The sequence below is a fragment of the Pristiophorus japonicus genome, chromosome 18, assembly GCF_044704955.1.
Source record: "Pristiophorus japonicus isolate sPriJap1 chromosome 18, sPriJap1.hap1, whole genome shotgun sequence".
NCBI lineage: Eukaryota > Metazoa > Chordata > Chondrichthyes > Pristiophoridae > Pristiophorus > Pristiophorus japonicus.
In genome coordinates this window covers 16,210,308-16,354,486 of record NC_091994.1, presented here as the reverse complement: position 1 = coordinate 16,354,486, position 144,179 = coordinate 16,210,308, and the positions used below count along the sequence as shown (strand labels likewise).

Here is a 144,179-nt window from a genome sequence, read left to right as displayed (position 1 = left end):
CGCCCAAAGCAAGTGCTCTATGCGGAGCTCCTTCACGGCAAGTGAGCCAAAGGTGGGCAGCGGAAACGTTACAAGGACACCCTCAAAGCCTCCCTGATAAAGTGCAACATCCCCACTGACACCTGGGAGTCCCTGGCCAAATACCACCCTGTGGAGAAAGTGCATCCAGGAGGGCGCTGAGCACTTCGAGTCTCAACGCCGAGAGCGTGCAGAAATCAAGCGCAGGCAGCAGAAAGAGTGTGTGGTAAACGAGTCCCACCCACCCCTTCCCTTAACGACTATCTGTCCCACCTGTGACAGAGTCTGCAGCTCTCGTATTGGTCTGTTCAGCCACCAAAGAACTCACTTCAGGAGTGGAAGCAATTCTGAGGGACTGCCTATGATGATGAATAGCAAAGCAAATCTAATGTCAATATCTAAGACAGATATCCACAGCAAAGCTTCTGGTGTAACAGCGTGGCTATCTTGTAAGCTGCCTGTGAATTTCCTCTGAGGGCAGTACTCAAGGATGTGCTCCAGGGTCTGATTAGGAGCTCCACAGTCATATGATGGGGACGCTTTCATCTTCCATCTATGGAGAAGGTGTCAGCATTTTTTTTCATTCATTCCGGGATGTGGGCATCGCTGGCAAGGCCAGCATTTATTGCCCATCACTAATTGCCCTTAAGAAGGTGGTGGTGAGACGCCTTCTTGAACTGCTGCAATCCGTGTGGTGAAGGTACTTCCACAGTGCTGTTAGGGAGGGAGTTCGAGGATTTTGTCCCAGCGATAATGAAGGAACAACAATATATTTCCAAGTCAGGATGGTGTGTAACTTGGAGGTGATGGTGTTCCCATGCGCCTGTTGCCCTTGTCCTTCTAGGTGGTAGAGGTCGCGGGTTTGGGAGGTGCTGCAGAAGAAGCCTTGGCGAGTTGCTGCAGTGCATCTTGTAGATGGCACATATTGCAGTCACGGTGCGCCAGTGGTGGAGGGAGTGAATGTTGAAGGTGGTGGATGGGGTGCCAATCAAGTGGGCTGCTTTGTGCGGGATGATGTCGAGCTTCTTGAGTGTTATTGGAGCTGCATTCATTCAGGCAAGTGGAGAGTATTCCATCACACTCCTGACTTCTGCCTTGTAAATGGTGGGAAAACTTTGGAGAGTCAGGAGGTGAGACACTTGCTGCAGAATACCCAACCTCTGACCTGCTCTTGTTGCCACGGCATTTATATCGCTGGTCCAGTTAAGTTTCTGGTCAATGGTGACTTCCCCGGACATTGATGATAGGGGATTCTGTGATGGTAATGCCGTTGAATATCAAGGGGAGGTGTTTAGACTCCCACTTGTTGGAGATGGTCATTGCCTGGCACCTTTGTGGTGCAAATGTTACATGCCACTTATCAGCCCAAGCCTCAATGTCATCCAGGTCTTGTTGCATGCGGGCATAGACTGCTTCATTTTCTGAGGAGTTGCGAATGGAACTGAACACTGTGCAATCATCAGTGAACATCCCCACTTCTGACCTTATGATGGAGGGAAGGTCATTGATGAAGCAGCTGAAGATGGTTGGGCCTAGGACACTGCTCTGAGGAACTCCTGCAGCAATGTCCTGGGGCTGAGACGATTGAACTCCAACAACCAAAACGATCCTCCTTTGTGTTAGATATGACTCCAGCCAGTGGAGAGTTTTCCCCCTGATTCCCATTGACTTCAATTTCACTAGGGCTTCTTGATGCCACATTCGGCCAAATGCTGCCTTGATGACAAGAGCAGTCATTCTCACCTCACCTCTGGAATTCTTCTCTTTTGTCCATGTTTGGACCAAGGCTGTAATGAAGTCTGGAGCCAAGTGATTCTGGCGGAACCCAAACTGAGCATCGATGAGCAGGTTATTGGTGAGTGAGTGTCGCTTGATAGCATTATCGATGATACCTTCCATCACTTTGCTGATGATTGAACATAGACTGATGGGGAGGTAATTGGCCAGATTGGATTTGTCCTGTTTTTTGTGGACAGAACATACCTGGGCAGTTTTCCACATTGTCGGGTAGCTGCCAGTGTTGTAGCTGTACTGGAACAGTTTAGCTAGAGGTGCGGCTAATTCTGGAGCACAAATCTTCAGCACGACAGCCGGGATGTTGTCAGGGCCCATAGCCTTTGCTGAATCCAGTGCGCTGAGCCATTTCTTGTTATCACGTGGAGTGAATCGAATTGGTTGAAGACTGGCTTCTGTGATGGTGGGGACCTCAAGAGGTGGCCAGTATGGATCATCCACTCAGCACTTCTGGCTGAAGATGGTTGGAAACATCTCAGCCTTGTCTTTTACACGCGTGCTGGACTCTGCCATCATTGAGCATCTACCATGACCGGTTCTGAGGAGGTTGATGGTTGCCCACTGTTTGTGAGGAAGTTTTGATGCTTCAAGTTGTATTGTGCAGTCCTCTATCAGGAATCCATTCCATACGTCGCAGTTCTTGCAAGCATTTCGCCATCACTCATCAAGGCTGAGGGGAGATCACTGAAGGGCTTCAGCGAAGGTTCAAAATGGCCTACATTTGAGCCGGGTTGGTGGTAGATTGTTCAAGTGGCAGAGTTAAATGGTTGGTGGCCTGTCAGCATGCAATGGCTGTATTGCACTATTGCAAATGTTAATGGCTTGACCGGAATGTTATTGCATCACGTGATACTGTATCTACTGCCTCACCTTTCTTACAATGGGGAAAAAATTTAAATTAACAAAGTCCACCGACATCTGAAAGGAAAAAAGCCAGGATACAGTTTTGGATGAAGACCCTCTATTACCCTGTTTTTTTTTCTCTTTCAATGCAAGTGGACCTGTCGTGTATTTCCAACAACTTCTGCCTCTATCTCAGATTGCTATCATTTGCAGTGTTCTATGCATTTATGTTACTGGGAGCTAGCTACATGTTATCAAATAGCTTCACTCGGAAAATGGATGATTAGAAACAATTGAGGGCTTAAGGGCAAGAAAAATGTGGGCTTCTTGAATTGCTGCAGTCCGTGTGGTGGAGGTACTCCCACAGTGCTGTTCAGATGGGAGTTCCAGGATTTTGTCCCAGTGGCGATGAAGGAACAGTGATATATTTCCACATCAGGATGGTATGTGACTTAGAGGGGAACTTTCAGGCAATGGTGCTTCCATGTGCCTGTTTCCCTTGTCCTTCTAGGTGGTAGAGGTCACGGGTTTGGGAGGTGCACTCAGAGAGTGATGAATATTCCATGCCTGATATTCCATTGTCACGTATTGTACATTTGCGTACAGCTGACTGACTAATTTAGCTAATGTCTCCTGCAGAACTCAATAACTGCTTCTCTGCTGAAGCAGAGGCACCCAAGACTCCTTGAGCATTATCAGGTATGACTCATGCAGCCTGTTTACTTCGGCTCCGGGGTAACAGCAAGCCTGTGCATAGCCTCTGAGGTGTCCTTTGTTCCTGAAGATGGTGTGCCTTCACGAATCCAGCTTTCTCATCTGAGTGGTGTAATATGATTTGAATCCTCAAAGCCATTTCCATCTTCCCACAAAACTTGGCTTCACTTGGGACAGCAGCAGCAATATAGAATCCTAGAATGGTTACAGCACAGAAGGAAGCCATTCGGCCCGTTGAGCCCGTGCCGGCTCTCTGCAAGAGCACTTCAGCTAGTCCCACTCCCCCACCCTTTCCCTGTAGCCCTGCAATTTTTTTTCCTTCAGGTCCTTTTCCTTTTGAAAGCCATGATTGAGTCTGCCCCCACCACTCTTTTGGGCAATGCATTCCATATTCTAACCACAGGTTAAAAAAAAGTTCTTCCTTATGTTGCCTTTGGTTGTTTTGCTAATCGCCTTAAATATGTGTCCACTGGTTGTCGATCCTTCCGCAAATGGGAACATTTTCTCTCCATCAACTCTGCCTAGACCCCTCATGATTTTGAACACTTCTATCAAATCTCCTCTCAAACCTCTTTGCTCCAAGGAGAACAACCCCAGCTACTCCAGTCTATCCACTTAACTGAAGTCCCTCATCCCTGGAACCAATTTTTTCTGCACCCTCTCTAAGGCCTTCCCATCCTTTCTAAAGTGTGGTGCCCATAATTGGACACAACACTCCAGTTGAGACTGAACCAGTGTTTTATACAGGTTTATCATGACTTCCTTGCTTTTTTGTGAGGACTGCAGGCAAATGTGTCTTGCAGAAATTCCAAAAGTCGCCAAAAATGGAGTCTTCATAAAATGACTAAATGTAGCTACATAAAAACACTCTGCCAAAATAAGAAATTCTCTGAGTTCAGTACAGAGAAAACAGCTGGAAGGCAGCTTTAAAAGCACGTGGGGAGAGTTTCAGACAGATACACTCTTTACATATGGGCGAGAAGCCCACTGTGGTGGAGCCTTGCCCAAAGTTGAAAAATCTGGCAAGGAACTTTCATATGGAACCAAGGATTAGACAGGTCAAAGTGCTACTTACATTTTTGCAGAAAGGCCACTGGGAAATCAGAGCCATTTAACAGTGGCACAGAAGGTTTGGTGGCCTGATATTCTGAACCCACATCACTTCTAATGAGGCTCTATCCTTTGTGCAAACTGTGATATCTTGAGCCACAGTCAACATACAAACTTGCACAACATGGCTCCCAGGTAGAACAGTGCAGAGCACATGGCTTTATTGTTATTACATCAGTAGTCCACTAGATGGCTGTATAAAACTTCTCCCTCCTTATTGAAGAAGTTAGTCATAACAAATAATCATTATACATGACTTGCATGGTATACACAACTCTTGGTATACATTTCTCAAATGGAACCCATTTTAGGTTTCTAAATTCTACTGTAGAATTCTGTAACATAAACAAAAGATATTAACTTATGTTCCATATTTACAGATTAAGCTTAACCATTGGTTTTCTGTTTCGAAGAGGATACCTTCTTTCTTGAACAGAACTTTCCAATTTTGTTATGGGACTTTGACTCATTCTAGGCTGAGCCTGAGGAGAGTTTTTCTCCAAGGACTGAACTTGATCTACATTTGGACTCTACACTTTCAGACTGTTTGTTTGCCTGACTCAGACTCGGACTTAAATTCTGGCTTTCTCTCGGACTTGTTTCTGGTACATCTGATGTAGGATTTGCTACTGGTACTCTACTTGTAACAAGACTATCTGACATGTCAGAATAAATTGACTCATTCCAACTTTCAACTCCTTCCACATCTGTGGGTAAGATATGATCAATGTGAACAAACCTAACTTTTCCACGATCAAGCATCTTGACCAAATATGTGCAAGGACCACATATCTTCACTATTCTTCCTGGAAACCACTTTAAACATTTATGGTGATGGTTCTTCTGGTTCAACTTCACACTTCTCTTCTTACTCTACCTTTATCATGACTTTCTTTCTGCCTTGATTGTTTCTCTTCTACTGACTGTGCCAAGTTTGGCTTCAACAGTGAGAACCTGGTTCGTGGCTGTCGTTTGAGAAACAACTCTGCTGGTTTTCCACCAGTAGTGGTATGAGGAGTATTCCAATAAGTAATCAGAAAATTTGCCAGTTTGTGGTCCAACGACAACTGCCGTTTCTTTGGATTTGGATCTAAAATTTTCCTCATGAGGGCACGTTTGACAATTTGTATTGTGGGCTCTGCTGAACCATTGGAAGCAAGGTGGTCCGGTAGAACTTTGGTATGTTTCACACCATTTCTACTCATGAATTGTGCAAATTCTTCTGAACAAAATTGCATGCAATTATCAGACACAATTTCTTCTGGGAGGCTATATGAAGAAAATTATCTTCGCAAATTGTCTAGTGTTTTGCTTATTGTCATTATCCGTATCGGAAACACCTGTACCCACTTCGAATGTCTATCTATCACTATGAACAATTGCTGTCCTTCTAGCTCAGCAAAATCTACATGTAATCTTTGCCACACCCTGGGAGGCCATTTCCATGGCTGTAATGGTACTGACAGTGGTTTCTTGCTCACCGATTGACATGTTGTACACTGACTAATGATGTACTCTATCTATTTATCTAAAACTGGCTACCATAAGTAACTGCATGCAAAACTCTTGGTCAAGCATATTTCCAGGTGCTGGTCATGAAGATCTCCTAACAATTTGGACTTGAGCCTATTTGGGATAACCACTCTTGCTCCCCACATCCACTGACAATTCATTCCTACGAACGAAGTATGGATGAATATTTTCCTCTGATACCTGGTTTGGTCATCCATTTGCTATGTAATCATACACCTTTGACATAACTGGGTCACGTTTGGTTGCCCTACTAATCTCTACAGCTTTGACTGGCAGCTCATCAATGTATGAGAAATAGAACACTTCTTCCCTATTGGGTGTAACTTGTGATATGGATGGCAACCTAGACATAGCAACAGCATTACTGTGGTCAGCTGATCATCTGTACTCAATGTCATACATATATGCTGACATAATCAAAGCCCATCTCTGCATTCGGGCTGCAACTAAGGTTGGAACTGGGGACTTTGGATGGAAGATTGCTGTAGGGGATTATGATCAGTAACGATGGTAAACTTATGACCAGACAAGTATTTGTGGAACTTCTTGACCCCAAAAATCACTGCCAAAGCTTCCCTTTCGATCTGCGCATAATTATGCTCACTGGCATGGAGAGTGCATAAAGCAAAAGCAATTGGTCTCTCCTTCTCAATATCTGGTACATGAGAGATCACTGCCCCAACTCTGTTCGGAGAGGCATCACATGCTAGTTTGATCTCCTTAGATACGTCATAGTGAACTAACATTGTACTCTCTACTCACTGGCTTTTACAAACTTTGAATGCTGCGTTACATTCTTCTGACCACTTCCAAGGGACCTCTTTTTTTCAACAGCTCATTCGGTGGATGTAACACTGTAGCCAAGCTTGGGAGGAACTTTCCGAAATAATTCAAAAGACCCAAAAATGATCGAAGTTCAGAGACAATCTTGGGAGAGGGTGCATTTCTGATTGTGCATCCAGTTTTCCCTTGGTTGGATGTAAACCATCTTTGTCTACTCTGTGCCCTAAGTGCTCCACTAAGTTTTGAAACATCTCACACTTGTGAGCAGTCATTCGTACTCAGTGCTTCTCTAGCCATTTGAGCATTTCATTCACCACCATTTAGGACCGAGATGCGGAGGAACTTCTTCACCCAGAGAGTGGTGAACCTGTGGAATTCTCTACCACAGAAAGTTGTTGAGGCCAATTCACTAAATATATTCAAAAAGGAGTTAGATGAGGTCCTTACTACTAGGGGGATCAAGGGGTATGGCGAGAAAGCAGGAATGGGGTACTGAAGTTGAATGTTCAGCCATGAACTCATTGAATGGCGGTGCAGGCTAGAAGGGCCGAATGGCCTACTCCTGCACCTATTTTCTATGTTTCTATGTTTCTATGTTTCTATGTTTTATCATTGATTTGCCTATTTGGTGCTGAACTGAGTATGTCATCTATATAACACACAACCCCTTCAATCTCTTGAAAATTTTGGTTCATCACCCCCCGAAATATGTCGGGGGCAGAAGACACTCCAAATAGTAACCTATTGAACTGATATAGGCCTGGTGCGTAGTTATAGTCAAGCATGACTTGGACTCTTCATCTAACTCAAGTTGTATGTAGGTGTTTGTTAGATCTAACTTTGAAAAGATCTGATCATCTGTCAGCGTTGTGAACAAGTTTTCCACATTTGGCAACATATTGGGTAGATTATTCTCTCAAATCTGGTTTACGGATACCTTATAATCACCACACAACCTTACCTTACCATCTGACTTAGGTACAACAACAATGGGTGTAGCCCGATTACTCAGATCTACCTTAGAAATGATGTTCTCAGTTTCTAGTCTTTCGAGTACTTGCTCAACATTCTCCTTGAGTGCATATGGCACGGGACGTGGCTTGCAGTAAACTGTCTACCGTCCTTCTGTACCCTGACACTCGCCTTGAAGCCATGGATCAGACTGCCTGTTCCATGAAACACCTTTGGATACTGCTTGATGACATCATCTTTCCATGCAGATTTCGTTTCCACATGAAACATTTCATTTCAATCCAGCTTCAATGATCCCAACTAATTTTTACCTGTAAAGGCTGGCTTGTCTCCTGCCACGATGGTGAGAGGCAAGCTCTGATAATGATCATTGTATTTCACTGGTATGGTAAGAGAGTGTTCGAAGATCAGGGCCTCAAATCTGGCACCAAGATTATGGTCTACAGGGCTGTCGTGATACCCTCCCTCTTGTATGGCTCAGAGTCGTGGACCATATACAGTAGACACCTCAAATTGCTGGAGAAATACCACCAACGATGTCTCCACAAGATCCTGCAAATCCACTGGGAGGACTGACGCACCAACGTCAGTGTTCTCAATCAGGCCAACATCCCCAGAATCGAAGCACTGACCACACTCGACCAGCTCCGTTGGGCGGGTCACATTGTTCGCATGCCCGACACGAGAGTCCCAAAGCAAGTGCTCTACTTGGAACTCCTACACAGCAAGTGAGCCCAAGGTGGACAGTGGAAACATATCAAGGACACCCTCAAAGCCTCCTTGATTAAGTGCAACATCTCCACCGACACCTGGGTGTTCCTGGCCAAAGTCCGCCCTAAGTGGAGAAAGAGCATCCGGGAGGTCACTGAGCACCTCGAGTCTCATCGCCGAGAGCATGCAGAAATCAAGCGCAGGCAGCGGAAGGAGTGTACGGCAAACCGGACTCCCCACCCACCCTTTCCTCCAACGACTGTCTGTCTCACCTGTGACAGGGACTGTAATTCTCGTATTGGACTGTTCAGTCACCTGAGAACTCACTTTTAGAGTGGAAGCAAGTCTTCCTCGATTTCGAGGGACTGCCTATGATAATGCAGTGTCAACCTAGATTTTTGCGCTCAAGTCTCTGGAGTGGGACTTCAACCCTCCACCTTCTGACTCGGAGGCGAGAGTGCTATCAACTGACCCATGGCTATCTCAGTCAGCCCTAGATTTGCTCTCAGTGGGGAAGAATCATCAATGTGGTAGTTCACAAGTGGAAGAGAGCAGGACAGCTGGTTGCAGAATAGGTAAAAAAGTGATTTGTAACACAGTACAGCAAAACAAAAAAGATTGTAATTGAAACTGATACTTTTACTATCGGGTTTCAACACACCAATATAGAGTCAGCCAAATCCCAATTCATGGAATACACTCCACTCTTAAATAACCAGAAAACAATTGCAGCACCATCGAAAGCTTATAACATTATCTGTCCTGTGGGGCGATTTGATAGAGGTGTTTGAATTTATGAAGGCATGGGGCAGAGTGATTAGAAACAGAGACCGGGGCTAACTCCCTTGCTCCGTTTGCGGCGATAACAGCCGCGAGGCGGGCGTTCTTACGCCAGGCGCGGAAGTCCCGCCCTGCGACTTGAATTCGACTGACCACCCCCGAGAGCAAGTTCTCTGTGGGGCGCGAGCGGGGCGGAAGGACACCGGGTGGGGCGCGTAGTGCTGCCGCGTAGACCGGGCCCCCCCCTTCATTAAAGGGGAGGGCCAAGCGGGCGGGAATTGGATCACCAGTGAGCGGGGTGCTGTGGCAGCAGCCCGGCACATAACCGGGCTGCAAGATCACGGCGCGGACCCCACGATCCATTAGCAAGAAGCCTGCGGCTGGTAAGTCGGCCATTTTTGAATTTTGAACTCGGCACCTCCCCTTTAATTTTCATCCCACGAGCAACCCACAGCCTGGTATGTGCCCCCTGAAGCTGCCACTGGTATCACCCGTCGCAGCTTCAGGGGACTCTACCGAATTTTCGTTCCGGGACGAAAACGGGTTGCTGCGTAGGGTCATGACGTTGAATCGCCGGCGCAGTAGAGCGGGGCGCTACTGGTTGGAGCGGGGTGCTACCGGTTACCGATGCCGCTAAACTCCCACAGAATTTTGCAGGAGTCGGGAGCGGGGCCGCACCCGGGCATAAAGTCATTTGCCCCCAGGGGGGCGCTAACGGGAGGTGCAAAGCCCCCAAATTTCTCTTCCCAGACTGTTTCCAGCGATTGAGGGATTTAGAACAAGGGAGACATAAATAAATTTAATGTAAAAGATTTAGATTGGCGAGCAGGAGAAACTTTTTTTACACAGAGGGGTTGTGAGGCTGTGGAATGCACTACTGGGTTAGTGATTGAAGCAGAGACCATGTCAACATTTAAGAATAAGTTAGATAGGTGGTGGAAGGAAAGGGGACTAAAGGGATATGGGAACAGGACATGCACATGGGATTAGGATGATTGCTTGCGTGGAGGGGAAACACCAGCACGGACTTTGTGCAGTACTGAGGGAGCGTTGCACTGTCAGAGGTGCCATCTTTCGGATGAGACGTTAAACCGAGCCCTACCTGCCCTCTCAAGTGGACGTAAAATATTCCTTGGCATTCTTTCAAAGAAGAGCAGGGTAATTATCCCTGGTGTAAGGCCAATATTTATCCCTCAATTAACATCACTAAGAAACAGATTATCTGGTCATTATCACATTGCTGTTTGTGGGAGCTTGCTGTGCGCAAATTGGCTGCCACATTTCCTACATTACAACAGTGACTGCACTTCAAAAAGTACTTCATTGGCTGTAAAGGGCTTTGGAATGTCTGGTAGTTGTGAAAGCAGCTACATAAATGCAAGTCTTCCTTTCTTTCAATTGAAGCTCAGAATGAAGTCATGCAAGTTCAGTTTGCTTCCACAGAAGCACAGACTGCGGCCACCATAGCTGGGTTTGTAGGGTGTGACTGCAGACCAGCAGCCTATACTTCAGCAGATTTTTTTTTATTCATTCCTGGGATGTGGGTGTTGCTGGCAAGGCCAGCATTTATTGCTCATCCCTAATTGCCCTTGAGAAGATGGTGGTGAGCCATCAAATTAAATGTCATGAGACGATGGGTCGACTCTCGCTTGTTGGAGATAGTCATTTCATGGCATTTTTGTGGTGCGAATGTTACTTGCCACTTATCAGCCCAAGCCACAATGTTGTCCAGGTCTTGCTGCATGTGGGCATACATGGTTTCATTTACTGAGAAGTTGCAAATGGCACTGAACACTGTGCAGTCATCAGCAAACATCCCCGTTTCTGACCTTATCATGGAGGGAAGGTCATTGATGAATCACCTGAAGATGGTTGGGCCAAGGACACTGCCCTGAGGAGCTCCTGTAGTAATGTCTTGAGGCTGTGATAATTGACCTCCAAAAACCATCTTCCTTTGAGCTAGGTATGACTCCAACCAGTGGAGAGCTTTCCTCTGATTCCCATTGGCTTCAGTTGTACTAAAGCTCCTTGAAGCCACACTCGGTCAAATGCTGCCTTGATGTCAAGGACACCTCACCTCACCTCTGGAATTCTTCTCTTTTGTCCACATTTGGACCAAGGCTGTAATGAGGTTTGGAGTTGAGTGGTCCTGGCGGAACCCAAACTGGGCATCAGTGAGCAGGTGTGCTTTCATGATGGCCAGGTTGTGGAATATACAGCAGACCACCACGAATCAGGGCACATGCTCTGGTGAGTATTGTGGGGCTCCTCCAGAGTGGTCCAGGCAGCTGAACTATTGCTTCAGAACCACAATAGTCTGCTCCATGATGTTTTGGGTGGCAGCATGTCTCTTATTGTATGATTGCTGGCCACGAGTGGTGGCATTGCGTAGGGGAGTCGTCAGCCAGGTGTGGGGTGGATAGCCCTTATCTTGGAGTAGCCATCCTTGGGTTTGACATGGTAGCTGGAATATTCCTGGCACACCGGTCTGGCGCAGTATTGAGATGCGTATCCCGCAAAGCCACGTGTGTGAAGTCGATAGCGCCCTGCACCATGGGGAAGCCTGGTATCCTGGTAAAGTCATGTGCACAAACTCCGAACAATGAAATCTGCTCTCCTAGCATACATGCTATTTACATCAACTGCTTCATTTGGCAGCAATTTCCACATTCTCACCACACTCTGTGTAAAGAAATTCTTTATTTGATCTGAATGTACCCATAAATAAAAACAGTTTCTCCACATCAACCCCCTCATAATTTTAAGAACCTCTATCAGACCTCCACTTGGTCTCTTTTCCAGAGAAAAAGTTCCAGCTTACCTGATCTTTCCTGATAATTGCATTTGCTCAATTATGGTAACATCCCTGTAATTATTTTCATTAATTATCCCATTGCTTCAATATCCTTTTGTAGTTTGGAGCGGGTAAGAGAGAGAGGAAGGGAGAGAGTGAAGACAGGAGTCGGAGGGGGGGGCGGGGAAGGAAGGTGGAGAGGAGGATAGGGAAGGGGTCATGGGATAGGGTGAGGAGAGTGAGAGGAGAAGAGGGACGAGAAGAGAAAGAGAGGAGGGAAGGGAATGGGGGAAATGGAATAGAGGGGACGAGGATAGGCTGGTCGGGAAGAAAGGAGAGGAGGACTGGTAGAGGGGAGATGGTGAGGAGGGGAGGAACGGGTGATGGGGACAAAGAGGAAGAAAGAGGAGGAAACCAGAGAATGAGATCGGGGAAAAGGTGAGGGAGGTGGAGGGGGATTAGAGATGGAGTGAATAGAAGAGGATGAACTTCCGACCACATATCCACTCCATCACCAAGAATGCCTATTTCCACCTTTCTAATATCACCAGACTCTGACCTTGCCTGAGCTCCTCTGCTGCTGAAACCCTTATCCTTGTTACTGCCAGACTTGACTATTATAATGCTCTCCTGGCCGGCCTCCCATCTTCCACCCTAAATAAACTTGTGCTCGTCCAAAGCTCTGCTGCCTGTATCCTAACTCGCACCACGTCCCGTTCACCCATCACCCCTGTGCTCGCTGACCTTCACTGGCTTCCGGTCCAACAGCACTTCAATTTTAAAATCCTCATTCTTGTTTTCAAATCCCTCCATGGCCTCGCACCTCCCTGTCTCTGCAACCTCTTCCAGCCCTACTAGCTTTTGAGATCTCTGCACGCCTCCAATTCTGGCCCCTGACAGAGTGGCCCTAAGCTCTGGAATTCCTTCCCAAAACCTCTCCACTTTTCTACCTCCCATTCCTCCTTTAAGATGCTCCTTAAAACCTATCTCTTTGACCAAGCATTTGTTCATCTGTCCTGATATCTCCTTCTGTGGCTCGGTGTCAATTTTTTTTTATTGTTAAGTGCCTTGGGATGTTTTGCTACGTTAAAGGCGCTATATGAATGCAAGTTATTGTTGTTTTTATATAATTTTTTGACTAAGTTCTTTTTACTTATTTTTGAGTTCATGCATCTTACATTATTATTTTAGGTTCTCTGTGGCTTTTTGCATAACCTTTTTTCAAAAATGTCTAACTTGCTGTATTAATCCTAAAGTGGTTTAATTATTCTTACTTTAGGTGGCCCTATCATGTAATGTTATGTTACGTAAGAAGAAGAAAGAAAGACTTGCATTTATATAGCGCCTTTCATGACCACTGGACGTCGTAAAGCGTTTTACAGCCAATGAAGTAATTATAAAATGCAGTCACTGTTGTAATGTAGGAGATGTGCCAGGCAAATTGCATACACGCAAACTCCCATGACAGCAAAGTGATAATGACCAGATAATCTGTTTTTATTATGTTGATTGAGGTCAGGACATTGGTCAGGACACCAGGGGATAACTCCCCTGCTCTTCTTCGAAATAGTGCCATGGGATTTTTTACTTCCACCTGAGGGAGGTTTAATACCTCATCCAAAAGATGGCACCTCTGACTGTGCAGCACTCCCTCAGTACTGCACTGGAGTGTCAGCCTAGATTTTTGTGCTCAAGTTCCTGGAGTGGGACTTGAACCCACAACCTTCTCACTCAGGCGAGAGTGCAACACACTGAGCCACAGCTGACACATAGGCTTACAGCGCCATCTGCAGTTGTAGTACCTTTGCAATGTTACAATCATGTGTTTAGCGTGGAGGCGGCCCAGCACTTAGCGTGGCTCTGACCTGTGAGGAAACACCAGTGGCAGGCCGGGGCCTTAAAAGGAGCATACCACTGCAAGGTACAGCGCAAGCCGGTTCAGGAGGGCCATGACTTGGAGGAGGGTGACTGGATTGGATGTCACCATAATCTAGGCCACTGATTGGAGCATGGGAAGGTACAGCAGGCGAGGCGGCAAGCAGCAGAAGAGTGGTGTGGTCGGAGCGAAGGAATGGCAAGAGATGGTAAAGCGGCGTGATTGGGGCCCAGGAGAGGAGTGAGTTTGGGGAGGCGAGGGCCCAGGGGCAGCACGGGCCAGCCCACACTGCGATATGTGTGCGCATTAGGTCCATGCAGCAGAGCTGGTCTCCAGTCGTCTTGGTTAATCCTTGCCACTGGACCAAGACCTAGCTCTGTCAAGCCCGTGTGGTGGTTGGTGTGCAGCAGCCACCACACGTTAAAAAAATCCACGCACAGGCATATTCCACCCTTCAATATGCAATTCGGGACCTGGAATATCAGGTCCCTCATTGAAACACCTGTGAACTCATCCCCTTTTTGATGTGGAAGCAAGTCATCTTCGATACGAGGGACCGCCTAAGAAGAGAAGAATTTAATTTTATATAGACATAATGTATATCATCTACAAGTAAATAAATGAATACTTTTGTCACCCTTGCATGTTAAATTTATATAAAACAATGAGTCTGTTCATGCAATATAGTATAGTTACCTAAAGAAACAACCCTTTGCATATCAAAACAAATGCAAAATACTGCAGGTGCTGGAAATCTGAAATACAAACAAATAAATGCTGGAAATACTCAGCAGGTCAGGCAACATTCGTGAAAATAGAAACAGAGTTAACGTTTCAGGTTGATGACCTTTCACACATCATTGCCTGAAATGTTAACCCTTGGTATACAGTTGGTTAAACAGATTTCCTCTAAAGTTACCTCAGATAAAGTTCATGTTTTATTTTGTTTGTATGTATTCATAGGAAAATACCAAATTCACAGTAACTTTCTCAATATTCACTGGAGTTAAACATTACTCGCTGGTTTTTGGTGCTCCCAGACCTTTGCTATTACTGGTGGAGGAGCGGGGCAGAGACTTATAAATATCAAATCCTGGTACATTTTGTGAATGGCCAATCTTCGTGTCAATCATAATAAAATCCTATGTGTTCCAAATGCTAAAATGTGATGGTGTTCATTAGATTGAGATGGGAGGACCATTGATTGCATCCTGGGAATTGTGTTGTTCAGAGTGTTTGACAGTGACAATTCTGGGAGCTAGAAAATAGAGTATGAGAGGAAGCTTGCTGGGAACATAAAAACTGACTGCAAAAGCTTCTATAGATATGTGAAGAGAAAAAGATTAGTGAAGACAAACTTAGGTCCCTTGCAGTCAGAATCAGGTGAATTTATAATGGGGAACAAAGAAATGGCAGACCAATTGAACAAATACTTTGGTTCTGAATTCACGAAGGAAGACACAAATAACCTTCCGGGAAGCGAGGGTCTAGCGAGAAGCAGGAACTGAAGAAAATCCTTATTAGCCAGGAAATTGTGATAGGGAAATTGATGGGATTGAAGGCCAATAAATCCCCAGGGCCTGATAGTCTGCATCCCAGAGTACTTAAGGAAGTGGCCCTAGAAATAGTGGATGCATTGGTGATCATTTTCCAACTGTCTATCAACTCTGGATCAGTTCCTATGGACTGGAGGGTAGCTAATGTAACACCATTTTTTAAAAAAGGAGGGAGAGAGAAATCAGGGAATTATAGACCGGTTAGCCTGACATCAGTAGTGGGGAAAATGTTGGAATCAATTATTAAAGATGAAATAGCAGCGCATTTGGAAAGCAGTGAGAGAATTGGTCCAAGTCAGCAAGGATTTATGAAAGGGAAATCATGCTTGACAAATCTTCAAGAATTTTTTAAGGATGTAACTAGTAGAGTGGACAAGGGAGAACCAGTGGATGTGGTGTATTTGGACTTTCAAAAGGCATTTGACAAGGCCCCACACAAAAGATTGGTGTGCAAAATTAAAACACATGATATTGGAGGTAATGTATTGATATGGATAGAGAACTGGTTGGCAGACAGGAAGCAGAGAGTCGGGATAAACAGGTCCTTTTCAGAATGGCAGGCAGTGACTAGTGGGGTGCCGCAGGGCTCAGTGCTGGGACCCCAGCTATTTACAATATACATCAATGATTTAGATGAAGGAATTGAGTGTAATATCTCCAAGTTTGCAGATGACACTAAGCTGGGTGGCGGTGTGAGCTAAGAGGAGGATGCTAAGAGGCTGCAGGGTGACTTGGACAGGTTAGGTGAGTGGGCAAATGCATGGCAGATGCAGTATAAATGTGAGGTTATCCACATTGGTGGCAAAAACACGAAGGCAGAATATTATCTGAATGGCGACAGATTAGGAGAAGGGGAGATGCAATGAGACCTGGGTGTAATGGTACATCAGTCATTGAAAGTTGGCATGCAGGTACAGCAGGTGGTGAAGAAGGCAAATGGCATGTTGGCCTTCATAGCTAGGGGATTTGAGTATAGGAGCAGGGAGGTCTTACTGCAGTTGTACAGGGCCTTGGTGAGGCCTCACCTGGAATATTGTGTTCAGTTTTGGTCTCCTAATCTGAGGAAGGATGTTCTTGCTGTTGAGGGAGTGCAGCAAAGGTTCACCAGACTGATTCCCGGGATGGCAGGACTGACATGTGAGGAGAGACTGGATCGACTGGGCCTGTATTCACTGGAGATTAGAAGGATGAGGGGGGATCTCATAGAAACATATAAAATTCTGACGGGCCTGGACAGGTTAGATGCAGGAAGAATATTCCCGATGTTGGGGAAGTCCAGAACCAGGGGTCACAGTTTAAGGATAAGGGATAAGCCATTTAGGACCGAGATGAAGAGAAACTTCTTCACTCAGAGAGTTGCTAACTTGTGGAATTCTCTACCGCAGAGAGTTGTTGATGCCAGTTCATTAGATGTTATCAAGAGGGAGTTAGATATGGCCCTTACGGCTAAAGGGATCAAGGGGTATGGAGAGGAAGCAGGAAGGGTGTACTGAGGTGAATGATCAGCCATGATCTTATTGAATGGTGACGCAGGCTCAAAGGGCCACATGGCCTACTCCTGAACCTATTTTCTATGTTTATATGTCCATTATGTTAATTCAGCCAAGGGAGTGGGAAGCACAATGAATCCAAGAGGCCAAATTTCACTGGAAATACTAAGCCGAACAGACCAAATTCTATGAACAACCAGGAATGTCCCAGGCTTGATGCCTGGCATGTGCTCAGTTAGCTAATATGAGTTGGGACAGCTATACAGCTACTGCAGTTGTTCTCAATGGTTCTAGATTAAGGAAAGGGGAAAGGTACAGTCTTCTGTCTCTTTCTAGCAGTGAGTGCTATTTGACTGTGTGTATGGGGTGCGGGGGTGAGGGGAGATGGGGAGGTTAGGATAGGATCGTACATATCTACTTTGCTCCGCATGATAGACCAGCTCCTTTCAGGGAAAATATATAGGTACACATCCATCTTTCAAATGGGACCTTAAACCAAGGTGTCATCTGCATGCTCAGGTGGAAGTAAAAGATCTTATTGCACTAGTTCAAAGAAGAGCTGGGGAGTTTGCCCTGGTCTCCTAGGCATTATTTATCCCTCAACTAACACCACTAAAAACAAATTAGCTGGTCATTCGTTCAATCGCTGTTCATGGGAGCTTCCTGTGCATAAATTGACTGCCGTGTTTCCTACATTACAACAGTGACTGCTCTTCAAAAACTTCATTTGCTATAAAGGGCTTTGGGAAGTCCTGGGTCATGAAAGGTGCTGTATAAATCCAAGTTCTTTCTTCTTTTGCATGTGAAAATCAGCCACTTGGAAGGCAGTCGGTGAAAAGACTTGTATTTATATAGCGCCTTTCAGGACCAACGAACATCTCAGAGCGCTTTACAGCCAATGAAGTACTTTGGGAGTGTAGTCACTGTTGTAATATGGGAAACGCGGCAGCCAATTTGCGCACAGCAAGCTCCCACAAACAGCAATGCGATAATGACCAGAAAATCTGTTTTTGTTATGTTGATTGGGGGATAAATATTGGCCAGGACACCAGGGATAACTCCCCTGCTCTTCTTCGAAATAGTGCCGTGGGATCTTTTACATCCACGTGAGAGAGCAGACAGGGCTTCGGTTTAACACCTGATCCGAAAGACAGCACCTCCAACAGTGCAGCACTGGAGTGTCAGCCTAGATTTTTGTGCTCTAGTCCCTCAAGTGGACCTTAAATCCAAAACCTTCTGATTCAGAGGCAAGAGTGCTACCCACTTTTTAAAAAACATTATTAATATTTATTGGACATCGTGATCATTCCATTGTATCATACAAATCCATTCCTTCCCTCTGCACAGCCGTTCCGCCAACCCATATTAACATTAAAACCTGAAGTTTAATTTGTCTCCTGTAATATATATATATCTATTGTACTTTACAAATTGATCCTCAGCACTGCACTGGAAGTGTCAGCTTAGATTTTTGTGGTCAAGTCCCTGGCGTGGGCATTGAACCATAACCTTCTGACTCAGAGACGAGCGTGCTCCCCACTGAGTCACAACTGAAACCAGTGGCATTACCAGCCTTCAAGAATAGATGATATAGTGGTTTTGAAATAGTCTGTGCAGATAGCATTCTAATGCATTACATTCTTGTTCACAACACAATCAAACGATTGGTGAAGGAGCACTGGGAGTTGCCCGAGCTCAAGTTCCCATTGGTTTTTTTACGCTGTCAATCATGCACAGAACACATCCAGTAGATATAAAATTTTCACGAGTCGAGGTTGCCAGAAGAAATATTCCCAAATGTTGGCCAGAAGCGTGTGTTTGTTTTTAAGTGCAAAAATGTGAGAAGTACATTTTTGGGCTGTTGTAATTTTGAACAGATAATTTATGTCCGGCAGAGTTTGGAGGTAAGTCATGTTTTCATTTTTATTTTGCCACATTGTTGCGAGATACTTTTAATGAGCCAAAATATGTATTCGGGGTGGAAATGTTTGAGGGGAGGGGGGGGGGAGGAGATTTAAAGCAACATTGTTACATATTCCTTTTTTTTAAAGAAACGACCATGCATAAGAATAGATTTAATCCCGAATCTTGGAGTCATTTGGGTTGAACGCTGTGCACGTCCTCCGAACCGGCTCCAGTTTAAGCCGTCCGACCAACTTCAGTTTCACCAGAAGTTAGTTATCTTCATAATAGCACGCTTTATGTGAAGTAGCTTCCAGCACTTGTAGGGATTGGAACTTGTAAACTGCAGAAAGGTGAACAGCTACTTTCAATGGCTCAATGTGCAAGTCAGATTCATATAATAAAGGTATCGTAGAAAGAAATACATATTTGCAGTTACATAACAACTATAGAACGCAGTGACACGTCCCAAGGCGCTTCACAGGAATATCATGAGATAAAAAATATAGCACCATTCACGACGTCCCAAAGCGCTTTTGACAATGAAGAACTTTTGAAGTGTTGTCACTGTAAGGTAGGAAACGCAGCAGGCAATTTTCCACACAGCAAGCTCCCACTAACAGAAATGTGATAATGAGCAGTTAAACTGTTTTTTAAAAAAGTGATGTTGATTGAGGGATAAATATTGGCCAGGACAACAGGGAGAACTCTGCTCTTCTTTGAAATAGTGCCATGGGATCTTTTACGTCCACCTGAGGACTGAGGTTCAACGTCTCATCCGAAACATACCACCTCCGACAATGCTGAACTCCCTCAGCACTGCACTGGAGTGCCAGCCTAGATTTTTTTTTGTGCGCAGATCTCTGGAGTGGGACTTGAACCCACAACGTTGTGACTTAGAAACAAGAGTGTGACCCACTGAACCACGGCTGAAACATGCTCAATCCTTGGTGATCAGTGTATCTCCATCGGTAACTTTCCAAATTGTGTTCTCAACGTTATCTCTCACAAGTTGCTGATACTATCTAAGATGTAACATAAGTAAGATGTGCATGTTAAAATGAGTTTTTTTTAATACAGTGGAGTGGTTAATGATGACTTTCAAACTAGTTTTCATGATTGAGAAGTTTAAAGTCTCCCCACTCCCACCCCCCACGAATCAGTTTGAAATAACAGGAAATGATAACTTGCACTCTTTACAAAAAAGTGTTATATTTATATAGCGCCTTTCACAACTACCAGATGTCCCGAAGCGCTTTACAGCCAATTAAGTACTTTTGGAATATCGTCATTGTTGTCATGTGGGAACCGCAGCAGCCAATTTGCGCACAGCAAGCTCCCACAAACAGCAATGTGATAATGACCAGATAATCTGTTTTTGTTATGTCGATTGAGGGATAAATATTGGCCATCCTACAAATCCCCTGGGAGGACAGACACACCAATGTTAGCATTCGCCAACATCCCCAGCATTGAAGCACTGACCACACTCGATCAGCAGGCCACATAGTCCGCATGCCAGACGCGAGACTCCCAAAACAAGCGCTCTACTCGGAACTCCTTCATGGCAAACGAGCCAAAGGAGGGCAGCGGAAACGTTACAAGGACACCCTCAAAGCGCAACATCCCCACTGACACCTGGGAGTCCCTGGCCAAAGACCATCCTAAGGTGGAGGAAGTGCATCCGAGAGGGCGCTGAGCACCTCGAGTCTCGTCATCAAGCACATGCAGAAATCAAGCGCAGGCAGCAGAAAGAGTGCGGCAAACCAGTCCCACCCACCCCTTCCCTCAACGACTAGTTGTCCCAGCTGTGACAGAGACTGTGGTTCTCGTATTGGACTGTACACCCAACTAAGAACTCATGCTAAGAGTGGAAGCAAGTCTTCCTCAATTCCGAGGGACTGCCTATGATGATGGCAAAATATTGGCCAGGACACGAGGGATAACTCCCCTGCTCTTTTTTGAAATAGTGCCATGGGATCTTTTACATCCACTTGAGAGCAAACAGGGCCTCAGTTTAACGTCGCATCTGAAAGACGGCACCTCTGACAGTGCAACACTCCTTCAGCACTGCACTGGAGTGTCAGGCCAAGATTTATGTGCTCAAGTTCCTGGAGTGGGAATTGAACCCACAACTTTCTGAGTCAGATGCGAGTGTGCTGCCCACTGAGCCACAGCTGACATAAGAATTACTGTTACTCTCGCTGTCCTCACTACCTACTTGTATGTTGCCTGACATTTTTGAATCATACTTGTACGTGCAGGAACAAATTGCGACACTAATAGGCACACTGTGGTTTGTAGAATTGTATTTTATGTTAGATGGCGATGACAGAGCAAATAAATAAAACTAAATTAAGATTGTTCTGTAGAAATAAATGTAATGCCTTGTTCCCTTTTTCTCAGGGGTGGCATTGATGCTGAGTAGAAAAAAAATCAGAACATAATTTAAAATCATTGAGAATATAGAGACTATTGCATACACCGAACCGGTTATGAGCTTAGTTTAATAATTCACATCAACGCATGGATTAGGTTGTGGTCTCAAACTAGTACTTTTCTGTCAAGTGTGGAAGATAATCTGATGGCAAACCACTGGTTCTGGGCGGGGGGGGGTGCTGAACAATTCACAATTGGCATAAGTGTGAGTTATGCCTTTCACCGATGAGAGAGATAAGTTCTGCATTCACTAGCTTGAAGTTAAGTTTCTCTTCGTATAAGTGTGACATTAAATTTGGGCAAATTGTTTTTTTATTGTAGACTATTTCCAGTGTGAAGAGTACCTCAATATCTTTCTCACAAGGATTAGAGGGGAGCTGAATAATATATTATATTGTATTCGAGGGGAGCCGAGAGGTTTTTCACCCGGAGGGTGGTGTGGTCTGAACTCACTGCCTGAAAGGTTGGTAGAGGCATGGGGCATGTCCACTTAGTAAAATTCATAGTGAATCTGGAAACTGAATAGAATGCTGTCTTACTGTACAGAGAATAAGGTTTATGAGATCATATCATTTGCTATGAGCCGAATTGTGCAAACTCAGCTTTAATGATGTTTCCACAGACTGGACATGTTTAACACTTGTTTTGTGTATGAATGTAAAACGAAAAAGATAGGAAGGCTGTTTTTCTAAAAGCACATTATCGATGGGGAGCCATGCCACAGATCAGAACATCAAAAATGCACTGCGTTCAGTGTGTCATTGCCTACTGTAATTGCCTGATCTGTGCCCGACTGGTGGTCAGGATAGCCCACTGGTAAAGTGCATTGGCAAAATTGGCCCTCGTAAGTGATGATCAGCAAAATCCTTTTTTACTGGGCAAAAAACTCGGCAAACAACTCGGTTCTTTCCATCCACACTGTAGTCTCTTTGGCATTGACAATTGTTTTATATTCCCCTTTTCGGAGTGAATAATTTCACGACCAATGAGTTGGAGGCAAGCGAGACTTATGGTTTTAATTTACAGGTGGACATGCCCCATGCAAATCAGTGTCAAATTTTCCAAAGAAAAATATCAGCCAGTGTTTGCGAAACTATAAACAGTGAAGTTACCTACCACAACAGCAACATGTATTTATATAACACCTTTAACGTAGTGAAATGTTACGAGACAAAAAAAATTTGACACTGAGCCACATAAGGAGAAATTAGGGCAGGTGACGTACTACAGAGTGAAATAATGACAGTTTCATGCATACTTGCTAGAAACTGTCGTGTTACTTGCCAACACTGATGGGAGGAGGAATCAGTCAGGGTTCCCACTCCTGATCACTGTGAAGTGACCACTGATGTAAAGTGCATGTGTGTGTATAGACATCAGCCCACACTGTGATATGTGCACGCACTAGGTCCGTGCAGCAAAGCTGGTCTCAAGTCGTCTTGTTTAATCTTTGCCACCAGACCAAGTCCTAGCTCTGTCAAGCCCATGTGGTGGCTGGTGTGCAACAGCCACCCCCCGTTAAAAAAAATCCACGCACAGGCATCTTTCACCCTTCAAGATGTAGTTCGGGACTTGGAATATCAGGTCATCCATTGAAACACCTGTGAACTCATCCCTTTTTGGTGGAAGCAAGTCATCCTCGATACAAGGGACCGCTTAAGAAGAAGACACAGCAGGGAGTCCGGGGCCCAGCGTCGGCGGCAGTCGGGAGCAGCGTCGAGGAGGTGCGTGGAGCGGTCTATAAAAGGCGGGACTTGTGCAGCTACAGGGAGAAGGCAAAAAAGAAGTAGAAAGAAATCAAAAGGTGACGTCACAGCCAAGATGGTAAGTGATTGGCTGGTGATTGGTGAGTAGTTTTTCTTTTTTCTCTTCTATATCAGTGAGTAACTTTTAACATTGTTGTTGCCAATTTAAGTGTATCTAAGGGTTAAGTCATGGCAGGAGAGCTCGGTCGGGTGTTATGCTCCTCCTGTACCATGTGGGAACTCGGGGACGACACCAGTGTCCCTGACGACTACATCTGCGGGAAGTGTATCCACCTCAAGCTCCTGACGGTCCGCGTTGCGGAGTTGGAGCTGAGGGTAGATTCACTCTGGAGCATCCACGATGCTGAGAATGACGTGAGTATCACATGTAGCGAGTTGGTCGTACCGCAGGGAAAGGGTCCACAGCCAGATAGGGAATGGAAGACCAACAGGAAGAGCAGTGCAAGGAAGGTAGTGCAGGAGTCCCCTGTGGTCATCCCCCTGCAAAACAGATACACTGCTTTGGGTACTGTTGAGGGGGATGACTCATCAGGGGAGGGCAGCAGCAGCCAAGTTCATGGCACCATGGCTGGCTCTGCTGCACAGGAGGGCAGGAAAAAGAGTGGGAGAGCAATAGTGATTGGGGATTCAATGGTGAGGGGAATAGATAGGCGTTTCTGCGGCCGCAACCGAGACTCCAGGATGGTATGTTGCCTCCCTGGTGCAAGGGTCAAGGATGTCTCGGAGCGGGTGCAGGACATTCTAAAAATGGAGGGAGAACAGCCAGTTGTCGTGGTGCACATTGGTACCAACGACATAGGTAAAAAAAGGGATGAGGTCCTACGAAACGAATTTAAGGAGCTAGGAGCTAAATTAAAAAGTAGGACCTCAAAAGTAGTAATCTCGGGATTGCTACCAGTGCCACGTGATAGTCAGAGTAGGAATCGCAGGATAGCGCAGATGAATACGTGGCTTGAGCAGTGGTGCAACAGGGAGGGATTCAAATTCCTGGGGCATTGGAACCGGTTCTGGGGGAGGTGGGACCAGTACAAACCGGACGGTCTGCACCTGGGCAGGACCGGAACCAATGTCCTAGGGGGAGTGTTTGCTAGTGCTGTTGGGGAGGATTTAAACTGATATGGCAGGGGGATGGGAACCAATGCAGGGAGACAGAGGGAAACAAAAAGGAGGCAAAAGCAAAAGACAGAAAGGAGATGAGGAAAAGTGGAGGGCAGAGAAACCCAAGGCAAAAAAACAAAAAGGGCCACTGTACAGCAAAATTCTAAAAGGACAAAGGGTGTTAAAAGAACAAGCCTGAAGGCTTTGTGTCTTAATGCAAGGAGTATCCGCAATAAAGTGGATGAATTAACTGTGCAAATAGATGTTAACAAATATGATGTGATTGGGATTACGGAGACGTGGCTCCAGGATGATCAGGGCTGGGAACTCAACATCCAAGGGTATTCAACATTCAGGAAAGATAGAATAAAAGGAAAAGGAGGTGGGGTAGCATTGCTGGTTAAGGAGCAAATTAAGGCAATAGTTCGGAAGGACATTAGCTTGGATGATGTGGAATCTATATGGGTAGAGCTGCAGAATACCAAAGGACAAAAAACTTTAGTGGGAGTTGTGTACAGACCTCCAAACAGTAGTAGTGATGTTGGGGAGGGCATCAAACATGAAATTAGGGGTGCGTGCAATAAAGGTGCAGCAGTTATAATGGGTGACTTTAATATGCACATAGATTGGGTTAACCAAACTGGAAGCAATATGGTAGAGGAGGATTTCCTGGAGTGCATAAGGGATGGTTTTTTAGACCAATATGTCGAGGAACCAACTAGGGGGGAGGCCATCTTAGACTGGGTGTTGTGTAATGAGAGAGGATTAATTAGCAATCTCGTTGTGCGAGGCCCCTTGGGGAAGAGTGACCATAATATGGTGGAATTCTGCATTGGGATGGAGAATGAAATAGTTAATTCAGAGACCATGGTCCAGAACTTAAAGAAGGGTAACTTTGAAGGTATGAGGAGTGAATTGGCTAGGATAGATTGGCGAATGATACTGAAGGGGTTGACTGTGGATGGGCAATGGCAGACATTTAGAGACCGCATGGATGAACTACAACAATTGTACATTCCTGTCTGTCGTAAAAATAAAAAAGGGAAGGTGGCTCAACCGTGGCTATCAAGGGAAATCAGGGATAGCATTAAAGCCAAGGAAATGGCATACAAATTGGCCAGAAATAGCAGCGAACCCGGGGACTGGGAGAAATTTAGAACTCAGCAGAGGAGGACAAAGGGTTTGATTAGGGCAGGGAAAATGGAGTACGAGAAGAAACTTGCAGGGAACATTAAGACGGATTGCAAAAGTTTCTATAGATATGTAAAGAGAAAAAGGTTAGTAAAGACAAACGTAGGTCCCCTGCAGTCAGAATCAGGGGAAGTCATAACGGGGAACAAAGAAATGGCGGACCAATTGAACAGGTACTTTGGTTCGGTATTCACTGAGGAGGACACAAACAACCTTCCGGATATAAAAGGGGTCGGAGGGTCTAGTAAGGAGGAGGAACTGAGGGAAATCCTTATTAGTCGGGAAATTGTGTTGGGGAAATTGATGGGATTGAAGGCCGATAAATCCCCAGGGCCTGATGGACTGCATCCCAGAGTACTTAAGGAGGTGGCCTTGGAAATAGTGGATGCATTGACAGTCATTTTCCAACATTCCATTGACTCTGGATCAGTTCCTATGGAGTGGAGGGTAGCCAATGTAACCCCACTTTTTAAAAAAGGAGGGAGAGAGAAAACAGGGAATTACAGACCGGTCAGCCTGACATCGGTAGTGGGTAAAATGATGGAATCAATTATTAAGGATGTCATAGCAGTGCATTTGGAAAGAGGTAATATGATAGGTCCAAGTCAGCATGGATTTGTGAAAGGGAAATCATGCTTGACAAATCTTCTGGAATTTTTTGAGGATGTTTCCAGTAGAGTGGACAAGGGAGAACCAGTTGATGTGGTATATTTGGACTTTCAGAAGGCTTTCGACAAGGTCCCACACAAGAGATTAATGTGCAAAGTTAAAGCACATGGGATTGGGGGTAGTGTGCTGACATGGATTGAGAACTGGTTGTCAGACAGGAAGCAAAGAGTAGGAGTAAATGGGGACTTTTCAGAATGGCAGGCAGTGACTAGTGGGGTACCGCAAGGTTCTGTGCTGGGGCCCCAGCTGTTTACACTGTACATTAATGATTTAGACGAGGGGATTAAATGTAGTATCTCCAAATTTGCGGATGACACTAAGTTGGGTGGCAGTGTGAGCTGCAAGGAGGATTCTATGAGGCTGCAGAGTGACTTGGATAGGTTAGGTGAGTGGGCAAATGCATGGCAGATGAAGTATAATGTGGATAAATGTGAGGTTATCCACTTTGGTGGTAAAAACAGAGAGACAGACTATTATCTGAATGGTGACAGATTAGGAAAAGGGGAGGTGCAAAGAGACCTGGGTGTCATGGTACATCAGTCATTGAAGGTTGGCATGCAGGTACAGCAGGCGGTTAAGAAAGCAAATGGCATGTTGGCCTTCATAGCGAGGGGATTTGAGTACAAGGGCAGGGAGGTGTTGCTACAATTGTACAGGGCCTTGGTGAGGCCACACCTGGAGTATTGTGTACAGTTTTGGTCTCCTAACCTGAGGAAGGACATTCTTGCTATTGAGGGAGTGCAGCGAAGGTTCACCAGACTGATTCCCGGGATGGCGGGACTGACCTATCAAGAAAGACTGGATCAACTGGGCTTGTATTCACTGGAATTCAGAAGAATGAGAGGGGACCTCATAGAAACGTTTAAAATTCTGACGGGGTTAGACAGGTTAGATGCAGGAAGAATGTTCCCAATGTTGGGGAAGTCCAGAACCAGGGGACACAGTCTAAGGATAAGGGGGAAGCCATTTAGGAGCGAGATGAGGAGGAATTTCTTCACCCAGAGAGTGGTGAACCTGTGGAATTCTCTACCACAGAAAGTTGTTGAGGCCAATTCACTAAATATATTCAAAAAGGAGTTAGATGAAGTCCTTACTACTAGGGGAATCAAGGGGTATGGTGAGAAAGCAGGAATGGGGTACTGAAGTTTCATGTTCAGCCATGAACTCATTGAATGGCGGTGCAGGCTAGAGGGGCCGAATGGCCTACTCCTGCACCTATTTTCTATGTTTCTATGTTTCTAACTCATTTATTAAAAAGAAAGACTTCCATTTATATAGCGCCTTTCATGATCCCAGAACGTCCCAAAGCACTTTACAGCTAATGAAGTACTTTAAGTGTAGTCACTGTTGTAATGTAGGAAATGCAGCAGTCAATTTGCGCACAGCAAGCTCCCACAAACAGCAATGTGATAATGACCGGAAAATCTGTTTTTTTTGTGATGTTGGTTGAGGGATAAATATTGAGATAACCCCCTGTTCTTTGAAATAGTGCCATGAAATTTTTTATGTCCCCTGAAAGAGCAGACAGGGCCTTGGTTTAGCATCTCAGCCAAAAGATGGTACCTCCGACAGTACAACACTGGAGTGTCAGCCTAGAATTTTGTGCTCAAGTATCTGGAGTGGGACTTGAAATCACAACCTTCTGACTCGGAGGCAAGTGTGCTACCAACTGAACCACTGGCTGACACAAATAACTGGCTGACACAAACCATGTGACCAAAACCACAGCAAGCAGAGTCTCCCGAATACAACAGGATTATTTCTCCAGCAAAACACTGAGTGGAGGATAGTTTCATAATCATCATCATCGGCGGGTCCTTCGTATCGAGGATGACCCGTTTCTACGCCAAAAAGGGATGAGTTCACAGGTGTTTCAATGATGGACCTAATATGCCAGGACCCGAACTACATCCTGAAGGGTGGAAGATGCCTGTGTTGGCATTTTTAATGTGTGTTGGCCGTTGCACACCAGCCACCACAGGGGTTGACAGAGCTAGGTCTAGGTCCAGTGGCAAAGATTAACCAAGACGACTGGAGACCAGCTCTGCTGCATGGACCTAGTGCGCACACATATCGCAGTGTGGGCTGGCCCATGCTGCCCCTGGCCCTTGCCTCTTCTGGACCCCGAACTCACGCCTCTCCTGAGCTCCGATCATGTCGCTCCATGATCGCTCGCCGCTCCTGCTGTACCTGCCCACGCTCCAATCAGCGACCTGTGGTGTCCTTCAATACACTGGAACTCACTGCCTGAAAGGGTGGTAGGGCCAAAAACCCTCATTGCATTTAAAAAGTGTTGTGTTCCCAACACAGATGAGACTGCACACAGGGAGGTTAAAGTAACAGTGACCTCAGTCGTTATTAAGACACTCCAGAGTGAGGAACAGGCCTTAGTGGCCGGCTTATATTCAGTACTCCCAAGGGATGATGGGATCCCTTGGGACTTCAGGGGATGCGCTCCCTGGTGGTGGAACATGGGAGTGCGTGCTTTACAGATACACAACATCACTCCCCCCGTAAAGTCAAAGTGAAAACTATTTACAAGGTGAGGTGGTTGGGAGCCTTTCTTTCCCTGGTGGACCGCCTCGGTACAAATGTATGTTCTGGTGTGTTGGCCGTGCCCTCGCTGGGCTGGCGTGTTGTTAGCCCTGCAGCGCTGCTGGGTGAGCCTGGCCTTGCTGGACTGTTGGGCATGATGGGTTTGATTTCCTGGTCCGGTGTGGTGTCGTTGATCCTTTGGGTGTGTGTTGTGGGCGCGAAAAAGGTGGTGTCTGCTGTGGGTTGTTCAGGTCAGTCTGTGAACCGCAGCCTTGTTTGGTCCAGGTGCTTTCTGCAAATTTGTCCATTGTCTAGTTTGACTACAAACACCCTACTCCCTTCTTTAGCTATCACCATGCCCGTGATCCACTTGGGACCATGTCCATAGTTTAGCACATACATAGGGTTATTCAGATCAATTTCCCGTGACACAGTGGCGCAATCATCGTTTACATTTTGTTGCTGCCGCCTGCTCTCTACCTGATCATGCAGGTTGGGGTGAACCAGCGAGAGTCTGGTTTTAAGTGTCCTTTTAATGAGTAGCTCAGCTGGGGGCACCCCTGTGAGCGAGTGGGGTCTCGTGCGGTAGCTGAGCAGTACTCGGGACAGGCGGGTTTGGAGTGAGCCTTCTGTGACTCGTTTGAGGCTCTGTTTGATTGTTTGTACTGCCTGCTCTGCCTGCCCATTGGAGGCTGGTTTAAACGGGGCCAAGGTGACATGTTTGATCCCAATGCGGGTCATGAATTCTTTAAATTCAGCACTGGTGAAACATGGCCCGTTGTCACTGACCAGTATGTCAGGCAGGCCGTGGGTGGCAAACATGGCCCTCAGGCTTTCAATGGTGGCGGTGGCGGTGCTTCCCGACATTATTTCACATTCAATCCAATTTGAAAAAGCATCCACCACCACCAGGAACATTTTACCGAGAAACGGGCCTGCATAGTCGACATGGATCCTCGACCATGGTCTGGAGGGCCAGGACCACAAATTTAATGGTGCCTCTCTGGGCACGTTGCTCAACTGAGCACACACGCGACATTGCCGTACACAGGACTCTAAGTCAGAGTCGATACTGGGCCACCACATGTGGGATCTGGCTATCACTTTCATCATTACTATACCCGGGTGTGTGCTGTGGAGATCCGAGATGAACGTCTCCCTGCCCTTTTTGGGTAGCACTATGCGGTTACCCCACAACAGGCAGTCTGCCTGAATGGACATTCGTCCTTTCGCCGCTAGAACGGCTTGATTAGCTCTTGCATTTCAACGGGGATGCTGGCCCAGCTCCCATGCAGTACACGGTTTTTTACGAGGGACAGCAGAGGATCTTGGCTGGTCTAAGTCCTAATCTGGCGGGCCGTGACAGGTGATTTATCATTTTCAAACGCTTCCATTACCATCAGCAAGTCTGCGGGCTGCGCCACCATCAACAAGCTTGCAGGATGCGCCATTTCCACCCCCGTGGTGAGCAATGGTAGCCGACTGAGAGCATCCGCACAGTTCTCGGAGCCTGGCCTGTGGCGGATAGTATAGTTATATGCTGATAGCATGAGTGCCCATCTTTGTATGCGGGCTGAGGCATTAGTATTTATCCCCTTGTTTTCAGCGAACAGGGATATGAGGGGCTTATGATCGGTTTCCAGCTCAAATTTGAGGCTAAACAGGTACTGATGTATTATCTTTACCCCGAACACTCACGCTAATGCCTGTTTCTCAATCATGCTGTAGGCCCTCTCGGCCTTAGACAAGCACCTGGAGGCATAGGCGACAGGTTGCAACTTCCCCGCAACGTTAGCTTGTTGTAATACACACCCGACTCCTACATACATACGACGACACATCACATGCTAGCACGAGTCTTTTACACGGGTTATACAATACAAGCAACTTGTTGGAGCATAAAATGTTTCTGGCTTTCTCAAAAGCAATTACTTGTTTTTTTTCCCATACCCAGTTCTCACCTTTATGCAATAACACATGTAGGGGCTCTAAGAGGTTGCTGAAACCTGGTAGGAAGTTACCAAAATAGTTGAGGAGTCCCAGGAACGACCGCAGCTCCGTGACATTCTGTGGCCTGGGCGCGTTCCTGATAGCCTCTGTCTTGGCATCTGTGGGCCGAATGCTGTCTGCCGCGATCTTTCTCCCCAAAAACAATTCTGTTGCCATGAAGACGCATTTCGACCTCTTCAGCTGCAGCCCTACGCGATCCAGTCGCTGGAGGACCTCCTCCAGGTTTTGTAGGTGCTCGATGATGTCCCGACCCGTGACCAATATGTTGTCCTGAAAAACCACCGTGCGTGGTACCGACTTGAGTAGGCTCTCCATGTTTCTCTGGAAGATCACTGCAGCCGACCGAATTCCAAACGGGCATCTGTTGTAGATGAACAGTCCCTTGTACGTGTTGATGCAGGTAGGCCCTTCGAAGACTCCTCCAGCTCTTGCTTCATGTAGGGCGATGTCAGGTCGAGCTTGGTGAACGTCTTGCCTCCTGCCAGCGTCGCAAATAGGTCGTCTGCCTTAGGTAGCCGGTATTGGTCCTGGAGCGAGAAACGATTAATAGTTACTTTATAATCGCTGCAAATCCTGACCGTGCTATCACTTTTGAGTACTAGAACAATCGGGCTGGCCCACTCGCTGAATTCCACTGGGGAGATGATGCCCTCGCGTTGCAGCCTGCCCAGCTCGATTTCCACTCTCTTCCTCATCATGTGAGGTACCGCTCGTGCCTTGTGGTGAATGGGTCGTGCCTCTGGGACCAAGTGGATCCGCACCTTCGCCCCGGAAAAGTTTCCAATGCCTGACTCAAAAAGGGAAGGAAATTTGTTAAGAACTGGGTACATGAGGCCTCATCGACATGTGATAGCGCTCGGATGTCACCCCAGGTCCAGTGGATTTTGCCCAGCCAGCTCCTTCCAAGCAGTGTGGGGCCATCGCCCGGGGCAATCCAGAGTGGCAGTTCATGCACCGTGTCCTCGTAGATGGCCTTGACCATGGTGCTGCCCAGGACAGTGATAAGCTCTTTGGTGTACCTTCTCAGTTTCGTGTGAATGGGGCTCAGGGCTGGTCTGAGTGCCTTGTTGCACACAGTCTCATAAACATCTTTTTACTCATGATGGATTGGCTAGCAGCAGTGTCCAGTTCCATGTCTACGGGTAAGCCATTCAGTTTTACATTTAGCATTATCGGTGGTCATTTTGTCGAAAATGTCTGCACCCCGTGCACTTCAGCATCTGCCTCCTCTGTCTGAGGCTCGAAATTGCTTTGGTCCACCATGGACGGATCTTCCTCTGCCACGTGGTGGTTAGCAGGTTTTGCAGAGCTTGCAGCTTGTCCGCAAGCTCGTTGGAGGTGCCCCATTGTTGCACAGCTCTTGCAAACATACCCTTTGAAGTGGCATGAATGGGCTGAATGGAAGCCTCCACAACGCCAACAAGGTGTGAATTGCCTTGCATTCATCCTTTGTTGTGGACTCTGAGTCATCTGGGTCACCTGAGGCCTGCTGGCAGTTGCAGGCTCATGGTTTCTGCCCTGTACATTTCTGCTCGCAAACACAATTCCAGTTAATTTATGAACATTGTTAGCACTTGTGTGCGGAGAGATTTGTTTGGTGCTATCACTGGTGGACATAAACGCCTGTGCTATCGCAGTGGCCTTACTGAGGGTCGGTGTCTCTACAGTCAAAAGTTTTCGTAGGATGGTCTCGTGACCAATGCCCAGTACAAAAAAGTCTCTGAGCATTTGCTCCAGGTAGCCATCAAACTCACATTGTCCTGCAAGTCACCTTAGCTCAGCGACGTAGCTCGCCACTTCCTGACCTTCAGATCGCTGGTACGTACAGAACCGATACCTCGCCATCAGCACGCTCTCCCTTGGGTTAAGATGCTCCCGAACCAGTGTACACAGCTCCTCATACGACTTATCTGTGGGTTTCACCGGGGCCAGAAGATTCTTCATGAGGCTGTAGGTCGGTGCTCCGCAGACCGTGAGGAGGACCGCTCTCCTTTTTGCAGTGCTTCCTTCTCCGTCCAGCTCGTTGGCTACAAAGTACTGGTCTAACCGTTTGACATAGACTTCCCAGTCCTCACCCTCAGAGAACGTCTCCAGGATGCCCACAGTTTGCTGCACCTTTGCGTTGGATTCGTATTCTCGTCACCAGTTATTGTGTTCCTAACACAGATGGGGCTGCACACAGGGTTAAAGTAACAGAGACCTCAGTCTTTAATAAGACACTCCAGAATGAGTAACAGGCCTTAGGGGCCGAATTATGTGCAGTGCTCCCAAGGGATGCTGGGATCCCTTGGGACTTCAGGGGATGCGCTCCCTGGTGGTGGAACATGGGAGTGCATGCTTTATAGATATACAACAAAAACTACTTGGATATGCAATGGAAGTGCTGTAACGTACAAGGCTACAGACCAAGAGCTGGAAAGTGGGATTATGATGAATCGGTCTTTTTCAGCCAGCGCAGACATGATGGGCCAAATGGCCTAATTCTGTGCCGTACATTTTTATGATTATTTTCTCTATCAATTTCAGTTACTTACAGACGGGGAAATGACCCAATCATCTCCATTCTGTGGTGTTACTATAAGCAGCTTTCACGTTTTACTTGTCTCCTCTATCTTGGTTTCCATGCCCTAAAGCTATTCCATTGTTTCAGATACAAAGAACTCTGAACCAAATAAGCAGGTGAGTCTTAATGTGAATAAATGTACATTTATACATAATGGATCAGGACACGTACGTCAGATAATGCAACTCTGAACCTGTTGACAAAGGATTTTGGTGCGACTATTGCGTCAAGTTTACATTTAATATGAAGCTGAGATCAAAATGAGCAATTAAGGATTAGGATGTGCCTGAAGGTATTTCATTAAAATAAGTTCTTCTAATCTTGTGTAGATCAGTAGTTGAAGTATTGGGTGAATTTTCCCCCAGTGTAGAGCCTTGCATGCTGGGAGTGCTTATTGAGAATTTGGCTTTTTTTTGCCCTCCGCGACTTTTCATTCATAATGGATAGAAAATTGTGGTAGTGTACACACACATTCCTGATGGGCAAGCACTTTAAGCCTTTCTTTATGTTCCTCGTTTACTTTTGTGCTTTTATTAAGGTCAGAAAGTTTTGTCCACACTTCCTGCCAAATCTGCTGGGTATGCAAAATTGCATTTCTTTTCCTGCTATTTCTTATTTTGCATGACATCAATAATTATTTTTTTTTCCCCACAAAGACACTGCTCCATCATACTGTCGACAAGACTTGCCGGCTCTGCCTCCTTTACTGCAACATTGCCACAGAATATCACACAGGCCACTGTTGGATTTACAAACTGAGGGCCTAAATTGCCCATCGCTGGAAATGGGGCGCACACACCGTTTCTACTGTTTTTACCACCACCGTGGTTAAGGTTGCCTCTTGAGCTAAGTTCCACTCTTTGGCTTTTTTTGTCAGGCGGACCGGAAGTCGCTCATAATGGGGACGGATATGCGGCGGTGAGCACACTAGAGGGGTGGGGCGGAAGTTGGGGGGATGCGGAGTGGCAGCCGCTGTCAATCATCAGTGCTGCACTGATGATATCATCACAGCGCCGTGTCACCCCGGCTCTCCCCTTCCCTTAAAGGAGAGAGCCTGCACGATTTTTATGCTTCGGTCCACTGGGCCACCAGGAAGGGTTTCAGCCGGGCCAGCGGCCTGGCACCCAAGAAGGGGTGGCAGGTTGCCTGCTGGTGGCCTGGCTGAACCCGGGGGCATAATTGTCACATGGTAGTCGGCTGACGAAAAAAAAAACATGGCGGCAGCAGCAATGCGCCCTTCCCTTTTAATGGGAGCCACACCGCCATTGTAGAAGGCTACAGCCTCACTGCGCCGTTGGGGGGAAAAAAGCAGGTTTTGGCACTGCCCGGTGGGAGGAAGATTTTCTTGGCGGAATTTCGCCGCAGTGGGGGAACATCGGCGGTGTGCACTGTGATGACGCACTTGGGATGGATCGGCAGCAGCGGGGTGGGGGGAGAGGGGAGGGGGGAGAGCAGGTCACCGCTGGGATACTGCAGGAGCATTTTGATAATGGCGGCCATTACACGAAAAGTCAGCGGCCATTGCACCCTGTAGTGTGGCCGCCGATTGCCGGTGTTAACAGGCCTTAAGGAAAGGGGCAATTTCGGCCCCTGAGTGTTTTGTACCAGTCAATTGGTTTTAAAGAGTGGCTCAGCATCCTGATTGCAGGTTGCAGTGGAGTATTTAAAATAAACACTTGAAGAGTCAAAACATGGAAACATAGAAAATAGGTGCAGGAGTAGGCCATTCGGCCCTTCGAGCCTGCAACACCTTTCAATAAGATCATGGCTGATCATTCACCTCAGTACCCCTTTCCTGCTTTCTCTCCATACCCCTTGATCCCCTTAGCCGTAAGGGCCATATCTAACTCCCTCTTGAATATATCCAATGAACTGGCATCAACAACTCTCTGCGACAGGGAATTCCACAGGTTAACAATTCTCTGAGTGAAGAAGTTTCTCCTCAATTCAGTCCTAAATGGCGTACCCCTTATCCTAAGACTATGTTCCCTGGTTCTGGACTTCCCCAACATTGGGAACATTCTTCCCGCATCTAACTTGTCCAGTCCCGTCAGAATATGTTTCTATGAGATCCCCTCTCATCCTTCTAAACTCCAGTGTATAAAAGCCCAGTTGATCCAGTCTCTCCTCATATGTCAGTCCAGCCATCCTGGGAATCAGTCTGGTGAACCTTCGCTGCACTCCCTCAATAGCAAGAATGTCCTTCCTCAGATTAAGAGACCAAAACTGAACACAATATTCCAGGTGAGGCCTCACCAAGGCCCTGTACAACTGCAGTAAGACCTCCCTGCTGCTTTACTCAAATCCCCTAGCTATGAAGGCCAACATATCATTTGCCTTCTTCACCGCCTGCTGTACCTGCATGCCAACTTTCAATGACTGATGAACCATGGCACCCAGGTCTCGTTGCACTTCCCCTTTTCCTAATCTGCTGCCATTCAGATAATATTCTGCCCCCAAAGTGGATAACCTCACATTTATCCACATTATACTCCATCCGCCATGCATTTTCCCACTCACCTAACCTGTCCAAGTCACCCTGCAGCCTCTTAGCGTCCTCCTCACAGCTCACACCGCCACCCAGTTTAGTGTCATCTGCAAACTTGGAGATATTACACTCAATTCCTTTATCTAGATCATAAATGTATATTGTAAAGAGCTGGGGTCCCAGCACTGAGCCCTGCAGCACTCCACTAATCACTGTCTGCCATTCTGAAAAGGACCCGTTTATCCCGACTCTCTGCTTCCTGTCTGCCAACCAGTTCTCTATCCACGTCAGTACATTACCCCCAATACCATGTGCTTTGATTTTGCACACTAATCTCTTGTGTGGGACCTTGTCAAAAGCCTTTTGAAAGTCCAAACACACCACATCCACTGGTTCTCCCTTGTCCACTCTACTAGTTACATCCTCAAAAAATTCCAGAAGATTTGTCAAGCAGGATTTCCCTTTCATAAATCTATGCTGACTTGGACCAATCCTGTCAGTGCTTTCCGACTGCGCTGCTATTTCATTCTTAATAATTGATTCCAACATTTTCCCCACTACTGATGTCAGGCTAACTGGTCTATAATTACCCGTTTTCTCTCTCCCTCCCTTTTTAAAAAGTGGTGTTACATTAGCTACCCTCCAGTCCATAGGAACTGATCCAGAGTCGCTAGATAGTTGGAAAATGAACACCAATGCATCCACTATTTCTAGGGCCACTTCCTTAAGTACTCTGGGATGCAGACTATCAGGCCTCGAGGATTTATCGGCCTTCAATCCCATCAATTTCCCTAACACAATTTCCCGCCAAATAAGGATATCCTTCAGTTCCTCCTTCTCACTAGACCCTTGGTTCCCTAGTACTTCCGGAAGGTTATTTGTGTTTTCCTTCGTGAAGACAGAACCAAAGTATTTGTTCAGTTGGTCTGCCATTTCTTTGTTCCCCATTATAAATTCACCTGAATCTGACTGCAAGGGACCTATGTTTGTCTTCACTAATCTTTTTCTCTTCACATATCTATAAAAACTTTTGCAGTCAGTTTTTATGTTCCCGGCAAGCTTCCTCTCGTACTCTATTTTCCCCCTCTTAATTAAACTCTTTGTCCTCCTCTGCTGAATTCTAAATTTCTCCCAGTCCTCAGGTTTGCTGCTTTTTCTGGCCAATTTATATGCCTCTTCCTTGGATTTAACACTATCCTTAATTTCCCTTGTTAGCCACGGTTGAGCCACCTTCCCAGTTTTATTTTTACCCCAGACAGGGATGTACATTTGTTGAAGTTCATCCATGTGATCTTTAAATGTTTGCCATTGCCTAGCCACCGTCAACCCTTTAAGTATCATTTGCCAGTCAATTCTAGCCAATTCACGCCTCATACCATCGAAGTTACCTTTCCTCAAGTTCAGGACCCTAGTTTCTGAATTAACTGTGTCAGTCTCCATCTTAATAAAGAATTCTACCATGTTATGGTCACTCTTCCCCAAGGGGCCTTGCACAACAAGATGGCTAATTAAGTCAAGCAGTCTTTATTCGCACCAGTGGGGAGACCGCCTGCTCTCTGTCTGTAGCCAGGCTTCTCTGCCGATACAAAGTTTCAAGCAATCTTTTGTACACTTAATCATGCATGTCCAGCCTCGTGCATGATCCCTTTACGCCGTTTAATTGGCCCAAAGCCAGCTGATTGACTAATTCCCTTTCGCGTCACATAATCATTCACTTTTGTTTCATGCCAGAAGGAGTTTCTCCAGTGTGTTACCTCTGACCCCTTGCCCTATTTAACTGCCTCTCTGGGCCTCTTGTGGTTCAACAGTTTGGCTATTTGTAATTGTCTCCAAGTTACACAGCTAGCAACAGTCAATCATTCTGACATGTTATTCTGAGCGTTATCTCTTCTGCCCGTTAAGCAACTTAAAAAGCTGACCACTGCAAAAGCCCATTTAGCTCTTTTGAGTCCCGAGACCCATTCTTAACCCTTTAATTACAGCAGAGCTCGAAAGCCCCACTTCACAGGTGCGTTCTGATTGGTTTAATCAGCTTTAACTTATTGTTTATATATCCAAAATGAGAAAAGGCCATTGGCCTCTCCTTGCTTGCCCCATCCTTTGGCTGATTTCATCCTCGATAACCAACCATCACTTCGCCCCACCCAGCGGAGAGGCAAAAGAACAGGTACATAGCCAATTCTGGAGTCCTCTGCCAGAAATTCTTCTCCAACCCCACATGGGTGATCAGTGTGCCCCAGGGGGGCCGACTCCCATTGATCATTTTCCAGAATAATTTACTCTTGCTTTCCATATGATGATACGGTTTCCCAGAAATCCATGTTGAAGGGCTGTAAAGGATCAATCTTTACCACTTCCTCCGGTATCCTGTTCCACAGATCAATTATCCTACTGGAAATATTAAGCTTCTGGACATCCAATTTCACCCCTGCTTCCTCAACAACAACAATAACAACACCAACTTGTATTTATAATGGGGCTCCTAATTTTTTCTGACTCCATCACTTCACACACATTATCTACTTTTACCATATCCATGCTTTAAAAAATTTCAGCTACCTGGATTTAAATACCCTTTTTAAACTATACATGCATTCTCGCAAAACAAAATATTTTCCAAGTGCAAAGAGGAATTTCATGATGATCAAAGCAGGTTTATCAAAGTCTAGGACAAAATCGAGATTTTAGTGAGCTTCAAACACTATATTGGAAAAATTTCTATACTCTGTGTGGGATTAGGTATCTATCATAGAGTGGTTTACAAGATGTTTATAGGATATTGCAAAGCAGGCCGACATGTGCAACCATTTTAAGATATACTGAAAAGAAAGGAAGGAAGATACTGAATTGTAGCAATAGGTTTGAACAGGCAACGGAAACCAGAATGGGGTGACTGCAATGTAAAAGAAAGACTTATAAGAATATAAGAAACAGGAGCAGGAGTAGGCCATACGGCCCCTCGAGCCTGCTCCGTCATTTAATACGATCATTGCTAATCTCATCATGGACTCAGGTCCACTTCCCTGCATTTATATAGTGCCTTTTATGACCACCGGATGTCTCAAAGCACTTTACAGCCAATGAAATACTTTTGGAGTGTAGTCACTGTTGTAATGTGGGAAACGTGGTAGCCAATTTGCGCACAGCAAGCTCCCACAGACAGCAGTGTGATAATGACCAGATAATCTGTTTTAGTGATGTTGATTGAGGGATAAATATTGACCAGGACACTTGGGATAACTCCCCTGCTCTTCTTTGAAATAGTGCCACGGGGTCTTTTACGTCCACGTGAGCGAGCTTAATTTGAAGAGGAAAAATCTAAACTGAAGATTTTCTGCCCTGCCATCCTGTGTATGGTTCAGGCCTGTGAAACCCGCTGCCCACGCTCGTGGCTGCGTGTGCTCATTCACCGCAAGGCATCTACAAGCTGTGCTTGTGCACCAAAAAAAACTCGACCCGTAGCCTCTCAACTGCCGAGGGCTCAGAGAATTTACCCTCGTGAGCTTAAACAGAGCATCATATCAGGACTTTCCTGCCCTATGCCATGATCATCCCATACAGGGCGTTTCCCTATATTTGGATGCAAGGATGGGAACACTGGCTGATGAGCAATTCTTCAAATGTACCTCTTTGGGGGGTAATCTTGTAGGCTGGACTCTTGGCGTTGCACATTTCAACCTCAAGTCTGAATGGCCGAAAACGAGGTGTGCATCAGTCAACAACTAAAACCTTGCATGTTTCTATTTCCTAATTGGAAATTGTGAAAGATGTTTTCAACGTGTATGTCGAGTTACAAATCTTGCATGCCACATCAGAAGGGAGTCGTTGACGATTTGCCCATGCGGTTGTGCAAGTTTCTCTGCAAATCTTTGGTATTATTGAAAATTAGCTGATGGTGCCATGGATATTGGGTGGGACCTTCTGCCCTCTTTCCACCAATTTGTGCGCAGAGTTGGGCAGGCAGCAAATGATGATTAGTATTGTTGGACACTGAGGGAATCGAGGGATATGTGGATGGGGCAAGAAAGTGGTGTTGAAGTAGAAGATCAGCCATGATCTTATTGAATAGCGGAGCAGCCTCGATGGGCCGAATGACCCACTCCTGCTCCTATTTCTTATGAGTTTTGCCATGTCCCTGTCCATTGGAACTGACTGGGTGACATACAATAATCCTCCAATTTATGGGCAGGCATACTGAAATGGTATAGAAATAAAGGAAATACACCATCTGATGTATTTATGTCACTTGACCCAAAGCAGTGCTGGACATAGTGGGTGCATGTTCTCCCCAGTAACCGGGGCTGTTGTGGGGCATTTGACAACAACTTGCATTCATTCAGCACCTTTAATGTGGAAAAACGTCTCGTCGTGCTTCACAGAAGCATAATCAGACAAAAGTGGACACCAAGCAAAAGGAGGGAATATTAGATGGGACAAGAGGAGATGGAGATTGGAAAGGAAGAGACGTTTATGGCGGTAATCCCAGAGTGTGGGGCCTAGTCGGCTCAAAGCGCAGCCACCAATTTAGGGGCAAAGGGAGGAATGTATAAAGTCAGAGGAACACCGAGTTCTTGGAGGGGTTTGGAGGTGGAGGAGATGACCGAGATGGGGAAGGGTGAAGCTGTAAAGGGATTTAAACATCAGGGTGAGAATTTTAAATTGGAGAGTTTGGGGAACCAGGGGCCAACATAAGTAAGCGGGGCTTTGTGCGGGATATTATACGGCAGCAAAGTTTTGGGTGAGCTGGAGATTATGGAAGAGTGGCCAGTAAAGCATTGCAATAGTTGAGCCTGGAGGTGACAAAGGCATGAATGAAAGTGGGCTGAGCTGGGATGGAGGTGGGTGATGGTTATGGAGGTGCTAATAAGTGATCTTTGTGATGAAGAGGGCATTCGGATGTATTCTGTAATAATATAGACAGGCTGCAGTCCCATGTTTATGTACCAAGAATGATTTTGAGGTGCAGAGTCAAACACTTGCACACTTATTAAGGATTAAATGAACAAACTGTATACTCACAGCTAGCACCCGAGATTACAAGAATTGCTTTGCTGTGGAAGAATGCATGTTAGTCAGTTGAGCTCAACCATGTATCCTCTCTCTCTCTCTCTCCTAACTTCATATTACAATATCTCCATTTTTATATCTTTCTAACTACATCATTTCACTTGATCTTGATGCACTTTACATCAGTTCTTTGGTCTTAAGATGTTCCAGGCTCTTTAAACATCTTGTCACACCAGGCTTCCTTTCTGATGCCTGTGGTCTCGTGGCTATGGGATGTTTTGCTGATAGTAAAGTATAGATTGGATTATAGTTTGGCTTCGCTGCAGATAGCTTGGTCTCTAGGCATTCAGAAACGGTGATGGACTGAGGCCTAAATGTAAACGTGTAGCCTGACTTAGAAAGCCGGCTGTTTCTGACCTTTGTGCAGAGACTGCAAAGTTCGGCAGGCTTTTAACTTTTCAATCTTGATATAATACAGATTCTTTTCCAAAATTGATCCTTTTACTACCTCTCGCTTTTGATCTCTAACAAGGACATACGGTCAGTTGCTCAGCTCGGGTTCGTATAGGACAACTAAATTGCAAAGTCTGGTTTAGCTTGAGATGGGATCGAGCCAGTGGCTAGGGTGTGGAGTTACTGGCGGGGACCAAAGGTGTGGCTTCAGACTTCCCAGTGTTTAACTGGAAGAAATTACAGCTCGTCCAAGAATGGAATTTGGACAGGCAGTCAGATGGCACAGAGAGAGACGGGTCGAGGGAGTGGTGGAGAGGTAGAGCTGAGTGTCATCAGCATACATGTGGAAGCTGACTTCGTATCTTTGCACAATGTTACCAAGGGGTGAGAGCATGCAGAAATCAAGCGCAGGCAGCGGAAAGAGCGTGCAGCAAACCAGTCCCACCCACCTCTTCCCTCAATGACTATCTGTCCCGTCTGTGACAGAAACTGTGGTTCTCGGATTGGACTGTTCAGCCACCTAAGAACTCATGTTAAGAGTGGAAGCAAGTCTTCCTCAATTCCGAGGGACTGCCTATGATGATGATGATGATGACCAAGGGGTAGCATTTAAATGAGTTAGTGGAGGGGGCCAAAGATAGATTCTTGAGGGACTCTAGAGGTAATGGTGCAGAGGCGGGATGGGATGCCATTGCTGCACTGACTATGGTTGGGTAGAACTAAACGAGGGCAACCCCATGCTGCTGGACAAATGGAGCATAGGCATTGGAGGAGAATGGGGTGGCTGATCATTTCAACGACTGGGGAAGGGTTGAAGAGAATGAGGAGGGACCATGGCCACAGTCACAGAGGATGCCATTTGTGACTTTGATTAGGGCCATTTTGATGATATGGCAGGGATAGATTCCCAAGGATTCCCACATGAAGTGGTATTTGGGAGGAAGCAACTTGTTCGAGAGGAAAGGGAATTTGGAGATATGGATGGTACTTTGCATGGACAGAAGGCTCGAGGATGGGTTTGATGGTAGGAGGTGATGAAGTTGGTTGTGAAAGAGAGGGGGACAGTCCTTGAATAGAGGGAACCATTCACAATGTCAGCTAGCATGAGGACCACGAAGGGAAGTTGAGTGGGCATCAATGGGAATGAGGTCAAGGGATGCAGGAGGTGGGCGATGCAGACAAATTGAGTTTGGAGTGGGCTTGAGGGGAGAAAGGAACTAAATCGAGGCAGACTCCGCCTCAGGACCAGTGCAGAGGGGAGCATGGAGGGGGGAGATTTAGCTTGGTGGGCAAGGAGAAACCAGGTGGGGAAAGCAGCAGAGGTAGCTGCAAGAATGGTCTCAATCTTAGTGACCAAGAAGTCCATGAGCTACTTACAGTTGTTGGTGAGGGTAGAGGGGCAGAGGAGAGAAGTTTAAGGAGACGGTGGAGATAACAAAACGAGGCTTCGCTTTGCTTTCTAAGAGAGTACTCGAGTAGTAGGTGTTTATGGCAGAAGAGAGCGAGGCCCGATACTTGATGTGGGCTAACCAGATCTAGTAATGGATGGCTAAACCAATCCTCCCAGAGCTCTGCCACCTACATCAGATCCTGTATTCAGTCTCCTCACCCCACCTCCTGCCCGTATAAGAACATAAGAAATAGGAGCAGGAGTCGGCCATTTGGCCCCTCGAGCCTGCTCTGCCATTCAATAAGATCATGGCTGATCTGATCATGGACTCAGCTCCACTTCCCTGTCCGCTCCCCATAACCCTTTACTCCCTTATCGCTCAAAAGTCTGTCTATCTTCACCTTAAATATATTCAATGACCCAGCCTCCACAGCTCTCTGGGGCAGAGAATTCCAAAGATTCACGACCCTTTGAGAGAAGAAATTCCTCCTCATCTCAGTTTTAAATGGGTAGCCCCTTATTCTGAGACTATGCCCTCTAGTTCTAGTTTCCCCTATGAGTGGAAGTATCCTCTCTGCATCCACCTTGTCGAGCCCCCTCATTGGGCCCAAGTTTCCACATGATTCGCGCCTGATTTTTAGGAGCAACTGGTGGAGAACGGACTATTTTAGAAATCGCAATTCTCCACATTTTTTTTCTGCAGTTCTAGTCAGGTAGAACAGTTCTAGTTTAGAACAGAATTTTTTCTTCAAAAGGGGGTGTGTCCGGCCACTGACGCCTGATTTGAAAGTTTCCACAGTGAAAATGAACTCCAAACTAAAGTAGAATGGAGCCAGTGAAGATTCAGGCGCAGGTTACAAGTTAGGCGTCCAGAACGAGGTGGGGGGGAGGGGGGGGGAAGGGAACTCATTAAATTCGACAATAAATCCTTATTTATACTTCTACAAATATTATACAAATAAATCCAACCTGAATAAACATTTATAAGCCAAGAAAAGATTAAATAATCCATCTTCCTACCTGTGTGAAAGTGTTTCAGCCAGGGAGAATTCTGCAGCCGTTCGTGCCGCTGAGCGGGAGGGGGAGAGAGAGAGGGAGGGAGAGAGAGAGAGAGAGGGAGGGAGAGAGAGAGAGAGGGGGGGGAGGGAGAGAGAGAGAGAGGGGGGAGGGAGGGAGAGAGAGAGAGGGGGGGGAGAGAGAGAGAGAGCGGGGGGGAGAGAGAGAGAGAGAGAGGGAAGGGAGAGAGAGAGAGAGGGAAGGGAGAGAGAGAGAGAGAGCTGGGGGGGGGAGAGAGAGAGGGAGGGAGAGGGGGAGGGAGGAGGAGAGGGGGAGGGAGGGAGAGAGAGGGGAGAGAGAGAGCGAGGGGGAGGAGAGAGAGCGAGGGGGAGGAGAGAGAGCGGGGGGGGGAAGAGAGAGCGGGGGGGGGAAGAGAGAGCGGGGGGGGGAAGAGAGAGCGGGGGGGGGAAGAGAGAGCGGGGGGGGTGGTCGGGTCGGGGAACAGGAGCGCGGGTCGGGTCGGGTCAGTCGGGGGGGTTGACCTATCCTCATAAGTCAACCCCCTCATCTCCGGAATCAACCTGGTGAACCTTCTCTGAACAGCCTCCAATGCAAGTATATCCTTCCTTAAATATGGAGACCAAAACTGCACACAGTACTCTCGGTGTGACCTCACCAATATCCTGTACAGTTATAGCAGGACTTCTCAGCTTTTATACTCCATCCCTATCTATTATCACTTCAGCTCACCAACCTTCTTTGATTCCCCTTTACGCAGTGTGTTGATTTTTACAGTCCTCTTGTTCACAGATTCATTGAACTGCCTACCATCATCATAGGCAGTCCCTCGAGTCGAGGATGGTTGCTTCCATGCCAAAAAGTTCACAGGTGTTTCAATGAAGGATCTAATATTCCAGATCCCGAAATAAATCTTGAAGGGTGGAAGATGCCTGTGCGTGGATTTTTTTAACGTGTGGTGGCCGTTGCACACCAGCCAGCACACGGGCTTGACAGAGCTAGGTCTTGGTCCAGTGGCAAGGGTTGTCCAAGACAACTGGAGACCTGCTCTGCTGCACGGACCTAATGCGCACACGTATCGCAGTGAGAGCTGGCCCGTGCTGTCCCTGGGCCCTCGCCTCTTCTGGGCCCCGAACTCACGCCTCTTCTGGGCCCCGATCACGTCGCTCAACAATTTCTCGCCGCTCCTTCGCCCCAACCTCGCCGCTCCTGCAGTATCTGCCCACGCTCCAATCAGCGACCTGGATTTTGGTGACGTCCAATCCAATCACCCTCTTCGCTGCTGTTGTTCTTCTGCTCCCGCACGTGCTGCTTCCTGGAGTGGTACGCCGCCACGCTGCTCCTTCCGCTCGGAATGCTCCGATGGTGCTCACAGGCTGGGGGCCGCACAGACTGCTGGGCCAGGCCGCTGCATTGACTGAATGCAGTTGAAATCCTACATTGCACAACGTTTCATAACTCATCGTAAATAACCTGTGGCTCCGATCACAATCGCGCGACTTTTCTTTGCTTATTGCATGTCCACAACTCTGATCATCAATTACACATTTTACATCCAACTCACAGTTGCCTTTACATTGATTGAGAGTGTAGAACTGTCCCTTTAAGTGTGGTGGGTTGCAGGCCTCCTTTAAGAGAGCCTTGCTGTCTTTACCCCAATCCTCTTCTTCGCTTGGTGTCGTGTGTTGCTCCATCAGCGCTGCACCTCGTGGTCTGGCCGCCGCCATCTTTTTCTTCAGCGTCTCACCTCGTGGTTTGGGCACTATCTTCCTTCCATCCACGCTGTCGGCTGCTGTGATCCTCTTCTCCCCGGGTTCTGCCACCGAGGCTGGGAAGTCGCCGTTGGATCCGATTTTCTTCCTCCGGAGTCCTGCCACTGGAGCCTGGGAGGTGCGTTCGGGTCGTCTCAGCTGGATCATCTCCACGCAGTCGTGCTGAGCGGTCTGTGCCTCGGGTGCTGTGCTGGTCTGCTCTCTGGTGCCGGATCCAACCTCAGGTGAGGGCTTGCTTTGCCTCTGAGCATGGAGGATGTCGATAGATGGAGGGATGAAATTTTCCCAGCTCCAATGGATCTTCTCCATCCACCTTCTTCTGCATAGCGTTGGTCCATCACCTGCAACAATCCAGAGGTAACTTGTGTACCGCGCCATCATGGAGTACCTTTACATCCGCACTACCAACGACTGGGATGATTTCATTGGTGTAGGTGCGCATCTTTGCCTGAACCGGGACCAACTTGGGTCGTTCATGGGTGATTGTCCCATAGCCTCTCAAAGGCTTCTTGATTCATTACTGACTGGCTCGCCCCTGTGTCCACTTCCATGAAGACTAGAACTCCATTTATCTCGACTTCCATCCTCAACGGGGAGCATTCTGTGGTGCAGGTAAACATGCCATATACCTCATCGTGGGGCTGAGCTGCCTCTCTGACTGTCGCTTCATAATCCACGCTGAATTCATGGCTATCTGCAGACGCTTCATCAACACAGTGAATCATATTTCTTTTACACATTCGCTGGAGGTGGCCCTTTGTGCTGCAGCCTTTACACACAGTCTTTAAAACGGCACTGGCGAGCCCTGTGATTCCCTCCGCAATGCCGGCATGGTGCTACTCGATTAGCCCCCTCGCCGGACTCTGAACTAAGGGACTCGGGGGGCCTGTTCCCTCACCCTTGTGAAGATTCACGTTCTACAGTCCAGCCTCGAAAAGGCGCCATTCTGTGCACAGTACTTGCCGGGTTTGAGTCCTGAGGATGAGTCATCCACCCAGAGCCGCAGGTCAAGGTCATGAATGCTTGACTCACGGAGATGGCATTCTGCAGTGTGACTGTGGTATCCGCAGATAGTAGCTTATGAAGAAGGCCCTCATGGCCGATTCCGATGACAAAGATATCCCGCAGCGCTTCGGTGAGGTGGTCACCGAAATCACACGGTGCTGCCAGCCTCCTGAGGTCTGCAGCATATTTCGCGATTTCCTGGCCTTCGGGCCGTCGGTGTGTATAAAACTGGTGTCTGGCTGTAAGGATGCTCTCTTTGGGCTTGAGTTGTTCTTGGATCAGCGTTACAAACTCCTCGTACGTCTTGGTCGTTGTCTTCGCTGGTGCCAGCAAGTCCCTGACGAGGCCATAGACAGTGGGCCCACAACTGGTTAGCAGGATAGCTCAGCACTTATCAGCCAGTGTGGCCGGATTGTCGCCTGCCAGGTTGTTTGTTGTGAAGAAATGGTCGAGCCTCTCCACAAAGGCTTCCCAATCATCACCATCAGCGAACTGCTGCAACGTACCAAAGTTAGCCATTTTCACGTGAAAGTCTGTAATCTCATCGCCAATTGTTATGTCTTTAGATGCTCTGATAAGGACTCCACGAGGCAAAGTATTGTACTTGAACTGTAGTGATCTTAGTCCTTTATTAATAACTCCAGAGTGAGGATCACACATGGTGGCCTGCCTTTTATACTAGGCATGGCACACCTGTACAGGTAACCTATAAGTCACCCACTGCAGTGCCCTCTGATGGCACATCTTGTAATAGTACAAGCAGTAACCATGTCGGATACATGACAGGTTCCAAAGGCTGTAAAATGCAATCATTCTCAATCATTCCTTTCGTCACTTCCCAAACTGTTTTCCTAACTATTACTAAGTGAGTCTCTCTTTGCCCTGCTTTGAAGCATGTTGAGATGTATCATTCTTGTGGGCATTGTACGAGTTTGTGTTGGTCGTGGTTTAAAGTGCACATTTGCAGTCAGACTGGGGACATCTTAGATAGAAAGGCCAAAGCAAGTAAGCAAGCCAAGAGAAAGTGTTTCCATAATGATGATTGATGAGATTATGGAACAGGTTGATGTGATAAGGGCTCTTACAAAATGTTCCTACGCAATATTTGTGCCTTTGATGTCCATAATCCTTGCAGCTGCAGGTAGATTCTTGAATGCAGCACTCCCCTGTCTCTCCTAGATGCAGCTACCTGGTAAGTGGGTGGAAGGAGGGGAGATGGAATTGACCATCACCACAGAGGGTTAGTGCAGGGCTGAGTGCAGTGTTTTGGATAATTCTGGAGTTTATACCGGTTGGAGGTCTTTCGATGTACATTAAACCATTATGTGACAGTGGTCTTACGTTCAATATACAAATTTAAAAAATGAGTGAAAACATATTCATGGTAATGTGTTTAATAAAACAATAATCTTCATATTTTCCTTCTGTAAATCTTTATTATTTCTGTTCCCAGCTTGCTGTAGTTGCTTCATGAGGCATCAAATTTTTATAAATTGATGGCCTGGGGTGCAATAAGTAATAATTTAACAGTATGCGAAACCAGAGGCACTCTTATTTAAAAAAAAAGATCTGTTAATCGCTGCATTAAATGAAACATTACATAAACTCTGCTACAAGCGCTAGTTTAAACATTTCTGAATGATGCGGTTCGATACCACTTAACTCCAAAATGCTGAAAGCATTGTAATAAAGACCGCTGTATTTACTGAGCTTGGCTTGATTCATGTAGTAACACAAGCCTTGCATTTATATAGCACCTTTGACAATCTTGGGACATTAGTCACTGTTGCAATGTAGGAAACGCGGCAGCCAATTCATGCACAGCAAGCTCCCACAAACGGCAATGTGATGATGACCATTTTTTAGTGGTGAGGATCGAAGAATAAATATTGGCCAAGACCCCGGGGAGAACTCTCCTGCTCTTCTTCAAGTCGTGCCATGGGATCTTTTACATCTACTTGAGTGGGCAGACGGGGACCTTAGTTTAACATCTCATCCAATAGATGGCACCTCGGACAATGCCGCACTCCCTCAGTACTGCACTGAAGTGTCAGCCTAGATTCTATGCTCATGTCCTGAGTGAGAATTGAGCCCACGACCTTCTGACTCAAAATCGAGAGTGCTACCTACAAGCCAAGACTAACGCCATGAATTAACTTGCTCCACAGTAGTATATGGTAGATACTTTAAAGGTGCAATTCATGGTGAGTCACTTTACCATTTCTCTTTTTTTTACAACGTTTACAACAGTGTCGACTTAAAAGTACATCATTGGCTGTAAAATGCTTTGGGACGTCCGTGGTCATGAAAGATGCTATATAAATGCAAGTCTTTTTTAACATTTTTTGAAATGATGCATTGTGAATGTTAACATGCAACCACTTAACTTTTCATAATAAAATCTATTTCCATTGAAATTATTTAAAATAATCTGTCTAATGCCCAGTTAAAATAACAAAGAGTTTGTGTATGGTTCTGTTTCTTATTCGCATCCTTATTTTCAAATCCATCCAAGGCCTCGCCCCTCCCTATCTCTGTAATCTCCTCCAGCCCCACAGCTCCCCGAGATGTCTGCACTCCTCTAATTCTGCCCTCTTGAGCATCCCTGATTATAATCGCTCAACCATTGGTGGCCGTGCCTTCTGTTGCCTCGGCCCCAAGCTCTGGAACTCCTTGCCTAAACCTCTCCGTCTCTCCACCTCTCTTTCCTCCTTTAAGATGCTCCTTAAAACCTACCTCTTTGACCAAGCTTTTGGTCACCTGCGCTAACTTCTCCTTATGTGGCTCGGTGTCAAATTTATTATCTCATAATACTCCTTGGAGCGTTTCACCATGTTAAAGATGCTATATAGATACAAGTTGTTTTTTTCTTATTGCTTAAGTGAAATTTTTAGGTGCTTATTAAAATATATTATTTTTTCATGATTATTCACTTCAAGGCTGAATCAGTAATTTCAACAGAAATAACACTGTGCTCCATCTGTGTTGTGGAAAATTGCAGCTCAAGTGTAACAAGCTGACCTCACTCCTAATCTGACCTGTGCGTTAATTAGATAAACTTTGTGGTTTCCTTTTGGTCAAATATCTGTTTGCAGGCTTCCTTTTCTGTCTACTTGTGATTCCTCACAGATGTTACCAGTAATTGCGTCCCATGCTTCACATTGAGCAATACTTGTCCATCCCATGGTGATCTTCTGCTGTTCCTGGATGAGGATCTCTTGAGCTTTGATGTTAAAATATGCTTTCCGCTGCCAGCTCCACTTCATTTTTCCGCAGAACGTTGGATTTAAAGCCCATGGGTCGATGGTGGGGGGGGTCAGTGGGTGTGATCGGTGCTGGATTGGGGGGGAGGGGGGTGCGGCAGCGGGTGTAATCGGTGCTGGGTCGGGGGGGGGGGCAGCGGGTGTGATCGGTGCTGGGTCGGGGGGGGGGCAGCGGGTGTGATCGGTGCTGGGTCGGGGGGGGCAGCGGGTGTGATCGGTGCTGGGTCGGGGGGGGCAGCGGGTGTGATCGGTGCTAGGTCGGGGGGAAAGGGAGGTCAGTGGGTGCGATCGGTGTTGGGTTGGGGGGAGGGGGGTTCAGCGGGTGTGATCGGTGCTGGGTCGGGGGGGAGGGGAGGTCAGTGGGTGCGATCGGTGTTGGGTTGGGGGGAGGGGGGTTCAGCGGGTGTGATCGGTGCTGGGTCGGGGGGGGGCAGCGGGTGTGATCGGTGCTGGGTCGGGGGTGGGGCAGCGGGTGTGATCGGTGCTGGGTCGGGGGTGGGGCAGCGGGTGTGATCGGTGCTGGGTCGGGGGTGGGGCAGCGGGTGTGATCGGTGCTGGGTCGGGGGGAGGGGGGTTCAGCGGGTGTGATCGGTGCTGGGTCGGGGGTGGGGCAGCGGGTGTGATCGGTGCTGGGTCGGGGGGGGCAGCGGGTGTGATCGGTGCTAGGTCGGGGGGAAAGGGAGGTCAGTGGGTGCGATCGGTGTTGGGTTGGGGGGAGGGGGGTTCAGCGGGTGTGATCGGTGCTGGGTCGGGGGGGAGGGGAGGTCAGTGGGTGCGATCGGTGTTGGGTTGGGGGGAGCGGGGTTCAGCGGGTGTGATCGGTGCTGGGTCGGGGAGGAGGGGAGGTCAGTGGGTGCAATCGGTGTTGGGTTGGGGGGAGGGGGGTTCAGCGGGTGTGATCGGTGCTGGGTCGGTGGGGGTAGGGGGGGGGAGTGTCAGTGGGTGTGATCGGTGCTGGGTCGGGGGTGGGGGCATCAGCGGGTGTGATCGGTGCTGGGTCGGTGGGGGGGTCAGCAGGTGTGTTCGGTGCTGGGTCGGGGGTGGGGGTCAGCGGGTGTGATCGGTGCTGGGTCGGGGGGGGTCAGCAGGTGTGTTCGGTGCTGGGTCGGGGGGGGGAGTGTCAGCGGGTGTGATCGGTGCTGGGTCGGGGGGGGGGGGTCAGCGGGTGTGATCGGTGCTGGGTCCGGGGGGGGAGTGTCAGCGGGTGTGATCGGTGCTGGGTCGGGGGGGGGGGGTCAGCGGGTGTGATCGGTGCTGGGTCGGTGGGGGGGTCAGCAGGTGTGTTCGGTGCTGGGTCGGGGGTGGGGGTCAGCGGGTGTGATCGGTGCTGGGTCGGGGGTGGGGGTCAGCGGGTGTGATCGGTGCTGGGTCGGGGGGGGTCAGCAGGTGTGTTCGGTGCTGGGTCGGGGGGGGGAGTGTCAGCGGGTGTGATCGGTGCTGGGTCGGGGGGGGGGGGTCAGCGGGTGTGATCGGTGCTGGGTCCGGGGGGGGAGTGTCAGCAGGTGTGATCGGTGCTGGGTCGGGGGGGGGGGGTCAGCGGGTGTGATCAGTGCTGGGTCGGGGGGGGGAGTGTCAGCGGGTGTGATCGGTGCTGGGTCGGGGGTGGGGGTCAGCGGGTGTGATCGGTGCTGGGTCGGGGGTGGGGGTCAGCAGGTGTGATCGGTGCTGGGTCGGGGGTGGGGGCCAGCGGGTGTGATCGGTGCTGGGTCGGGTGGGAAGGTGTTTTTTTCCCATAGCAGGTCGGGACCCCGCTGTGAACCCACTGCCATGCGCCTTAACAAATGTCGGGTCTGTCAGCGCTGAACAGATCCGACAGGCAACGGCGGGGGAGGCAATTAAAATCATTAGTGGATGTTTATAGCCACTTAACAATCATTTTTATTTCCCAACTTTTCAGTTTTGACAGGATGAGTTGACTGAATCAGCTGATGAGTTGACAGCTTCAAATGACAAGTCAAAGCTCCTAGCTGATTGATAAATGTTCCCTTGGTCACCAGCCTCTCCAAACCTCATTTCCATGACAGATTCAGAAGATTGCAAGTCTTCACACAAGTTTCCATCCAGTCTGATCTCATTACCTCTCACCATTGACCGATCGCTTCAGTCATCTCTACTTCACATGCCATCTAATTCTACATGGGGGCCTGGAGCCAGCAACAGGGCTATGACCCACCACTGGCGTCGCCCACCACTGACCCGCCAAGGTTCGTAAAATCCAGCCCGATGGGTCGAAAAGTGTAAAATAGCATGTTCCAGTATGGGAAATACAGTCCACAAAAATCAAAGTTAATCCATTATTTATGTGTATTTAGCCCATGGGAAATTCTAGCCATTCATAATTTAGATAAAACATGGAAGATTTCCTCTCTGTTGTTTATAATGAAATCATGATTGCATTATGAACAGAGGAAATCTTCTAGTTTGTATTTTACAGAAAGAGTGATATATTTTAATAAGGGGTAGGAAAATACTATTGATTTATCCTTAACCTTGTAATGTATTTGCATCATGGGTTCTTTGCTTAAGAATTCATAGCAACACATTGGTATTAAGAACTAGTTGGTTTATTAACAAATGTTTAACAATCATACGACACATCTTGGGTCAAACATATGGAGGGAAATGATTCCAAAGTGAATTGGGATCAAGGGCTGGCATACCCATCAACATGAGTGTCCAGGTCCTTTTATATTAAAATCATGTTATATAAGAGCAAGATTTTGCACTGTTTACTGCCTGTTTTATAGCAGATTCTAAGCACACACTGGAGGAAAAAGGAGCAGAGAGTTCCTGCCAGTCCAAAACCTCATTTCAATTCTCTCCTTTGCTCAACATGGACGTCCTGCAGCGTCTTCCGCGGTCTAAGCCAACGCTATAAATAAGATTTAATAAAGCCTCTGAAGTGATTTTCCATTTTTACTGCCTGTGGACCACCTCAAAAAAGTAAAGGGGAGCGGCTGTGTAAAAGTGGTGTTGCTAGGTAGCGCCATCCAGTTGGAAATACTCTTAACAGACACCTGGTAGGATAATGTATTTTGCTGAAGAATTGCTGTTTTGTTTTTTTGAGGGGCTTTTTTCTATTTGCAGCTAGCTAATTGATTCTGCTCTGCCGCTGGTGCCATGGAGATTGCTTGGCTCTTCAGCCATGAAGCACAAGACACACAGGTGTCCCCATGAGGGAGTCCCCCTGCAATGCATTCTGAAGAGGAGGATGAGTAAAGAAAAGGCCTGCTTCAGAAAGAGGGAGCCCAGGCCCAAAGGTTCCCAGCTGGTAGACTTTATAACAGCGCAGGAAAGTGGAGTTGAGATAGAAGATCAGCCATGATCTCATTGTATGGCGGAGCAGGCTAGAGGGGCTGAATAGCCTACTCCTGCTCCTAATTCTTGTGTTATTATGAAGGTAAATTGGGCCTGTACTCTTTGGAGTTTAGATGAATGAGAGGTGATCTTAATGAAACATCTAAGATAATGAGGGGGCTCGACAAGGTGGATGCAGCGAGGATATTTCCACTGGGGCCCAGGAGAGATGAGGGCCCAGGGGCAGCATGGGCCAGCCCACACTGCGATCTATGGATAGTAGGAGCATGCATGTGCACTAGGTCCGTGCAGCAGAGCTTGGTCTCCAGTCGTCTTGGTTAACCCCTGCCACTGGATCAAGACCTAGGATCAAGATGTGCTACAGCCACCCCACATTAAAAAAAATCCACACACAGGCATCTTCCACCCTTCAGCATGGAGTTTGGGACCTAGAATGTCAGGTCCCTCATTGAAACACCTGTGAACTCATCCTGTTTTGGTATGGAAGCAGGTCATCCTCGATACGAGGGACTGCCTAATACTATTTCCACTCATTGGGGAAACTAAAACTAGGGGACGGAATAGTCTCAGAATAAGGGGCCGCCCATTTAAAACTGAGATGAGGAGGAATGACTTCTCTAAGGGTTGTAAATCTATGTAATTCTCTGCCCCAGAGAGCTGTGGAGACTGGGTCATTGAATATGTTTAAGGCAAAGATAGACAGATTTTTGAGCGATAAGGGAGTAAAGGGTTATGGGGAGTGGGCGGGGAAGTGGAGCTGGTCAGATTAGCCATGATCTTATTGATTGGCGGAGCAGACTCGAGGGGCCGAATGGCTTACTTCTGCTCCTAATTCTTGTGTTCTTATAATGGTAGCTCCCAGGGGACACCTCGACCTAAATAAAACTTGTGACTGCAAATTCAGTCTTGCCATCATGGTCCTCCTTGGACAACTACACCGACTTATTCATTTGTTGAAATTTGGGTCTGCTTCACAACGACCAGGGCTGCCATTGGGAAAGCTTCCTGCCACTCTTTTCCAGAGGCATTTCCCTCATCTTGCCTTGAATATTTACATCTCCTGTCCGTGCTGAAAAACATTCGGAAGGAAACAAATTTACGTGGCCTCCGACTGCGTTATGCCGCCATGCCTCCCCTTGGTGCCTACAACTGTACACCCTTGCACTAAAACCGTTTGCGTCTCCTCGGTGCCCCTTCAGTGGCAGGATGTTCCTAGGTGGTTGGCTCTAAAACTCATATGAGCATCTGCAACATGGTTCTCCCTCACTAATGTAAGAACATAAGAAATAGGAGCAGGAGTAGGCCATATGGACCCTCGCGCCTGCTCCGCCATTCAATAAGATCATGGCTGATCTGATCATGGACGCAGCTCCACTTCCCTGCCCACTCCCCTTAACACCTTTACTCCCTTATCGCTCAAAAATGTGTCTATCTCCGCCTTAAATATATTCAATGACCCAGCCTCCACAGCTCTCTGTGCCAGAGAATTCTACAGATTTACAATCCTCTGAGAGAAGAAATTTCTCCTGATCTCAGTTTTAAATGGGCGGCCCCTTATTCTGAGTCTATGTCCTCTAGTTTTAGTTTCCCCTAGTGGAAATATCCTCTCTGCATCCACCTTGTCGAGCCCCCCCTTTATCTTATATGTTTTGATAAGATCACCTCTCATTCTTCTGAACTCCACTGAATAGAGGCCCAACCTACTCAACCTATTCTCATAAGTCAACCCACTTATCTCCGGAATCAACCTAATGAATCTTCTCTGAATAGCCTCCAATGCAAGTATATCCTTCCTTAAATACGAAGACCAAAACTGCACGCAATGCTCCAGATGTGGCCTCACCAATACCCTGTACAGTTGTAGCAGGACTTCTCTGTTTTTATAGTCTATCCTCCTTTCAATAAAGGCCAACATTCCATTTGCCTTCCAGATTACTTGCTGTACTTGCACACTAACTTTTTTTGTTTCATGCACAAGGACCACCAGGTCTCTCTGTACTGCAACATGTTGCAATTTTTCTTCACTTAAATTATAATTTGCTTTTCTGTTATTTCTGCCAAAATGGATGACCTCACATTTTCCCACATTATACTCCATCTGGCCTGGCCTGTCCATATCCCTTTGCAGATTTTTTGTGTCCTCCTCACAACTTGCTTTCCCACCCAACTGTTGTGCACTTTTAGCTAAATATATCAAGTACTTCTCTTCAGTTATCTGAAGACTCTTGGGGTGAATTTCCACGCGGTGAGTTGTGCCACTGTTACGCCAGGGTTTCCTAGATTAGCTCAGCTGCATACTGACTGGAGTAAATCCTGTGTAAAATGGGTGTAAGCTGCTGGAGTACATAGAAATTGGAGTGTAGTCTTTACAATGACATTTCAGCCTGCACACTAATGCAGCGGGCAATCAGATTAGGAAGGGGCAGTACTTGGCTCACTCACGTGACTGATAACTTCACTGCATGTCTGTCAAATCTTTTTGCTACTTTGCAAGAATGTCTTCAGCATGACCCTTTGGAGCAAGCAGCCAAACAGGGTTGCAACACATAGCACCTATGTAGGTACTCTCACAATGTAGAGAATTCCAGGATTTTGACCCAGTGTCGATGAAGGAATGGCAATACATGTCCAAGTTGGGATGCTGTGTGACTTGGAGGAGAACTTGGAGGTGATGGGTGCTCCCATGCTGGTCTTATCCTTCTAGGTGGTGGAGGTTTTGGGTTTCAGAGGTTCTGCGGCAGAAGACTTGGTGACTTGCTGGAGTGCATCCTGTGGAGAGTAGACACTGCAGCTACAGTACCCTGGTGGGGAAGGAGTGGATATTTAAGATGGGTACCAATCAAGCAGACTGCTTTGCCCTGGATGGTATCGAGCTTCTTCAATATTGTTGTACCTGCACCTATCCAGGCAGGTGGAGAGTATTCCATCACACTCCTTACGCGCCAAGCAGATGGTGGAAGAGCTTTCTGGAGTCGGGAGGTGAGCCACTCGCTGCAGAATATTCAGCCTCTGACCTGGTCTAGCTGCCACAGCATTTGTGTGGCTGGTGCAATTGAGCCTGCAGTTAATGGATGTTGAGCATGGGGATTCAGTGATGGTAATGACATTGCATGTTGAGGGGAGTTGGTTAGACTCTTGTTGATGTTTATTGCCTGACACGTGTGCTGCAATGCTTCATTTCACTCTCAACAAGCTCCCTGCTGGAGTGGAACTAAACTATAGAACCAATGGGAACCTATTCAACTTTCACCGCCTCCAGGCTAGATCTAAGGATGTCCCATCCTCTGTCATTGAACTATAGTATGCGGACAACGTTTGCGTCTGCGCGCACTCAGAGGCCAAATTCCAAGCCATCGTCAACATCTTCACCTAGGTGTACGAAAGCATGGGCCTTACATTAAACATCCATAAGACAAAGGTCCTCTGCCAACCTGACACCACCACACACCACTGCCACCTGTTCATCAATATCCACCCCGGCGCGGCCTTGGACAACGTGGACCATTTTCCATACCTCGGGAGCCCACTATCAGCAAGCGCAGCCTTCAGTCGCCTGAGGAAGAGAGTGTTTGAAGGCCAGGACCTCAAACCCAGCACCAAGCTCATGGTTTACAAGGCAGTAATAATACCCGTCCTCCCATATGGCTCAGAGACGTGGACCATATACAGTAGACATCTCAAAGCGCTGGAGCAGTACCACCAGCGCTGCCTCCGCAAGATCCTGCAAATCCACTGGGAGGATAGACGCACCAACGTCTGTGTTCTCGCTCAGACCAACATCCCAGCATTGAAGCACTGACCACGCTCGACCAGCTCTGTTGGGCGAGCCACATTGTCCGCATACCTGACAAGAGACTCCCTAAGCAAGTGCTCTACTCGGAGCTCCGACACGGCAAGCAGGCTCCAGGTGGGCAGAGGAAACATTTCAAAGACATCCTCAAAGCCTCCTTGATAAAGTGAAACATCCCCACCAGCACCTGGGAATCCCTGTCTCAAGACCGCTCAGGGTGGAGGAAGAGCATCCGGGAGGGCGCTGAGCACCTCGAGTCTCGTCGCCAAGAGCATGCAGAAATCAAGCGCAGACAGCGGAAGGAGCGTGCGGCAAACCAGGCTCCCCACCCACCCTTTCCTTCACCCACTGTTTGCCCCACCTGTGATAGAGACTGTAATTCCCACATTGGACTGTACAATCACCTGAGAACTCACTTTTAGAGGGAGTGCCAATGATGAGGGTTTGACTTATGAGGAAAGGTTGAGTAGGTTGGGTCTCTACTCAGTGGAATTCAGAAGATTGAGAGGTGATCTTATTGAAATGTATAAGATTATGAGGGGGCTTGACAAGGTGGATGCAGAGAGGATGTTTCCACTGATGGGGGAGACTAGAACTAGAGGGCACGATCTTAGAATAAGGAGCCGCCCATTTAAATCTGAGATGAGAAATTTCTTCTCTGAGGGTTGTAAATCTGTGGAATTCTCTGCCTCAGAGAGCTGTGGAAGCTGGGACAGTGAATAAATTTAAGACAGAAATAGTTTCTTAAACGATAAGGGGATAAGGGGTTATGGGGAGTGGGCGGGGAAGTGGAGCTGAGTTCATGATCAGATCAGCCATGATCTTATTGAATAGCGGAGCAAGCTCGAAGGGCTGCATGGCCTACTCCTGCTCCTATTTCTTATGTTCTAATGATGATGACATGTGTGGCGTGAATGTTATTTGCCAGTTATCAGCTCAAACCTGAATCATAGAATCGTTACAGCCCGAAAGACGGCCATTCGGCCCATCAAACCTGTGCTAGCTCTCTGCAAGAGCACCTCAGCTAGTCCTACTCCCCCACACTTTCCCCGTAATCCTGCAAATTTTTTTCCTTCAGGCACTTATCCAACTCCCTTTTTGAAAGCCATGATTGAATCTGCCTCCATCACCCTTTCAGGCAGCGCATTCCAGATCCTAACCACTCGCAGTGAAAAAAAGTTTTTCCTCATGTCGCCTTTGATTCTTTTGGCAATCAGCTTAAATCTGTGTCATCTGGTTCTCGACCCTTCTGCCAATGGGAACAGCTTCTCTCTCTGTTGTGTCCAGAATGCTGTCATGCATGCATATTTTTAATTATGTTTATACTTTGAGTCAGTGACTTTGAATTGGGTGTGGATGGTACAAGTTTTGAAAGCATATTAAGAATTCTGTGGTGATCTTTGAAAAAAAAATGCAGGCATTTTTCTGCTCAAGACTGGTGGAAATCTGGTTAACACATGATCTGTGAAGTGTAGAACCAACCAGATGTTTCCTTTCTTTCATGTTATTAATTGAGAATAATTTACAAAGATGGAGAATTAGTTAGAATACTGGAAAACAAGCTAGAGGTTTTGAGTTCAATTTCCACCGTGGCAAATTGTGAATCAAGTGCTCCCCTTCCTCCTTGAAGCGCTATGGGCTGTAGGCGGGGCGATAGTTCTGCTGCGCTTAAAGGGAAGGGCCGTCACTGCAGGCTCTGCATCAGGACCAGTGACCAGACAGCAGCCGCGATCCGGCCCGATCAGCCCCGTGCACGGCGGCAGAGTGTCAGGCTGATTGTCAATTTTTTTTCATCCGATCAATTATTTGAGAAAATTTGGCACTTACCTCAGCAACCTCCCCTTTAACTCTCACCCTCGATTAACGCCTCCTGCAGCTGTCGGTGTTTTCGGCCGGCGACACTGCAGGGGACGGAACCAATGTTCGGGTCCGGGGCGCTACTGGGGTGATGCGCGCGGCAATGAAGTCACAATCTCCGGATGAAGGAGATCGGGGCTCAACGTCATACCACCGTCGCAAACTTCCCGCAGAAGTTAGTCGTTCATCTTGCCGCGCCCGGTCGGTAAGTGATTAGCGCCCTGTTATTGCCCCCCCCCCACCCCAGAGACAATAATGGGAGGCGTTAAGGAGGCCAATTTCTAGGCCCTAAAGTGAGGTCCTGCAGAATTGTACACAATGCAACAGCTGAGGCCTAACCAGTGAATTGCAAAGGTTTAGCATGACTTCCTTGTTTTCGGATCTTGCCGTGATTGGGGAGAAGGGGGTCTTACCGTGATTGGTGAGTGTGAAGAGAAAGGGTGGTTAGCCCAGTGCAAGGGAGGCCCAAGGCTTCCTTGTGAGGCCTGGAGCAGCAGTCCTGGCCCACAAGGAAATCTAAATTTAAATCTTTTCTTCTGGGCCTTTTCTAGCTCAGGATCGAGTTCCCGACCGGTTTTCCAGATGGGGGAGCTGACATTGTGCCCCTCCCCCTGCCCAGACCTCAGCTTGAAATTTCTGATCGGGTCCTGATGACCTCACTGGACTGTTTTTGCATATTTAAAATAGGACTCCGCCACATTCCTGCGGGTGCCCTGCTCGCCTGTTCGAAAGAGCAAGTTATTACTGGGGCATCATAGGTAGGAAACGAGATCGGAGGCAGTAACTGACTCGCATAATTTTAACTGCGCACCCCTCCCCCACCCGATTTCTGTCAGGTGGGAGCAGTTAAAATCGAGGCCGTTATATCCATCTCCCAGGACCCTGGATTTGCACATGCTGCTATACCTACTTGTCTGTCTTCCCTACCTCCATCTCATTCGAAAGGCTGTCACTGATCTGCGGCATCTGCTCTAGGCTTGCCTGCCGCAAGCCTCCACAAAAGGGATGGCTCTTCCTGTAGCTGTGAAGCTTATTACCACAACATTCTGCTTTTATGCTACTGGCTTCTTTCAACCCAGTGCAGGCAGCTATAGTCCATTGACGCATTCAGCAAGTGACATACACGGGCCGAGAAATCGGTCCCCGCAGCGCCCATTAGAGGCAAGACAACAGCAACAACAACTTAGATTTATATAGCGCCTTTAACGTAATAAAAACATCCCAAGACACTGTCCCAAGACAACAATACATTGCGCACTGTGCTACTGTTGTGTAATGCATACCTGTGCTACTGAGTGAAAGAGTAACATAAAGATTAAGAAAAGGAGGATACTTGTTGGGTAGTGAGTAGTGCTAATGCCTCCAAATTCTCCCTCCCGACTCCTCCTCCGCCGTTGAGTTAAAAATGTTTTGGGCCTCCTTCTCAACTCTGAGCAGCTTTTTGACAATGGGAAGCTCCCTTGCGAATACACTCTCACTCCCAGTGATTGTAAGCAGGCTGAAGCATATTGTGTACATCCCGATGTTAAAAATTGGCAGAACACCCAAACAGCTATCCTTGCTGGCTGTCCATGTCCGTCCTTGTGTGAGTTTATTGCCGTGCAGCACGCAAGCATGTTACTGGTGGCAGCGCTGGTTCAGAGCACATCTCCCAACATTAATGTGTCACAGTGTGCCCTTCAGCCCTTCTGCAATAATAGTGTGCAGAAAAAGGGGCAACGGTTACCTCCATCCTTTGCATGCTATTTCCCTAAGGGCGCTGCAGTGCACAATCTTGATTTATGCCTTGTGATCCATGCTCTAGTAGTCAGCTTATGTATGCACAGCAACAGACGCTCATTTTGGCACTCCTCCTAAAATAACAGAACTCAATAACCATTTGTTCCTTGTGGACCTGGGAGCCTCCATTCACTCTCTAAAACTTTCATCCAAGAAGCTTTAACTAGCCTTCCAAATAGTACCACCCTCCTTTGCTACACTTCTTGCAGCAGGACCATTAAATGGGGAGAATTCCTCATATTCCTGTTTGCCTCCATTGTTGCTATCAGAAAGGAGTTTGCTTAGCCAAGGAAGGTACGCTCCTTTTTAATGCTGTTCAAAGTCCTTTGAAGAATTGTTTTGTTGCTGGATTCCATATTCTACCCTACGTTAAGTTGAGGTCATCCAAACCTCGACAGCCCATGTCCGAACTCACACCAAGTCCCGTTCACCCATCACACCTGTGCTTGCTGACCTATATTGGCTTTTGGTTAAGCAACGCCTCAATTTCAAAATTATCATCCTTGTTTACATAGAAACATAGAAGCATCGAAATTAGGTGCAGGAGCAGGCCATTCGGCACTTCGAGTCTGCACTGCCATTCAATAAGATCATGGCTGATCATTCAACCTCAGTACCCCTTTCCTGCTTTCTCTCCATACCCCTTGATCCCTTTGGCTGTAAAGGCCGTATCTAACTCCTTTGAATATATCTAACGAACTGGCCTCAACCGCTTTCTGTGGTAGAGAATTCCACAGGTTAACCACTCTCTGCGTGAAGAAGTTTCTCCTCATTTCGGTCCTAAATGGCTTACCCCTTATTCTTAGACTGTCACCCCTGGTTTTGGAACTCCCTAGCAACGGGAACATTCTTCCTAACTCTAACCTGTCCAATCCTGTCAGAATTTTATATGTTTCTATGAGACCCCCTCTCATTCTTCTAAACTCCATTGGACACAAGCCCAGTTGATCCAGCCTCTCCTCATATGTCAGTCCTGCCATCCCAGGAATCAATCTGGTGAACCTTCATTGTACTCCCTCAATAGCAAGAACGTCCTTCCTCAGATTAGGAGACCAAAACTGTACACAATATTCCAGGTGGGACCTCACCAAGGCTCTGTACAACTGCAATAAGACCTCCCTGCTCCTATACACAAATCCTCTGGCTATGAAGACCAACATGCCATTTGCCTTCTTCACCGCCTGCTGTACCTGCATGCCAAACTTCAATGACTGATGTACCATGACACCCAGGTCTCGTTGCACCTTCACTTTTCCTAATCTGTCACCATTCAGATAATATTCTGTCTTCCTGTTTTTGCCATCAAAGTGGATAACCTCACATTTATCCACATTATACTGCATCTGCCATGCATTTGCCCACTCACCTAACCTGTCCAAGTCACCATGCAGCATCTTAGCATCCTCCTCACAGTTCACACTGCCACCCAGCTTAGTGTCATCTGCAAACTTGGAGATATTACATTCAATTCCTTCATCTAAATCATTGATGTATATTGTAAATAGCTGGGGTCCCAGCACTGAACCCTGTGGCACCCCATTCTGCCTGCCATTCTGAAAAGGACCCGTTTATTCTGACTCACTGCTTCCTGTCTGCCAACCAGTTCTCTATCCACGTCAATACATTACCCCCAATACCATGTGCTTTAATTTTGCACACTAATCCCTTGTATGAAGCATTTTGAAAGTCCAAATACACCACATCCACTGGTTCTCCCTTGTCCACTCTACTAGTTACTTCCTCAAAAAATTCCAGAAAATTTGTCAAGCATGATTTCCCTTTCATAAATCCATGCTGACTTGGACCAATCCTGTCACTGCTTTTCAAATGCGCTGCTATTTCATCTTTAATAATTGATTCCAACATTTTCCCCACTACTGATGTCAGGCTAACCGTTCTATAGTTAGCCATTTTCTCTCTCCCTCCATTTTTAAAAAGTGGTGTTACATTAGCGACCCTCCAGTCCAAAGGAACTGATCCAGAGTCGATAGACTGTTGGAAAATGATTACCAATGCATCCACTATTTCTAGGGCCACTTCCGTAAGTACTCTGGGATGCAGACTATCAGGCTCTGGGGATTTATCGGCCCTCAAGCCCATCAATTTCCTTAACACAATTTCTCGACGAATAAGGATTTCCTTCAGTTCCTCCTTCTCACTAGACCCTCGGTCCCTTAGTATTTCCGGAAGGTTATTTGTGCTTCCTTCGTGAAGACAGAACCAAAGTATTTGTTCAATTGGTCTGCCATTTCTTTGTTCCCCATTATAAATTCACCTGATTCTGACTGCAAGGGACCTACATTTGTCTTCACTAATCTTTTTCTCTTCACATATCTATAGAAGCTTTTGCAGTCAGTTTTTATGTTCCCAGCAAGCTTCCTCTCATACTCTATTTTCCCCCTCCTTATTAAAACCCTTTGTCCTCCTCTGCTGAATTCTAAATTTCTCCCAGTCCTCCGGTTTGCTGCTTTTTCTGGCCAATTTATATGCCTCTTCCTTGGATTTAATACTATCCTTAATTTCCCTTGGTAGTCACGTTTGAGTCACCTTCCCCGTTTTATTTTTACTCCAGACAGGGATGCACAATTGTTGAAGTTCATCCATGTGATCTTTAAATGTTTGCCATTGCCTATCCACCGTCAACCCTTTAACTATCATTCGCCAGTCTATTCTAGCCAATTCATGTCTCATACCATCGAAGTTACCTTTCCTTAATTTCAGGACCCTAGTCTCTGAATTAACTGAGTCACTCTCCATCTTAATAAAGAATTCTACCATATTATGGTCACTCTTCTCCAAGGGGCCTTGCACAAGAAGATTGCTAATTAGTCCTTTCTCATTACACATCACCCAGTCTAGGATGGCCAACCCTCTCGTTGGTTCCTCGACATATTGGTCTCGAAAACCATCCCTAATACAGTCCAGGAAATCCTCCTCCATCGTAGTGCTACCAGTTTGGTTAGCCCAATCTATATGTAGATTAAAGTCGCCCATGATAACTGCTATACCTTTATTGCACGCATCCCTAATTTCTTGTTTGATGCTGTCCCCAACCTCACTACTACTGTTTGGTGGTCTGTACACAACTTCCAATAGCGTTTTCTGCCCTTTGGTATTCCGCAGCTCCACCCATACCGATTCCACATCATCTAGGCTAATGTCCTTCCTTACTATTGCATTAATTTCCTCTTTAGCCAGTAACACTATCCCACCTCCTTTTCCTTTCTGTCTCTTCTTCCTGAATGTTGAATATCCCTAGATGTTGAGTTCACAGCCATGTCTCCGTGCTGCCAATTATATCATATTCGTTAATTGCTGCCTGCGCAGTTAATTCATCCACTTTATTATGAATACTCCTTGCACTGAGGCACAGCGCCTTCAGGCTTGTCTTTTTAACACACTTTGCCCCTTTAGAATTTTGCTGTAATGTGGCCCTTTTTGATTTTTGCCTGGTTTCTCTGCCCTCCACTTTTACTTTTCTTCTTTCTATCTTTTGTTTCTGCCCCCATTCTACTTCCCTCTGTCTCCCTGCATAGGTTCCCATCCCCCTGCCATATAAGTTTAACCCCTCCCCAACAGCACTAGCAAACACTCCCCCTAGGACATTGGTTCCGGTCCTGCCCAGGTGCAGACTGTCCAGTTTGTACAGGTCCCACCTCCCCCAGAACGGGTTACAATGTCCCAGGAATTTGCATCCCTCCCTTCTGCACCACTCCTCAAGCCACATATTCATCTTAGCTATTCAGGAATTCCCACTCCGACTAGCACGTGGCACTGGTAGCAATCCTGAGATTACTACCTTTGAGGTCCTGCTTTTTAATTTAACTCCCAGCTCCCTAAATTCAACTTGTAGGAACTCATCCCATTTTTTACCTATATCGTTGGTACCTATATGCATCACGACAACTGGCTGTTCACCCTCCCCCTCCAAAATGTCCTGCAGCCGCTCCGAGACATCCTTGACCCTTGCACCAGGGAGGCAACATACCATCCTGGAGTCTCGATTGCAGCCGCAGAAACATTTATCTATTCCCCTTACAATAGAATCCCCTACCACTATAGCTCTCCCAATCTTTTTCTTGCCCTCCTGTGCAGCAGAGCCACCCACGAACTCGGGTGCCATGAACTTGGCTGCTGCTGCCCTCCCCTGATGAGTCATCCCTCCCAACAGTACCCAAAACGGTGTATCTGTTTTGGAGGAGGATGACCACAGGGAACCCCTGCACTACCTTTCTTCCACTGCTCTTCCTGCTCGTCACTCATTCCCTATTTGCCTGTGTAACCTTTAGATGTGGTGTATCCAACTCACTAAACGTTCTATTCACGACATCCTCAGCATCGCAGATGCTCCTGAGTGAATCCATGCGCAGCTCCAGTGCCTCAATGCGGTCTGTCAGGTGCTGCAGCAGGATACACTTCCTGCACATATCGTCATCAGGGACACTGGAAGCATCCCTGAGTTCCCACATAGCACAGGAGGAGCATGACACATGTCTGAGCTCTCCTGCCATAACTTAACCCTTAGATTAACTTAATTTGGCAACAATGATAAAGGTTACCTACTGATAAAGAAAAAGAAAAGAAGAAAAACTATTCATCAATCACCAGCCAATCACATACCCCCTTGGCTGTGATGTCACCCTTCGATTTCTTTCTACTTCTTTTTTGCCTTCTCTCCCTGCACCAGCCGGCCTCCTCAATGACTCACCGCTCCCCGACTGTTGGGCCTTTATAGGCCTCCCAACTCACCACGCCGCCTCCTGCTCGACGACTCACCGCTCCCCAACTATCGGGCCTTTATAGACCTCCTGACTCACCATACCATCTCCTTCTCGATGACGGGCTGCAATATAATGGGGGAGGAAGTTTTGCTACAGCTGGACAAAGTCCTTGTTAAATCACATCTGGACATGTTCTATATCTCTTCTTGAATATAGGTATTACATTAGCTATCTGCCAATCCTCTGGCACTACACCTCTTTATAACGAATTATTAAATATGTGTAATTGTGCATCTACTATCTTTTCCCTAGACTCTTTTAAAATGTGTGGATGTAATCCGTCCGGACTAAGGGTTTTACCCTCTTTGAGTTTGATTAGTTTATTTAATATTTCTCCAATATTTGGACCAAAAAAGGATCGATCTGAGTATTTTTTTAAATAGTAACAATCTCGGAACAGTGGAGGTTCAAAGAACTTTAGGGGTCCATGAACACATCATTAAAATATCGTAGTCGGGTATAAAAAATTATCAAAAAGGCTAATGGAATGTGAGCCTTTATAGCTAGAGGGCGAGAATATAATGGGGGAGCAAGTTTTTCTACAGCTGTACAAAGTCCTTGTTAAATCACATCTGGAGTACTGTGTGTAGTTCTGGACATTACACCTTACCAAGCTTCACAGGAGCGCTATCAAACAAAGCCCAGCCTCATAAGGAGATATTAGGACAGGTGAGGTAGGTTTTAAGGATCCTCTTAAAGGAGGGTAGAGAGGTTTCAGCAGGGAATTCCAAAAATGAGGGCCTATTCAGAATTCCATAAACTAAAGCACAGTAGTGGAGTGGTGAAAATCAGGGATGCGCAACAGACCAGAATTGGAGGAGCACCGACATCTCTGTGGGTTGTGGAGCTAGAGGAGATTCCAGAGATATGGAGGGACGAGGCCGTGGAGGGATTTGAAAACCAGGATGAGGATTTTAAAATCGAGGGGTTGCCGGACTGGGAGCCAGTGTAGGTCAGAGAGTACAGGGGTGATGGGTGAACAAGTGTTGGTGTGAGTTAGGATCCGGGCAGCAGAGTTTTGGATGAGCTCAAGTTTATGGAATGTGGAAGGCTGGCCAGGGAAGCTTTGGAATAGTCGAGTCTAGCGGTAACAAACGGATGGATGAGGGTAATATTGCAGAGATGGGAACAGGCAGTCTTGGTGATGGAGAAGGTATTGAGTTGGAAGCTCAGTTCAGCGTTTAATAGGACGGCAAGGTTACCAACGGTCTGGTTCAGCCTCAAATCGTTTGCAACCTTGATCTTGATTTGAAGTTGTTAACTCACAGATGAATCTTGCTGCTGGCTCCTCTACTGGCAGTGAGCAAGCAGATCATTTGATAGAGAGGACTGCTACCATCCCTAGAACTAGAATGGAATGAGAGAACACAGTTGTCACAAGCTAGTTAGTTCAAATGATCGAATGAGTTTGACATTTAAAAAAAAACAGAGGCCTATCATTGAGTCATTGCAAATGTTCTTTTAATTAACTTGACAAATCACTGAGATGAGATGAAATTCAGAAGGAACCAGGAGGTGGATTGAGAGCTGTCATAGTCATGGAAGCTTAATGTAGTGGTGCCCTTCACAGCTATGGTAAGAACTGGCCGAGTTCTGAAAGTTGTTTGCAGGTTAGTCTGGAGAATATAGCACAGCTCTGTTATAGCCGCTCTTATGAGGTGGAGGTGATAAAAGATGGGTTTCCTCAAAAATGCCCAAGTACTACTGCACAACTATGGTTTGCAGGGGGCGGGGGGTTAATGACTGATTTGCACACACTTCCTGAGGAGTTGTCACACCTGCATGAGATTCTCTCTCATGAAACTGTCCTCCTCTAAATCACGCAGCACATTGTGAAAGTCCAAAGGGATTGCTATTCTCAGCAGTTTATCTGCAAGTTACAAATCAGCAATAATGACAAAGGCAATAGGAAAGACTTGAACGCAAAACAGAAGGTTTTGTCAAAGTGGAGGGAGGCACAGGCAAAAAAATTAAAAATGCCAAGTAGAAAATGTACCCGTCACAATGTGCAACTTTCAAGTTCAAACTCTCTTAGGCAGTCCCTCGGAGTCGAGGATGACTTGCTTCTACACTAAAGCTGAGTCCTCAGGTGACTGAAGAGTCCAATGCGGGACCTACAGTCTCTGTCACAGGTAATTGGAGGAACGGATGGGTGGGGAGCCTGGGTTGCCGCATGCTTCTTCCGCTTTCGATGCTTGGCTTCAGCTTGCTCTCGGCAAAGAGACTCGGTGCCTTTCCGGATGCTTTTCCTTCAGTTTGGGTGGTCTTGGACCAGGGATTCCCAGGTGTCGATGGGGATGTTGCACTTTTTCAAGGAGGCTTTGAGGGTGTCCTTGAAGCGTTTCCTCTGTCCACCTGGGGCTAGCTTGCCATGTCGGAGATCCGAGTAGAGCGCTTGCTTAGGGAGTCTCGTGTCAGGCATGCGGACGATATGGCCCGTCCAGCGGAGCTGATCGAGTGTGGTTAATGGTTCAATGCTGGGGATGTTGGCCTGAGTGAGAACACTGACATTGGTACCCCTATCCTGCCAATGGATTTGCAGGATCTTGCAGAGGCAACATTGGTGTTACTTCTCCAGTGTTTTGAGGTGCCTGCTGTACATAGTCCATATCTCTCAGCCATATAGAAAGGCGGGTATCACTACTGCTCTGTAGACCATGAGCTTGGTGCTGGGTTGAGGTCCTGGTCTTCAAACACTCTCTTCCTCAGGCAACCGAAGGCTGCACTGGCACACTGAAGGCAGTGTTGGAGCTCGTCATCGATGTCTGTCCTTGTTGACAGGCTCCCGAGGTATGGAAAATGGTCCAGGTTGTCCAAGGCCTCGTCGTGGATTTTGACAATCGGGGGCAGTGCTGTTTGGCGGGGGCAGGTTGATAAAGGACTTTGTCTTACAGATGTTTAGTGTAAGGCCCATGCTCTCGTATGACTCAGTGAAGGTGTTGACGATGGTTTGGAGTTTGGCCTCCGAGTGTGCACAGACGCAAGCGTCGTCTGCGTACTGTAATTCGATGACGGAGGATGGAACGACCTTGGATCTGGTGTGGGTGTGGCAGAGGTTGAACAGATTCCCATTTGTTCTGTAATTTAGCTCCATTCCAGCTGAGGGTAAGATGGAGCGTTGCAGCAAGGAAGATCGAGAAGAGTGCTGGTATGATGACACAGCCTTGCTTGATCCTGGTCCGGACGTGGATTGGGTCTGTGGTGGATCTGTTGGTCAGGATCACGGCTTGCATGTCATCGTGGAACAGGCAGAGGATGGTGACAAACTTTTGAGGGCAGCCGAATCTACGGAGGACGCTCCATAATCCCTCACGGTTGACAGTGTCGATGGCTTTTATGAGGTTAAAGGCGGCCATGTACAAGGGTTGGTGCTGTTCCTTGCATTTCACTTGTATCTGCTGCGCGATGAAGATCATGACCATTGTGCCCTTTAGTTAGCGGAATCCGCATTGCGACTCTGGGAGAAGCTCTTCAGCCACAGGGAGAAGGCGATTGAGGAGTATTCTTGCGATGACGTTCCCTGTGGCCAACAGAAGGGAGACTCCTCTGTAGCTCTCGCAGTAAGACTTGTCACCGTTCTTGAAGATGGTCACGATTACAGCAACACAATTCGAGGGCAAGAAAGCAGCTCTACAGACGTCTGAAGGCCGAGGTCCAACAGAAAACCAGTGACCTAAAGAACAGACAGTGGGTGGAGAAAGCACAAGAAATCCAGCAGCTAGCTGACAACTACGACATGCAAGGATTCTTTAGCGCAGTCAAGTGTCAAGATGACCTACAGCCCAAGAACCCAAGGCTCTACCCCACTGCTGGCCAAGAACGGAGAGGTACTCATCAAGGACAGAGAGGCAGTCAGTGCCCACTGGAAGGAGCACATCGAGGATCTTCTTAACCGAGACTCTGTCTTTGACGTGAGTGTCCTCGACATAATGCCACCCACCACCATCTCAGCACAACCCCAGCCCGGCATGAGGTTGAAAAGGCTATCTGACAACTGAAGAACAACAAGACATCAGGAGAAGCTGGAATCCCTGCCAAAGCACTAAAACATGGCGGAGAAACAATACTGGTGCGGATTCATGACCTCATCTCTGTTATCTGGAAGGAAGAGATCATGCCAGGAGATCTCACACACTGTAATCGTAATCCAGTTCAAATATGCAAACAACAACCCAGTTTTACAAAGACCACTAAAACAAGCGTGGCTTGTAGTTCTGTCATGCGTCCATTTTATATGAACATTGGGACTGGATCTCGGACGAATGTTGGGAAATTCGGCATGGAATCTCATTTCGCAGTGCTGTCTCCTCCTGCCCATGAAAAGTAGCAATTGCGAAATATGCTCTATGAATCATGCTCCCAATTTCATGGGTTTCACATGCCCACATTATTGAATTCCCAATACCTGTAGTTCCATGGGTAAATCTACAATTGAACACTGAAGACCAAAGATTCTTGGGTTTAATCCTTACTTTCTGCTGAGTTAGCTGCTGTCACTTGAAGACTTTACAGTTGACATCCGTGTTAATGCTCCTGATTTACTAGCCGATGACGCCTGCTGTGTTGACAATAAATGGGGACAAGGCTGGGGTTGGCTGCAATGTTCTCTACAGTTTAATAGCAAGTTTGCACTAACCCCCTGAAGAGTAGTCATTCCACTGAGGTCCTGGAGGACTGCTAGCACCAGTGGAACCTGCCATAAATGACTGCCTTCAGGAGAGCAAAGGAGCAAATTAGATGAATGAAGCTTAATCAATGGTAACACTTGAAGACGGTTTATTATTTGTTTTCCAAATGTTTACAAGAATTTTGTAAAGAAGCTTAACCATGGTAAATTTTCGAAGAAATTAAAATCTAATCTAAGTATAGATTTCTTGCCTGTGAATTTTGCATCACTTATAATACTTTAATTTATGATCAGTGGGAAATCTCTCTTTGGGGTAAATGTTTAATAGTCACCCCTTTGTGCATTACATAGGTAAGAAAAACTTGCATTTATATAGACCTTTCACGACCACCAGACATCCCAAAGTGCTTTACAGCTAATGAAGCACTTTTTGAAGTGTAGTCACTGTGTAATGTTGGAAACGCAGCAGTCAATTTGCACACAGCAAGCTCCCACAAACAGCAATGTGTAATGACCAGTAATCTGTTTTAATGATGTTGATTGAGGGCTAAATATTGGCCAGGACACCAGGGATAACTCCCCTGCTCTTCTTCAAAATAGTGCCGTGGGAACTTTTATATCCTCCTGAAAGAGCAGATGGGGCCTCGGTTTAATGTCTCATCTGAAAGACGGCACCTCTGAGAGTGCAGCGCTCCCTCAGTACTGCATTAGAGTGTCAGACTGGATTTTTGTGCTCATGTCTCTGGAGTGGGACTCAAACCCACAAACTTCTGACTCAGAGGCAAGAGTGCTACGCACTGAACCATGGCTGGCACATGTTCCTCTTTGGCTTTTTTAGTTCCTCTTGATCCTTTTTTATTTGACTTTGTTGAACTTCCCCGGATTAGCTTAAAATAAGGGATGCATCCTATTGAAGATGTTGAGTTGAGCTGTGAGGTAAACCATTAACCTTTCACCTTCTGAACCTGCATTCAAATGGCGCTCTAGTTGGTGGCAGCAATGTTTTTTCTCTCCCTACTGCTATGCCATGTAGTAAGTGAAAGCTTTCTCCATAAAGGTGATAATGGCCGTTGATCATAAATTAGAAAGTCACAATTTGAGGTGGGATTATTGCAGATTGTGGTGGTTGTTTGAGTGGGGAGAAAGGCCACTAGTCTTTGTACCAAAGTAATGATGGAACAGATACTTTTCAGTACCATTTTCAAAGTGGTGTTTGGGGCTCAGTCTCCACTAATGAGGCTATATTGCCATAATCTCAGAGCCATTTTCATACCGGAAGTTGCTCAGAAAATGTAAACAAAACATTAGTTGGACTGTACATGAACTTGAAACGCCTTGTGTTGTGAATAAGTGCAAAGAATCATTCCCTCGTGTGAATCAGAATGAAATTCACTAAATGAATGAAAAAGGAATAATAATAAGATAAATCAGACTACAATGAATAAACAAGTGATAACGACTGTTGCATTCCGATCAATGAACTATGTAGAAAAGTTCATGTTACTTGCAAATTAACATTTCACCAAGAACATTAATATTGCCAGCTGTAAGGGAGCCAATAGAGATTAACAGCAGGTAATTAGGCACTAATTGCCCAAAGAGTACCGAATTGGTTAATGCAATTATAAAGTCGTTTGACGGATTTATATACGCAACAGCGTTACGGTGCAATTTTCTTCATGAAAAGGTTGATTTTGAAGACATTGGGCTGCTTTCCTTCTTTGTGATCACTTGTTTTGTTAAAACATTTCAACATTGACAACAGCTTTGCATTACCCAGATGCAGCTCTTTCTCACAAACAATGAACAAAAGAACATAAGAAATAGGAGCAGGAGTAGACCATTTGGCCCCTCGAACCTGCTCCGCCAATCAATAAGATCATGGCTGATCTGATCATGGACTCAGCTTCACTTCCCTGCCTGCTCCCCATAACCCTTTACTCCCTTATCACTCAAAAATCTTGTCTATCTCCGCCTTAAATATACTCAATGACCCAGACTCCACAGCTCTCTGGGGCAGAGAATTCCATAGATTTACAACCTTCTGAGAGAAGAAATTTCTCCTCACCTCAGTTTTAAATGGGCAGCCCCATATTCTAAGACTACGTCCCCTAGTTTTAGTTTCCCCTATGAGTGGAAATATCCTCTCTGCATCCACCTTGTCGAGCCCCCTTATTACCTTATAGGTTTCAATAAGATCACCTCTCATTCTTCTGAACTCCAATGTGTATAGGCCTAACCTACTCAACCTATCTTCATAAGTCAAACCCCTCATCTCTAGAATCAACCTAGTGAACCTTCTCTGAACAGCCTCCAGTGCTCGTATATCCTTGAGTACTGGGTGATCCCATATCTCAAATTTTGTAAGAGCTGTTGAACAAAATGAAGCATCCATTACTCCATTACTCTCTGTCGCTGAGTATAACGGTTGTACATAAAACTTTCATTACAGCAGGTTTTTTTGTGAAAATATTTAATAAAGCCTTACTGACAAATATTAAGATTATTATATTTTCTGTTCAGTAGGAGTGTTGGTTTAGTTCAGTTATTCGAGCTGTCAGAACAGGGGTAGTAGGCTATTCAGATCCTTTGGCCTGCTCTGCCATTCAATTAGATCACGGCTGATCTATTTACTCGCCTTCGCTCCATATCCTTTGATGCCCTTACCTAACAAAAATCTATCGATTCAGCTCCAATTCTTCCAGCATCCACAGCCTTTTGGGGGAAAATAGTTCGAGATTTCTGCTATCTTTTGTGTGAAAACATACTTCCTGATTTCTCTCCTAAATGGCCTAGCTCTAATTTTAAGAACATGTCCCCTCCTACCTTCCATCTACATTAATCTATTTGAGGAAGCTTCCACTTTGAGCGAAGTGTGCGTATGAAGTATCACTGTGCCATTCAAGTTCTCCTTTGCTGAAAAAGTTTCGGGGAAAAGGCCAAAGCACTGACCTGTTTGGAGTCTTGGCGCAACTGTGGCTCTGAGAGCGCCAAAAGGACTGGATTTTCAGCTCCATTGAAAACTGTATTGCACATGAAACCCGAAGTGCCCACGAATCTTGCTGGATCTGGCTTTTGCTGTTCTTACTAGAAAGAGAACACAGCCACCAATATTCTTGGCCGAGGAATCAAATTCAGCAAATAATGGCCCCAAATTGCGGCTTCTCCGGGTGTGTATGTTGTGTGCACGCACCCGAAGAGGCCTCACAAATGTCAGTTCTCGGCGCACAATGCGCATGTGCCAAGAACCAGCTTTTGCGATCTGTCAAACTTTGACAGATCGCACGCATCCCCGCGAGAAGGGCCTTCGCGGGCGAAGATTTGGGCTATTTGCCCAACTCTTACCCAGCGAATGTCCTTCAAACTCTTAAGCCTGGTAAAAGCAGGTATATACTTTTACCAGTGCAAGAGTTTTAAAATATAGAAAAATTAAATGTTATTACTTATTTTTATATTTTAACACCCTGTCTACGAAGGTAAGTTTATTTTTAACACTATTAAAACATTTTTTTTAATGTTTTCTCGAGCATTTAATTTAATGCAATTTCTATTAATTTTTTTTAAAAGTGAAGTTTTTTGTGTGTTTTATTTGATTTTAGGGGTATTTTCATTGCTAGTATTCGGAGCTCCCATTACTATGAATGAGAATACTACATAGTGATTGGTGGTCCAGACGCACTTGATTCCACGATACACATACGATCCTGGAAGACATGTTCCTGTCCGTTGGACTGCGAAACTAGGCCTCGGAGTGCAATCCTACGTTCCTCCGGGACCACCAGGTATTTCCGTAAAAAGATTTTCGGTCGGAGGCATTCACCCGCAGGAAGCCTCCGACCGCAATTTTCGGGCCAACATCGAAGCATGGTGGATTAACTGATTCCAGAGTTATCTCGCTGGAGACAAAAAGGAGTTGTCAATGTAGAATCAGAGGAACCAATAGTTTCCAAAGCTGTGTTAACTAGTTATTGTGATTCTAATACTGTCGCTCATTTACACTGACCGTTCAACTATGCGCAGTGCCTAACGTATCCTGAAATCTTAATACAACTCAATACATAATGCATCTCTCACAGTTTACTTTTACAACTAGCTTCCCTTCCACTGGAAGAAACTAAAGTGGATCCAATAAATATTTAGCAAAGTATCTGACTTCTCAAATCTACTGGCATTTAAATCTCCTGGTCCCAGGTTATGTATGCTTGGTGAAGTCTCTTCTACTGTTTGGTCTTATTAAGATCAGCGGCAAGGTCATTTAATTAATGTCATTAAATACTATCGAAGTGCTGAGGCAGAAATACTTTACACTAATAATGCACCCAAACAGAGGTTCAAAAATCTGAATGGAGCACTCCTGTGATGGCTCATTCATCCAGTAAGTAGCTGAAATCAAACATGTTGAAAATTCAGTTCCTGGGTATGTGGATGTTGGGTGAGGACAATCTCTGAGGAGGTTTACTCAAGAATAATAGTCACTTAGACGAGGTACCAGGTGGCCAATGGGACAGTACTCAGTGCTGAGGGAGTACTGCACTGTCGGAGGTGCCGTCCTTCAGATGAAACTTTAAACCGAGGCCCCATGTGCCCCCTCGTGTGGATGTACAAGATCCTATGGCACAATTTCAAAGAAGAGCAGAGGAATTCTCCCCGGTGTCCTGGCCAATTTTTATCCCGCAATCAACACCTAAAAATGGATTTTCTAGTCATTATCACACTGCTGTGTGTGGGAGCTTGCTGTGTGCACATTGGCTGACACGTTTCCTACATTACAACAGCGACTACACTTCAAAAAGTACTTCATTGGCTGTAAAGCGCTTTGGGACATCCTGAGGTGATGAAAGGCGCTATAGAAATGCAAGTCTTTCTTCCTTTGTACTCCCGCAGGGAAAACTCCCGCAAGGAAAAGAGACAGACAAATTGCTGCTATATATATACATATAAAAACTGAACACAAAGTAGGATTTACTTGTATAATATATAGTTGTGCCCAAATCTCTCATGTGGGAGCAATGTGTTTAATAGAACAGTGTCTGTATTCTAACAGACCTTGCTGCTCAGCAAAATGCGTGTCATGTGAGTTTTGGAGTTTGCCTCTTTTGCCAGGAACTTCCTTCTCCCATTGAGCTCCTGTATCTTCAGAGACTAAGTCAGTTCCATCTGACTTCTCTTTTTGCATTGATTTCCCCCCGGATTTCCTGGGGATTCAACTGCCCCCTCCCGTAATCTTCCCACCGATTTGCCACCGGCCTCGTTTGCATATGCCAGAGTGAAGGAATCACCTGGGAGTTGCCTTGGCTTTGAGCCGCCGCTGGACTTGGGGACCTTGGACAGCTGTTCAATATCGAAGGGAAGACTTCCTGAAACACAAGAGGCTGGTAATCTTTCAATTCCGATTTCTCCGGGTAGGAATGATTTTTAAAGCAGTTTCTTCTGTCATTCTGCCTGCAGACTCCCCACTTGCATCTGACTTGAGTCTCCGAGTCGACCCACCGGCTGATTTTTAGACCCCAACCTACAGCCGGGACTTCTCCGGAGCAGGTATGTCATTCACTATGAGCAGATGTTCCTGTGCTAGCTGCCAGCTAGGGCTGTAGGAGGTGTCGGGCTGCTCCGTGCTCACGGAACCGAGGTGGGCCTCGTTTCTACAGTAGAGAACTCAGCAGTAGAGGTTCAACAATAACTTGCATTTATATAGTGCCTTTAATGTAATAAAACGTTCCAAGGCGGCACACAGGCGTGTCACAAAACAGAATTTGACACCCAGCCAGATAAGGAGAAATTTGGGCAGATGGCCAAAAGCTTGGTCAAAGAGAGAGGTTTTAAGGTGCATCTTAAAGGAGGAAAGAGAGGCGGAGAGGTTTAGGGAGGGCATTCCAGAGCTTGGGGTCTAGACAGCTGAAAGCACGGCCACCTATGGTTAAATCAGGGATGCTAAGAGGGCAGAATTAGAGGAGTGCAGACATCTGGAGTGGGGGACGGTAGGGGTGGAGGCTGTTGTGGGGTTTGAGGAGATTACAGAGATAGGGAGAGACGAGACCGTGGTGGGATTTGAAAATAAGGATGAGCAATTTGAAATCCAGGTGTTGCTTAACTGCGAGCCCCTTAACCAAAGTGAACTGTGCTCCCAAAGAAGACCTGTAAGTTTAGTGAGTGAAGTTGGACATTCTCCTGTGGCGTGGTGCAGTGCCCTGCTGCCCTCTGGGTACATGAGGTCACTGAGCGCTCATAATTTTGTACAAGTGTGATTAAAATATAGCTGAGACATTGCGGAGCATAAACACAGTCATGGATCTATCTGTTGGGCCAAGTAGCTGTAAATACTTTGTCATGCGGACAGTGAACTTATCGGAGAGTGAGTGTTATGTATGCATGCTTGTATTGTTATATGACGTCTGTAACATTGAATGTACCCTAGACTGTACACATCTTACTGTACACCAGAGGATGCTGCTGCTGGTGACCTAAGGGTTACCTGCACACTGCAGGTAACCCAATATAAAAGGGAACTCACAGCTTGGTGTCCTCACTCGAGGAGCTGCAAATAAAGGATTACAGTCTACACAGTTTAAGTACCATACCCTGCCTCGTGGAGTCATTACCAAAGGTGCCTGTATACATCAGAGTGAGGAGAAGGAGCTAAGTGCTGTTCACTTCTCACCTGTTTGCCACCAAAGTCTGCTACTGAAGAGTGCAGGCTGAGCTGTCCCTTTTAAAAGTTGCACAGAATTTTCCAGGTAGTTCAGCTGCTTGGACCTGTATGCCACAGGTTTCACACCAATGGCACAGCAAATGAGCCAATTCAGGAAACGTATATCTTCGTCTAGAGGCCTCAGATGGATGCAATACTTTTTTTTTTTAAGTTGCAACAGCAGCGCAAATAATTTTGAGGATGATCATTTATCCAGGATATGTATTTATTTAGGGAGGCAAATTTCGTGCAATGGATAGAGGTGTTCCGATGGATGTGGTGTATTTAGATTTTCAAAAGGCATTCGATTAGGTGCCACACAAAAGGTTGCTGCAGAAGATAAGGGTACGCGGAGTCAGAGGAAATGTATTAGCATGGATAGAGAATTGGCTGGCGAACAGAAAGCAGAGAGTCGGGATAAATGGGTCCTTTTCGGGTTGGAAATCGGTGGTTAGTGGTGTGCCACAGGGATCGGTGCTGGGACCACAACTGTTTACAATATACATAGATGACCTGGAAGAGGGGACAGAGTGTAGTGTAACAAAATTTGCGGATGACACAAAGATTAGTGGGGAAGCTGGTTGTGTAGAGGACACAGAGAGGCTGCAAAGAGATTTGGATAGGTTAAGCGAATGGGCTAAGGTTTGGCAGATGAAATACAATGTCGGAAAGTGTGAGGTCATCCACCTTGGGGAAAAAAAACAGTAAAAGGGAATATTATTTGAATGGGGAGAAATTACAACATGCTGCGGTGCAGAGGGACCTGGGGGTCCTTGTGCATGAATCCCAAAAAGTTAGTCATTGAAGGTTGGCATGCAGGTACAGCAGGCGGTTAAGAAAGCAAATGGCATGTTGGCCTTCATAGCGAGGGGATTTGAGTACAGGGGCAGGGAGGTGTTGCTACAGTTTTACAGGGTCATGGTGAGGCCACACCTGGAGTATTGTGTACAGTTTTGGTCTCCTAACTTGAGGAAGGACATTCTTGCTATTGAGGGAGTGCAGCGAAGGTTCACCAGACTAATTCCCGAGATGGTGGGACTGACCTATCAAGAAAGACTGGATCATCTGGGCTTGTATTCACTGGAGTTCAGAAGAATGAGAGGGGACCTCATAGAAACTTTTAAAATTCTGACGGGTTAAGACAGGTTAGATGCAGGAAGAATGTTCCCAATGTTGGGGAAGTCCAGAACCAGGGGTCACAGTCTAAGGATAAGGGGTAAGCCATTTAGGACCGAGATGAGGAGAAACTTCTTCACCCAGAGAGTGGTGAACCTGTGGAATTCTCTACCACAGAAAGTTGTTGAGGCCAATTCACTAAATATATTCAAAAGGGAGTTAGATGAAGTCCTTACTACTAGGGGGATCAAGGCATATGGCGAGAAAGCAGGAAGGGGTACTGAAGTTGCATGTTCAGCCATGAACTCATTGAATGGCGGTGCAGGCTAGAAGGGCCGAATGGCCTACTCCTGCACCTATTTTCTATGTTTCTATGTTTCTATGTTTGCAGGTCCAGCAGGTAATCAGCAAGGCGAATGGAATGTTGTTGGCCTTCATGGCGAGAGGGATGGAGTACAAAAGCTGGGAGGTCCTGCTGCAACTGTATAGGGGATTGGTGAGGCCGCACCTGGAGTACTGCGTGCAGTTTTGGTCACCTTACTTAAGGAAGGATATACTAGCTTTGGAGGGGGTACAGAGACGATTCACGAGGCTGATTCCGGAGATGAGGGGGTTACCTTATGATGATAGATTGAGTAGATTGGGTCTTTACTCGTTGGAGTTCAGAAGGATGAGGGGGGATCTTATAGAAACATTTAAAATAATGAAAGGGATAGACAAGATAGAGGCAGAGAGGTTGTTTCCACTGGTCGGGGAGACTAGAACTAGGGGGCACAACCTCAAAATACGGGGGAGCCAATTTAAAACCGAGTTGAGAAGGAATTTCTTCTCCCAGATGGTTGTGAATCTGTGGAATTCTCTGCCCAAGGAAGCAGTTGAGGCTAGCTCATTGAATGTATTCAAGTCACAGATAGATAGATTTAAGTATGGAGGTAAACTAGCAACTGACTCGGGTTAATAAAAGAAGGAAAGACTTGCATTTTATATAGCGTCTTTCACAACCACCGGACATCTCAAAGCGCTTTACAGCCAATGAAGTACGTTTAGAGTGTAGTCACTGTTGTAATGTGGGAAATACGGCAGCCAACTTGCGCACAGCAAGCTCCCACAAACAGCAATGTGATAATGGCCAGATAATCTGTGTTTTTGTTATGTAGCTTGAGGGATAAATATTGGCCAGGACACCGGGGATAACTCCTCTGCTCTTCTTCAAAATAGTGCCATGGGATCTTTTACGTCCACCTGAGAGAGCAGGCGGGGCCTCGGTTTAACGTCTCCTCCAAAAGATGGCACCTCTGACAGTGCAGCACTCCCTCAGCACCGCACTGGAGTGTCAGCCTAGATTTATGTGCTCAAGTTCCTGTAGTGGGTCTTGAACCCCACATAAACTTCTGACTCAGAGGCAAATCTGTTACCCACTGAGCCACAGCTGACCGTGTCAAGTAATGGAAAGTGCGGGTAGTTTTTGCTTCCAAAGAATGTCCTTGGTGCCAGTACTAATTGCTTACATGCAGCATGGCTGGAATTACTAAATATTTCCATGGGAACTTTACTTTAATTTGATATGCTCAACCACTAAGCCACATGGAAATTGTGCTATTAACTTTTTATATTGTAAAGATGCTAATCTTCTTTGGTAAATTAATTCAGGGACCATTTTGCTAAATCTTTGAATTAGTGTGTTATTATTGCTGTTATTTTTAGATTTGTGAGAACCATAACAAGCATGGCAGCTAATGTGTGCTTCTCAAAGCTGGAGGTCTGCTTTCTTCTGGTTCACCTCATTGATGCAGGTAAGGCTTAGAGTTTTTGAGTGCTGAACAATCGTATAAAATTTAGGACCTAGAACTGAGGTAAAATCTGTTAACAAGCTGCCATTTTGCGACCCGTTAGAAATGACTGTGGTAGCAGCGATTCCTGAATTTTGACATTTTTCACAACTTTTAGTGCCTTTATCATCAAAAGAACTTCCAAGGTGCTTCACAGGAAAAAAAAAATTGGACAAAAGGAGATACGAGGTGACCAAAAACCTGGTCAAAGAAATGGGTTTTAAGGAGCGTCTTAAAGGAAGTGGAGGGGCAGAGGGGTTTAGGGATGGAATTCCAGAGCATGAGGTGATGGTGGGGTGAAGGGAGGCACAAGATGCCAGAGAAAGAAAGACTTGCATTTATATAGCACCTTTCACGACCACTGGACGTCCCAAAGCGCTTTACAGTCAGTGAAGTACTTTCTGAAGTGTAGTCACTGTTGTAATGTGGGAGGAACAGAAAGCTCTGGGGGAAAGGCCATGAAGGGATTTAAATGCAAGGTTGAGAATTTAAAATATGAAACATTTATACATAAATTATAAAATGGTTACTCTAACAAAATAGTAGCAACAGTGCACTATACAGAAAATGCATTCAATGTATGCAATAATTGACATCTGTGAGTGCGATACAAGGCATGCTGAGGTGCAGAGGGACCTGGGGGTCCTTGTGCATGAATCCCAAAAAGTTAGTTTGCAGGTGCAGCAGGTAATCAGGAAGGCGAATGGAATGTTGGCCTTCATTGTGAGAGGGATGGAGTACAAAAGCAGGGAGGTCCTGCTGCAACTGTACAGGGTACTGGTGAGGCTGCACCTGGAGTACTGCGTGCAGTTTTGGTCACCTTACTTAAGGAAGGATATACTAGCTTTGGAGCGGGTACAGAGATGATTCACTCGGCTGATTCCGGAGATGAGGGGGTTACTGTCGAAATCTTGACCTCCGATAAACGACTCAGACACCTTCAGCTCCGGCAGAAGTTTCTTTAATTTACTTGCTAGCAAGGGAAAGGTCACACTCAGTCAATGGCTAAGTGAACACCTCCGCAATGGTACAATTTCACGAGATATTTATACAGTAAAATCCAAGTTATGGCCTCTCCCTGTGTATTGGCTCTGTCTTGCAGTCAGTGAATACAGATAAAGAGTTAATTACTACATCCTTGTCCTGACATGGTTTCCAGATATTTCCTTTTGTCAGGGTTATTAGTTGGCCAGCCGGCCCTTACTCGATGAGAGTGTGGTAATGAGCTATTGCCTGCCTTGCATTGTGTCAGGATGGCCCAGTTTCCTAGTCAGTTATCTTTTTGCATCAAATGGATGAGATCTCTACAAGAGATAATGGCTGATGGTTTGAGTACTTCGAAAAGGGTGGGGTGGAGTGGAACTGGTGTCGTATAGACAATAGGAGAGCACCATGGGGGGGTACTTGTCTCAGCAGGACTTGCCTCCTAGCTGTCTGGTAGCTATCAGCCATTTCAAGCCAGGTTTAGCTGTTTATGCAAGCCGACTGCTTTATGCAGAAATTTCTGGAAGGACCAGGACTCAATTTTGTTATATAATGCAAAGGGCACAAAAATACCGTGTGGTATCAGCTTAGATAAAAATAAATTTCCACATTACCTTATGATGATAGATTGAGTAGACTGGGTCTTTACTCATTGGAGTTCAGAAGGATGAGGGGTGATCTTATAGCAACATTTAAAATAATGAAAGGGATAGACAAGATAGAGGTAGAGAGGTTGTTTCCACTGGTCGGGGAGACTAGAACTAGGGGGCACAGCCTCAAAATACGGGGGAGCCAATTTAAAACCAAGTTGAGAAGGAATTTCTTCTCCCAGAGGGTTGTGAATCTGTGGAATTCTCTGCCCAAGGAAGCAGTTGAGGCTAGCTCATTGAATGTATTCAAATCATAGATAGATAGATTTTTAACCAATAAGGGAATTAAGGGTTATGGGGAGCGGGCGGGTAAGTGGAGCTGAGTCCACGGCCAGATCAGCCATGATCTTGTTGAATGGCGGAGCAGGCTCGAGGGGCTAGATGGCCTACTCCTGTTCCTAATTCTTATGTTCTTATGTTCTATGTTCATACTTGGGTGCAGAAAATCCAATACACACCTGAGTCATACATTAAAAACTTTGCACCCATGCACCTTTCTTGCCCACTTTTCCCATTATAAATTCCGATGTCCATGGTTATAATGTAAACCACCTAATGTGAACCTGTTACACCCCTGCAGCACTACCACTATATGAGGTGACAACTCTACGCAGCCAGTTTCCATTATAAATACGGATGTGGCAATTTTTAATGGAAATATAAAAATAAGGACCGAATGTTAGACTTTAAAATGGGGACTGAGTTACATCTGCGTGTCCTGGCCCAATTATCCAGCCACCCTCTAACCCTGCTGCACTTGAAGACTGCATTTGGTCTTGACTCCGTGCGTGCAATGCCACCGGAGATAAACGAGTATATAGAATAACAATAGACATCTATGAGCATATTCTAAGGCGTTAACCACAAGATGTTTTACTACTTTGAAACATACTCTTACCTATTGTTTAAAATACATGCAAATTCAAACATTTCTGCCGGATGTACTGTACATGGTTCAAGGGTGTAAATATGGATGTGAAATAAGTACCCATTGATTGACCTGAAGGAAAATTAATTGGAGGAAGATCGTCAATTCAGTCACCGTGGTCCCTCATACTACAATAACAACAACTTGTATTTATAAAGCACCTTTAATATAGTGAAACATCCCAAGGTGCTTCACAGGAGTATTATGTGATAAAAATTTGACACCGAGCCGCATAAGTTGAAATTAGTGCAGGTGACCGCAGGTGACCGAAAGGTTTAGGCAGGGAGTTCCAGAGCTTGGGGCTAGAGTCATATCTAGCACAAAGTAAGATGGTTGTGGTTGTCGGAGGCCAATCAACTCAGCCCTACGACATTGCTGCAGGAGTTGCTCATGGCAATGTCCTCGATCCAACCAGCTTCAGCTGCTTCATCAATGACCTTCCCTCCATCAGAAGGTCAGAAGTGGGGACGTTCGCTGATGATTGCACGGTGTTGAGTTCCATATACAATTCCTCAGATAATGAAGCAGTCCATGCCCAAATGCAGCAAGACCTGGACCACATCCAGGCTTGAGCTGATAAGTAGCAAACAACAAGGGCCAGGCAATGACTATCTCCAACAAGAGACAATCCCCTTGACAATCCATGGCATTACCATCATTGAATCCCCCACCAATATCCTGGGGGTCACCTTTGACCAGAAACCTAACTGGACCAGCCACATCAATACTGTAGCTACAAGAGCAGGTCAGAGGCTGGGTATTCTATGGCAAGTGGCTCACCTCCTGACTTCCCAAAGCCTTTCCACCACCTAGAAGGCACAAGTCGTGAGTGGGTTGGACTATTCTCTACTTGCCTGGAATGGGCACAGCTCCAACAACACTCAAGAAGCTCAACACCATCCAGGACAAAGCAGCCTGCTTGATCGGCATCCCATCCACCACCTTAAACATGCATTCCCTCCACCACCGACGTGCTCTATACCATCTGCAAGATGCGCTGCAGCAACTCACCAAAGCTTCTTCAATAGCACCTCCAAAACCCGTGACCTTTATCACCTAGAAGAACAAGGGCAGCAGGCACATGGGAACACCAGCACCTCCAAGGCAGACAGCGTCTGTGGAGAGAAAAACTGAGTTAACGTTTTGGATCGATGACTTTTCATTCGAACTCTATTTTTCTCTCTTCACAAATGCTGCCTTACATGCCACCTGAAATTATTCTGTTTTTATTTCAGATTTCCAGCATCCGCAGTATTTTGCTCATGAATCGTCAGAAGAGTTGATCACTGCAGAAATGCTTGGGATAATAAAAGCCCAGAATATGTTTTTTGTACTTGCAAGTCTGGCAAACATTTGAGTTGCATGTGTTTGATGGTATTCGCTGATGAGTAGAGGAGAGCTGACTGAAACTAGTGTGTGGTTTATAATTGCGTACTGGCAATTCTGCTCAACAACACAATGATCCAAACCATCCTAGGACTACATGCATGTTTCTATTTCATCTCCTGCCCAGTTGTCATTATTCCTTGATTTTAAAAAAAGACTTGCATAAGTATATAAGAAACAGGAGCAGGGGTAGGCCATTTGGCCCCTCGAGCCTGCTCCGCCATTCAATAAGATTGTGGCTGATCTGATCTTGGCCTCATTCCACTTCCCTGCCCGCTCCCCATAACCCTTGACTCCCTTATCATTCAAAAATCTGTCTTATCTCCACCTTAAATCCTCCACAGCTCTCTGGGGCAGAAAATTCCAAAGATTCACGACCATCTGAGAGAAGAAATTTCTCTTCATCTTCGTTTTAAATGGGTGACTTTTTATTCTGAAACTATGCCCCCTAGTTCTAGATTTCCCCACGAGGGGAAACATCCTCTCTGCTTCAACCTATCAAGCCCCCTCAGAATCTTACATGTTTTAATAAGTTCACCACTCATTCTTCTAAACTCCAATGAGTATAGGCCCAACCTGCTCAACCTTTCTTCATATGACAACCCCTTCATCTTAGGAATCAACCTCGTGAACCTTCTCTGAACTGCCTCCAATGCAAGTATATCCCTCCTTAAATAAGGAGACCAAATCTGTGTGCAGTACTCCAGGTGTGGTCTCACCAATGCCCTGTACAGTTGTAGCAGGACTTCCCTACTTGTGTACTCCATCCCCTTGCAATAAAGGCCAACATTCCATTTGCCTTCCTAATTACTTGCTGTACCTGCATACTAACTTTTTGTGTTTCATGCACAAGACCCCCAGATCCCTCTGTACCTTTTGCAATCTCTCGCCATTTAAATAATAATTTGCTTTTTTATTTTTCCCACCAAAGTGGATAACCTCACATTTTCCCTCATTATACTCCATCTGCTAAATGTTTGCCCGCTCACTTAGCCTGTCTATTTCCCTTTGCAGATTATTTGTGTCCTCCTCACAACTTGCTTTCCCACCTATCTTTGTATCATCAGCAAATTTAGCTACATTACACTCAGTCCCTTCATCCAAGTCATTAATATAGACTATAAATAGTCGAGGCCCCAGCACTGATCCCTGTGGCACCCCACTAGTTACAGTTTGCCAACCTGAAAATGACCCATTTAGCCCGACTCTCTTTTCCGAGAGAGACTTGCATCTATATAGTGCCTTTCACGACCACCGGACATCTCAAAGTGCCTTACAGCCAATTAAGTACTTTTGAAACGCGGCAACCAATTTGTGCACAGCAAGCTCCCACAAACAACAATGTGATAATGAACAGATAATCTGATTTAGTGATGTTGATTGAGGGATAAATATTAGCCAGGACACTGGGGATAACTCCCCTTCTCCTCTTCGAAATAGTGCCATGGGATCTATTATGTCCACCCGTACGATTTAAGGTGGAGAGGGCAAATAGGGCCTCGGTTTAACGTCTCATCCGAAAGACGGCACCTCCGACAATGCAGCCTAGAGAATCAAACCTAGAGTTGCCCGCACATGTGAGGAAGCAGTTGGCAGTGAACACATGCTAGTTGACAAAGTTTTGGCAAACTGAAGATACTGTGAAATCAATCCGCATGCATTATATTGAAAAGAGATTTAAAAACGAATTTTCTTGTCCGCTAAAATCATCAGATTGATGGAGTATCTCATAATTGCCACAAAATTCACAAAGCTGTGCTGACATCTAAATGTTTAACAGATATCACCACTGGAGCCACAAATTAAATATGCAAATGACCAGGACAAATAGATATTTGGCACTGCTCACTTCTGTTGATTGCAATGGCTATTTTACATTCAATGACAATGTTTCATACAATTCAATGCCAGATAATATGAATAATAATAATCCAGATACTTAATTGGTACTTATTTTTTTAAATGGTACTTTTCTGGTTTATAGACCAGTCATGATCTCATTGAATGGCGGAGCAGGCTCGAGGGGGCAAATGGCCGACTTCTGCTCCTGTTTCTTATGCTAAGTGGTTCCAGCTACGAAAAGCAGTTCATTTAAATGTTTACTATTCAATGGGTCATTATGAACAAGCTTTAAGCGCTGGTGTTGATCATGCACTCCTCGATGCCCATAGTACTGATCCATTTCAGGTGGCAATAGAAGGCACTGAGGTTGCAGGAATGGCCAATGCACACTGCACTCATTAATGGGCTCCAGAGCCATTTATACTGGTCAAAGCAGGACTTGAACCCAGGTCTGCCTGATGGGGAGGCGAGGGTATCACCAACTGAGCCACGCTGCTGCATGCTTACTTTATCTCAGAGATGGTTGTTGGGTTTTGTTCATTAAGGAACTAGCTAGTCAGTGAAGTGCTAAGTATAAATGCCAGCTCTTGTTTTTGCAGGTATTAAACGGGCTAGTGTTTCCGCAAATGGAGTAACTCAATTCATTGATTCATGTTAAAACTGGCAAAGTGGGATTTGTGCAAATGATCGTAAATTGTATTAAATCTGCACAACGCTGGGCCAAAGATTGCGGTCGGAGGCTTCCCACAGGCGGATGCCTCCAACCGAACAAAAGTACCTGGTGGTCCCGGAGGAACGAACACTTCCGGTCCGAGGCCTAGATAGACAGCCCAGCACAGAGGTCCATGCATCCCAGGAACGTAAGCATATCCTGGGATCGGAGGGCCTGGACCATCAATCACAATGTAATACTGTATTCTCATCGATGATACTGGTGAGTTCCCTTTGTACGAGCTCCCATTACGATCAATGAGATTACCCCCCAAAACACAAACACAACACACGAAATAAAAAAAACCTCCCATATTTAAAATTACTTGATATTGAATTAAATTAACATGTTTTGCACGCCTAGAACCAGCACTTGCGGGGCCACTGTGGGTGTATACACATATCGTATGCGCCCGTAGAGACCGTGATTTTCGGCCCCTTACTTCAAGAAAATTAACTGGGCACTTCTTTGATTTGTTGTTTCTGGGATCTTGCTATGTGCAAAATGGCTGGTCATGTTTGCTTGTAAAACGATCATCATTTCATTCGAAAATAGTTTGTTGGTCGTGGAAGGTTCTGAGGATGTGAAAAGGGCTATATAATTCGAAGTTATTTCTTGTCTCTATTTGAATCATTTTTTTGAAAGAATATTATTTTATTGACGCTAAAAATAAAACAGCACAAAGTTCAACATTTCTGAGCTGATTGATTAAATGCAATAATTAATGTTAGCATCCTCACAACTGGAACAGGGCTGGTGAGAGCTCTAATGAACAGTATGTTACATATATGTCTTGTCCTCTATTCCTTTGTATTTTATAACTTCACCTAATTTCCTAAATAAGTTCGATGAATGAATGGTTTTAATCTGTCGAGTCTCTGTTCTGTGTATAATATTTTTCAACTCTCCTAAATCAGTGTGGGACCTCAGCATGAACCTATGCATAATCCAGTGGCACGACCACAATTGGGATCATTTCTAAACCTCATGACTATGCGCTCTGCAGGGACAAAAAGCATCAAGATACAGTATTCAGATAGTTAGTGGACTGCTGCACTTGAGGAAACTGTTGCCTATCTGCTCAACGAGAAAATGGTGCGAAAGAACCCAAAATCATAAATGGGGTTTCGATTATAGATAAGCACGTGGAGTAAGGAAGAGAAAAAAGAAAGACTTGCATTTATATAGCGCATTTCACGATCACCTGAAACATCTTCACAACACCTTCAATGTGCTGAGACTTTCACTGCCAACTGCTTCCTTACATGTGTGGGAACTCATCCTCACATTACTCTAAGTTTGAGCGTAAAAAGAAAGAAAGACTTGGATTTATATAGCGCCTTTCACGACCACGAGATGTCTCAAGGCGCTTTACAGCCAATGAAGTACTTTTGGAGTGTAGTCACTGCTGTAATGTAGGAAACGCGGCAGCCAATTTGCGCACAGCAAGCTCCCACAAACAGCAAGGTGATAATGACCAGATAATCTGTTTTTTTTTTTGTTATGTTGATTGAAGGATAAATATTTGTCAGGACATCGGGGATAACTCCCCTGCTCTTCTTCAAAATAGTGCCTTGTGATCTTTTACGTCTACTATCTACCAAAAGATGGCACCTCACTGGAGTGTCAGCCTAGAAGTGGGACTTGAACCCACAACCTTCTGACTCCGAGGTGAGAGTGCTACCCACTGAGCCACAGCTGTTGCAAATGTCCCTTGCCCCATATCCACTTTTCAAGACCTTTCCAGTTATTCAACGATATGTCACGATGCAAAATGAAAACCTGTGCTTCTACTGGCTATTGCTTGGATGGATGCTGGTCTTTATTAAGGATCTACAGGTGTAAAATAGATACTGAACCATACTCCAGGGGGATGCAAGTTTATATTGGTTTTGCAATGGTATAGTTTAAAGTATGTTTGTACTGGAGACTTATGATTTATACTAGTAAAGTTAGAACTGATGCTCGTGAATCCCTGCCAAGATGAGTTAAAAATAAAATTCGTTCAAAGATTTTAGTGACCGACCCTCCTCCTGAGTGTGAATTGGTCACCTGACCCACCTCTATATTAAAACCAGAAGTGAGCAGGCTGGGGTCAATGTTGCATATGCAATAACTCAATAGGCTTAGTACTGTGAACTCAATCAGGTGCAACCTGACTCTACTTTATTAGCTCTCAAAGAGAGGATTAAACATGGAGGCTTTCTTTATATACAAGGGCTGCACCTGTCTGTGGCCCAGTGACCTCTAATGGTCACTGCCCCTGGTGGCAGGTAAACCCAGGCATACTTAGATTTCATCATACCCCCCCAAGATCTTGGTATCAGTCCTATTTACAAATTGAGATGGTCCGGGGCTTTCCACTCCCTAGTTGATCGTCTCAGTTCAATTCCAGATCTGGATGAGCTCTCAGAATCATTCGTGACTTGAGGCTGGGTAGCCGATCTAATGGGAGTGGCAGTGTCCATGTCGGGGATTGAAGGTCCAGATTCATTGACAACAGCAGGGTCGTCTGGTGGCTGAATATGAATCGGTTAGTCATTGATGGTATCTTCTTCAAGCTGTTCCGGTTCGTCTGTGTGCTGCAATTTCGTCTGATTAATGTGCCTCCTGCATGTTTGCCTATTAGTGAACCTGACAGTAATCACCCTGTTACCCTCCTTGGCCGTTAGAGTGCCAGTGACCCACTTGGGGCCTTGACCATAATTTAGCACATACACAGGATCATTAATAGAGATGTCGCGTGACACGGCAGTGTGATCATTATACCACTGCTGATGTTGACGTCTGTTTTCAACATGATCGTTAAGATCAGGGTGGACAAGCTAGAGCCTGGTCTTGAGACCTCTTTCATCAACAGTTCCGCAGGGGGGACCCCGGTAAGCGTGTGGGGTCTCGTCCTGTAACTAAGCAGTATGTGTGATAAGCGATTCTGCAAAGAACCATGAGTTAAGCTTTTCAGGCTCTGCTTGATGGTTTGGACAACCCACTCCGCTTGACCATTGGACACGGGTTTGAATGGTGCTGACCTTACGTGCTTGATACCATTGAGTCTCATAAACTCTTAAAACTCCAAACTCGTGAAGCACAATCCGTTGTCGCTCACAATGATGTTGGGCAGACCATGAATGGCGAACATGGCACGAAGGCTCTCAATGATGGCTGTGTATGTACTGGATGACATGATTACACATTCTATCCATTTGGAATACGCATCCACCACCACCAAAAACATTTTCCCCAGGAAAGGACCCGCATAGTCGATGTGGACCCTAGACTATGGTTTGGATGGCCACGACCACAGATTTAGTGGAGATTCCACTGGTGCATTGCTTAACTGCATGCAAGTGTTGCACTGATGCACACATGACTTCAAATCAGAGTCAATACCAGGCCACCAAACGTAAGACCAGGCAATGGCCTTCATCATCACAATACCGGGATAGGTATTGTGTAAATCCCGTACAAATCTCTCCCTGCCTTTTTTGGGCATAACAACACGATTACCCCATAGCAAACAATCAGATTGAATGGATAGTTCATCTTTGCGACGGTTGTAAGGTTTGGTCTCATCACACTTCCCTGGGAATGGCCAATCAATCACCGCTAAGGACACAATGTTTTATAACTGATAAGATCGGATCCTGGCTGGTTCAGGTCCTAACTTGTTGAGCATTGACAGGCAACCCTTCACTCTCAAAGGCATCCATGACTAACAGTAGATCTGTGGGTTGTGGCGTTTCCACCTCCAGAGTGGGCAACGTTAAACGGCTCAATGCATCGGCACATTTTTCGGTGCCAGGTCTATGGTGAATGACATAATCCTAGGCAGAAAATGTCAGCGCCCACCTCTGGATGCGGGACGATGCGTTAGTATTGATACCTCTAGGCTCTGAAAACAAAGATATGAGCGGCTTGTGATCGGTTTCAAGCTCGAAACGAAGCCCAAACAGATACTGGTACATCTTTTTAACCCTATATACCATGCCGTAGGCTCTTTCTGCTTTAGACATGCTTCTCGACGCTACGCAACAGGTTGTAGTTTTCCCGACTCATTGGATTGTTGGAGCACACAACGAACCTCATGTGATGAAGTGTCACAGGCCAATATTAAACGCTTGCACGGGTCATAATGCACCAGCAATTTGTTGGAACAAAGCAGATTTCTAGCCTTCTCGAAGGCTCTGTTTTGGGATACACCCCAAACCCAGTTGTTGCCTTTTCTGAGCAGCATGTACAGTGGCTCTAATAATGTGCTCAATTTAGGTAAGAAGTTACTGAAGTAGTTGAAAAGACCAAGGAACGAACGCAGCTCCGTCACATTCTGGAGTCTGGGTGCATTTTTGATGGCCTCTGTTTTCGAGTTCGCAGGCCTGATGCACCTGCAGCAATCTTCCTTCCCAGAAATTCGAACTCCAGTGCCATAAAGATGCACTTTGAATGTTTCAGCCTGAGCCCTACTTTGTCCAGACGACGTAGACCCTCTTCCAGGTTGTGCAGGTGTTCGGCAGTGTCACGACCTGTGCCCAGAATGTCATCTTGGAACACCACAGTTCTAGGGACGGACTTCAGTAAACTCTCCATGTTTCTCTGAAATATGGCTGCAGCCGAGCGAATTCTGAAAGGACACCTGTTGTAAATGATCAGCTCTTTATGCGTGTTGATGCACGTAAGTTTCTTTGACAATTCGACAAGCTCCTGTGTCATATAGGCCGACGTCAGATCCAATTTGGTGAAGGACTTTCCACTGGCTAGCGTTGCAAACAGGTCATCGGCCTTTGGTAACGGGTACTGATCCTGTTTCGAAACTGGTTGATCGTAACCTTGTAGTCTTCACAAATCCTGACAGTGCCATCACTCTTCAGCACAGGAACAATGAGACTAGCCCATTCGTTAAATTCGACCGGTGAAATGACCCCTTCACGTTGGAGTCTGTCCAGTTCGATTTCGATCTTCTCCCTCATCATGTACGGGACCGCCCGGGCTTGTGATGGACGGGTCTTGCATCTGAGTCCAGATGGATCTGCACCTTGGCTCCCGTGAAGTTGCCGATGCCCAGTTCAAACAGCGAGGGATATTTGCTCAGAACTTGAGCATACGAAGCGTCATCCACCGATGACAAAGCTTTAATATCATTCCAGTTCCACGTCATTTTTTCAAGCCAACTCCTACCGAACAGCGTTGGACCATTGTCTGGAATGATCCACAGCGGTAGATCATGAACCGCCCCATCGTACGACAACTTAACTGCTGCACTGCCAATCACTGGTATGAGCTCTTTGGTGTAGGTACGCAATTTTGCATTTACTGGATTCAGCTTGGGTCTCACGGCCTTGGTGTCCCACAGCTTTTCGAAAGTTCTCAGGCTCATAATTGATTGACTCACACCCGTGTCTAATTCCATAGATACCGGCACGCCGTTCAATTTTACTTCAATCATTATCGGTTGGCCCTTTGTCGGGAACGAATGTACACTATACACTTCCTCCTCAGGTATCTCGAGTTGCATTGCCAGATCCGCTCCGGACTGGTCATCATCATCCACTAGGCCCTGCCAGGTGTAACTCTGCCAACCGACGACACAATCTTGTGCACAGTACTTGCCGTGGAGTTCCGACTCTGCGAGGATATCTGCTTTGTACTATCGACCATGGTCAGGCAAGCCTGGGCGATCGTGATGGCTCCGCTCAGATCCAGCGTCTCCGCAGCCAGCAGCTTCCATAGGATCACTTTGTGGTTTATGCCTATTACAAAGACGTCACGCAGCATGTCTTCCAACGCGGTTCCAAACATAGAAACATAGAAACGTAGAAAATAGGTGCAGGAGTAGGCCATTCAGCCCTTCTAGCCTGCACCGCCATTCAATGAGTTCATGGCTGAACATGCAACTTCAGTACCCCCTTCCTGCTTTCTCGCCATACCCCTTGATCCCCCGAGTAGTAAGGACTTCATCTAACTTCCTTTTGAATATATTTAGTGAATTGGCCTCAACTACTTTCTGTGGTAGAGAATTCCACAGGTTCACCACTCTCTGGGTGAAGAAGTTTCTCCTCATCTCGGTCCTAAATGGCTTACCCCTTATCCTTAGACTGTGACCCCTGGTTCTGGACTTCCCCAACATTGGGAACATTCTTCCTGCATCTAACCTGTCTGAACCCGTCAGAATTTTAAACGTTTCTATGAGGTCCCCTCTCATTCTTCTGAACTCCAGTGAATACAAGCCCAGTTGATCCAGTCTTTCTTGATAGGTCAGTCCCACCATCCCGGGAATCAGTCTGGTGAATCTTCGCTGCACTCCCTCAATAGCAAGAATGTCCTTCCTCAAGTTAGGAGACCAAAACTGTACACAATACTCCAGGTGTGGCCTCACCAAGGCCCTGTACAACTGTAGCAACATCTCCCTGCCCCTGTACTCAAATCCCCTCGCTATGAAGGCCAACATGCCATTTGCTTTCTTAACCGCCTGCTGTACCTGCATGCCAACCTTCAATGACTGATGTACCATGACACCCAGGTCTCATTGCACCTCCCCTTTTCCTAATCTGTCACCATTCAGATAATAGTCTGTCTCTCTGTTTTTAACCACCAAAGTGGATAACCTCACATTTATCCACATTATACTTCATCTGCCATGCATTTGCCCACTCACCTAACCTATCCAAGTCACTCTGCAGCCTCATAGCATCCTCCTCGCAGCTCACACTGCCACCCAACTTAGTGTCATCCGCAAATTTGGAGATACTACATTTAATCCCCTCATCTAAATCATTAATGTACAATGTAAACAGCTGGGGCCCCAGCACAGAACCTTGCGGTACCCCACTAGTCACTGCCTGCCATTCTGAAAAGTACCCATTTACTCCTACTCTTTGCTTCCTGTCTGACAACCAGTTCTCAATCCACGTCAGCACACTACCCCCAATCCCATGTGCTTTAACTTTGCATATTAATCTCTTGTGTGGGACCTTGTCGAAAGCCTTCTGAAAGTCCAAATATACCACATCAACTGGTTCTCCCTTGTCCACTTTACTGGAAACATCCTCAAAAAATTCCAGAAGGTTTGTCAAGCATGATTTCCCTTTCACAAATCCATGCTGACTTGGACCTATCATGTCACCATTTTCCAAATGCACTGCTATGACATCCTCAATAATTGATTCCATCATTTTACCCACTACTGAGGTCAGGCTGACCGGTCTATAATTCCCTGTTTTCTCTCTCCCTCCTTTTTTAAAAAGTGGGGTTACATTGGCTACCCTCCACTCCATAGGAACTGATCCAGAGTCAATGGAATGTTGGAAAATGACTGTCAACGCATCCGCTATTTCCAAGGCCACCTCCTTAAGTACTCTGGGATGCAGTCCATCAGGCCCTGGGGATTTATCGGCCTTCAATCCCATCAATTTCCCCAACACAATTTCCCGACTAATAAAGACAAACATACATGGCCCAGCGAGATGTCTCAGGTCGGCAACAAATTCCGCCACGTCCTGGCCCTCAGAACGAACATGCTTGTAAAAGCGATATCTCGAGATAATGATGCCTTCTTTAGGTTTGAGATGGTCCCGAATCAGAGCACACAATTGCTCATAGGTCTTTGCTCTGGGGAGCACTAACTGGAGGTACAAATGACCCGAATTTCTAGGCCATAATGGATTCATTCTGATTTACGTTTACAGAACCATGTGGACTGACCTGCAGGGATCGCTAACAATATGTTGTTTTAATCTTCAGGCGCTGCCAGTGTGTTATGGGAAAGCTGCAGTCACATGACGTTGAGTTCACCAGTTCTTCAACTCGGGAATCCTTTGAGAGCTACGTGCCGAATGAAAAATGAAGACTGCGCTTTTGATTACAGAGTCAATCCAACCGACATCGTCTGGCGAATGAACGAGGAAGAGATTTCAAAGAACCATTGCAGTGCGTTGCATGACCAAGTGTCAACAGTGATCATCCCTAGTTTCAATCAATTGAAAGGCAACCTGACCTGCTACGTTCGTTACAATGAGTCACTGCAGCTACTTCAGTGGGCTGAAGTCAAAGCTGGATGTAAGTTCAGAAAAGAAGTGACTGGGATTGCAGTTACTGAAACTCCGAAATGCCGAATTACTGCACTAAATGGTATTCAGTCGGCTTTGTTTCATTTCATTCACAACAGTTTAAAACAACTGAGCAATTATTAGCATTGAGCCACCTCATCAGCATAATCTCTATTTTCACAAAATATTCATTTTCACCATTAGGCTTAAAACAAACACAAGCCACAACATAGAAAACATAGAAACATAGAAAATAGGTGCAGGAGTAGGCCATTCGGCCCTTCGAGCCTGCACCGCCATTCAATATGATCATGGCTGATCATGCAACTTCAGTACCCCTTTCCTGCTTTCTCTCCATACCCCTTGATCCCTTTTGCCGTAAGGGCCACATCTAACTCCCTTTTGAATATATCTAACGAACTGGCCTCAACAACTTTCTGTGGTAGAGAATTCCACAGGTTCACAATTCTCTGAGTGAAAAGGTTTCTCCTCATCTCAGTCCTAAATGGCTTACCCCTTATCCTTAGACTGTGACTCCTGGTTCTGGACTTCCCCAACATTGGGAACATTCTTCCTGCATCTAACCTGTCCAATCCCGTCAGAATTTTATGTTTCTCTGAGATCCCCTCTCAGCAGCAACTACTTGAATTTATATAGTGCTTTTAACCTAGTAAAATGTCCCAAGGCACTTCACAGAAGCATTATCAAACAAAATTTGACAACAAATTTGAGCCACATAAGAAGATATTAGGGCAGGTGACCAAAAGCTTGGCCAAAGAGGTAGGTTTTAAGGAGCGTCTTAAAGGAGGAAAGAGAGGTAAACAGGTTTAGGGAGGGAATTCCAGAGCTTCGGGCCTTGGCAGCTGAAGACACGGCCACCAATAACAACAACAACAACAACCAATGGTGGAGCGATTAAAATCGGGGATGTTCGAGTCTGGAATTGGTGCAGAGATCTGGGTGGGGGCGGGGGAGTCAGTTGTAAGGCTGGAGGAGATTAGTGATAGGGAGGGGCGGCAGGTAATCAGGAAGGCGAATGAAATGTTGGCCTTCATTGCGAGAGGGATGGAGTACAAAAGCAGGGACGTCCTGCTGCAACTGTACAGGGTATTCGTGAGGCTGCACCTGGAGTACTGCGTGCAGTTTTGGTCACCTTACTTAAGGAAGGATATACTAGCTTTGGAGGGGGTACAGAGACGATTCACTAGGCTGATTCCGGAGATGAGAGGGTTACCTTATGATGATAGATTGAGCAGACTGGTTCTTTACTCGTTGGAGTTCAGAAGGATGATCTTATAGAAACATTTAAAATAATGAAAGGGATAGACAAGATAGAGGCAGAGAGGTTGTTTCCACTGGTCGGGGAGACTAGAACTAGGGACACAGCCTCAAAATACGGGGGAGCCAATTTAAAACTGAGTTGAGAAGGAATTTCTTCTCCCAGAGGGTTGTGAATCTGTGGAATTCTCTGCCCAAGGAAGCAGTTGAGGCTAGCTCATTGAATGTATTCAAGTCACAGATAGATAGATTTTTAACCAATAAGGGAATTAAGGGTTACGGGGAACGGGCGGGTAAGTGGAGCTGAGTCCACGGCCAGTTCAGCCATGATCTTGTTGAATGGCGGAGCAGGCTCGAGGGGCTCGATGGCCTACTCCTGTTCCTAATTCTTTTGTTCTTATGAGACAATGGAGGGATTTGAAAACCAGGATGAGAATGTTTAAATCAAGGCATTGCTTCATCAGGAGCCAATGTAGGTCAGCGAGCACAGGGGTGAGTGGGACGGTGCGAGTTAGGACACAGGCAGCAGTAAAATATTCAGATTTAATGGGAAAGAATATTGGGGACTTTCTTCAATGGTCCATGCCCTGTTTGTTGCCAGAATGACGGGCCATTAGAAATCGGGAGGGGGGGCAGGGGTGACGGTGTTGGGCACCTTGGCTGCCCGCTTGACGCCCAAGGCCTGCCTAGTATAATTTTCAGGTGGGCCCACAAATAGGCCAGCACTGCATGGCTGCTTTGAGCATAAGGCTGCTTCAATATGTAAATCAGGGGTGCTGTGCCTGTTGCTGCACCCTCCTGACAAGGTCCGGGTCTAAATAGGCGGAGTGGCTCCGTGCACACCCAGTTGTACCGGGCGGTGAGCGCATTAACTGGCAGAGACAGCTGGCGGCCACTGAAGAAAAAGGGCAACAATGATGTGCCCACATGAATTAGGGAACCTGCTCCTGATACTTCAGAGGGGTCAGGAGTGAAGGTCCTCGGTGAAGACTCTCTTGCACTTACACCGGTCGAGACGTCCCACTCATTTTCCGGTCTGTTGACCCTGATATCGACAGGGGCGGGTTGCGTATGCGGGTGTGGTGGAGTTTCGGACGGGAAAGTCTGGGCTTCCACGCATGCTTAACTCCATGGCGTGCGACTTTATCCCCGCCCGGAAGTCGGCCTGATTGACAGGCTTGGCTTCCAGTCGGACCAGGTAGGGAGCATGCAGCTGCTTCTGGGAGCATGGAGGAGGGTGGGGAAGAACTTCGATCCCCGACTCCTGGGCCGTCCAATCTTGCTGGGGAAGCACTCCTGCTCCTCCTGGCCCACAAGCAGTGCTGTAAAGGCACTTGCCTCCTCCCCCGAAGTTGTCCTCGCCTCCCTTCAGCTGACGGATATCCCGAGGCATGGGCAGTCGGGCCAGCCAGGGTTAACCCTGCAAAGCAGGCGAAATCCGAGGCTGCCAGCCTCATTATAATATTTAAATTGTCAATCCGCCTCCTGGGAGCCGGTTGGCTGCTGCCCCTTGTCCCGCCTCCATTACCCCTGGAAGTGGGCGAGTTGGGGTCGGGTTTGAGATTTTAAGAATTTCAACATCTCACCCGACCCCAACCCACTGGTTTCTGGGGGTTACAATTTACCCCATTGATTGTAATACTTCTTGTCCATCTCTTCCTCCCTTTGCTTCACTTGTCTTCAGCTGCCATGGTCCCATGCTCTTGAATTCCTATCCCCCCCCCCCGCCATCTGCCCCACCCCTCCCCAAGTCGTTCCACCTCTTACCTCCCTCTCCTCTTTAAGACCTTCCTTAAAACTCACTTTTTTGACCAGGTTTTTAGCCTCCCCTCCTAATATTTCCTTCTTTGGCTTGACATCCATTTATATGCCTCTGTGAAGCACCTAGGGATGATTTTCTACATTCAAGGCGCTAAAGAAATGCAAGTTGTTACGAAATATGCTAAGCATTTTACCATTCCCCATTATTTTGTTTGGGATTATTTTGTTTGCAAGTTAAATGTATCTATCATTTTATTTTTTAATGTCTGTGTAAACAGAGATGGTTACAAGCAAAGAGGTCCATTTCATGCTTCTCAGCATCGAATCGTAAAAATTTGCGGCACAGAAGGAGGCAATTTCGGCCCATCGTGTCCACGCCGGCCGGCAAAGAGCTATCCAGCCTAATCCCACTTTCTAGCTCTTGGTCTGTAGCCGTGTATGTTACAACACTTCAAGTGCACATCTAAGTACTTTTTAAATGTGGTGAGGGTTTCTGCCTCTACCACCTTTTCAGGCAGTGAGTTCCAGACCCCACCACTGCCCTCTGGGTGAAAAACCTCTGCTCAAATCCCTTCTAAACCTCCCCCCAATTACTTTAAATCTATGCCCCCTGCTTGTACTCATGATGTACTGTGAGCTGCTTCACCTGTCCCATCCCAGATAACGCTTCCAAATCCTCTATGACGCACCACACTAGAATGGCAGAGTGCTGATCGCGAAGCATCTGGGTTCCATCAAGTTCAACCTGAATTTTGAGAAAGAGCGGGAGGCAGTGGGGCGAATTGTAAAGCTCTTTCACAGAGCCGGCACAGGCATGGATCGAATGGCCTCATTAGGCGCTGTATGATTTTGATTTTCTATGCAGCTTGAAGTATTGAATTCACAAAGGGCATTTTGATATTAAAGACCAACTACTAAAATAGTCATGAAACTAGCATGTTGCTCAGGATACCATGAAAGTAAAATGTGTTACTGCAATCCTTATAGCTGGCAGTCGCCACGTATACAGAAACAGCTCGACTGTGGCTCTAGTGCAGGGCAGTGAGAAGTGAGTTTTAACCAATAAGGGAATTAAGGGTTACGGGGAGCGGGTGGGTAAGTGGAGCTGAGTCCACGGCCAGATCAGCCATGATCTTGTTGAATGGCAGAGCAGGCTCGAGAGGCTAGATGGCCTACTCCTGTTCCTAATTCTTATGTTCTAATGTTCTTATGTTCTTATAATGTAGCTATAAATCATTTGAATGTGACAGATTTACAGGAGCAATTAAAGGACATTTGGATCCTGTCGCGAGGTTGCTCTTTCTGGAGGTGTGATTATACCTGATGGGAGTAATTAAAGCATGTCAGCCTGTCAAAAACAACTTTCACTTGCATAACATAAGAACGTAAAAAATAGGAGCAGGAATAGGCCATACGGCCCCTGGAGCCTGCTCCTCCATTCAATAAGATCATGGCTGATCTGATCATGGACTCAGCTCCACTTCCCCGCCCGCTCCCCATAACCCCTTCTCCCCTTATCATTTAAGAAACTGTCTATTTCTGTCTTAAATTTATTCAATGCCCCAGCTTCCACAGCTCTCTGAGGCAGCGAATTCCACAGATTTACAAGCCTCTGAGAGAAGAAATTCCTCCTCATCTGTTTTAAATGGATGGCCCCTTATTCTAAGATCATGCCCTCTAGTTCTAGTCTCCCCCATCAGTGGAAACATCCTCTCTGCATCCACCTTGTCAAGCCCCTCATAACGTTGTACGTTTCGACAAGATCACCTCTCATTCTTCGAATTCCAATGAGTAGAGGCCCAACCTACTCAATCTTTCCTCATAAGTCAACCCCCTCATCTCCGGAATCAACCTAGTGAACCTTTTCAGAACTGCCTCCAAAACAAATATATCCTTTCGTAAATATGGAAACCAAAACTGCACATAGTATTCCAGGTGTGGCCTCACCATTACCTAATATAGCTGTAGCAAGACTTCCCTGCTTTTATACTCCATCCCCTTTGCAATCAAGGCCAAAATATCATTGGCCTTCCTGATCACTTGCTGTACCTGCATACTATCCTGTTGTGTTTCATGCACAAGTACCCCCAGATCCCACTGTACTGCGGCACTTTGCAATCTTTCTCCATTTCAATAATAATTTGCTCTTTGATTTTTTTCTGCCAAAGTGCATTACCTCACACTTTCTGACACTATACTCCATTTGCCAAATTTTTGCCCACTCACTTAGCGTGTTTTTTGTCCTTTTGCAGATTTTTTGTGTCCTCCTCACACAATGCTTTTCCTCCCATCTTTGTATCATCAGCAAGCTTGGTTACATTACACTCAGTCCCTTCTTCCAAGTCGTTAATCTAGATTGTAAATAGTTGGTGTCCCAGCACTGATCCCTGCGGCACCCCACTAATTACTGGCTGCCAACCAGAGAATGAACCATTTACCCTGACTCTCTGTTCTCTGTTAGTTAGCCAATCCTCTATCCCCGCTAATATATTACCCCCAACCCCGTGAACTTTTATCTTGTGCAGTCATCTTTAATGCAGAAAAGCATCTCGAGTTGCTTCACAGCGTAGTGTAATAATAAACAGACACTGAAACAGTACAGGAAACCCATTATCAGAAAGATTAGGAGGGGTGACCAAATGGTTGGTCAAAGAGCTGGGCTTTAAAGGTGGTCTTGCATGAGGAGAGGGAAGTAGAAGGGTTCAGCGAGGTGTAGTGTATTCGCTTCATGGGCTCTTTGCTTAAGAATTCATTGCTATGAATTTGCTGTAAAGAACGAGCTGGTTTATTAGCAAAAGTTTAACAATCAAACTGAACGCTACCAGTTCATCCACCAGGCTCATAACTGTACGCCTCATCGTGGAGAACCTGAACTCAATTAACAGGGGTTTTATTGAGTCTTGTGAACATCACGTGACTGGCAAAGCCACTCACAGTGCAACAGCGCCACAAGCCTGTAAGCATGCTCACAGGTGCATACAATACAGGAGGGAATTCTAGGGTTTAGTGCTGGGACGTGCCACCAATAATCTTTGTAAGGGGCCAGAGGCAAAGGAACTGGGAGTCAGTAGCAGTGAGGGGAGCTGGGTGGGCATGTTATAGCCCTGTAAGAGGAAACGTTTCAAGGATACCCTCAAAGCCTCCTTAAGTGCAACATCCCCACCGACACCTGGGAGTCCCTGGCCTAAGTGGAGGAAGAGCATCTGGGAGGACGCTGAGCACCTCGAGTTTCGTCGCCGAGAGCATGTAGAAAACAAGCGCAGGCAGCGGAAGGAGCGTGTGGCAAACCAGACTCCCCACCCACCCTTTCCTCCAACGACTGTCTGCCCCACCTGCGACAGAGACTGTAATTCCCACATTGGACTGTTCAGTCACCTGAGTACTCACTTTTAGAGTGGAAGCAAGTCTTCCTCGATTTCGAGGGACTGCCGATGATGATGATATAAGGATAGAGAGGAGCGAAGCGATGAAGGGAATTGCATACGAGGATGATCATTTTAAATCCGAGGTGTTGTGGGTCTAGAAACCAAGGTCGATCAGGAAAGATGGGGGTTGGTGTGATGCCCCAAGATAGAAGGCGCAAGTTTCGAGCCCTGCGCTAGGCTGTCCCGGCGAGTGCAGGCTGGCACTCCATCGCTGTATTCTGGGTTGCGTCCAGTGGGGCACTCGTGTCATGGTCTGGGTCATGGCAGCCCGTGAAGAAAACCCTCCCGCCTTGTGGGATGAACCACCCCCATCATTGGCCGGTCTAAAAGAAATAGTCACCACCACAGAAGGCGCTCACGGCCTGTCGGACTGTTAATCCATCTGCGAGCCCTTCCACTACTTCACAACCTTCTCCAAGGGAAGAAAGTGAAGATACGGAAACAGCAGTGGAAATTAATAGCAGGCAGTGCGCAAAAAGGGTAGCTGACCACATTCCCTCCAGACGGGTTAGGTTAAAATGACCCCATACTCTGGATCGCAATACAGCCAGGAACAGATAGGTTTTTGTAATATCTGTAAGCTTGTAATGTTTGTAGCTCCACACTAGATGTGGACGTATTGTGTACTGCAACTACAGAGTTAATAATTAAACACACTAGGCTGTTCCAGAGGCTTCCGACAGAGCTGCCTGCCATGTTAGAAAGCTGTGTGTGCTGTGCCCTGTGAATATATCACAGTTTACATTCAGAACACTGTGGCGAAGAGCTCCACCAGATCCCCATTGATTAAATTTAGATTTCCAAAGTTTTGTTTCTATTTTAGATTTTATGTAAACCCCTATTGGATCCATGGGAGATTCAAAAATATGTCTGCCGACAACCAGAGTTTTTGACAGATCTTTGTTCTCCCCTCATTTTCGCGTCACACACTCACACCCTGTGCTTTGCACCATCCCTGAGTAAGGAGGCTAGGTCGACGGCATGCTCCCAGCTGATTGCTGGGATGGGTCCTGAGATGGCTACAAGGCTGCTGAGTTATCCCTCGCTCCTGGTGAGAATGTATCTGAAGTCCTGCTTTCCACCTGCTGTCGATGGCACAGTTTAGACCGAGGGGGATAAACTTGCATCGCTTGCACTGACCGTTAGCGCCCCCAGGGGTTGCTAATGGGGCGCAAACGATTTCTCGCCCGGGTCGGGAGGGGGGGTTGCGGGGAGGTTTAACCGCCTTCCGCGATATTGCGCAGGAGTTAGCAAAGGCGCAAACCGGCAGCGCCCCATTCCCGCCGGTAGCGCTGGTAGCGCCGCTGCACCGGCGATGATGATGTAATCTCCCTGCGCACTGACCCTTTTTCCGCCCCGGAGTGGAAATTGGGTAGCGCCCCGTGAGGCCGCTGTGGGCGATGTTCGCGCCAGCCTCGCGGGTCGTGAACCAGACCGCACTCCGCTCACGGGGCAAAAAATAAAGGGGAGGTGCTTGCCGGCATTTTTTTTTTTAATTGTCGACTTTCGTGGAGTCCGTGCTATGATGGTGCAGCCCGGTACTTTGATTCTGTGCCGGGCTGCGGCTACGGCATCCCGTTCCCCGGTGGCCAAGTGGTGGCCCCTCGCCCCACTGCAGAGCTCGCAGCGTGCCCTCCCCGTTAACGGAAGGGAGGGCCCTGTGCTCCCGCCAGTGCTCCGGTCCCGCCCCCAAGAGGAAGTGGGAGCGGTAATCCCAATTTCGCAGCTGGGACTAGACTTCTGCACCGGGCGCAGGAAGTCCTGCCTCGCCTCGGTTACCGCTCCCAAACAGGGCAATGCCGAATTTCGGCCCCCATGTGTCATCCACATAATCTTTGCCAGAACCCTCCTCATCATAGTTTAAACTGCAACACTGAAATAATTGGGAAAAATTAAATCTCAAACAAAATATGAAGAAAATTTTACCAAGCTTTTTAAGGTTTGGATGAACAGGATACTATTTATAACCCGAGGTAGTTACCAACGTAGTAAATAGTGTAAGAACAAAATTATGTATGTCCATGTTTCACACCTGTCCAGATAATAGAATACAATGTGTGAACATGGTTTGTTTACATAGCCCCACCATTGACAAAGTAATAAATCTCATTAAGCACTCCATTAATGTAGCAACATTAGCTTGTGTATGGAAATAACGTTTTACACTACAATATTGAGTTTGCTAAATCAAAGACATCTTGAGAAAGCTAGGAAATTACTGCCACCTATTGCAATATGAAGTGTATAGCATTAAAGTTAGTGACAAGGAATGGATTTATTATGCGATCCCCATGGCAGATTCAACGAAGAACAAAGAGTGTCCTCGCCAACTTTCATCTCTCAAGCTGGCAATGCAGATTAACCAATCATTAATAATAATTAATAATAATAACTTTTATTTGAAAAGCGCCTTTAAACGTAGTAAAACGTCCCAAGGTGTTTCACAGCAGTGTTACAAGACAAAACAGATAAATTTGACACCGAGCCACAAAACAAGAAATTAAGGCAGATGATTAAAAGGTTAGTTAAAGAGATAGGTTTTAAGGAGCGTCTTAAAGGAGGAAAGAGAGGTAGAGAGCCATTTAAATGTTTAAACATGAATTCATTCATCTAAATGCTGTTTGTTGGATCTTGCTTTGTCCACTTCTACAAAACGGACGACACACTTACAAGTAATTCGTTGGATGGGGAGCACGTCATTTAAGAACATAAGACATTTAAGAACATAAGAAATAGGAGCAGGAGTCAGCCATTTGGCCCCCTGAGCTTGCTCCGCCATGCAATAAGATCGTGACTGATCTGATCATGGACTCAGCGCCACTTCCCTGTCCGCTCCCCATAACCCTTTACTCCCTTATCGCTCAAAAATCTGTCTATCTCCGCCTTAAATATATTCAATAGCAGCCTCCACAGCTTTTTGGGGTAGAGAATGCCATAGATTTACAACCCTCTGAGAGAAGAAATTTCTCCTCATCTCAGTTTTAAATGGGCGGCCCCTTATTCTAAGACTATGTCCCCTAGTTTTATTTTCCCCAATGAGCGGAAATATCCTCTCTGCATCCACCTTGTCGAGCCCCCTCATTATCTTATATGTTTCGTGAAGATCACCTCTCATTCTTCTGAACTCCAATGTGTATAGGTCCAACCTACTCAACCTATCTTCATAAGTCAACCCCTTCATCTCCGGAATCAACCTAGTGAACCTTCTCTGAACCAGCCTCCAATGCAAGTACATCCTTCCTTAAATACGGAGACCAAAACTGTACGCAGTACTCCTGGTGTGGCCTGGAGAGATGCGACATTGTGCCTTTATAAATCCAAGTCTTCCATTTATGCTGGTAGATACATTGCCACCCTTATGAAAACCTCCCTAAAATAAAGCTGAGAAATCACCCAGTAAGAGAGCAGTGCAGTTGGACATTCTGGAGGAGAAACTGCCACTTACCCGCTGACCCTCTCAGAAATCAGGTTAGTTCTTAACTCCTGCAGTGATATCCTTTCTCTAACACTCTCCCTCCTACACGTCAGCACTTTAACCTCGTCGTGCATAGGATTTGCGCTGATGCCAAACCATTCAACAGGCAAGTGAGATACTCCTCGCATTCCAATGCTTTGACCCTTTCCCTCTCCGTGTAAGTGACCCCAGGAATGTTGCCGCCAGTTTCTCTCATAAACACTATGTTTGAGCCTGTGTAGAACTGAGGGCTAGACTTTCCCGAGAGCCCCTCAACGCCCGATTACCCGCCCAGAAAAAACCACGAACGTTTTGCAAGCAACGCTGGCGAAAATCTCCATAACCAAGTTGAGAAAATGGACCTTGCACCAGTATTCTCGACAGTTTCTCGGTGGGGAAACTGAGTGAAATGGGCGGTTCTTAAAATGTATTTAAAAATTTAGTCTGAGGCTGCGGTTGGGCCTAAGGAGGGGGGAAACGTTTTTTTTAATTTTCAAATTTACACAAAAAAAAAAGTTATAAAACATTCCCAAGACACTTTTAAAGCTAATCGCCATTTTACAATTAAAAAAAAAAATAAAGAACCTTTAACTTATCTTTCTTTGCAGAGTACTCACATACCGCCCTGTTTAAGCAGCTTTCACAGGGCGGTTCCCTCGGCGATCTGGATGGGCTTCCGTTGAGGTCAAACTTACGCCCTGGCGATTTTCTCGGTGGTGCACATTGGCGGTTTGGTCCCGGCAGGAGTTTTCAGATTTGGGCGGTATCATTAAAAAACTGAGGGGGAAACATTCGACGGGCGGTTTCTCTCCCAAAAACAGCTGTACCGCCGAGAAAACCACCGAAAACCCGCCGCAAATGAAGGTGAAAGTTTAGCCCTTAGGCTTCTACTTACAAGAGTCCATTATTGATAAATTTGACAGAGAACCATGACGGTGGGGTGGGGGTGGGGGTGGGGGGGGGGCGGGGGCTTCACCCCTCCCTCAGTGACATCGGTCATCAGGCAGAGGTTGTCCAGCAGCTGGGGCGTAGCAGGGAAAGGAGAAGATAGGACAACTTCCTCGTGAGGTGACCACACGCACCCTGTGGATGCTCAGTCAAGTGCAACTGTCAAGACTGAGAGCGATAGATTCTTGTTGGGTAAGGGTACCAAGGGCTATGGAGCAACGGAGGATAAATCAAGTTGAGGTACAGATCAGCCATGATCTGATTAATTGGCAGAACAGGCTCGAGGGGCTGAATTGGCCCCTCCTATTCACAGCTCATTCCTTGATTCTCCTGCTTGCTGAGCGCCACAGCCCATAGGTACCAGAAAAGGTGGCACCGTGGTCTGCCCTGACCTCTGACCCCGACCCCCCCACCCCCACCCAAGGAGCAGCTGTTTCCACCGGGAAAGGTAAGGTTAAAATCACCCCCAATGTATCTCTAATCTTCTGATGGTTCATACCCTCGGGAAACTGCACCTCACCATAAGTCAGTGTCGTTGGTAGAGCAGAGAAGGAAAATGCTGTATTGTCCTGTGCCAACCCACTGGCTACTCCTTCTCCAGCCACTGAGGCAAATGCGGTGAGGGCCTGGGTCCTGCCCCCTCCCCCCCCCCCCGCCTCCATCCTCACCTGTTACCACAGCTTCCTGCGGCTGCCAGTAGGCCCTGGGACGTGGGAGTAATGCCGTTCAGGGTTCCCCCATGGACGGAGAGGGCCTTGCAGCAGCTCCTCCTCCTCCTCGTAAAAAAAAAACTTGGAAAAATCATTGGGGCCGGGTAAAATGCTGCTTAAATCACTTTACGCCACTTCCTAACTATCTCAATTGCTTGACATGTCGCTTAGTGCCGGGTCTGCACACCGCAGGCAGAACTGGCACTTGGGAAATTCACAAGGAGGCGGGTTCAGAGCGGATAATAACAACTTTTATTTATATAGCGCCTTTAACGTAGTAAAATGTCCCAAGGCGCTTCACAATTTTACTACAAAACGGGATACCGCCCCACTGTCAATCACGGCCATTTTGACAGCGGGCCCACCTCGAAACTTACACAGGGCCGGTAAGATTCCGGCCAATAATGCCAGATATCTTCATTTTTATTTTCTTCCAGTTCCTCCAAGGAAGCCACGTCTTTTATTCTGCACCTCTTACTGGACTTCATTTTCGATACAAAGCATTGCTTGTAATTGGGATCCAGGACCTGATGCATATCTAGAAACAAACTTCACGCTACATATATCCGAGTGAGTAATCAGATTCAGCATTTAACTTTGTTTGCTCAAAACTGACAGTGATGTTAAGTCTATCAATGAGAGTTCCTTGTTCTACAAAAATAGCATAGGGAGGGTTTCAATTTGACCTGACATTGCAAACCCCATCAAACCCAAAGCTGAGCGAAGCAAAGATGAACCAAGCATTCTCCATTCATATTTTTTTGATACAATAGTAATTAATGGGAAAACTATACTGATTTGCCACAATTAACGTTTTTAATGACTGAATTTGGCTAGTAACCCCATTTAATTGATACTTTTTACGATATTTTTGTTTATGTTTCTCACTTATATTTTTGTACACTGCAGATGAACCATTTTGGTCACTGCAGTATCACCCTCAAACAAACTCAGGTCAGCTATAACATAGTCTAAATGCAGAGTAAAGCTACATATCTCAACAACATGTCTTGGCCACAACCTCAAAAGAACACGTCCAAACGTACTGGTCTGAAATTCTGTTTGTTAGAATCATAAACCACACCTGGGGGCCGAAATTGCCCCTTTCCTTCAGGCCTGTTACCACCGCAAATTGGCGGCCATGCTACGGAGTGGGGTGGCCGCCAACCTTTGGTGGAATGGCCGCTGCTCGCCCAATTGCCCTCCCGGATTTTCCGAACCCCCGCTTACCGCTCCGCTGCTGCCGATCTGTCATAAGTGCGTCATCACCGTGCGCACCGCTGATCTGACCGCACCCCCCCCCCCCCCCGACGGTGACATTCCCCTCGGAAAATCTTTGGCCCACCCGGCGGTGCCAAAACCAGCTTTTTCCCAGTGGTCCAGTGAGGCTGTGGCCTTCTGCAGTGGAGGTGTGACTTCCCTTTAAGGGGAGGGCCTACTGCCGCCGCCGCCATGTTTTTTTTTGGTCGGCCGACTGCCATGTCGGCCCGGCAGTTGTGCCGCCGGGTTTGGCCGGGCCGCCAACAGGCCCAGTGGGCCGAAGTTTTGAAATCACGAAGGCTGTCCCCTTTAAGTGATGGGGAGAGCCGTGGTGATGAGGCACCGTGATGAAGTCATCACGGTGGTGCCTCTGCTCCGCACCCAACTTCTGCCCCTCAGTTGCTGTCACCGCCGCGTCTTTGCCCCTCAGGTGTAGTCACCGCCCCCATTATGACCGACTTCCGGATCAAAACAATTTTTAAAAAGCGCCGAATGTCGCTCAAGAGGCGACCTGAACTGCAATAGCGGTAAAAACCATCGAAACGGGATGGGAGCGCCACATTTCGGGCAGGGGGCAATTTCTACCCCCTGATGTACTAATGGCCTCTCTGAGTGAGATTGCCAAATTAATACTGCATTATGAGCCATGAGGTGCCACATAAAAGGTTACTGTACAAGATAAAAGTTCACGGGGTTGGGGGTAATGTATAGAGGATTGGCTCACTAACATAAAACAAAGAGTCGGGATAAATGGATTCATTCTCTGGTTGGCAACCAGTAACTAGTGGGGTGCCGCAGGGATCAGTGCTGGGACCCCAACGATTTACAATCTAGATTAACGACTTGGAAGAAGGGACTGAGTGTAACGTAGCCAAGTTTGTTGACGATATACAGATGGGCGGAAAAGCAATGTATGAAGAGGACACAAAAAATCTGCAAAAACAGGCTGAGTGAGTGGGCAAAAATTTGGCAGATGGAATATAATGTTGGAAAGTGTGAGGTCATGCACTTCGGCAGAAAAAAAATCAAAGAGCAAGTTATTATTTAAATGGAGAAAGATTGCAAAGTGCTGCAGTACAGCGGGACCTGGGGGTACTTGTGTATGAAACACAAAAGGATAGTATGCAGGTACAGCAAGTGATCAGGAAGGCCAATGGAATCTTGGCCTTTATTGCAAAGGGGATGGAGTATAAAAGCAGGTAAGTCTTGCTACAGTTATACAAGGTGTTGGTGAGGCCACACCTGGAATACTGCGTGCAGTTTTGGTTTCCATATTTACGAAAGGATATATTTGCTTTGGAGACAGTTCAGAGAAGGTTCACAAGGTTGATTCCAAAGATGAAGGGGCTGACTTATGAGGAAAGGTTGATTAGGTTGGGCCTCTACTCATTGGAATTCAGAAGAATGAAAGGTGATCTTATCGAATCAAAACGTATAAGATTATGAGGGGGCTTGACAAGGTGGATGCAGAGAGGATGTTTCCACTGATGGGGAAGACTAGAACTAGAGGGTATGATCTTAGAATAAGGGACCTCCCATTCAAAACAGAGATGAGGAGAAATTTCTTCTCTCGGAGGGTTGTAAATCTGTGGGATTTGCTGCCTCAGAGAGCTGTGGAAGCTGGGACATTGAATAAATTTAAGACAGAAATAGACAGTTTCTTAAACGATAAGGAGATAAGGGGTTATGAGGAGCGGGCGGGGAAGTGGAGCTGAGTCCATGATCAGATCAGCCATGATCGTATCGAATGGCGGAGCAGGCTCGAGGGACCGTATGGCCTACTCCTGCTCCTATTTCTTATGTTCTTACTTATGTTCTTATGAGTGCAGTAGATCCATATCCAGTGGACACTTCATTGAACTTGCCAAAACCTGCTTTACATAAGACCCTTAGCGTCAGCAGAGAGGGAAAGATTTTCATCCCATCAGTCCTGGTTGAATGCAAGATTGGGTCGCAGAGATCAAAGGACGGTGTTTTGATGCAGCCTTGGACACCTTTCCACATTTCTGTTGACCGTTCTATGTGGCGTGAGTTTGTCTCCTGTGTCAAAGGTAAAGGGCCTATGACTTGTTATTTTCGATTTCAGTGGTGGCACGGCCAGCGTTCACTGTAAACTGCACTTTGTTCTGCGTGGCATGTTTATTTTAATGCGTGGTGCATACAAGATTGTGTTGGTGATTGACAGGGTAGATGCTGAGAGGATGTTTCCCCTGGCTGGAGTGTCTAGAACTAGGGGGCATAGTCTCAGGATAAGGGGTCGGCCATTTAAGACAGAGATGAGGAGGAATTTCTTCATTCAGAGGGTTGTGAATCTTTGGAATTCTCTGCCCCAGAGGGCTGTAGATGCCATTTCTCTGAATATATTCAAGGCTGAGATCAATAGATTTTTGGGGTCTAGGTGAATCAAGGGATAAGGGGATCCGAAGGGAAAGTGGAGTCAAGTTTGAAGATCAGCCATGATCTTATTGAATGGCGGAGCAGGCTTGAGGGGCCGTGTGGCCTACTCCTGCTCCTATTTCTTATGTTCTTATGTGCCTTTACATTTCTGCGCATGCGCGGTATTTACAGTGTAAAAACCGGTGAGCGGGCTGCGCGGGCCCTCGCAGATTACTGCGCATGCACGCACCTTAGCGGGAACGTTGGGCACTGCCTATTTAGCAGCTGTGGAGGAGGTAGTAGTCCCAGCAGCCGTTTGTCTGCTAATACACTTGCCGATAGTATTCATCTCAACACCACCTGATCCTGGCTGAATACTCGCGCTCACTTGGCATCCACAAAAACAATCTGTATAAAAACCGGCATCACAAGTAATCTTCACAACAGCAATATCTGTGTTGCTATCCTTAACACCACCTGTAACCATTGCCTAGAATAAGACCTCTGCAGGCACTCCTTTAATGACTGTTTAGTTTTTGGTTGACTATATTTAACATTTCTGTTGACGTCGGTGCAGAATGCATTCTTTTCATCAGTGAAATGAAACCAGCGTGGAGGCCCCGACCTGCGTGAGAACACCAGCGGCAGGTCGGGGCCATAAAAGGAGCGGAGATGCGGCGGCCTGGGAGCAGTGTGGAGGCGTGCCACTTCAGGGAGCAGTGCGAGCTGGTGCAGGAGGGCGACGGCAGCAAGGTCCAGGTCGATGATTGGAGCGTGGGCAGATATAGCAGGAGCGGCGAGAGACTGTGGAGGGATGTGATCGGGGCCCAGTAGAGCATGAGTTCGGAGCCAGGGGCCCAGGGGCAGCACGGGCCAGCCCACACTGTGATATGTGTGTGCGCACTCGGTCCGTGCAGCAGAGCAGGTCTCCAGCTGTCTTGGTTAATCCTTGCCACTGGACCAAGACCTAGCTCTGTCAAGCCCGTGTGGTGGTTGGTGTGCAACGACCACCACACGTTAAAAAAATACGCGCACAGGCATCTTACACCCTTCAATATGTAGTTCGGGATCTGGAATATTAGGTCCTTCACAGGACCTGCGAACACATCCTTTTTTGGCGTGGAAGCAAGTCATCCTCGTTTTGAGGGATTGCCTATGATGATGATAGATTATCCTAAAGAAGTAGAACTAATTGATATTAATCTTTACAATTTACCTCGATCACTGAAAGAGTGGTACTTTGGACATGGGTGAAGGTCGTGAAACTTTAGAAAGAGATTTTGAAGCACCGCACCTTGTATACACGGCCAGGTCTCTAGTCCACTGCCAATGGGAGTGGGCACAGAACTGGCAGACTCATTATTATTATTTAATTTTACAGTTATTTCATTTCACAGTTTCTTAATGTCGCATCAGTGTAACCAATGGCTACTACTTATCAACCAAAAGCCATCACTTATTTTAGGTGCGTCAACTCTTAGTCCCTCTTCAGCGATCAGCCTTTTTTGGCACGCTACTTTTGATGACCTCAAATGGTACTACCCACATCTCCATCGCTGAAGCTGCCTCCAGAAAGCTTAGTTTCAACTTCTGGGACGACGATTTTTATTGTTTCAACAATCGCTTCCTCTTCACCCTCGTGAACCCTCAGGGTCACCAGTCACCATCTGCCTGTTGCTGAGCTGCCTTGCCACGAAACCATTGAGTGTTTGGTCGCCGCTAACGTTGGCGAAGGGGAGGTGCCAGCAGAGATCTCCGGGCAGGTTGGATCTGGCTGCACAGACACAGGTGATGTCTTGGGCCCTCCGAGTGCATTCCGACTCTCGGGAAATCTCTGGCTTATCTGTGGAGTGACGAACAATCACCAAGAAAAGGCTTGTCATCTGATGGAGAATGCTTCTCTCACCTCTTCCAGTGTATCAGTCTCTCCCTCTCTCTTGCATTGTAGCTTTTCTTGTCACTCTATTTTATCAATAGTAAGATGATAAATGCACCTCTGAACTCCCCTCTCTTGTATTTCAAGTTGCCACGTGTTAAACAGCTAAAGATTAAGGGAGTAAACAAAGACTGAAGGAGCTAAGGAGTTCCACAGTTTTGAGATCCTGAGAAAGAATGGGTTTGATGAGGAGATGGATAATAAACTTTGATTTCAACACAGTGGAGATGTAGATAGGAGGAATTGCATGTAGGATAGGTTTTGGAGCTGAGGAGGAACAAGGTAGGAAATTTCACACAAGCACAGATAAGATAGATTGCAACTGAAGCAAAGACTGATGTTTAATGGTGAGGGAAGGGTCACCTATGAGACAATGAGCTTTTTCTTGTATTTTGTTAAGGAGTGCAAGATAGGTGTTAAAAGATTAGCTAACTCGCACATGCTGCCAATTGGAGTTAAGCAACAAATAACTTTCTTTTTTAATGTTTTGCACCTTATTGGACTGACAGTACAGGTTACTTCCGGAGCGAATTTCCTGCAAGCTTCTCCCACTTTCCTGCCATATATCCGGTGGGATTTTGGCGGCGTTTCCCTCGTACTTCCAGTCAGGTGGCGGTGAAATGGGTGAAGCTCCGAGAAAATTCCTGACTTTATTCTATAAAGGTCAAATCCTAATGCTACGAGATTGGTGCATCAAATCCCCGTGACAATGAAGAAACGGCATCATGTGTCCAGCTCAGGATGGTGCATGACTTGGAGGGGAACTTGGAGGCGATGATGTTCTCATGCACCTGCTGCCCTTGTCCTTCTAGGTGATACATAAGAACATAAGTGCAGGCAACTCTCAATTATCCGGGGATTGGGCTATGCCAGGTAACCGATTTCTCCGTTAGAGCGAGTTGACATTATAAAGTTAAAACTTCAATGAATACATACTGTGCAATCAGCTACAAACAGTAACAAGGCAGTTAAGTATGGACGTTACCAGCATGCATGCAGGTGGCCTCGAGGAGGAGATTGTCCAGTTCCAGAGCACGATGCCTTCCCTGGCCGAAAGGACTCCGACGTCAGCGGCGGCCGCGAGAAACAACGGCTGCAGCAGAGCGCACACACACGGAATTTTAAATATCGTTACAACGGTTTCCCGTTGCATCTGTGTGCGGATAATTGAGAGTTGCCTGTAATAGGAGCAGGAGTAGGTCATACGGCCCCTCGAGCCTGCTCTGCCATTTAATACGATCATGGCTGATCCGATCATGGACTCAGCTCCACTTCCCTGCCCGCTCCCCATAACCCCTTCTTCCCTTATCGGTTAAGAAACTGTCTATCTCCGTCTTAAATTTATTCAATGTCCCAGCTTCCACAGCTCTCTGAGGCAGCGTATTCCACAGACTTACAACCCTCAGAGAGAAGAAATTCCTCCTCATCTCAGTTTTAAATGGACAGTTCTAAATGATAGAGGTCGCGGGTTTGAGAGGTACTGCCAAAGAAGCCTTGGCGAGTTGCTGCAGTGCATCTTGTAGATGGTGCACACAGCAGCCAAGGTGCGCTAATAGAGGATGTGTAAGCCAGTCAGTGGGGACGCCGATCAACCAGACTGATTTATCCTCGATAGTGTCGAGCCTCATGAGTGTGGTTGGAACTGCACCCACATCAGGCAAATGGAGACTCCTGCCTTATAAGTGACAGAGAGGCTTTGGAGAGTCTGGAGGTTTGCCTCGATGCAGAATACCCAGCTTATGACCGGCTCTATTAGCCATGGCATTTATGTTTGGTCCAGTTCAGTTTTGGGTGCGTATACTTAGTATATATGTGAAATACAGGCAACTTTATTCTAAAGTTTTCTATTTCTTGACCATTTCAGAACTATTGGAAAATGCAATGCCAGATATTTAGAACCAAGGAATTGTACTACAAGTAGGATCAAGAATTCGTGCATGGTACTCGTTTCAAATTTGGTTTCTTACCATGACATCTGGGTGACTGCTAAGAATGGGCTTGGCACAGAGACCTCCAACCACATGTGCCTTGATGGCATGCTAATAGGTAATAATAGGAATGTTTCATCATATGTTGAAAACTTACATTAAAATGATAGTGATCCCGAGCTTTCGGTCGCCTGCCACTTTAATTCTCCGCTCCACTCCCACTCTGAACTCTCTGTCCTCGGCTTCCTACACTGTTCCAATCAAGCTCAATGCAAGCTCGAGGAACAGCACATCATCTTTCAATTAGGCACTTTACAGCCTTCCAGATTCGATATTGAGTTCCAACAATTTCAGATCATAACATCTGCCCCCAGTTTTTCAGACAGCAGTATTTGATGGTCCTGCTTTTCCCATTGATGCCTCTGCTAGGCCTATCTTTTTTGTTTCTTTATTGTCCCATTACCATCTCCTTTTGCCTTGCACCATCATCCCTTTTGTCATTTAACCTCTCCTGCCTTCCACCCTATCACAGACCTTCCCTTTTGTTCTTTCTTCCCCTCCCCGCTTTCCCTGCCCCTACACTTGCTTAAAATTTGCCTGTCACATCTCTAACTTTTTCCAGTTCTGACGAAAGGTCATCGACCTGAAACGTTAATTCTGTTTCTCGCTCCACAGACGCTGCCTGTTTGCTGACCATTTTCTGTTTTTATCCAGACTTCCAGCATTCGCAGTATTTTGATTTTGTTTTAAAATGATAGTCCTGTGGCGTGAGATTTTACTAATTTTTGACAAGAACAAGACAGATTTTTTGGTTTATGTAAGATTAACTGAAAAAAATGCATGCAGATAGAAATGACAGCTGATTTGCTCCGGAAATGTAAATCGATCACAGCCTTCTGTAACTTTTCTGAATAAAAAGGTTAATGTTGAATATAATTTAATCTTAAAGGTCCATTACCTTTTCAAAATAAAGAAAACATTGGTGCAAAACTTTTATTTGAAATTAGTAGTTTCTTTATATTGTAGAACTGCTTCCATGAGAAGTGGTTCTTTAATATGCTAGGGCTGCTGGTTTTAATACATTACAAATGGACATAGAAACATAGACATAGAAAATAGGTGCAGGAGTAGGCCATTCGGCCCTTCGAGCCTGCACCGCCATTCAATGAGTTCATGGCTGAACATGCAACTTCAGTACCCCATTCCTGCTTTCTCGCCATACCCCTTGATCCCCCTAGTAGTAAGGACTACATCTAACTCCTTTTTGAATATATTTAGTGAATTGGCCTCAACAACTTTCTGTGGTATCCCTTGCCATTTGCTGCTGGTATTATGAGATTATTCTTTGCAACAGAGGAGGCTGAGGGGAGACTTGATTGAGGTGTATAAAATTATGAGGGGCCGAGTCAGAGTGGATAGGAAGAACCTATTACCTCTCGCAGAGTGGTCACAAACCAGGGGGCATGGACTTAAAGTAATTGGTGGAAGGATTAGAGGGGAGTTGAAGAGAACTTTTTTCTCCCAGAGGGTGGTGGGGGTCTTGAACTCATTGGCTGAAAGAGTGGTAGAGGCAGAAACCCTCATCGCATTTAAAAAGTATTTGGATACTTGAAGTGCCGTAACTTACAAGGCTACGGATCAAGCGCTGGGCAGTGGGATTAGGCTGGATAGCTCTTTTCCGGCTGGCACGGACACGATGGGCCGAATGGCCTCCTTCTGTGCCGTAAATTTCTATGATTCTGTGGTTGAAGTATGGGCCCAGCAAGCACCTAGTGAAGCTGCTGGCTGAAACTAAAACAAAACAAACCCAGAGTATTGTCAGCTCTCTCAGTAGGAACATGCACCTCGCTTCCAGTCCTTTTGCGTTGTCTTTGCTCAGCCAGCGATGTCAGCGCCAGCAAAGTGCACTGCCTCCTTTCTTTTATTGGCTTTGCAATCTGCTATTGTCAGCCACATGCTCAGCAGTACCCCAGTGAGAACTGCGTGAGAACACCAACGGCAGGTCGGGGCCATAAAAGGAGCGGCAAGCGGCGGCCTGGGAGCAGTGTGGAGCCGTACCACTATAAAGGTACAGCGCGAGCTGGTGCAGGAGGGTGACGGCAGCCAAGAGTAACGTCATCAAGGTCCAGGTCGGTGATTGGAGCGTGGGCAGACACAGCAGGAGCGGCGAGGTCGGGGCGAAGGAGCGGCGAGAGATTGTAGAGGGACGTGATCGGGGCCCAGGGGAGGCGTGAGTTTGGGGCCAGGGGCCCAGGGCAGCACGGGCCAGCCCACACTGCGATATGTGTGTGCACTAGGTCATGCAGCAGAGCTGGTTTCCAGTCATCTTGGATAATCCTTGCGATTGGACCAACACCTAGCTCTGTCAAGTCCGTTTGATGGCTGGTGTTCAATGGCCACCACACATTAAAAAAATCCATGCACAGGCATCTTCCACCCTTCAGCATGTAGTACAGGACCTGGAATATTAGGTCCTTCATTGAAACATCTGTGAACTCATCCCTTTTTGGTGTGGAAACAAGTCATCCTTGCTTCGAGGGACTGCCTATGATGATGATGAATATCCCTGTGTAGCAACTCTACATTTATTCTTACAGACACCAAAAGTTTCTAATAGCAAGATAATGCATAGCAACTCTAACATTTTCAAATAATCTTTTTCGAAATGACGTCCCGATAAACTTGTAATAAAAAAGACACAACCATGAATCTTCCAACGTGATTGTCACCAAATCCATGGTGCTCGATGACTGCCAGTTCCCACATTGATAGCTGCTGCTGCCATACTAGCAGGCTCAGAACAGAATAAGCACACTCCATTAAATGATTAATGCACAATCAAAATCTTAATAAAGTTTTTGAGGACTTCCACAGCAGATTCAACCTCAGAAATTACTAATAATGAGTGGTGTAAGCTTCACCCTTGTGGGTCATGTCTCCAAAAACTCTGATTTGACTAGTTTGTAATCACTCCCAGACATGCATATTGTGGCATGGGATCAATTATCTTTCGTGACTTTAGACTGAAATGACAGTGAAGGTCTGAACCTGCTAGTATGCCAAAATCTGAGGTTGGAATTATTGTCCCTCTACTCTGCCCCTAAAGAAAAAGCACCTCCGACTACAACACTCAGATTTTCCATTTCCCACACCAACCAACCTGCGATCTGTCTGTTTTGGTTTGGGACTGGCCTAAGCCATTTTACACAGGATCCGTCAGGCCAACAAAGAGAGACGAGACTTCCATTCCATCAGTCGGGGCTGGCTGTGAATCCAGTGACAAAGAGGGAATGGCCATTGCGTGATCCATTACAGCACTCACTACTCCCCTCCGCCCAAAATGGAATTATTCTTATGAGAGTTGATCTTAAGTAGTTTCTATTGTAACACAGTAGCATCAGGAAGATTGAGCACTATCTAGTCTGAGTCAGTGCTTGAAGCTTGAAGTCATAAGAACAGAAGAAGTAGGAGCAGGAGTAGGCCATTCAGTCTGCTCCACCATTCAATAAGATCATGGCTGATCTACCTCCACTCCACTTGCCTGCACTATCCACATATCCCTTGATTCCCTTAGCATCCAAAAATCTATCAATACAAATTGTGAAAATGGAAATATTTCTCATTATCCCACAATGATACCCTTCCACAACAGGGGTGAAATTGGTCTTGGGGGTTAATGCAAAATGGGCGATCGTGAATCGGCAACCCATTTTACACCCTGCCTGATTTTCTTTTCTCATTGATGTCAATGGAAAAGATAATTGGGCCGGTGTAAAACAAACCGCCAAATTAATCTGCCACCCAAGGCCAATTTCATTGCCGACATTTCAAAAAACAATTAGTGTTGGTGGTATTGATCACTTTTTCAACCTCCGCTCCTCAATGTTACAAAAGTAACATTTAAGTTGATGCGTAAGGAGCATGAAGCAACTAATGTTTTCTTTATTTCGCAGTAAAATTCAACGCTCCTCAAATAATTGAAGTGAAACAGAATGCACGGCAAAGTGATTGTTTGCTCGGAGAGTGGGAGATGCCCATGGAAATGGTCAAGCACAGTACGGCTGCATTTGAGATCCAGTATAAGGCACTTGAGGAAGACAGATGGATCCAGGTGATTTTTCTACATTAAAAACAGGCATTTTAATTATTGAACTTATACCTGTACCTGTTGCTAAATTAACAAAGGAATGAAATGCCATGGCACAGTTTAGTATCAGTTTCTTAATAAGAATACCCTTTTAACATCTTAAAAACAAAATTCATATCTGAGCATTCTTATTAAGCGATGTTTAATCATTCCAATTAACTGCAGCTTGTTCCATAATACTTTGTTTACGTTAAGACTTGCAGCTGGATTACATTGTTGAACAACTAGTTATTGCCTTCCTGCCTTTAATTAGAGCATTCAAACTAAAAGAGATTTACTCAACGGATTAAATTCACAATGTTTATAGTTATAAATAGCAATCAGTCACTTTTTTGTGGCAAGCGGTTGACATGAAAGAAAGACAGACTTGCATTTATATAGCGCCTTTCACGACCAGTGGACATCTCAATGCGCTTTACAGCCAATGAAGTACTTTTGGAGTGTAGTCACTGTTGTATTGTGGGAAACGCGGCAGCCAACTTGCGCTCAGCAAGCTCCCACAAACAGCAATATGATAATGACCAGATAATCTGTTTTTGTTATGTTGATTGAGGGATAAATATTGGCCAGGACACCAGGGATACCTCCCTTGCTATACTTCGAAATACTACCATGGGATCTTTTACATCCACCTGAGAGGGCAGAAGGGGCATCGCCTGATCCGAAAGACGGCACCTCCGACAGTGCAGCACTCCCTCAGTACTGCACTGGAGTGTAAGCCTAGATTTATATGCTCAAGTCCCTGGAGTGAGATTCGAGCCCACAGCCTTCAGACTCTGAGGTGATTGTGCTACCCACTGAGCCACAGCTGACATGAGGACACAAGAAAATATGGAAAGAAAGAAAGCTATTTGATCTATCAACCACTCCTAACAAGAATAACTAGCATTTTTAAAGTTCTTTTAACATAACAAAGCATCCTCGGGCATTTCACGTGAGGAGTTAGACCCGAGTAGAAGTAGGGAGAGGAGTTAGAAGAAAGGTCCAAAGACACAGTGAAAAGGGTAGGTTTTTAACAAGTCTTTTGAAGGTAAGAAGTGATGTGGCAAAGTGAATTGGTTTTGGAAGAGAATCCAGAGAGTGGTGCTAAGCAGGCTGAAGCCAAACTCTTTTTTGGTGAGCCGTTAAACCAAGGCCCCATCTCCCAATTCATAGTGACGTAATGATCACATGGCACCATTCAACGAAAAATGGATAGTTCACTTGGTCTCCTGTCATTATTTATCTCTCGACCAAAACAGATTAACTATTCACTTCTCTCATTGCTGATTCTGGGAGCTTGCTGTGCGCGCATTGGCTGTCGTGTTTGCCTATCTAACAGCAATGACTACATGTCATTGGCACTGAAGTGCTTTGGGATGTCCTGAGGAAATGAAAGACACTATTTAAATGCAAGTTCATCGTTCTTTCTGAATGAGTCAGAGATAAACAAATGATCGGAGACACATCGCCCCAATGCTATAACCTGACCAAGTTGCAATTTTCATTTCAACCAGTTCATAGAATTGCAAAAGGAATGATTTGGCAATGGATATCCTGATGTGGCAGTGTTGCAGCAGGGCATTCGATCATAGAAACATAGAAACTTAGAAAATAGGTGCAGGAGTAGGCCATTCGGCCCTTCGAGCCTGCACCACCGTTCAATATGATCATAGCTGATCATGCAACTTCAGTACCCCATTCTTGCTTTCTCTCCGTACCCCTTGATCCCTTTAGCCACATCTAACTCCATTTTGAATATATCTAATGAACTGGCCTCAACAACTTTCTGTGGTAGAGAATTCCACAGGTTCACAATTCTCTGAGTGAAGAAGTTTCTCCTCATCTCAGTCCTAAATGGCTTACCCCTTATCCTTAGACTGTGACCCCTGGTTCTGGACTTCCCCAACATCGGGAACATTCTTCCTGCATCTAATCTGTCCAATCCCATCAGAATTTTATATGTTTCTATCAGATCCCCTCTCATTCTTCTAAATTTCAGTGACTATAAGCCTAGTCGATCCAGTCTTTCTTCATATGTCAGTCCTGCCATCACGGGAATCAGTCTGGTGAACCTTCGCTGCACTCCTTCAATAGCAAGAATGTCCTTCCTCAGATTAGGAGACCAAAACTGTGCACAGTATTCAAGGTGAGGCCTCACCAAGGCCCTGTACAACTGCAGTAAGACCTCCCTGCTCCTATACTCAAATCCTCTCGCTATGAAGGCCAACATGCCATTTGCCACCTTCACCGCCTGCTGTACCTGCATGCCAATGTTCAATGACTGATGTATCTTGACACCCAGGTCTTGTTGCAACTCCCCTTTTCCTAATCTGTCACCATTTAGATAATATTCTGCCTTCCTGTTTTTGCCACCAAAGTGTATAACCTCACACTTATCTACATTATACTGCATCTGCCATGCATTAGCCCACTCACCTAACCTGTCCAAATCACCCTGCAGCCTCTTAGCATCCTCCTCACAGCTCACACTGCCACCCAGCTTAGTGTCATCTGCAAACTTGGAGATATTACATTCAGTTCCTTTGTCTAAATCATTAATGTATATTGTAAATAGCTGGGGTCCCAGCACTGAAGCTTGCGGTACCCCACTAATCACTGCATGCCATTCTGAAAAGGACCCGTTTATTCCTACTCTTTGCTTCCTGTCTGCCAACCAGTTCTCTATCCACGTCAATACATTACCCCCAATACCATGTGCTTTAATTTTTCACACTAATCTCTTGTGTGGGACCTTGTCAAAAGCCTTTTGAAAGTCCAAAAACACCACATCCACTCGTTCTCCCTTGTCCACTGTACTAGTTACATCCTCAAAAAATTCTAGATTTGTCAAACATGATTTCCCTTTCATAAATCCATGCTGAATCTACATTATCCAGACGGGATACAAGAGCCTTCGGAACTCAGTCTAAACTGGCATCGGACCCATCCAGTCTGTGTGGAGACCATCCATTCTGGCTTTGAGCACTTTCATGGTTCCATCCAAACTGGATTTTGCACATCTATGGAATTTGGTCCGAGCAGCTATTCAGAGTTGTGGGCTTTTAGTAATATATCAATTAGGAACAGTGCTGCACTTATCACTGTCCTCCATTTAGATTTGTGCCTGGGGGACAGCTAGTTCCACAGATGCATCCTTCCACGGTCCTGAGGGGAGATGCAGACTTTGTTGGAAGACAGCGTTTCCCACTTGACACAAATCTGGCAATTGTTTAGGTGTCTGTGCAATGATCCAACACTGGCAGAGCCTGATCTCGGAATCTGCCAGCTCTTCAAGTGCCTGTGGAAACAACACGCCAGCCCAGCCTCAAGCCATTATTCAATCACTGAAAATGGAGCAGAAGAACCAGCCAAAAGAGTTCTGAGGCACTGCGAAAATAGTTTTAAATTATGGAAACTGCACTGATTAGAATGTCGTTGCTTTCTGGCTGGTTGTTAGGTGTTTCATACTTAATCACTCCTTTGTGTTGCACTGTAGAGTTTTAAGCTGAGCTAAGTTGTGGCCCACATAGAAACCCGCATTAAAAGGAAATTATGTTGAATTCTGCTGGATCAGCAGCATCCTGACTATTGGAGGAAATTTGACGTTAATCCCGTGATTAGTGGCAGTATTGTGGAGGTCATAGGAAGTCGTATGGATATTGCAGGCCTTGTATTCTCTTGTAGTGTTGGTCAGACCTGTCGGACAAGTCTCTTACCTGCAATGCTGCGGACCAAGAGCTGGAATGTAGGATTAGGCTGGGTAGCTCTTAGTCGGCCGGCACGGACACACTGGGCCAAAATGGTCTCCTTCTGTGCTGTAAGTTTCTATGATTCTTGTGAGCCCCCTCCCCTTGTACTTTCAATCCGGTTGCTGTGAATTAAAGTCATTCGGTTTTTCAGATCCATCATCGCACTAAAGTGCTTTTATTCAAATTAAAATCAAAGTTCAAATTGATCAGGAAGGCTGCTGTCTTATAATGAACGAGAGACAAAAGTCAGTCAGAAAGTTCTTGAACACAACAACATGTGATTTGTGAAGTTATTTTGGACAGTGCGTCCCTGAGGTCATTCTATGGTTTAGTGCATCAGTGCAGCCTTCGGCCGCCTGAGGAAGAGAGTGTTCGAAGATCAGGCCCTCAAATCTGGCACCAAGCTTATGATCTACAGGGCTGTAGTGATACCCGCCCTCCTGTATAGCTCAGAGATGTGGACCATATACAGTAGACACCTCAAATCGCTGGAGAGAAACCACCAACGATGTCTCCGCAAGATCCTGCAAATCCCCTGGGAGGACAGATGCACCACCGTCAGTGTTCTCGGATCAGGCCAACATCCCCACCATCGAAGCACTGACCACACTTAACCAGCCCCGTTGGGTGGGCCACATTGTCTGCATGCCCAACACAAGACTCCCAAAGCAAGCGCTCTACTCGTTACTCCTGCACGGCAAGCGAGCCCCAGGTAGACAGAGGAAATGTTTCAAGGACAGCCTCAAAGTCTCCTTGATTAAGTGCAACATCCCAACCGACACCTGCGAGTCCCTGGCCAAAGACTGCCCTAAGTGGAGGAAGAGCATCCGGGAGGGCGCTGAGCACCTCAGGTCTCGTCGCCGAGAGCTTGCAGAAAACAAGCGCAGGCAGCAGAAAGAGCGTGCGGCAAACCGGACTCCCCAGCCACCCTTTCCTCCAACGACAGTCTATCCCACCTACGGGAGACTGTAATTCCCACATTGGACTGTACAGTCACCTGAGAACTCACTTTTAGAGTGGAAGCAAGTCTTCCTCGAATTTGAGGGACTGTCTATGATGATGATGACTACACTCTGTTTCAGAACTGTCAATTTTAATGCGTACAAATTTGAAATGAGGAAAGAGGTTAACATTTATTTTGAATAACATAAGAACATAAGAACATAAGAATTAGGAACAGGAGTAGGCCATCTAGCCCCTCGAGCCTGCTCCGCCATTCAACAAGATCATGGCTGATCTGGCCATGGACTCAGCTCCACTTACCCGCCCGCTCCCCATAACCCTTAATTCCCTTATTGGTTAAAAATCTATCTATCTGTGACTTGAATACATTCAATGAGCTAGCCTCAACTGCTTCCTTGGGCAGAGAATTCCACAGATTCACAACCCTCTGGGAGAAGAAATTCCTTCTCAACTCGGTTTTAAATTGGCTCCCCCGTATTTTGAGGCTGTGCCCCCTAGTTCTAGTCTCCCCTACCAGTGGAAACAACCTCTCTGCCTCTATCTTGTCTATCCCGTTCATTATTTTAAATGTTTCTATAAGATCACCCCTCATCCTTCTGAACTCCAACGAGTAAAGACCCAGTCTACTCAATCTATCATCATAAGGTAACCCCCTCATCTCCGGAATCAGCCTAGTGAATCGTCTCTGTACCCCTTCCAAAGCCAGTATATCCTTCCTTAAGTAAGGTGACCAAAACTGCACGCAGTACTCCAGGTGCGGCCTCACCAATACCCTATACAGTTGCAGCAGGACCTCCCTGCTTTTGTACTCCATCCCTCTCGCAATGAAGGCCAACATTCCATTCGCCTTCCTGATTACCTGCTGCACCTACAAACTAATTTTTTGGGATTCATATCAAAAGAGTTTCATGCACAAGGACCCCCAGGTCCCTCTGCACCTCAGCATGTTGTAATTTCTCCCCATTCAAATAATATTCCCTTTTACTGTTTTTTTCCCAAGGTGGATGACCTCACACTTTCCGACATTGTATTCCATCTGCCAAACCTTAGCCCATTCGCTTAACCTATCCAAATCTCTTTGCAGCCTCTCTGTGTCCTCTATACAACCCGCTTTCCCACTAATCTTTGTGTCATCTGCAATTTTTGTTACACTACACTCTGTCCCCTCTTCCAGGTCATCTATGTATATTGTAAACAGTTGTGGTCCCAGCACCAATCCCTGTGGCACAACACTAACCACCGATTTCCAACCCGAAAAGGACCCATTTATCCTGACTCTGCTTTCTGTTAGCCAGCCAATTCTCTATCCATGCTAATACATTTCCTCTGACTCCGCGTACCTCTACCTTCTGCAGTAACCTTTTGTGTGGCACCTTATCGAATGCCTTTTGGAAATCTAAATACACCACATCCATCGGTACACCTCTATCCACCATGCTCGTTATATCCTCAAAGAATTCCAGTGAATTAGTTAAACGTGATTTCCCCTTCATGAATCCATGCTTGATTGCACTATTCCTATCTAGATGTCCCGCTATTTCTTCCTTAATGATAGTTTCAAGCATTTTCCCCACTACAGATGTTAAACTAACCTGCCTTTTGTCTGCCCCCTTTTTTAAACAGAGGCGTTACAGAAATACAGAAACAGAAATACTCAGCAGGTCAGGCAGCATCTGTGAAGAGAGAAACAGAGTTAACCTTTCAGGTTGATGACCTTTCGTCAGAACATTTATTTTAGTTTGCCCTCATCCCTCTGAACCATTCACGTCCTGTGGCCAAGACAGTGGGCAGCCATCTTTTTACCAGGCTTCTGTCAGTGCTGATCATAACCAGCAGTTGATAACAATTGAATCCAAGGCAAGAGAGGTGTCTAGTCTGTACTCAATGTCTCCACATAGCAGCATGTGGGATAGATCCAGCACGTACTCCACCAACAAACAGTCAGACATTAATATTCTGATTGCCTTTTCTGTTGGGTTGAAATGTTCTAACATAACACTCCTCTAGTTATAAGAGTAGAGCCTTTGAGAATAAAATTATACTTTCACAGAAAAAAAAACTTTACAATCAGTATGATGTCTGATGTGAACAAAAAAGCCTCATTATGTAATTTGCAAAATGTTGACTGAAAGAGAAGATTTTCTCTCAGAATGTTCCTGGAGCCTCTGGAGAGGCTATGGCCTCCTCCCTCCCCAATGACCTTATTATGCTGGTGTGGGCAGTAAGCCAGTGAAAAATGCTTTAAGCCAGAAGCAGCACAATAAAATCCTGGCTGTTGTGACTCTAGAGTTTTAGCAGCACTTACGAGTTATTCTAAAGTCCTGTTTTTGTCCTTACACAGGTTCCTTTAACACCGATAAATAGCACATTCTTCAGACAGTGCAATCTCTCACCTTACACGGAGTACCAGCTAAAGATTCGTTGTAAGCAGAAAACCGACATGAGTCCATGGAGTGAATGGAGTAATGTGAAGACAGGCACTACATCAGAGTGTGGTACGTACAGGAACACTGCAAGCTGCTGCAGTGGTCTTAGTGCAGGGGCCCAGCCGGAAATCGGCACGGTTCCGGCCTGCAAGACCATCAGCAGGCCGGGGTCATTGGAGGGAGCAGCGTGCGGTGGCATATCACTGCAGGGAGCAGCGCGTGCTGCTGCAGGAGGGCGACGGCTACGAAGCCAGGTCGCTGATTGCAGTGCGGGCAGGCACAGCAGGAGGGACGAAGGAGCGGCAAGAGTCCATAGAGGGAAGTGACCGGGGCCCAGGAGAGGCGTGAATCTAGGGCCCAGAAGAGGCGAGGACCCAGGGGCAGCACAGGCCAACCCACACTGCGATATGTGTGTGCACTAGGTCTGTGCAGCAGAGCTAGTCTCCAGTTAGTCTTGGTTAATCCTTGCCACTGGACCAAGACTGAACTCTGTCAAGCCCGTGTGGTGGCTGGTGTGCAACGGCCACCACACGTTAAAAAAATCCAAGCACGGGCATCTTCCACCTTTCACGATGTAGTTCGGGATCTGGAATATTAGATCCCTCATTGAAACACCTGTGAACTCATTCCTTTTTTGGCGTGGAAGCAAGTCATCCTCGATACGAGGGACTGCCTATGATGATGACTTAATTCATAACCTTTGATTATAGATCACAACTGCCAAAACTGTCATGTTTTAATGATGTAATTTCCATTAACTATTTTTCTTGTACACTATCTTCATTAAATAACTTCATGACATCTGAGAGGTATAGAGGCTTGGTAAAGTCAGCCCATTGTCATTCAGTGCTGCTTTGAGATTCTTTCCCAATACTTCCCTTTGTGCATCTAGCTTTTTTTAAATGTGTAATCATCTTTCTTTAGTGCAGTGAATCTCATTCCAGTGCCCTTTTACAAGTGTGCATTGTTGTTTGTGTTCACAGCTTTCAAATTATTTTCAAATAATCTCAAAATGCAAGGCGCTAAATAATATTTTAACTAACTGCAGTTTGTATTTTTTGCTGTTTTTTTTTCTTTTTTGTTGTGCTTTGACTAATTTGCTCTGGCCTCTTTCTTGGTATTAGCTCCAGCTCAAAAACTACAGGTTTGGAGAAGTATAGAGGCCCTCGACCCAAATGGAACACGTAGGGTGCGACTTCTGTGGAAGGTATTCTTTAATGTTAACCAACGGAACAGAGATTTTCTCATTTCATGTCGGCAATATTACCTGACTGTCAGTCAAGTAATGTACGCATCTATGTCCGTTAGGTTTGTACAGCTGTTGCATTGTGGGTGGTTTAGCCAGTCACATGATGTTCACAAGACTCAATAAAACCCCAGTCAGTTGGGTCTAGGTCATCCACGATGAGGTATACAGTTGTGAGCCTGGTGGATGAACTGGTAATGTGTAGTGTGATTGTTAAACCTTTTTAATAAACCAACTAGTTCTTTATAGCAATGTGCTGCTATGAATTCTTAAGCAAAGAACCCATGATGCATTATGGCAACCTCTGCTGTTTTCACACTGTTGTGCATCGATACAAAAATATTTAAAAGACAAGCTTTAGGTGATGCTTTCACCTATGATTACATAGGATTACATAGGATATACGGCACAGAAACAGGCCATTCGGCCCAACCAGTCCACACCGGCGTTTATGCTCCACTTGAGCCTCCTCCCGTCTTTCCTCATCTAAATCTATCAGCTTAATCTTATATTCCCTTCTCCCTCATATGCGTGTCTAGCCTCCCCTTAAATGTATCTATACTATTCGCTTCAACCACTCCCTGTGGTAGCGAGTTCCACATTCTCGCCACTCTTTGGCTAAAGAAGTTGTAAAGATAATGTGACAAATTGTTTGCAAAGAAAAATTCAGCTCTCAAGTCCTGATAGGAAGTCGGCTTTGATTTAAAATATTATTCATAAGGCAACAAGAATACTACAACTTGAATTATTTTTCGCAAGCAAGCATGCAATGAATTCCACCGTTAGTCCTGTTGATGTGGTTTGTTTCAATTTGAGGGTCATTTCTAACTTTGCCACATGAGAAGTATTCCGGTAGAACAAATCGCCTGCCTGTTGGAGAACCTGTCTGATTTTTATCCATTGATTTCAGGTAATCTGCTCCATTAGGTTTACGGCCATGTAGTAAGGTTAAAAACTACCCCCTATTGTGCTTTTTACACATGTGATTTCAGGACATAAGTTTGAATACATTTAATTTATTACATGTAAATAAAGGTTTTTCTGCGTTTTGGGCTAGATTTTGACTTAACGTCTTATCCATTTAAGATTATGTGCAACCTTAAGTAATTATGATGCATTTTGAAGCTGTTCTACCACAATACTGCTTACCACTGCATGCTCTAGTCGGTCAATGGACCGAAGGCCCTCCTTCTGCGCTGTAAGATTCTGTGATACTAAAGAACCTGTAAATGCCACAAGTGAGGTAACACCTAAAGGTGGCTGTGAGGCAGAGTTTACAAGAGATAGATAAAGAAAAAGAAAGACTTGCATTTATATAGCGCCATTCACGACCACCGGATGTCTCAAAGCGTTTTACAGCCTATGAAGTACTGTTGGAGTGTAGTCACTGTTATAATGTGGGAAACACAGCAGCAAACGCTCACAAACAGCAATGTGATAATGACCAGATAATGTGATTTTTGTTATGTTGATTGAGGGATAACGATTGGCCAGAACACCGCTGCTCTTCTTCACAATAGTGCCATGGGATCTTTTATGTCCACCTGAGAGAGCGGACAGGGCCTCGGTTTAACATCTCATCCGACAGACGGCACCTCCGACAGTGCAGCACTGCCTTAGTATTGTACTGGAGTGTCAGCCTAGATTTTTGTGCTTAAGCCTCTGGAGTGGGTCTTCTGACTTAAAGACGAGTGTGCTACCCACTGAGCCACAGCTGACACTCAAGCAAACATTATTGCTGTCACATTTTATCTGTGCTATCAACTAGGAAAACCTACATTTAGTTTGTTGTAATCATATTTATTAAAACAGTAACCCCGCCCCCCCCTCAACATTTTTCTCACAGCCACTGAAAAAGAATGCTGCAAATGGAAAAATTTTGGGTTACAGGATCAGCCTGCATGAGCCAGAAATCCAAGCGTACAACACTTCGAACTTAGACTACAGCTTCCACCTACTTGATGGACACTACAGGATCTATGTATCTGCTTACAATTCAGTGGGGGAATCTCCAAAGGCTGATATTGTCATCCCTTCATCCAATGAAATAGGTAATCCAAATCACAAATATTTAGCACAGTTTTTCCATGCAATATTGGTTAGGTCTTTACAGAAGAAAATGGATTGTGCAGGATGAAATGGCATAAGAATTAAGTTCTAAATCTAAATTTGATATTGCACCGCTGGGTTGTATTGGATAGATATATCTAAGTTGCAGAACAACTGAGTAACAACAAGCAACAAAGTCCCAGGTTTATTCTAATGTTTGAATCACACGGTGGATAAATAATTAATACCCAAAGAGACTTCTAATCTGATTCCTGTTGGGCACTGTCATTTATTTTATCAATATGTTTCTTTAATCTAATAATCCGAGATTTACTGAAGAAATTAATAAGGAAATTCCAGCATTAAGGTTTAGGTGATGCTTGTATTTAATAAAAAGAAAATAAATACTTGCATTTATATAGCGCCTTTCACGTCCACCGGACATATCAAAAGCGCTTAACAGCCAATGAAGTACTTTTGAAATGTAGTCACTGTTATAATGTGGCAGTAAATTTGCACACAAGCAAGCTCCCACAATGTGATAATGACGAGATAATCTGTTTTTGTTATGTTGACTGAGTGATGAATATTGGCCAGGACACCAGGGATAACTCCCCCGCTCTTCTTCGAAATAGTGTCATGGGATCTTTTATAGCCACCTGAGAGGACAGACAGGGCCTCGGTTTAACATCTCATCCAAAAGACGGCACCTCCGATAGCACAGCACTCGCGTGTCAGCCTAGATGTATGTGCTCAAGTCCCTGGAGTGGGACTTGAACCCACAACCATTCTGACTCAGAGGCAAATGTGCTACCCACTGAGCCACAGCTGACCACCAACTGATGAGTGTCTGCCGTGTCTATGTTTCACGGATAGAGATTTGGCCAGAAGACAAAGTAAAGAGTAAACGGATGTTTTCCAAATTGGTGGGATGTGGCTAGTGGTCACCTCCAGGGATCTGTGCTGGAACCTCTTTTTTAAATTTTCTGTTGATGTAAATTATTTTCACATTCATAACAGGCATAAATCAAAGTCTGTGAATGATACCAAATTAGGGAATATGCCAAACTGTGAGGAAAAGATGCAGAAGGTTGCAGGAGGAAACAGTCAGGTTAGCAAAGTGAGCAGATCGTTAACAGATACTGTTTAATACGGAAAATTGCGAAGTAGTACATTGTTGCGGGGAAGGGGGAAACAATCGAGACAGTAAACCCTGCACAGTCAGATCCCTAACTGAGTGGAGGAATGGAGAGATCGAAGAATGCAGAAATATATATAAAATCTTTGATTCTTGGTTTTTATCGGGGCATTGAATATATAAGAATATAAGAAGTAGGAGCAGGAGTAGGCCATTCGGCCCTTCAAACCTGCTTCGCCATTCAACAAGAATACAGAAGCAATCAAGTAATGTTGAATTTCTGGATGGAATAGATTAGGCCTCAGTTTGGAGTAAAAGAAGGAAACACTTGCATTTATATAGCGCCTTTCACGACCACCGGATGTCTCAAAGCACTTTATAGCCAATTAAGTACTTTTGGAGTGTAGTCACTGTTGTAATTAGGAATATGACGTGAAGTTCTGGGCACTCCATTATAGGAACAGTATTAGAGTCACGGAAAGGGTATTGCAAAGATTCAGTAAAATGATCAGGAGTGAGAGATTATCACTATGACTCTCCAGTCCGTGTTGTGAAGTTTACCACAGAAACTTGCCCTTAGCACTGTGAATGGAGTTTACTTAGTGAACCTGTTCTGTTGAAGTATGGCTGTGATGCCAGAAAGCATTTTGTTTCTTATTTTATTGAAGGTGAGGCACCCTCTTTTCCATATTTTCTGTCAGATCTTTTACTGCCACCTGAGAGGGCAGACCTTGTTTTTTTGGCAATTTAGCCCCTTAAGTGTCACAATGCACCGTCCCAAATAGTCCTGGTAAGTAAGGAGCGTGTGCAAGAGTCAAACTTTAAACCAAAAAATGGAATTCTTTGTTCCCATTAGAGTAAATATTATGTGCTCCTGTCACACACTCTCACCCACCAGAAGCGCATATCAAGAAATTGAGAAGCAGTCCATAATTTTTCATCCATTAAAATTACCTTATTAGTAGATATGGCACTTTCTTGGGACAAAATAATCACTTCGACTTTCTTTATATTACCCGAGCAGAGTTTCCGTCACTATCCCATCTTTTTGCTTCTTCAAATGGCAACAGCAGCCTTCTGATGCAATGGGAACCTCCCAGCATGACAACAAGTGGTTATGTGGTCGAATGGTGTGTGGTGTCTGAGAAGATTGCTTGTAACATCAACTGGCAAAGTGTACCTGCCAATAAGACTAAAGCAATTGTACAAGGTAAGTAACTGAATGCTAGATTCTTGGGTGAATTTGATTAGCCTAATCATGGGTTTGTTAACACTTTTTTAACTGAGATACCTTGGTGAAGGACCATTCTACAGGTCACCACCAGGATTAGAGTACAAGACAATATACATTTAAAAGTATGGAGTGCATGTCCACAGATCCCTGAAGGTAGTAGGACAGGTAGATAAGGTGGTTAAGAAGGCATTCGGGATACTTGCCTTTATTAGCTGAGGTATAGAATATAAGAGCAGGGAGGTAATGCTCGGGCTGTATAAAACACTAGTCAGGCCACAGCTGGAGTACTGCGTGCAGTTCTGGTCACCACATTACAGGAAAGATGTGATTGCACTCGAGAGGGTACAGAGGAGATTTACAAGGATGTTGCCTGGACTGGAGAATTTTAGCTATGAGGAAAGATTAGATAGGCCAGGGTTGTTTTCTTTGGAACAGAGGAGGCTGAGGGGTGACCTAATTGAGATGTATAAAATTATGAGGGGCCAGGAGAGAGTGAATAGGAAAGACCTATTTCCTTTAGCAGAGGGGTCAATAACCAGAGGGCATAGATTTAAAGTAATTGGTAGAAGGTTTAGACGGGATTTGAGGAGACATTTTCTCACCCAGAGGGTGGTGGAGGTCAGGAACTCACTGCCTGAAAGGGCAGTAGAGGCAGAAACCCTCATAGCATTTGAATATGCATTTGAAGTGCTGTAGCCTACAAGGCTACGGACCAAGAGCTGGAAAGTGGGATTAGGCTGGATAGCTCTTTAACAGCCGGCACGGACACGATGGGCCGAATGGCCTCCTGTGCTGTAAATTTCTATGATTCGGTGAAGCAATGGTTAGAAGGTAGAATTGAGGGAGTGAAGTAGTTCAATAGCTTTAAAGTCCTAAAAGTTAGCGTATTACTGCAAAGTCGGTCTGTGGTGAGGTTAAACAGGGGACTTGTTACAATTTGGGCCAACTCCCAACACTTTTTTACTCATGCTGACCATAAAAGGCGGCTTCCAGGATTGATCCTCTCGTGGATTGACACTTAAGTCTATAGGTCAAGTGAATGGGATGAAGCATGCCTCAAGACTAACACACTTCACTTTTACCTGAACAGGTGGAGATCCACAAGGTACTTCTGATCCTTTATCATCCATTATCATCATAGGCAGTCCCTCGAAATTGAGGAAGACTTGCTTCCACTCTAAAAGTCTCTGTCACAGGTGGGACAGACAGTCGTTGAAGGAAAGGGTGGGTGGGGAGTCTGGTTTGCCGCACGCTCCTTCCGCTTCCTGCGCTTGGTTTCTGTATGCTCTCGACAACGAGACTCAAGGTACTCGGTGCCTTCCCGGATGCACTTCCTCCACTTAGGGCGGTCTTTGGCCAGGGACTCCCAGGTGTCAGTGGGGATGTTGCACATTATCAGGGAGGCTTTGAGGGTATCCTTGAAATGTTTCCTCTGCCCACCTGGGGCTCGCTTGCTGTGTAGGAGTTCCGAGTAGAGCGTTTGCTTTGGGAGTCTCGTGGCAGGCATGCGGACAATGTGGAACAATAGCGCATTGACAGACCATGTATGTCAGGATAAAGAAAGAAACTGCTTGCATTTACATAGTGCCTTTCATGATCATCGGGGCGTCCCAAAGCACGTCACAGGCACTGAAATACTTTCGAAGTGTTGTCACTATTGCAAAACAGGAAAATCCAGCTGCTAATTTGAAAACAGCAAGATCCCACAAACAACATGTTAAATAACCAGACAATATCTGGGTTTTTTTTTAAGTGATGCTGGATGAAGGATAAATGTTGGCTGGGATAACTCCCTAGCTCTTCAATTCTTGCCATGGGATATTTTACACCCACCCGAGAGGGTAGATATAGCTCCAGTTTAACATCACATCTGACGACAACATTCCCTTGCTGGTGCAGCACTCCCTCAGGGCTGAGCTGAAGCATCCGTCTAGATTATGAACTTCAGTCCCGAGTGCAGTTTGAACCAACAACCTTCTGACTCCGAGGCAAGATCGCTACCACTGATCCAAGGCTGTCACTACTCTACATGAGTTATAAATTATTTATTGTGGGAAATCTATATCCACAAAGCAAGTTAAGTCAGTAGACAAAATAGAGATACAAAATCTAACTTCATCATATTTTGAACTGTTTTGAGTCCAACATAGGAAATCATTAAAAAATTTTAGTTCCTTTCCAGGGACCTTTAGAAAGAAATAAAGACGTGCATTTATATAGTGCCTTGAACAACCACCAGACGTCTCAAAGCACTTTACAGCCAATGAAGTAGTTTTGGAGTGTAGTAATGTCACTGTTGTAATGTAGGATTCGCGGCAGCCAATTTGCGCACAGCAAGCTCCCACAAACAGCAATGTGATTATGACCAGGTAATTTGTTTTTGTTATGTTGATTGAGGGATAAATATTGGCCAAGACACCAGGGATAACTCCCCTGCTCTTCTTCGAAATTGTGCCCTGGGATATTTTGTGTCCACCTGAGAGAGCAGACGGGGCCTCGATTTAACGTCTCATCTGAAAGGCGGCACCTCTGACAGTGCAGCATTTCCTCAGCACTGCACTGGAGTGTTAGCCTAGATTTTTTGTGCTCAAGTCTCTCAAGTCTCCGTCTGACTTAGAGCCACTCGCTGACACTTTAATCTGACTCTTTTGATTGGCTTTTTAATGAAAGTGCACAAATTGGTGTTCAATTAGGCTTGTTTTCACATAGAAATACAATGGATTTTAGTGCCATTAAAGATGAGTAGCAAGGAATGCATCTCAAAATAAACATATCGTGTTACAGATTCTAACTTTGAGAAAACAACAGCAGGATACCTCCGATGGGACAGCTGTTACTAATAATGGCTCCTTATTGCAGCAAAGAACTGCCTGCATTGATCAATTAATAAACACAATGTTGTCCTGCCAGCACCTGTACTCTACACAGCAGCTGTGTGTTTGCTTCACCACATACTACAACAACAACAACAACTTGCATTCATATCACGCTTTTAACATGGCGAAACGTCCCAAATGATGTTCCGTCTAAGCTGCGCATGTGCAGCTGTGTAGTAAACTGCAGGGTCTCACGCGGGCCGCTCACGAGCTTTCACACTGGAAATATTGCGCATGCGCAGAAATTTAAAGGGACTGCGCATTGAAAGAAACAGGCTGCGCAGAACAAAGCACTGCTCACGGGGAGCATTTGTCCCAAGGAGCATTATCAAACAAAGTTTGCCACCGAGCCACATAACGAGATATTAGGACAGGTGATCAAAAGCTTGGTCAAAGAGGTAGTCTTTAAGGATAGTCTTAAAGGAGGTGAGGGAGGTAGCGAGGCGGAGAGGTTTAGGCAGGGAATTCGCGAGACCTCGGGGCCACGAGGGTGAAGGCACGGCCACCAATGGTTGCACGGTTAAAATCAGGGATGCGCAAGAGGGCAGAATAAGAGGAGCACAGTGATCTCGGAGGTTTGCAGGGCTGGAGGAGGTTACAGAGATAGGGAGGGGTGAAGCTGTGGAGGGATTTGAAAACAAGGATAAGAATTTTTAAATTGAGGTGTTGCTGGACCTGGAGCCAATGTAGGTCAGCAAGCACAGAGGTATTGGGTGAATGGGACTTGGAGAGTTAGGATATGGGCAGCTAGGAAGCTTAACATTGATCTAAATTTGAAGATAGAGATGGAACAACGGCTAACTGTAAATCATTTGACTCATCCCTAGGGAAAAATCTGAAAGCAATAGACCCTCCAAATTTTGTGACTGCCCTTTTATTCATTTATCATAGTTTTCATGATCAATAACCTACTGACCAGAGCTTTGAATTGATACTGTTTGAAGTAAATATAGTGGATCGATATAGAGAACTAGAAGGCAGCATTGTTGCATCGAGGGAACAGTAGGATAGTGGTAGGACTGCTTGGACTAGTGATCCAGGGACATGAGTTCAAATCCCACCATGGCAGCTGGGGAATTTAAATTTAGTCAATTAAATAAATCTGGAATAAAAAGCTAGTATCCGTAATGGTGACCATGTAACTACCGGATCGTCATAAAAACCCATCTGGTTCACTAATGCCCTTTAGGAAATCTGCCGTCCTTACCCGGTCTGGCCTATATGTGACCGCAGATCCACTGCAATGTGGTTGACTCTTTACTGCCCTCTGAAATAGCCTAGCTAGCCACTCAGTTGTCAAGAAGGCGGCTCACCACCACCTTCTCAAAGGCAATTAGGAAGGGCAATAAATGCCGACCTTGCCAGCGACGCCCACATCCTGTGAGTGAATAAAAAAGAAGATAAAGTACAATCGATGTCAAAATGATAATGTTGCCATATTGGATTGCGGATCGAATTGCGTTTCAAACCATTTGTTATTGAAATAACTATTAATAGAACAACATTTCTTCCACACAAATGGAACGGAACTTTCTTCCACAGAAAAGTGATGCTCAAAAATTGTTTGTTGTTGCTGATTTGTTGTCTGATGTTACCGCGGTAAATTAACTTCTTACTGAGTTAGTAAATTAACCACCTCTCAGTTAATATTACACATTGCGAAAAACTTTCAACCCAGCCAAATTGAGAACTTCTTTAGGAGAAAAATAGTACAGGATTGTTAAATGATGAGAGAGATTTTGTTGTATGAAAGCTATACTGAAATGCTGTGAATTTATTTTCCAGACAATATTGAGCAAATGCGCCTCTATAAGATTTTGGTTTACCCTCTCTTTGATGGTTTACCGGGCCTTCCAGCATCCACTCAGGCCTATTCAAAAGAAGGTGGTAAGTGCTATGAATAAAGTTTGCTTTTGTACACAACATCAGATTTAAAAATATCTAATTTGCTGTTTATAATCAGCAAGATAGTACAACAGGGAAGATTTACTCGGCGTAGAATGGATGAAAAATGATGATAAGCATGCCTGCCGTTTCCTGATGTACACCTCTCAGTGTTCGAGCATGCAAAAATCAGCCCTAATGTGACATATTAATATCCTGAATGCGTACTGAAGTAAGCTGCACAGCCACCAGCCTCGCTCAAGTTGCAATGCTCCATGTGTGACCTTAGACTGTTTTGGAGGGTCTGTCATCACATTTGAGCTGAATATAGTCCTCTGAGTAAATCCACACCGGCACACTTCCCAGCATGGGAGAACGATCGGGATTGAGCTCCCTGACTGATGAATCTTTCCCTCTCTCGTTAGAGGTCATCCAACTCCACATGGCCCACTGATTGAACCTTGCTGATCTTGGGTGACTTCTCTGTTCTACATTGAGCAGTGCAGTGAGATGAACATTTTTAACACTTCTGTTAGACAGCATTTGGCTTCCGAGCGGATCGGTCAAATTGGGATACTACAACAACAACTTGTATTTATATAGCACCTTTAATGGGGTGAAACGTCTCAAGGCGCTTCACAGGAGTATTATGACACAAAAAATTTGACAACGAGTCACATAAGGAGAAATTAGCACAGGTGACCAAAAGCTTGGTCAAAGAGGTATTTTTTAAGGAGCATTTTGAATGTGGAAAGAGAGTTAGAGAGGCGAGGAGTTCCAGAGCTTAGGGCCTAGGCACCAGAAGGCACGGCCACCAATGGTTGAACAATTATAATCAAGGATGCTCAAGAGGGCAGAATTAGAGGAACACAGACATCTCTGGGGGAGTTGTGGGGCTGGAGAAGATTACAGAGATAGGGAGGGGCAAGGCCATGGAGCGATTTGAAAACAAGGAATTTGAAATCGAGGCGTTGTTTAACCAGGAGCCAATGTAGGTCAGTGAGCACAGTGGTGATGGGTGAGTGGGACTTGGTGCGAGTTAAAACACTATCAATCACACGGTACAAATGATGATTCCCCTGACACACAGCCTTTTTATTTATTTGTTTGTGGGATGTGGGTGAGACATCCTGACGGCTCAATAATCCATTCTTGGTGCCTGATAGAAATTGAAAAACACAATTTTGTCTCTGACTGAAACAGAATTAACATACAAGGTATTGCTTGTCTTTCAAATAATCTGCCATTTGATTAATTTATAGAGCAAAATTCAGGCAGCCATTACAAATTTTTCAAACAAAGTGCTTCACATAACACAATTCTAAAACAATATAAAAATGTCTCACAGCGTGACAACTACTGTAGTCACATTTTAGGAAGAGGACAATTTGTTGGAGTTATTGCTCCCATTCAGTTTTTTTTAATTCATTCATCGGATGTGGACATCGCTGGCAAGGCCAGCATTTATTGCACATCCCTAATTGCCCTTGAGAAGGTGGTGGTAAGCCGCCTTCTTGAACCGCTGCAGTCCGTGTGGTGAAGGTACTCCCACAGTCCTGTTAGAGAGGGAGTTCCCGGATTTTGACCCAGCGACGATGAAGGAACAGCAATATATTTCCAAGTCAGGATGGTGTGTAACTTGGAGGGGAACATGGAGGTGATGGTGTTCCCATGCGCCTGCTCCCTTGTCCTTCTAGGTGGTAGAGGTCGCAGGTTTTGGAGGTGCTGCCGAAGAAGCCTTGATGAGTTGCTGCAGTGCATTTTGTAGATGGTACACACTGCAGACACGGTGCGCCAGTGGTGGAGGGAGTGAATGTTTAAAGTGATGGATGGGGTGCCAATCAAGCGGGCTGCTTTGTCCTGGATGATGTCGAGCTTTTTGAGTGTTGTTGAAGCTGCACTCATCCAGGCAAGTGGAGAGTATTCCATCACAGTCCTGACTTGGGCCTTGTAGATGGTGGAAAGGCTTTAGGGAGTCAGGAGGATGAGACACTCGCCCCAGTTTGCACATGTGAACCAGGCGAGCAGAGGATTAGGCTCAACTGTGATGCTCCCCATGGTCAGGTAGTCTTTTAGACATACACATGAAGAATGTCCACTTGGACAAGGTAACGTCCATGAAACAGTGCATCCACAAGGGTGAGGAAGGGAAGGGAAAGGAGAAAATTGGCAGATAAAGGTGAGAGAAAATAATTTTTAATGGTCCTGCTAGCTCTCACACTGGTGCCATTAATATTGCAGCCCCGCGATGCAGTCCTGCACTTCGATCTAAACAGATCTGGAAGACCAAAGTACAGATTGAGTGGGATGAGCTTCCAATTGATGATCGGAATGGCTTTATCAGGAACTACACAGTATTGTACACAAATAAGAATGGCAAGCTAAAATGTAAGTAAAAGCTACCATTTATGACTTTGATTCATTTAATTACGATTAAGATAACTTAATTGTTTTGACTCAGATTCAACAACTTACATTCATATAGTGCCTTTAATGTTATAAAAACATCCCAAGGTGCTTCACAGGAGCGATATCAAAAAACAAAATTTGAGGCCGAGCTATATAAGGAGATCTTAGGGCAGGCTTGTGAGGAAAGAGAGGTGGAGTGTTTGATAGGTGGAGATTGGAGGGACTGCCAGAGTTTCAGGCCTAGGCAGCTGAAGGCACGGCCCCCGATGGTGGAGTGATTAAAATCGGAGAGGTTCAAGAGGCCAGAATTGGTGGAGCGCCGAGATCTCGGAAATTGCCATTTTCACTGCCTCTGGCACATTTAATGAAAGATTGCGGTACTGGGACATCCTGAGAAAATGGTTGTTTTCGTGGCAATGTTGAGCTACTTTTAGTTTAGGGGTATAAGAGTACAAAAGTAAAAAAGTAATATTTATTCAAGGCAAGGTTTAGGCCACAGTTGGCGTACTGCGCACATTTTTTTTTTAAATGATGAAGAGTGTTGATAGTTTGATTAGGGAAAGACTATTTCCTGTGTTGTGGGCTCAACAATTTAAAATGTTCATGGACAATGAGGAGAGCGGTCAGGAGGAATTCCTTTACACAGCATGCAGTGCTTTACCACCGGGAATGGCTGAGGTGGAGAGAGTCGCATTTTTCAATGGAAATCTGGATGAAGCAGAGGAAAATACAAAGCTATTCGGAGAACACGCCAAGGGGAATAGTTTTAGATTGCTCTAGCAAAGAGCCAGCATGGACACAATGGGCCGAATGGCCTCTTTCTGGTCTGTAAGCTTGTACGGAGGCTGGCAGCCTGGGCGAGGGAGGCCCAAGGAACACTCCTGCTCCTCCTCGCCCAAAAGAAACCTTGTTTTCTTGAAATGTTAAAAGTAGACTTACCTAATTCAGGATTAGCCAGCTTTAGGGGCACGACATTGCCCTATAAATGAGATTTCCACTCCTCTGGGCCTCCGTACCTGTAGTCAGGCAAGTATAAATGATAGGGGGAGGGAAGGCATCGGTAAAGTGGCAAGATCACCCTCTGCCATCTTACGCCCATAAGATTAATCACTCGGTCAAAGAGAGCGAAAGACAGGCTGGTGCCTGCTGCCATCTTGGATTTAAAGAGACACCAAAGACATTTTTCACAATTGTTATACCTGCTTACAAAGCCATAATCCATCAGTTCTGCCTTCGTTTCCAGCCTAACCCATTTAATTAGCGGTTTGTCTGCAGAATTTCTTTGACTCCAACAGACGTATTTTGTTTCTCTTCTCAGCTGTTGTCGTAAATGGAAAGGAGTACCATTGCATCCTTGCTGGTCTTTCGGCAAACACCGAGTATGAGGTGACCATCATGGCCTCCACAGATGCAGGGAGCACCATTGGCTCCAATCTGGTCATTACTACCAAGACAATTGGTAAGAATTAGAACATGGATGCCCAGACCTCTGTGGTTTTGCACAGTTTAAAAGAAATAATGTACCATGTTTAGAACAATAAAAGCCAACAGATTTCATCAGCCTGATTTAAGTATTTTACGAAACAACACATTAATGAAGTGTTCCTGTTGCAAAATATCTTACTGGTTTTAATTGCCGCAGAATATGTCTTGCGTTTAATTTCTTGTTGGATAAATTAGTACACATGATGCAGTTTGCAGGGAACAGCGACAAAGATGAAATGACAATTTACTTCAAGAAAATTACAGTTGATGCAAATAAATTCGCTGGCGTGTAACCTAGTCTTGAGCAGTGACGCAAAACATGGAACATGTAGCCCTCTCTCTTGAGGATTGCATGTCTGTAACCTCGGCACCCCACCCTTCCTCACCCCGGTCTCTCAACCAGTGCCTGGCCTGGGAAGGAGCTAGAGGCAAAAAGGTTGAGGGCTGCAGTGACCTTGACTGCTACAGACAAAGTTGTGCTAGCTGTGAGAGTTGGTTGTAGGATCTTGTTGCAGGAGATGAGTAACTCGGTGACAGCCTCATTAGAGAAGCACAGTCTCCTTTTGCACTGCTCCTCAGGGAACGCCAGCTATGTTGTCCTGGGCCTATACGCTCCGTTAGGAGCTGAGGATTCTTGTGAGCAAGTCTCCCTCTATTTGGTCCCACTACAGCTGTAGCTCTAATTGCTGCTCCTCCTCCTCCTCATCATCATCATCCTCCTCTAGCCAGACTGCAATTGCCAGAAAAACATACAAGATCAAAAGGCTGTATTATCAGGCGCCCTTTAAGAATTGAGAACATTGCACAGACACTACAAGAACTTTTAAATCAGCTAAGTAGAAAAAACCCCACTATCGAATACAAGCAAAATTTCTCCCAAACCTTTGCAGTATATTAGCTGAGAACAGGTGAGGATCCCTTTAAATACCTCTGGAAAGTAACATTCGCGCCACACAAGTGCCAGGCAATGACCATCTCCAACAAACGAGAGTCTAACCACCGCCCCATGATATTCAGCAGCATCACCATCGCCGAATCCCCCACCAGCAACATCTTGGGGATCACCATTGACCAGAAACTTAACTGGACCAGCCACAAAAATACTGTGGCTACAAGAGCAGGTCAGAGGTTGGGTTTTCTGTGGTGAATGTCTCACCTCCTGACTCCCCCAAAGCCTTTCCTCCATCTACAAGGCACAAGTCAGGAGTGCGATGGAATACTCTCCACTTGTCTGGATGAGTGCATCGCCAGCAACACTCAAGAAGCTCAACACCATCCAGGACAAAGCAGCCTGCTTGGTTGGCCCCCCATCCACCACCTTCAACATTCACTCCCTCCATCATCTGGTTGGAGTGTGGCTGCAGTGTGTACCAACTACAAGATGCACTGCAGCAACTCACCAAGGCTTTTTCAGCAGCATCTCCCAAACCCGTGACCTGTACCACTTAGAAGGTCAAGGGCAGTGGGCGCATGTGAACACCATCACCTGCAAATTCCCCTCCAAGTCACACACCATCCTGACTTGGAAATATATTGCCGTTCCTTCATCGTCGCTGGGTCAAAATCCTGGAACTCCCTCCCTAACAGCACTGTGGGAGAACCTTCACCACACGGACTGCAGCGGTTCAAGAAGGCGGCTCACCACCACCTTCTCAAGGGCAATTAGGGATGGGCAATCAATGCCAGCCTTGCCAATGATGCCCACATCCCATGATGTGGCTGCTTCCCAATTTGTACCCGTGGATTGTGGGTGGGTTGGGGAACCAGCGGCACAAACCTCGGCAGAGACGAAAGCGTCATTCGGATCCTAACAATGGCATCCCACCCTGATTGTTACTTATTAATGAGGCTCCCCAGCCTGCTTCTGGTGGGAGCTCTAGCTGCCTATCCACCCGAAAATTGTAGACATAAACGGGGTGGCAGCGAGGACGAAAATCATCCCCGTTCACTTCTAGCCGAGGTGGTTTTGTTCTATTCATTCACAGGATGTTGGCTTCGCTGGCAAGGTCAGAGTTTATTGCAAATGCTGCTCAGTGTCATTGTAACTTGATGTGCAGGTTTTCAGGCACTAGTTTTGTACCATGGAAAGTTGCTCACTTTGTGCTTGACCTTAATAACTGTTACATTTCCAATTATCAGATGATGGAGAAATTGAAGCCTTCCTGATGGTCATCTTTTCATGCTCTCTGTTGATGGCACTGATTCTAATAGCAGCCTGTATCTCTCAATGGCACAGGTATATGGCAGAAATGTGTTTTGACCGGTAACAATGTTTGAACTACAGTACTAGCGAACAACAGAATATCGGTAGACAATTCTGGAGGCATCGTATTAAAGCGGCATTTTATTTTCTCCGTTTATCTCCTGAATCCGTAGAATTAAGAAACACTTCTGGCCCAACATTCCAGATCCTGCAAACAGCACTCTCGCTCAATGGATGCCAAAGCAATCATGGCAGGTAATTCTTGTCCAACTGATCATTCTTCACGGATGAGAGTGACTAGCTGTTTTATCTCGCGGAATAGCAGCCTTGAGGACTCCACGTGTAGACATCACTACATATAGAACAACACCCCTTAAGAAATCAGCACAATAGCTATAAGAATCCAGCTGTCCAGACAGTGCAGCTCAAGCAACTTACCACACACAGGATGAAGTCATTTCCTTGATACTGTTGCTTTTCACAGCTTCAGCTATAACCTTCACAATGGGGCTGTAGCAAAGAGCCAGCATAGATATGATGGGTCAGGTGGTTTCTAACTATGCTTCTATGGTTAAAATTTAGTTTGGGCAATTTTATGGGAAAGGTATTTAAGTGCAAATTGTTGCTGGTGATTGTTTAGGTAAAGACTGATGACTCAATTTTAAATCACCTACTCTAATGCTCACTATACTGCGTACAGTTCTGATCACCGCATTACAGGAAGGATGTGATTGCACTGGAGAGGGTGCAGAGGAGATATACGAGGATGTTGCCAGGACTGGAGAATTTTAGCTCTGAGGAAGGCTTGGATAGGCTGGGGTTGTTTCCTTTGGAACAGAGGAGGCTGAAGGGAGATTTAATTGAGGTGTATAAAATTATGAGGGGCTTGGATAGAGTGGATAGGAAGGACCTATTTCCCATAGCAGAGGGGTCAACAACCAGGTGGGTATAGATTTAAAGTAATTGATAGGAGGATTAGAGGGGAGTTGAGAACTTTTCTTCACCCAAAGGGTGGTGGGGGTCTGGAACTCACTGCCTGAAAGGGTGGTAGAGGCACAAAACTCTCACCACATTCAAAAAGTACTTGGCTGTGCACTTGAAATGTTGTAACCTACAGGGCTACGAACTGTTATGTCTATAATGTACTTATGAATGATTCCACAAGGCAATGTGTTGTACTCAAACTGTCGTGACTTTGGTCCTTTATTCCAAACTCCAGAGTGTCTCACAAGCATGGTGTGCAGCCTTTTATGCAGGGCCCTGCCACCAGGGCAGGAAACCCCTGGTCTCCACTAGTTGCGCCGTCTAGTGGTGCCAGCATGTATGTACACAGTGCAAACCTTATTGACAGTACATCAGGTAAATAAGTCTCCATCTTATGCAATCACGCAGTGACTACACATAGAGTACATCCATGGTCTGCATATACAACACGAACCAAGAGCTGGAAAGTGGGAATAGGCTGGATAGCTCTTTTTTTGGCCGACACAGACACGATAGGCTGTCTGGCCTCCTTTTGTGCCATAAATTTTTATGATTTCTATGATTCTATTGCCTCACATGCCGAGGAGATGATACTAGCATTGGGAGTTGTATTTATTATTTGTTCACAGGATGTGGGGGACTCTGACAGGGCCACATTTATTGCCCTGAGTGGCTGGTGTTGGGTCCTCTTGAACTATTGCACTCCTTGTCCTAGTGGTGCTCCCGCCATGTAGTTAAATAGGGAGTAGACGGCATTCGAGCAGAGATAAATGTTGCCAGATACATCACAGAGCAGCCACAGTTCTAACTCAAACCTACTTTTTTGTTTTAAAAGGATGTGAAAGACCTTCAAGGGAAGCAGAGTCCAAAGGCGCAGGTCCAGGTTGTCGACTGTAGGAGCCTGACCAAAGCCATCAGTAAGAGCAAATATTACTGGATACATGGGAACTATCCAAAGTCTGAGTTCAACACCTTAAATGAAGCTAACAGCAGCATCAGGCAATCCTTCCAGGGCTTCAGCTCCTGGCAAAGTGAGTCAGATCCACGGCAACTGGAACGTTACCATAACCTCCATCTTGCACCGGAGTATAGCAATGTGACCATAAATCAGTACAAGAAACAGGAGATGCCAACCTTTGCTGTTGTCTCATCAGACTCAACTCAACTGCAACATTACCAGAACCTCCATCTGGCACCGGAGTACCGCAATGTGACCATAAATCAATACAAGAAACACGAGAATTCAGCCTCTCCTATTGTGCCATCAGACTCGACCCAACCCCTTCTCACGTGCTTATCTCAAATGATCCCAAGTGAAGAGTACAACCGATTATCGATGTTTCACCGTATCCCAGACAACGGCCATGGTAACACTCTGCAGGAGTCAAATGGTACAGTAGATGAACAGGAACTGTTGCACAGTTTTCCACTTTTAATGAATTTAAATGTAGGTTAAAGTCCTAATATATTAAACATTATATTGCGATGCACAAGGCTGGAAGGGCCAAAGAGTCTTTTCTAGTCCGTATGTTTGTACAACAACAACAGCGTGTATTTATATCGTGCCTTTAACATAGTAAAACAGCCCAAGGTGCTTCACAGCAGCGATTATCAAACAGAATTTGATAGCAAGCCACATGAGGAGAGACCACTGTGCATCATTCTGAAATGTAGACCGTGATGAATTGGAAGCAAAATACTTGAACAAGCTTGCCCTATTGTCATCCTGGAATGACAAACCGTGTTAAATCGCAACGGCCCTGAAGTAAATGGGCTTCGGCCTCAATCGCAATAGTGGGCAGGAATTTCAGACAAACACACTGGTGTTCTGCGGACATTCAGCCAGGTGCGAATATGATGCTGAATGCAGAGATGGCAGCTGTGCACTTTTCGAATGGGCGTATATTAATATCTTCTCCCCAACCTTGCGGTTATAAATATTGGTCGTTCAATCAATGAGCAGTGAATATTTCAACTTAGATTATAGAATGTAAACTATATGAATAACTTGCAAAAACAGAGTCCTTGACTCTGTATCAATGGTTTCTTATAATCATTAGGGGCTTTAGTAATTCCCATTATTATAGCTTCAAAATTTTGAACATTCTTTACTTAATTTTCAACACTATTTATCTCTCCTTATAAAGTACATAATTACATGCAAGTTATTACCTCCCTTCAAACACATGACTAGATATGGAGGCACATTGTATGGCCCACTTTGGGCTGTATTTTACCCCTAATAATTCCTTCCATTTGTTCCCCTTCTCTTGAAGGAACTAGTTCACTCTGGGAAACCATTCCCACAGCATCCATCACCTACCCTCTGTTATCGTCTGCAACTGATATACTTTATATGTGGGCTTGAATAGTGAGTCTCCGCCAGTTCTTCGATAGTGAGTTCAACTCTGATCTGGTTTAGAGTCCACGTGCTCGTCCAGCGGTGGTTGCTGGTTTATGAGT

The 144,179-nt window shown here is 45.9% G+C and overlaps 1 protein-coding gene across 1 annotated transcript; it reads left to right on the top strand.

Moving 5' to 3' along the window:
• The first annotated feature begins 79,208 nt into the window (after window positions 1-79,208).
• Window positions 79,209-143,196, top strand: LOC139229153 (interleukin-6 receptor subunit beta-like). The gene is made up of 16 exons (XM_070860815.1): window positions 79,209-79,288; window positions 93,561-93,875; window positions 105,879-106,011; window positions 112,878-113,059; window positions 116,895-117,052; window positions 124,124-124,277; window positions 125,333-125,415; window positions 127,301-127,505; window positions 129,666-129,851; window positions 134,537-134,638; window positions 136,877-137,023; window positions 138,363-138,503; window positions 140,669-140,765; window positions 140,906-140,987; window positions 142,552-142,747; window positions 142,871-143,196. The coding sequence occupies exons 1-16, from the start codon at window positions 79,222-79,224 to the stop codon at window positions 143,170-143,172; spliced, it is 2,550 nt and encodes an 849-aa protein (XP_070716916.1). The 5' UTR covers window positions 79,209-79,221; the 3' UTR covers window positions 143,173-143,196.
• Window positions 143,197-144,179: the final 983 nt, after the last annotated feature.

What these genes read in the sequence shown, in the direction of transcription:
- LOC139229153 (XM_070860815.1), top strand. Translation starts at nt 79,222, where the DNA reads ATGGCAGCTAATGTGTGCTTCTCAAAGCTGGAGGTCTGCTTTCTTCTG. An exon ending in TAAGAATGGCAAGCTAAAAT is followed by an intron (nt 137,024 to 138,362) that starts GTAAGTAAAAGC and finishes TTCTCTTCTCAG; the next exon opens with CTGTTGTCGTAAATGGAAAG. An exon ending in CATTACTACCAAGACAATTG is followed by an intron (nt 138,504 to 140,668) that starts GTAAGAATTAGA and finishes TCCAATTATCAG; the next exon opens with ATGATGGAGAAATTGAAGCC.